This window comes from Paroedura picta, chromosome 2, assembly GCF_049243985.1.
Source record: "Paroedura picta isolate Pp20150507F chromosome 2, Ppicta_v3.0, whole genome shotgun sequence".
NCBI lineage: Eukaryota > Metazoa > Chordata > Lepidosauria > Squamata > Gekkonidae > Paroedura > Paroedura picta.
In genome coordinates, this window is record NC_135370.1 from 168,208,010 (window position 1) to 168,313,262 (window position 105,253).

Sequence of the window (105,253 nt, forward strand, 5' to 3'; positions counted from 1 at the left end):
GGCTGTTTTGGAGGGGGAATTTTGCTATGACAGCTCATTTCCAGAGAACATTGATCACTCCCCCTGAAAAAAAATGGCTGCTTGGGAGGGGGAACTCTGTGCTTTCACGAAACCCTCGTTGAAAAAAGCGTGCTCTAACCAGTTCTCCCCTCTGCACCTGGCAGCATATTCAAAATCTTATTCAGCAGCTGATACTCATACAGCCTGTTAATATGGAGGCTGTATTCAGTCACTGCAGTTAAAAGTTTCCAGTGTGACTCTTCTGTATGAGACATTAAGATGCAGTATTACGTCTTGCGTGGAACTCTGGAAAGGAAAGGTGCAGTGAGTTCATTAGCAAGAGCCTTCTGCAGAAATCAACACCTTTCCCTAATGCAATTTTAAAAGAATGCTCTGGCAGCATGTTCCTTTGAGTAGCGAAAGTGTTTTGTTATGGATCACCCTGCTCATCTGTGCTTTATCAACTCTTCTTATCGACAATACGAGGTGGTGGGGGTTTTTTTTTGTTCTTTTCTTCTAAAACATTAATAAAGCTGAGCAAAGTACCATTGCAAAAGTGAATGCCAAGTCACAGGGAATACAAATATGGTAAAATGGCCTACGGGTCTGAATCATTCTGCAGCAGTTTGGGCTCAAGGTTTCCCAGTAGCTCCCCTATAACTGTTGAACAACCTTCCTGAGATTGTTTTGTTTTGATTGTGTTATTTTATAATTTTTGGACTCTTGTTACCTGCCTTTAAAGGCTTTTGAACTCTGGTGCTGGAGAAGACTCTTGCGAGTCCCTTGGAATGCAAGGCGAACAAACCGGTCAGTCCTAGAGGAGATCAGCCCTGGCTGCTCCTTAGAAGGCCAGATCCTGAAGATGAAACTCAAATACTTTGGCCACCTCATGAGAAGGAAGGACTCCCTGGGGAAGAGCCTAATGCTGGGAGCGATCGAGGGCAAAAGAAGAAGGGGACGACAAAGAATGAGGTGGCTGGATGGAGTCACTGAAGCAGTCGGTGCAAACTTAAATGGACTCCGGGGAATGGTAGAGGACAGGAAGGCCTGGAGGATCATTGTCCATGGGGTCGTGATGGGTCGGACACAACTTCACACCTAACAACAACAACAACAACAACAACAACAACAACAACAACAACTACCTGCCTTGAGTGCTGAGGTGCTCTGGAGAACTAAATAATCAGAACTAGGGATACAGAGAATACAGCATCCTATGCTGTGGGGGGCAATCTGTTTATGGGGACAGTAAGAAACATTCAGCCCCAAAGAAACACTTTCCCAGCTCCACTTTCATCTGTAAATGATGACAACTATTAGAGGAATCGTCCCATTGCCTGGAACCAAGTCTGAACTTGCGATGTGCATTTTTCATGAAATGCTGGGTAAGGATACCAGAGGATTGATGGTACTGCTGCCACATGCCAAGAAAAATATCTCATGGCATCTGAAAGCTAGATAAAAGGAATGGATGATGTCTACAAAAATCAAGGTCCAAGGGGTAGTCTGCCTAGGCACTTTCTTGAATTTATGAACGCGGCAGCCAGGAAGAAATGAAAGACTTATGCCTTAGTGAGTGTTTGGCAGGACAAAGGTTGAAGTCACCCATGCCAATTAAAGCACTTTTGAGCAACTCTTCCCTTGGTGTACAGAAAGGTAATTGTGCCTGTACTATGGCCAAGTTTCCGATAGAATTTATTGCCATGCACAAATATTGATTTACAATTGCCTTCCATCCTTTCCTGCACTTTTCAATGTGCATGTGATTTTGGCCAAAGCTTCAACTATACAAGAGAAAGAAGAAGAGTTGGTTTTTATGCCCCACTTTCCACTACCTGAACGAGGCTAAAAGCAGCTTACAATTGCCTTCCCTTCTTCCCTTAGAGCTGTTCTCACAGAGCAGTTTCTCTCAGAGCTCTCTATGCCTCCTCTACCTCACAGGGTGTCTGTTGTGGGGAGAGGAAGGGAAGGAAATTGTAAGTGGCAATGAAAAGCAGGGTATAAAAACCCACTCTTCCAACCTGTAGAGACCTCAGACTCGGAGGGGTCAATTGCTCACTCACCATTCCCACTGTGTATGTCGTTTAGGGAGCCATCTGCAACAGCAACAATTACAGTCGACACTCCTGGATATATTGTATGGCTTTAAACCCAAAACTGGTTCAAAATCCAGAATCTGTGATCCTAAATAATTCTTCAAAAAATTGTCTCCTGCCGTTATCATCTTGCTGCCACATTGATATCTTCTCATATCGCGAGCTGTGTGCCTCCAGCTAGAGAAGTATAGTAGCAACCAGAGATAGGACCTTTTTAGTTCTGGCATCTCATTTGTAGAACTTCCTCTGGGGGACTGTCAGGAATTGAGGACTCCTCCAGATTACTGATATTCCTGCTCGGTCAGAACAGTTTTATCAGTGCCATGGCAGGCCCAAGGTCACCCATCTGGCTGCATGTGGGGGAGCAGGAAATCAAACCTGGCTCATCAGATTAAAAGTCTGCACTTCTAACTGCTACATCAATCTGGCTCTTCAATTTTTAATATATATATATATAAAGGTAAAGGTAAAGGTATCCCCTGTGCAAGCACTGAGTCATGTCTGGCCCTTGGGGTGACGCCCTCCAGAGTTTTCATGGCAGACTCAATACGGGGTGGTTTGCCAGTGCCTTCCCCAGTCATTACCGTTTACCCCCCAGCAAGCTGGGTACTCATTTTACCGACCTCGGAAGGATGGAAGGCTGAGCCAACCTTGAGCCGGCTGCTGGGATTGAACTCCCAGCCTCATGGGCAAAGCTTTCAGACAGCTGCCTTACCACTCTGCGCCACAAGAGGCTCTCTCTCTCTCTATATATATGTTTAATTTTGTAAAAGATTTATGACCATATACGGTCATGTCGACCCACCCACCCCTCCCAAAATGGTCAGTGATAGGCCTGGGGAGCGTGGGACAGGGAGGGGCCCTGGGTGGGTGTGTTCGCAGCTCTGCATCCCAACCATATTCTGCACAATTGTGCCGCTTCTGAGGTTTCTTGAAACCTGAAGAATGTTTTAGGAGTTTCTCAATGGTAAAAAAAGTTCATAAAGTCTGATCTTACGGCTACTATTTCTAACAGTGAGCACCCATGGATTGCCAAATAACATACAAATTTGGATCCAGCATTCCAGAATCCAAACACATAAGTTCACTTTCAGTACTCACCATGTCTTATCTCCCCACCCCCAAGTATGCCCAGAAGGACATGCACAGTCTGTTGTAGATAAAATGATTACTTGTGGGGAAGCATTGCATTTTCCAACGGGAAGTTCAGATAAAAGGGCAGAGTGGTTAAATGAAAGGCAAAACACGGAATCTTCACCCTGAGGCCATTTGTCCGGTGCCCAAATGTTTCACGATGAAACACTCAAATTAGCCTACTCCTTTGCCTGCGCCTTGATAGAAGCTTTTCACCAATTTAACCTGTATTAAACTCAAGAAAGGAAAATGTTATTGAGCCCAAATCCTGGTGGATTTGCAGTTATGATTGCTGAAGACTGGAACTGAGAAAACTCAGGTGTTCCTACGATGGATCATTACATCCCTAGCTGAAGTTTATCCCATCCATTCGGGAAACATTTCCGAGGCCATCAAGAAAACCCATGGTTTCACAAAACCCTGGTTGAGAAAGCCTGAGTTAGGACATTCAAAAGATAAAATAATAGGATTAGGGTTGTCGAACGGGTCAGAAAAGCAGAACTGTAGCAAAGCATAAGTATTAACCTGACACATTAAATGATGTGTACTAGGATTCTAATTTCAGTGAGCTAAACACATTTGTACTGACTGCCGTCCCTAATAATTTATCCCAGTAACTTCGTGAATCATTTAGTACGGTGCAACTCTATTGCCTGAGTAGAAAAGCCTTCTTGAATAATTCAGCTTTGCAGAGTCTGCAGAAAGCCAGAAGAGTGGGAGTCTCCCTGACCTGTTCAGTAAGGTGACCAGATTCTGAGGGGACCTAAGGCGGGACACCGGGGGTGGGGGTGGGGGATGTGGTGGGGGGCGGGGGGGAGGCTCCTGCTCAGTGGTGGTGGCGGCAGCAGGTGGGTCCCCGTCCCCCTCCCCCCTCCCCCCTCCCCCCTCCCCCTCCTCTCAGCCCTTAGATGAGACAGCCTCCTGTCTAAATGCCAACAATCGGAAGGGTGAGGGGGCTCTCAGTGGGTCCTCCACCCCGTCCCTTCTCTTCCCGCCGGCTCTGCAGTCCCCTCCTCACCTGGCTGGGCTTGCTCTCATGGGGTAGGGTGGAGCTCGCTGATCACTCCCCTCGGGCTCCAGGCGCACAAGCTCAGCAAGGAGCTGCCTGCAGGCTGCAGCATAGCTGGAGCATCGGGGAGGATGTGCGGGCCCGGGCGGATGCGGGGCTTAAGGTCGCCCCTGCCTTCAGCTGCCGAGGGCCTGCCCTAAGCTGAAGAGGCCGAGACTGGTGGGGCAGTGGAGGGAGGAAGCTGAAGAGAAGAGAAGGCAGCAGCAGGAGGAAGTCTGGAAGTGCCCCGCCGCAGCCCATGGCTGTTGCCACCGCTGCCACCCTCTGCTTCACCTCGCACCTCCAGGGCCCCGCAGCCGCCACCATTGCCAGCTCATTTCACACAGCCAGTGGGAATGGCGGCACCATGCAAGCCCCGTCCTGGAGTCAGGGGACACTTAAGCCCGGGCTGCCCGCTGCACTGCCTGCCAAAAATAAAAAATAAAAATAAATGTTTTAATTATTTTTTTTATTTAAAAAAAATGCAGAACTTCATGGGACATTTGGAAAACGCAGCGGGACAGGGTGCAGATGCCCCCAAATGTGGGACTGCCCCGCCAAAAGCAGGACATCTGGTCACCTTACTGTTCAGGCAAGCCGTAAGACAAGATGGGGGCTCATCATGGAGAAGGTGTGTGTATGGGCACCTGTTGAACTTGCCCATTTATAGGTGTTAGCACCTTTAGAAGACTTTGCTCCAAGGAATGAATGAAAAAGAAGAAGGGTTGGTTGTTATATCCTGCTTTGCACAGCCTAAAGGAGTCTCAAAGTGTTTTACAGTCACCTTTTTCCCCTTTCCCCACAAAAGACAGGTGAGGTGGGTGGGACTGAGAGACCTCTGACAGGACTGCTTGGTCAGATCAGCATTATCAGGGCTGTGACAAGCCCAGGGTCACCCAGTTGGCTGCATGTGGAAGAGTGGGGAATCAAACCCAGAAGTCATTGTTTATAACCACTACCACAAGCTGGCTCTCCAGCTATCGTGGTGAAATATACCTTCCAGCAAGTAAGAGGGGATGAAGCCATGAACGGCTTTGTATGTGATAGCCAATACCTTAGCCAACTTGGTGTAGTGGTTAAGAGTGGCGGCCTCTAATCTGGAGAGCCGGGCTTGATTCCCTGCTCCTACACATGCAGCCAGTTGGGTGATCTTGGGTTAGTCACAGTCTTGTTAGAGCTGTTCTCACAGCAGTTCTGTCAGAGCTCTTTCAGACCCACCTCCCTCACAGGGTGTCTGTTGTGGGGAAAGGGAAGGGAAGCCTATTGTAAGCTGCTTTGAGACTTCTTTGGGTAGTGACAAGTGGGGTATAAATCCCAATTCTTCTTCTTAAACTGACAGGCAGCCAATGGTGTGTCTGCAGAATGGGTGTAATATACATGCTCCATCTGGCTCTGGTTAGTAGCTGGGCCACAGCATTCTGGACTAACTTGACTGCCTGAGATGATCTTAAGGGGAGACCAATGTGTATTGCATTACAGTAGTCTAGACTTGATGTTATTGTATCATGGATTTTAGTGGTGAGATTTGCTGTAAGGGGCCATCTTTTTGGCCAGGCTGAGTAAGAGAAAGCCTTTTTTGCACCTGTATCTATTTGCTCCTCCAGCAATAATGTGGGCTCCAGGATAACCCCAAGGTTCTTAATTGAGTCAGCACGGGTCAGCTGAACTCTGTCAAAAGTGGGGAGCACAACATCAATTAAATTTTTTTCCTTCCCAACCAGTATTAATGCTGTCTTTTCAGGGTTTAGTTTCATTTTGTTCACTCTTAGACAGTTTACCATAGCAGTCAGGGAGCAATTTGGAACCTCTATCACATCACCAGGGGGCTTGTATAAGGATATACAGAGCTGGGTATAATCGAGATATTGATGACATCCAACCCTAAAGGTACAAATGATTTGTCCTAAGGGATTTTCATAGAGATTGAAAAGCATGAGGGAGAGAATTGTACTCTGTGGAACTCTACAATGATGATAATTGGTTTCTAGTAGCAATCCTTTGAGTCTGATTTGAACCAGTTCAGTGCATACCCCCTGCTATCTACCTTTGCTTCCAAGAGCCTCAACAAGATGGCATAACCTTCTGTATCAAAGACTACATATAAATCCAGGAAGATCAACAAAGAGGCATGGCCTTTGTCTACCCTCAGACAGGGGTCATCAATTAAAGCTAGCAGGGCTGTCTCTGCCTGAAGCCAGATTGAAAAGGGTCTGGGGCAGATGAATGACCAAAATTGACTGTCATGAACAATTGAATAATCCTGGTGGGTTCCAATCCAAGAATTTCCAAATGATTAAGGCAGCTGTTTCTGAACTGGCATTCCCTCTAGACACTTTGTAATGCCCTCTAATCTTATGCTATACCTACTACTCTGCTTAGTTGAAATAAATCCAAGACTAGCTCTTTTCTTTGGGGAAAAATTAAGGACACACATCAGTCGGCACCATGGTGCCCATGGGTGATGTATTGAGGACCACTCGTTTAGCTACTGGTGGTAACAATAATCCATTGGGGAAAGAAAATTACATCTAAACTCTCATATTGAAGACAGCTATTGTGGATATACTGGCTTCAATCCTGGTGGCTCTGAAATCAGAAGGGATTTCTCTCAGCTGTATTTTCTCAGCTCTTCCTTATTGCTCCAGTACCAAATGCCTTCCAGAATGCTCCATCTAGGGACCTTCAGGAACAGCAGGAGGGAAATCTGGAGGTCTGTAACAGGAAGAGGGAATTGGCAAAAATCCCAATGGGAATATTTTCAGAAGAAGTCAACCCATTAAAAAGCAGAAGCAGAAAGTCAACTGGGAGTTTTCCAGATGTTGCTGCCAGGTCCAGACCTAGAATTAAGAACATAGGAGAAGACAAGCCTTGCTGGATCTGGCCAGTGGTCCATCTAGTCCAGCATCTTGTCTCACACAATTAGTTATTCAGGAGGGCCAACAAACAGGGCCAGCATCAGCATACCCTGAGGTGGGGCAGTGGCCAGGGCCCAAGAGGACTTCTGGTGGGGGCTTGATACTGCTATCTCCTACCCATACACTTCTACTGCCACCTATTTGTGCCCGTGCTCCCAACTGTCCAGAACCATTGAGGAAGGGCATGTGGGCAGTCCACAGTGGTTATACTCCTGGTCCTATGGCAGGCAACTGAGTACGGCCAGTGGGAGGGCTTCTGAGCAGGAGAAGGATTCACAGGCAGGTAAAGGGTATGCAGGTGTGGGGGTGGAAAGGGTGGCAAAAGGGGGGCCCCTGGGTACCATCTGCCAAGATCTTCCCCAAACCAGGAACAATCCACGTTTAATAAACGGGGCATAGAGGCTGAGGCCTTCCTTTGACATGACCTCCTGGCACCTATTAGGCAGAGCAAAGAACAGTAACAAGTAACAGTGTTTGTGCACCACTTGAGCACCAATGATTAGATGCTTACTGGTGGGAAGGGCTGCCGTTCGGATTTCATTCATTTATTGGCCAGGAGTGGAGCCTCCATGTCTTGAGCGCTGCTGCTGCTGTTGCTTTCCAGTCCTTCCTCTGTAGAAAACTTTCCTCTTGGTTTGTTGGTTCTTCAGTGTATGTAAATAATCACCATTTCCTTTTTTAATGGGCAATTTGCTGGAGATTTGGGGGGTTTTCTGCAGAATGGCCAGCTGTGTGCTGCATGCATTACCACATGGTACAACTGGTCATAGTTTCACACTCTGCTGCTGAGTCATTCTTGCCTTGATATTAAGCCCTCTTTCTTCCTGGAGCTTTTATCGGCAAGCATAAAACTGATCTCCAGGACATACAGATCGGTTCACCTGGAGAAAACGGCCAGTTTGGAAGGTGGACTCTATGGAATTATGTCCCATTGATTGATACCCCGCCCCCCAGCCCTGACTTTCTATAGGCTTCACCAATCTTCAGGTATTTATCCATGCAGACCAGTGGCAACTCTAAGCCGAGGGAACTAAATCTTGCCTATTATAAAGCAGCCCCATTGCCTGCCAGTTAGTTTCCAAGTTCAATTCAAGGTGCTGGCTGTAATCTCTAGTCTTTCACAGGCTGAACCCAAATGTCTCCCTCCTTACCTCCCAGGGTAAAAATTATTATTATTATTATTATTATTATTATTATTATTATTATTATTATTATTATTATTATTATTATTATTTATTTATTTATTTATTTATTTATTTATTTATTTATTTATTTATTTAGACCGCCCTTCTCCCAATAGGTCTCAGGGCGGTTTACAACATAAATAGTTCAATCAATCAATTTATTTACGGTCATAGACCAGCCAGTAAAAAAGCATAAAATTACAAATATAAAATCAATTATAAATGGGTGAAAACTAAGAAATAAGAACAATTGTATATAGATCCAGTATAAAAGAGAGAGAGAGAGAAAAAAAAAAACACTAGGGAACAGGGTTGGTCCAGCTCTGCCTTATTTTTATAGCTACCCAAGCAAATCTAGCGATAATTTTTGTTAGATCTTTATTTGTGTCTGAAAGTAGTAGCTTAAGACGCTGTTTCCTCAAACCTCTGGGGCATTCTGCGAGCAATGAGGCCAGTGAATTTGTACGGATGTGACGATAGAGCCTGCACTCAAATAGGACATGTTCAGCTGTCTCTATTTGACCTTCGCCACAGACACACTTACGTGCTTCTATCGGTAGCCCCTTGAACTTTCCTTCCAGGAAAGCGGAAGGGAGGGCATTATAGCGGAGAAGAGTAAAAGATCTTCTTTGTTCAGAATGTGGAAGATCAGTTAGATATGGCATTAAGACAGCCTTATTAAGAAGGTCTTTCCCAAAAAGTGGGTCCAGTATCTTATTGATATCATGCTGTCTTTCTACATCTATTACTCTGTTCCTTATTAATTCTTTCGCTTTGTCATGTCCCAGGCCCAGAATAAATTGATAGGACAGACCATAGGAACACAGCTTCTCTGGTAGTGCTTTTAGCCAGGGTGCGACAAATGAGTCTGTTAGTAGAAGGCTGATAAGACCCCTCTGCCGAAATACCAGTTTAAGCCAGAACATAAGGGTTGCCTAGTCTGAACATTAACCATTCCAGTCTCTATCCTAATTGCGATATTGGAGATGTTATTTGGCAATTGGAGAATAGTTCTCAGAAATTTAGACTGGACCTTCTCTAGGTTAGATAGATTGCCAGAGATGCTTATTGGGGCCCCATAGGTTAGTTGTGCAAGAGCTTTAGCCTTAAAGATGTTGATGGCCGCTTGTATGCATCTTCCACCTTTTTGCCAAAAAAATTTCTGAATTGCACTTGATAGTTAAAAACACAATAAAATCCCCATAAAAACCCCTATTATGATCTTCAGGCTGCCACCTATTGGCCATTTGTGATATCAATCAGAACTAGTACTTTTCCTATGGTCGCTCCCATTATGGGCTCTTTGAGAAGGTACAGGGACCACGTCTTTTGCCAGGGCTTTTAATAGGATACAGACCACAGTAATTGGGAACGGGGAGTTATTGGGGGGCTTTATTTTGTACCATTTAAAATGGGACGTTTTCAGATGTGATTTGTAAGCTGCTTTGACCCACAGGGGATATAAATATTTGAAATTTTAAAAAAGAAATTGACTTGTCTAAATTGCTGGACAAATCCCTTTTGTAACCCCCTTGGTTAGCCTCTTGCCTTGAAAACCCTACAGGGTCCCCATATGTCAACTGAGACTCGACAGCCCTTTCTATCCCCACCCCCTTACAAGGCCATTCTAAGAATAACAAAATAATGTACACGAAGCACTTGAATATTTAAGTATACTATACAAATGCTTATTATTATTGTTATCATCAATATATAAAACAATCAATATTGTTATCATCAATTGTTATCATCAATATATTGTTATCATCAATATGTTATCATCAATATTATTGTTATCATCAATTATCATCAACAATATTATATTGTTATCATCAATATTGTTATCATCAATATTGTTATCATCAATTGTTATCATCAATTGTTATCATCAATATATTGTTATCATCAATATTATTGTTATCATCAATATTATTGTTATCATCAATTATTGTTATCATCAATATTGTTATCATCAATTATTGTTATCATCAGTCTTCTTCTCCCTGTAAACCCCCCCCCTTTTCTGTACAGATCTTGCTTTCTTTAAAAGCCTTAAATTCAAGTATCTTGAAGTAAAGCACAGGCTTGTATCCGTCCATGTCACTCCAAAGAGTTAAGGATATTTTCTTCAGAAAAGGTGGTGATCTCAGCTGATCCCACCCTCTTCCTGCAGCCCGCTGAATACCCAGAAATTTTGTTCCTGGATATTGGTGTGCCCTCAGGAAGAGTATATAGAACAAGGGTGGGGGACGGCTGTTGGAGGGGATTATTAGCTACAATAACTGTGAAGTTCGAAGAGGCTATTTTTATACCTTGCTTTTCTGTACCTTGGAGAATCTCAAAGTGGCTTACAATTGCATTCCCTTCCCCTCCCCACAAGAATTACCTTGTGAGGTAGGTGAGGTTGAAAGAACCATGACTAGCCCAAGGTCATCCAGCAGACTCCAGGTGGAGGAGGAGTGGGGAATCAAACCGAGTCTTGCTGCACTTGGCCACTACACCATCATGACAGGGCAGGGTGATGGAGTGGCGTTTAAAAGAATGGATTACAATTTTCTAATTGATCATACAGTTATTGTGAATTGGCTTTAGTTCCATTGCTGCTGTTGTTGTTGTTTTCAGTGTCCAACCTTTGGCAATGCCATGGCACAGCTGTGACCACAATCCCTGATCCCACACTGCCTCCTTCAGCTGTGCAATGTTCTGGTTGGGGCCCACCCCATCATGTCTAACCATCATGTCCTTTGTCGGCCTGGTTTCCTTTCTCCACTGACCAATCTGGAACCGCTCGGTGAGTGGTATAATATTTTATTAAGGGTAAGTGGGCGGAGAGTGGGTGGGGCCAGTCCAGACAAGAGTTCTAACCAGTCGTGCCTTACGATTGGGCCCTCACCAGCACAAGTCAGAGCTCTGGCTAGAAGCCGCACTGACTGCTGTGAGTCAGTCCAGCCACTGGCCTAGCTGCTAGGGAAGGGGCCAGGGATGGTTTCCCCTGGGCCCGCCAAGCAGGCCTGCTTGGAGGGCCTAGGGGAAGCCGCGGCATCGGCAGGGAGGGCGCAGGGAACTGCGTCCCCGGGGCGCACCAAGCACACCCGCTGCCTTGCTGAGGCGGCAGGGGCGGCGGCGGCGGCGGCGGGGCCCCCTTCAAAGCCCATTCTTAGGAACGGGCTTTGAATCTAGTCTTAGCATAATTGCTTTCTCCATTGAGTTGAATTGCATGATATGGACAAAGTAAATGATCCAGAGTGTTGTGATTTTGCCTACCAATGATACATCAGACTTTATGCACTGTAGTATAGAATCATAGAATGATAGAGTTGGAAGGGACCACATGGGTCATCTAGTCCAACCCCCTGCACTATGCAGGACACTCACAGTAGTTCCTTATTTGCAGAAGGCTTCTCCAACACCAGAGTTTAAATGAACCTGTTTTTGTCTCGTCCATTTTTTTCATCATCCAACTTTCACAGCCATAAGTGGGTATTGGAAAGATGATAGATCTAATCTACATTTGGTGGTCAGGCTCACGTCCTTGCCTTTCCATGTTCGGTTCAAGCTCATCATTGCTGAGTCACCCAGAGCAATCTGACATTTTATTTCAATACCACAATCGTTACTCACATCAATTTGTGATTCAAGAAAAATGAATTCTTGAACGCATTCGATCACTTTGCCATCAATTGTTATTGTGACATGTCTGTTTTTTTTTTTTTGCAGTGGTCATTATTTTTGTCTTTTTAGTGTTTAAGAAAAGGCCAAATTTCTGACTTCATTGACCTTTGTAATAAGCTCTTCTAGGTCTTCCTTAATTTCTAGAATAGTTGATTACAGCTGGAGACAAAGATCTGATCTTTGTTTCTTCTCTGCATTTAAGTATTTGAAAGGTTGTCATTTGGAGGAGGGCAGGATGCTGTTTCCGTTGGCTTCAGAGGAAAGGATTCGCAGTAATGGGTTTAAACTTCAAGTACAACGATATAGGCTAGATATCAGGAAAAAAATGTTCCCAGTCAGAGTAGTTCAGCAGTGGAATAGGCTGCCTAAGGAGGTGGTGAGCTCCCCCTCACTGGCAGTCTTCAAGCAAAGGCTGGATACACACTTTTCTTGGATGCTTTAGGATGCTCTGGGCTGATCCTGCGTTGAGCAGGGGGTTGGACTGGATGGCCTGTGTGACCCCTTCCAACTCTATGATTCTATGATTCTAAAAATTGCTTGCTTAGCTAGGTTCGCTACGTAACCTTTCACCTATAGTGGAATATAGAACAGCTTGAATATAGATAAGCAAGAGAATTATGCCAAAAGCAGCCTGCAGATAGCCCTGACATATTTGGACTATGATTCTGGGTCGTTGAAACTTTACAACCTTGACAGAACGATGGTACAGGCTAGTGTCAGATGTTTGGTTCTGTTTAGCACCAGAGGTAGAGGGTTGGTTAGGAATATTCTCTGTTTAATATAAATTTGAAGGATGAGTCCTGACCGGTTCAGGGCTGGCCTGGAAACTTTGGGGAAGGACCAAAGGACTCCTGAAGGAGGGGCATTATTGCATTGGTTCAGGCCTCTGAGCCAACCCCATGAGGTAGACATAACATTCTATTCAACCCTCTCTTCTGTACATAAGTTATCTGTGACTTTGTTTTTGTTGCAGCTAAGATAACAAAAAGAAAAGACTAAAAGATTTTCCAGTCCGGTGTGCTTTCGGGTAACTCCCAGGGGCTCACGTGTGCATACTTGTGTTTGAGAGGTCTCTTTCCTACTTCTTCCCCTTGGCCCACCAGTCTTCAGACTCCTACGCCCCAAACAGAATTTTAACCTGTTTTACCAGTGCTTTGAGGTCACTGGGGCTCTCTGTGCATGTAGAGAATGCAAAGGCCACTCCCCCTCTCTCAGGCAGCTAGGCATGTAGGTGAGGCACTTTGAACACAGTCTGCTTTATTAAAAGAGAAAGAGCTGTATTCACTATGGTGCAGCTTCACAATCCAAAGCTCAGTGCATAGTGAAAAAAGATTTCATAACACAAGAAAGGCTTATTGCTGACTCTAAGGAAACAAAATAAAACACGTTCTCTGGTCTAACTTTAGAGTCACAGATGCTACCTCTGCATCCAGTCTAGCATGAACCCCTAGCTTGGACACTGTTAACAAGGTATTCAGATTTTTGACCCTTCCTGCTAGACGTCCCTTAACCAATCTTGATTTTGGGAACAGATGACCTCATGAGACCTTAACACTCTTCTCCCATCAACAAGGAGCACCTATGTCTTGGCTTTATTGCCAGGTTATGTTTTTGCAATAGCTATCCATCTTGCTCCTTCTTGGCAGCCAGGCCAATGGTTATCTCTTTGTCTTTGCTCAAGCCAAGCTCCCTTGGCGACCCATCAGCTGTGTGTTCAGTGCCATGAAGAAGAAGAAGAAGGAGAAGGAGAAGGAGAAGGAAGAAGGAAGAAGGAAGAAGGAAGAAGGAAGAAGGAAGAAGGAAGAAGGAAGAAGAAGAGTTGGTTTTTATACCCCACTCAAGTTGCTTCCAGCTCATGACGACCCCCCTTAAGTCTTCACAAAGTGGTTTACGATTGCTTCCCTTCCTCTCCCCACAACAGAGATTTCAGATAAGCAGTAGCTGCACAGGGGTACGTGTCGTCCTGATGTAGAAAATTGGAGGTATGGTGAAACACATATTGCTCACCCGTTGTTCTAGCAGGGAAGGTGTTACAAACATCTCCTCCGAGAATGTGTCCTCGATTTTCCTTAGGAGAGAGAACATTACTGGAACGCACGTCCCTCCTCCTCTTCCATTTGTTCCCATTACAAGTTGCGGTCGCCTTTTCACCCCTTCCTGCCTGAGCATTGTCTTCACTGGTATGGAAGAAGGGCCACCACTGAATTCGTCATGTAATAATAAAAGCCATTCATTGTCCGGAGCGCGATGTGCAAAGCTTCCCGTCCCTTGTTCTCGTTCGAGAGCATTAACTGTGGGTAAAAAAAGAGAGGAAACCTCATTTGGCACCATTATTAGTAATTATAAGATAACAGGCGTTTCAGAGAGGGAAGGAGCGAAGAAGGATAATACTCAGCCGTTGCATAGAATGTTACCGTTTTACAAACAATGAATGAAATCCAATTAAGGTTTAATGATATCTCCCCAACCAATTCCAGACTCAAGATCTGATAGCCCAACTCTACAACCTGCCTCTGTTGGAGCAGCCCCATTGATTTTAATAGAACGGCTCTGGAGTAAATGAGTTGTAGCTTGCTGCCTAATACCTGGATTCTAGGACTGGTTGGACAAGCAACGACGTGTTTGGAGCAAGGGACCACTGCTTACCTTTTCTATTTCTGTTCATTTTCTTTTTATTTTCTACCCCATCTGTAAGTATTTTGCCGTATGTGATTTCTTTTTCTTAGGGACTTTGAAGTGACTACAGCAATAGAGGAAGACGAGTTGGTTCTTATATGCTGCTTTTCTCTACCTGAAGGAGTCTCAAAGCGGCTTACAGTCGCCTTCCCTTTCCTCTCCCCACAACAGACACCCTGTGAGGTGGGTGAGCCTGAGAGAGCCCTGAGATTACTGAAGAAGAAGAAGAGTTCGTTCTTATATGCCGCCTTTCCCTACCCGAAGGAGGCTCAAAGAGGCCTTCCCTTTCCTCTCCCCACAACAGACACCCTGTGAGGAAGGTGAGGCTGAGAGAGCCCAGAGATTACTGAAGAAGAAGACGAGTTAGTTCTTCTATGCCGCTTTTCTCTACCCGAAGGAGTCTCAAAATGGCTTACAGTCGCCTTCCCTTTCCTCTCCCCACAACAGACACCTTGTGAAGTAGGCAAGGCTGAGAGAGGCCTGATATTACTGCTTGGTCAGAACAGCATAATCAATGCTCTGGCATGCCCAAGATCACCCAGCTGGCTGCATTTGGAGGAGGAGCGGGGAATCAAACCCAGCTTGCCAGATTAGAAGTCCACACACCTAACCACTACACCAAGCTGGTCCTTTATGCTGCCCTTTTCATTACTTTGTAGAGACATAACAGGATTTTGGCAGACTGAATCACTGTCAGAAAGTATATGAAAATGTATAAGACCTATGTTACATATCTGCTTCCCACCAGCATATGGCTAATGTCACATGGTTTATCCCTGGACTATGAACAAATTGGCTACTCTGATAGCAGAACATCAAAGTGGCAGAGATGGATTTTATTTCTCTATCATACTTCCTCTGACCCCTTCAAGGATCGCTGCCTTGTCATGGCGAAGGGGCTTGCATAACTCAGTGAAGCTATGAGGTATGTCGTGCAGGGCCACCCAAGATGGACAGGTCATAGCTGAGAGCTCTGACAAAAGGTAATCCACTGGAGAAGGAAATGGCAAACCACTCCAGTATCTTTGCCATGAAAACTCTATGGACAGTTCCAATAGGCATGATATGACGCCGGAAGATGAGCCCCTCAGATCGGAAGGTGTCCAATATGCTACTGGGGATGAGCAGACGGCTAGTTCGAGTAGCTCCAGAATGAATGAAGCGGCTGGGCCAAAGCCGAAAGGACACTCAGTTGTGGAGATAACTGGAGGTGAAAAGACAGTCTGATGCTGTAAAGATTTTAATTCCATAGGAACCTGGAATGTCAGATCCATGAATCAAGGCAAGCTGGACGTGGTTAAACAAGAAATGACAAGACTGAACATCGACATTTTAGGAATCAGTGGACTAAAATGGACGGGAATAGGTGAATTTAATTCAGATGACCATCAGGTATACTACTGTGGGCAGGAATCTCTCAGAAGAAATGGAGTAGCCTTCATAATCAATAAAAGAGTAGGAAAAGCAGTCTTGGGATACAATCCTCAAAATGACAGAATGATCTCAGTTCAAATCCAAGGCAAACCATTCAACATCACAGTAATCCAGGTCTACGTCCCAACCTAGTCAAGGCTATGGTATTCCCAGTTGCAATGTATGGCTGCGAAAGTTGGACCATAAGGAAGGCCGAGCGTCAAAGAATTGAACTCTGGTGCTGGAGTGAACTCTGGTGCTTGAACTCTGGTGCTTGGACTGCAAGGCGAACAAACCGGTCAGTCCTAGAGGAGATCAGCCCGGACTGCTCCTTAGAAGGCCAGATCCTGAACATGAAACTCAAATCCTTTGGCCACCTCATGAGAAGGAAGGACTCCCTGGAGCCTCATGCTGGGAGCAATCGAGGGCAAAAGAAGAAGGGGACGACAGAGAATGAGGTGGCTGGATGGAGTCACTGGAGCAGTCGGTGCAAACTTAAATGGACTCCGGGGAATGGTAGAGGACAGGAAGGCCTGGAGGATCATTGTCCATGGGGTCGCGATGGGTCGGACACGACTTCGCACCTAACAACAATGCCCCAACCACTGCTGCTGAAGAGGATGAAGTTGACCAGTTCTATGAAGCCCTACAACACCTTCTGCTTATCATCATGGGGGATTGGAATGCTAAAGTAGGAAGCCAAAAGATAACTGGGATTACAGGCAAGTTTGGCCTTGGAGTACAAAATGAAGCAGGGCACAGGCTGGTAGAATTTTATCAAGAGAATACAATGGTCATAGCAAACACTCTTTTCCAACAACCGAAGAGACGACTCTACACATGGACATCACCAGATGGTCAACACAGAAATCAGATTGATTAATTGCTCTGCAGCCAAAGATGTTCTATACAGTCAGTAAAAACAAGACCAGGAGCCGATTGTGGTTCAGATAATCAGATTCTTGTTGCAAAATTTAGGCTCCAATTTGCATGATCATGCCACTTCTGGGGTTTCTCAAAACAGTTAGAGATGTGCACCAACCTCATTTTTGTGGTTCAGTTTGTGGTTCTTAGCTGAATCATGAACCAAACCAAATCATTGAAGAAAAGTGTTGATGGGAACACTGCAGGGAACTGCTAACTTACAGGAAAGTTCAAAAACTAAAAGCCTGGGGTATTCGTATGAAGGATTATGACGCCTCTACACTAATGAGCAGAGTATGGGAAACAAGCAAGAAGAACTAAAATTCCAAATAAAGGAAGGGAACTATGATATAATAGGCATTACAGAAACTTGGTGGGATAACTCTCACAACTGGAACATCTGGCATAACTACTAATCATCTGGCATAACTACTGATTTTATGAACTTGGGCAGATTGTGAGTGGGTGGGCAGGAAGGCTGTGTTTGTCTCTCGTGGCCCTTCCTTGCATACCCAGAGAATTGCTGATCACCACTGTGGGATGGTAGGTGAATTTCCCCCAGGCCAGGCTGGATTCTGGAGATTTTTTTTTTTGAGGCAGGGGGTCACTTAGGCATGTAATTGGGGTCATTGAGGGTGGACAGGTAGTTGTGAGTTCCTGCTTTGTACAGGGGGTTGGCCTAGATGACCCTGGAGGTCCCTTCTGACTCTATGATTCTGTGATTTTATGATTCTAAACCCATAGGAACAGGTTGTATTGATTTGTGAGCCATTTAAAGTTTAGATCCCTGATTTCTGCTGGTTTGTTTTTTTGTGAAGAGCCATGAATTGCATCAACATTCTGGGAAGTTTGGAGATTCTCCAGGTTGCAATCATTGCTTTGTGAGGCACAAACTGTCCAAAATCTGGGATTAACTTTAGGGTTTGTGCCAGCTGGTTTATGCCCATTCCTACACTTAGTGATCCCCTTAATCTGAAAAAGTATGACATAATTATTGATAAGTCTTTGACCTCCTTGTAAAGGAAGATGGTTACACTGCTAGGGTAAAGACCCTATGCCGGGCCCTGGCTTATTCCTGTCCTTGCCTCCCTCTACAGCAGGCTTTCTCAAGCACAGTTTTGTGAAATGCTAGGGTTTCCTGATGGCCTTGGAAAGGTTTCCTGAATGGGTGGGAATTAATTAATTGTCATGTTAAAAATGTGTTAAAAATTTATTGGGTGATATGTCTATATATAGTCATGTTAATACAGGCACCCCTCCGAAAATGGCCAATGATGGGCCTGGAGGGGCCCTGGACGGACGTGTCCACAGCTCTGCTCCCCAACCGTATTCTGCACGATCGCACCACTTCTGGGGTTTCTCGAAGCCTGAAGAATGTTCCAGATGCTTCTCAATGGTAAAAAAAGATGAGAAAGGCTGCTCTAGGGCCAGCGCTTGGTGTCCCATCCTCACTAAACTGCTTTGGACTGAACTTCCTTGCTTTACATAGTCCCAAGTGTCATGCGATACAGCACGGTCCAAAGTTCACTGGGAGACGGAGGAAAGTCAAAGTGCAATTCACAGCCTGCGAAATGAAGACACTGCTGCTCTTCTTCGTTTTCCTACAGCTCCTTGGTAAGTAAAATAATGCTGAGGAGTATCTGGGGGCTAGAGAACGAGGCTGGTTATTTCCCCCCTCTCACAGAGAGCGATTGTAAGCCGCTTTGAGCCTCCTTCGGGTAGAGAAAAGCGGCATATAAGAACTAACTCTTCTTCTTCAGTAATATCAGGGCTCTCTCAGCCTCACCTCCCTCACTGGGTGTCTGTTGTGGGGAGAGGAATGTAAGCGGCTTTGAGCCTCCTTCGGGTAGGGAAAAGCAGCATATAAGAACCAACTCTCCTCCTCCTCCTCCTCCTCCTCCTCTTCTTCTTCTTCTCCTCCTCCTCCTCCTCTCCTCCTCCTCCTCCTCCTCCTCCTCTTCTTCTTCTCCTCCTCCTCCTCCTCCTCCTCTTCTTCTTCTTCTTCTTCTTCTTCTTCTTCTTCTTCTTCTTCTCTTCCTCCTCCTCTCCTCCTCCTCCTCCTCCTCCTCCTCCTCCTCTTCTTCTTCTTCTTCTTCTTCTTCTTCTTCTTCTTCTTCTTCTTCTTCTTCTTCTTCTTCTTTCTTCTTCTCCTTCTACAGTAACAATATTCAATAGCGCCATGGACTCAGACATTTGCAACTCATTTAAAATGCAGGAAGGGAAAATTCATCTCCAGGTGGACAAAGAGGAGGCGATGGAGCGATCGTCTGCACAGGCTGCGTGCTGTACCTCTGCTGCTTTGATCTTCTTTCCGGTTTCTTGTCTTGTCCTTTCTTTCCTGCCCCCCCCTCCCGCTTCCCCCCACCCCCGCAGCAATGCAAGGCCCGAAGCTCTGTGCTCAGAGCCGACTTCTACTGAATATGCATGGCCGTTTAACATTCAAAGGCCATGATTCCATAGCGGTCGGGCTGATGAAGGCCAAACTGGGAGGGTATATTTATAGAAATGCAGCGGCGACGTTAAACCAGCCATGCCGGTGCTGCCCTCTTGAAACCTGCAAATATAATAACGGGGACGAAGAAAAACGCGAACGTAATAAAGCTCGACGCTTAAGGTTCGTAACAGGTTAAAATGACGCTGCAGGCCACCGAGGAGCCTCCTATAAGTTAAACCCACTCCAAGCAGAGGGCTTGGCACTGTGATATTGCAGTATGCAATTTTGTTTTTGTTCTATAAAATAAAAAACGGTAACTTCGCCACAGGAAGGAATATCATGCAATCAAATGTAATGCATATTTTTTGCTGCCAGAATATATTATTATTAATAGCTATTTATATACAACACATTTATTGACTCACAGGGACATGCCAAAACAACGTTCCGTTTCTTCCATTTGCTTGATGAAAGACTTATAAGCCAGGTCAGGATGCTCTGGGCACAGAGCAAGGGCCATTTGGGGGAATGTGGGTCACTGGGGGAATGGAGGTGTGGGAGGTAGATGTATATTTACAGGAGTTGGCCTAGATAGACCTTGAGGTCCCTTCCGGCTTTATGTTTCTATGATGATTATTCCTATTTTGCTGTTGGCAGGTGAAGAGAATCCCTTCGTGGATTTAAGCTGTAATTTGAATCCAGAAATTTCTGGGTGGCTGATACTTCCAGCTTTTGCACTGTATTGCTTGAGCTGGCTTTCTCAACCAGGTTCATGAAACCCTGGGGTTTCTGGATGGCCCTGGAAGAGTTTTCTGAATGGGTGGGAGTGAGGAAGGTGAGGCTGAGAGAGTCCTGAGATTACTGAAGAAGTAGAAGAGTTGGTTCTTCTATGCTACTTTTCTCTACCTGAAGGACTCTCAAAGTGACTTACAGTCGCCTTCCCTTTCCTCTCCCCACAACAGACACCCTGTGAGGGAGGTGAGGCTGAGAGAGCCCTGATATTACTGAAGAAGAAGAAGAAGAGTTGGTTCTTATATGCTGCTTTTCCCTACCCAAAGGAGTCTCAAAGTGGCTTACAATCGCCTTCCCTTTCCTCTCCCCACAACAGACACCCTGTGAGGGAGGTGAGGCCGAGAGAGCCCTGATATTACTGAAGAAGAAGAAGAGTTGGTTCTTATATGCCGCTTTTCCCTACCCAGAGGAGTCTCAAAGTGGCTTACAGTTGCCTTCCCTTTCCTCTCCCCACAACAGACACCCTGTGAGGGAGGTGAGGCCGAGAGAGCCCTGATATTACTGAAGAAGAAGAAGAGTTGGTTCTTATATGCCGCTTTTCTCTACCCGAAGGAGTCTCAAAGTGGCTCACAGTCATCTTCCCTTTCCTCTCCTCACAACAGACAACCTGTGTATTGTTAAATATTTATCAGGTGATGTAGACACCCTCCAAAATGGCCCATGATGGACTTGAAGAGATAGGAAGGGGAGGGATCTTGGGTTGGCGTGTCCACAGATCTACTTCCCAATCATATTCGGCACCATCGGCCCACTTCTGTGGTTTCTTGCAGCCTGAAGAATGTTTTAGGGGTTTCTCAGTGGTAAAAAAGTTGAGAAAGGCGGTTTTAATGTTTCGGGGATTTGTAATGGACTTTAAGGGGATAATGAAAGCAAGCTTCAGCAGAGCTACTCAGAAGTAATTCCAGTTTTATTAAATGGGTCTTATTCCCAGGAAAGTATATTTGGGTTTGCATTAAAAAACAACACACACACACAAATCTAGTCACTTTCCAGACTGCAATTCAATCTCAGTATCATCGATGGCAGAGACGAGACTCGTTTATTTTTCTGTTCCGGTTCAAGGTCTGCATAACAGCCCTATTACCATTAAGCACGGTGGAGCTTACTCCAGGGATTACCTAATAAGGAATTCTAGGGAAGTGACGAGTTACCACTTTGTTTGTTCGTATGTTTTCCTGCTTTACAGTTTGCTAGGACTGCCAGCATCCAGGTGAGGCCTGGAGATCTCCGAGAATTACCACTGACCCCCAGACTATAGAGATCAATTCCCCTGGAGAAAATGGTAGCATCACATTCCCCACTGAGCTCCTTCATCTCTCAAAAATCCACTCTCCCCAAATTCAACTCCTCCACATTTCCAGGAATTGACCAATCTGGTTGTGCTGGTGTGACTAAATAATTCCTCCCCCCCCCCCCAAAAAAAAGCCCAACTCCTAATTCCTTGACATGGAAAACTAGATGTCAGGCAAATACGTTCTCTTGGAACCATCTCTCCGATGTACATTGGCAATCTGTACACCGCCCGTGGCGCCGCGGGCGCCACGGACTAAATAAAACAGTAAGGGGTTCTGGGGCGGGATGTGTCCGGGATGAGGAAGGGTCCGGATTGGACCCTTCCTCATGACAGACAACCGGAGGGACCAAACGGCAGGCGCGAAGCGCCTGCCGATTGGTCCCTCCGATTCCCAGCCCCAGCAACTGCGAGCCGCGCTCAGCGCGGCTCGCAGTTGCTCCCGGCCTGACGTGGTGAGAGGCGCGAAGCGTCTCTCACCGCGTCAGGCCGGCCCCAAGGAAGCCCCCGCCGCAAACACAACACAAGACTCCAGCCGCCGAGAAGCTGCAGAAAAAAAAAAAACACCCCCGGAGGAGCCTTTCGCCGCTAGCGCGACGAGAGGCAGCAGAAAAAAAAACCCCTGTAGGAGCTCCAAGCCGCCGCGCCGACGAGAGGCAGCAGAAAAAAAAAAAACACCCCCGGAGGAGCCTTTCGCCGCTAGCGCGACGAGAGGCAGCAGAAAAAAAAACCCCTGTAGGAGCTCCAAGCCGCCGCGCCGACGAGAGCTAGCAGAAAAAAAAAACCCTGCAGGAGCCTTTCACAGCTCCAAGCAGCAGAAAAAAAACCCCGGAAGGAGCCTTTCACAGCTCCAAGCAGCAGAAAAAAAAACCCTGTAGGAGCCTTTCGCAGATCCAAGCAGCAGAAAACAAAACCCTGAAGGAGCCTTTCCCAGCTCCAAGCAGCAGGAAAAAAAACCCCTGTAGGAGCTCCAAGCCGGCACGCCCACGAGAGCTAGCAGAAAAAAAAAACCCTGCAGGAGCCTTTCACAGATCCAAGCAGCAGAACAAAAAACCCTGTAGGAGCCTTTCGCAGATCCAAGCAGCAGAAAACAAAACCCTGAAGGAGCCTTTCCCAGCTCCAAGCAGCAGCTCCCTGTAGGAGCTCCAAGCCGGCACGCCCACGAGAGCTAGCAGAAAAAAAAAACCCTGCAGGAGCCTTTCACAGATCCAAGCAGCAGAAAAAAAAACCCTGTAGGAGCCTTTCGCAGATCCAAGCAGCAGAAAACAAAACCCTGAAGGAGCCTTTCCCAGCTCCAAGCAGCAGGAAAAAAACCCCTGTAGGAGCTCCAAGCCGGCACGCCCACGAGAGCTAGCAGAAAAAAAAAACCCTGCAGGAGCCTTTCACAGATCCAAGCAGCAGAAAAAAAACCCCGGAAGGAGCCTTTCGCAGATCCAAGCAGCAGAAAACAAAACCCTGTAGGAGCCTTTCCCAGCTCCAAGCAGCAGAAAACAAAAAAACCCTGTCGGAGCCTTTCACAGCTCCACGCAGCAGAAAAAAAAACACCTCCTGGTGTCCCCTGGGTCCTAGCGCCCATTGCATTCCTGGTTGCAATGGGCTTTCTTGCTAGTCTTTTAGAATGCAGGAACGTTCCGTTCTTGGAGAGCCAGCGTGGTGGTTACGAGCAGCAGCTTCTAACCTGGCAAGTCGGGTTTGATTCTCCACTCCTCCTCTACATGCAGCCAGCTGGGTGACCTTGGCCTCATTACAGCCATGATAGTGCTGCTCTCACAGAGCAATTGTATCAGAGGTCTTTCAGACCAACCTTCGTCACAGGGTGCCTGTTGTGGGAAGAGGAAGGGGACGGTGTTCATAAGCTGCTTTGGGACTCCTTCGGGCAATGAAAAGTGGGTTATAAAAACCAACTCTTCTTCTTCTAAACCTCCCCGATGGTCAAAAGTGGTACAGAGGCCAGACACGGGTTTTCCACCGCAGTTAGTTGTGGGCTCAAAGGAGAAACACTCCACTAAAGAAAGATAATCTTGCTTATCAAATTACAGTCGATTGTTCTTTCTTTGCTGTTTATCTTGATTGTGCAGCAAGTCAGTGTTCAGCACTGATCTCAGTTCTCCAGGGATTCCCCTCATACAGATAATTGGTATCATGAAACCAACGATGTCCCCTCTTAACCACCATCTTCTCTAATAAGCCATTGGCAAAAAAACAACCCCCCCCTGTAATTAACAAAAAAACATTCACAAGTCTTCCTTGTCAAAGAAGTATAGAAATGGTTATTATTCTCTAATAATTGCTTATGTTTCACAGAATTTACACTGTGCAATCACATTCTCTTTGTATTGGATACACAAAACTTGAGAGCCAGTTTGGTGTAGTGGTTAGGAGTGCGGACTTCTAATCTGGCATGCCGGGTTCGATTCTGCACTCCCCCACATGCAACCAGCTGGGTGACTTTGGGCTCGCCACGGAATTGATAAAACTGTTCTGACCGGGCAGTGATATCAGGGCTCTCTCAGCCTCACCTCCCTCACTGGGTGTCTGTTGTGGGGAGAGGAAAGGGTTGATTGATTGTAAGCTGCTTTGAGATTCCTTTGGGTAGAGAAAAGCAGCATATAAGAATTAATTCTTCTTCAGTAATCTCAGGGCTCTCTCAACACTACCTGCCTCACAGGGTGTCTGTTGTGGGGAGAGAAAAGGGAAGGCGACTAAGCCGCTTTAAGCCTCCTTTGGGTAGAGAAAAGTGGCATATAAGAACCAACTCTTCTTCTTCTTCTTCTTCTTCTTCTTCTTCTTCTTCTTCTTCTTCTTCTTCTTCTTGCCTGAAGTCCCGGAGCAGACTTTCTCAACTAGAGTTAACTCCAGGGTTTCATGGTGGCCCTGGAAGGGTTTCCTGAATGGGTGGGAGTTCATTAATTTTAAATATATTTTTTAATTTATTAACCATTTATCGGGTGATATGACCATATACTATCATGTCAGACCTCCCTGCCCCCTAATGGCTAATGATGGGCCTGGAAGGGGTGGGATGGGGAGGGGCCCCAGGTGGCCATGTACACAGCTATTCTTCCCAACCATGTTCTGTACCATCATGTCACTTCTGGGGTTTCCCGAAGCCTCTAGAATGTGTCAAGGGATTCTCAATGGTAAAAATGTTGATAAAGGCTGCCCTAGAGGCAGGAATAAGCCAATTAAATTTCTGCTATGGCTGGCCCAGGGCATGGTGCTACTGAAGAATTCTCTTATTACTAACTGTTCTGTCTTGTTCAAAACCACTCTCTAACTTTGGTGATACCTGCAATGCAGTCCTAAATAGACTTATACCCTCTAAGGCAGTGGTTCCCAACCTTCCTAATGCCACAACCCTTTAATACAGTTCCTCATGTTGTGGTGACCCCCAACCATAAAACTATGCAAGGGTTCTTTCACAGAAATTAAACCGAAACTGACCAATGGCGTGAAGATCCATCGTTCATGATTGTATATAAATTGTTTTCCCCCCCAGGGTTTCTGAGTTCATTTTTGCCTCTTGTCCCACCATGCCGATCTCGCTCTTTTCTGCTGCTCCAGACAGACGAACACTCTATCTCGATCTCCCCTGCAAGGCTGTTGTGTGGATGGTGCCCCCCCTGGCCAAGCTGCTTGCCCTGCCACGACCCTTGTGAAAGGGTCATTCAATCCTCAAAGGGGTCCTCAGGTTGAGAAGCACTGCTCTAAGGCCATTAACTTCAATGGCCATAGAAGAGTATCAATCCAATTAGGATCTCACCGTCGATCACTATGAGTGGACACAAAAGGAATATGCAGTCATGGGGCAAATCTGACCACACATTTGAATGATCAGTTTATAGGCCAGTAGAAAGCTTGACTGTAGTTTGGTGGTATAAGGAACCACATTCATTTTAGTTTGGAAATTTCTGGCGGAGCTACTCGGCCATTTCTGTAGAAAACCAAAGATAGGGGATGCTTTGGTCTGAGAATAGCATAAATATAGTAACACTACCATGCTTAATGAGAAGTTGCACCTTTCTGAAATAATTCAGAAGATCTGCGGCACAATTTAGAGATTACTAACCAAGTCCAACAAGGCAAGAAGGGACTTTTGCACCGGGAACAGCAAAAAAATTATTGGTTAATAGCTTTTAATCAGTAGACAGTTGAATAAGGGTAAGAAGTATGGAATAGTGGGTTCAATACGGTGCAGAGTCACTTGTGTGTCAAAACAGCCTTTATTAGATTGCACATAACTGAACTAAAACAACAGCCCACCACTCAAACTAATATAAAGGGTAGGGTTCCCAACAAACCCTATGATTGGCCCAGTGTGAGTTCCCCAAGTTCAAAACGATTGGACCATTCAAACGATCCAGTAGCAGGACGGATCCCGCGTGCTGGCCAATACCTTTGCAAGGCCCCAAGATATGAATTGCGGTTCACACTCTGCGAGTTTGCTACACTATATGCACAATGGAAAGTGGCCTGGAAATTTTCCAAAGCTCCATACAGTGACAGGAAAAGAGAAGAATACCCACAAAAATGGAATTTCATGTGTTCGGTTGAAAACTGCCATTGGCTGTTCATTGACCATGGAAGCACAGCGGCATCTCTTTCTCTCTGTCTTTGCCGAAAACTTCACCAGAAGCCATGACGACTGTCAATCCACTAGAGTTCCTAGGGGAGAGTGATTGGGGTCCACCAACCAGTCAGCACGTTTCATGGATAATTGCCTGAGACCATCTGCAAGCTAGGTGACTGTCAATGCTGGCAGCTGCATGGGCTCCTACCCTTCAAAAGTGGCAGAAATCAAGTCTGTCTCATTCCCCCAAGGTGAAGAGTCCTTGCCCCATTCCTTGCAAATGTGTTTCCCAGATGGTGGTGGAAATTGCAGGGCTATGGCTCAGAGGAAGAGTCTCTGCTTTGCATGTAGAAGGCCCCAGGTTCGATCCCTGGCATCTCTAGTTAATAAGGACCAGGTAGAAGGTGATGAGAGAGACCACTGCTTGAGACCCCAATGAGCCATTGACAGTCTGAACAGACAATACAGTCCTTGATAGACCAAATTTCTCATTCGGCACAAGGTAGCTTCATCTGCATCCATCTGTGTTCAAGTCACAGCTGAATCATGGAGACCCCAAAGGATTCTCAAGGCAAGAAGAGGAGTGATTAGCCATTGCCTGCCTCTGCCTCAATCCTGGGCTTTCTTGGTGATCTCCCATCCAATCAGGGGTGTCAAGCTGGAGTCCGTAGCAATCCGGCCACATCACAATACTGCCGAAGCACAAATCATTTGCAAATAGGTTTGCACCAGTGTTTGTGTTTGCTGTAAGAATCCAGAGCTGTTCTTGGAGTTTGGCAGTTTTGTACAAACTCATCCCTAATCATTTGTGGCGCTCCTAGGAGCAGCAAGGGAGATCAGCTAGGGGGGAGTAGCATTTTGGGGAGCATGTGACAGCACTCGAAATGTGTAGACTACCGTTTGTTTGTTTTTTTGAGTGGGCTAGTCCAATCCATTTGCGAGGCTTCCTTAACATATAGGAAATGCTCAGGATGACAGTTTCCATTGGGAACATGCTGGGCTCCTTGGCTACTCCCAGGGTAGTGCTGCCTTCCGCCTTCCTGACTGACTCTTTTCCCCTGTTGAGAGGCCCCGGAAGGTCTCAGAATGTGCCTCGACAGCGAGATACTTCCTGTCACTATCACGCTACCCACTTCCTCCCCCACCTCCTTTCATGCGCCTCCTTTTATTGGTTCCTCCCTGAACCACGAGGGCGGGACTTCCTTTGGGCAGTCGGAGGCTGCAGGGGCCCATCCTTCATTGCCTACCCCTACTTCTGCAGGTCTTCGGCATCCTCCAGCTCCTCCATGGTGACTGGCAGGTGAGCTATCTTGGACAGGACTGTGGGGCTCCCAGCCATTATGTGGGTCAGGGCTTGAGAGACCCAACAGGTCAGTAACTGCAATTCATTAAGCAGAGATCGTTTTGGGGAAACCATGTTAATCTGCAGTACAAGAAGCTAGTAGTCCCTTGCAGTCCAACTGGAGACCAACAAGATTTTGGAGGTAGAAGCATTCGATAGCCAAACTTTGATTAAAGGACAACAAAATCAGAGTCCAGTATCACCTGGACTGATTCATGGCACGAGCTTTCGAGTGCAAGCACTCGTCCTGAGACTTTTGACTCTTGAAATCTTTTACCCCCTCCCCCAGATCTTGTTTGTCTCTAGCTCAATAAATGGACTATCCATCACTGAGAATCTGGCACGGTCATTTTCTGAGAGATAGATCATCTGAAATGATGTGCATTACATTCTTGGTTCCTTTGTCTTTTTTGATAGGTTCTTCAAGAGCTGTGTATAAACAGTGGATCCCAAACACCAATTTTGAAAATGTTTCCAACTGGGATCGAGGCCGAGTGCCATGTGCCAACGACATGGTTGTTTTTGGGAGCAGCGAGGTATTAAATTTGGGGGCTGGGAAGCCCACACTATTTAGTGTGATCTTTGTGGCAGCTGGTGGAATGCTTTGTTCTTTGTTTTTTTTCAGGTGGTGTCAGTCTTCGTTCAGTCACCCCACACCTTGTCGAACATGGTAAGCATGTGCAGCATTGCGACGCTATAAGAGATACTGTAAAAAGTTGCTATAAATGTATGTGGACTGCACTGCCACAGTCCTAAAAGTCCATCTTCTCCAGTTCCAAATTCTTTTATGCATGGTGCTACGATGTTCCTGCACAAATCAAAGCAAAATGTAAGGAGATTCCCCAGCCTTGGAGGTAAAGTTTAAAACATGTTCTTCAAAGGAAAACCATCATGGAAAAAGTGATGATGATGATGTTATCTGTTCAGTCATGTCTGACCCTTGGCGATTCTATAGGAAAATCTTCGCCATGCACCCCTGTCTCTGACTGCTTCTTTTACTTGGTTCATGGTCATCCCTGTGTCGGCTTTGATCGTGTCGAGCCAGCAGATCCTTTGGCGACCACGTTTCCTTTTGCTGCTGACCATGCCGAGAATTAATGATATTTCTAGCGAGTTTGATCGCATGATGTGTCCAAAGTAAGTGAGCCTTAGCCATAATATCTTGCCTTCTAATGACCTAGTTGGTTTGCTCCTCTCTAAAACTATCTTGTTGGTAACTTTGGCTGTCCATGGTATTCGCAGCATTCGTCTCCAACACCATAATTCGAAAGCATCTATTCCCCTCCTGTCTTCCTTCTTCAGGATACATCCCCTATAAAACATGACTAGCCAGACCAAGCTGCACTTCTAAGCTGGGAGACACATTTTTGCAGGGCTTGAGTGGAATGGTGGCAATTTGTAAGCACACCAAGAGAGATTCTTAAAATCTAAGGCTGTGGATGGAAAACTTCTTTTTCTCAGGGGCTTCTTCCAAAATGTGTTGGCCTGTTAAGGAATGCTTATGAATCTGGTGTAAGATCACCTCATGTTGTAGAGGCCTCAAGGACAGGGACTCTCCTTCATTTCATGGCTGGGATCTGAACCAAGAATTTCCTTGTTTGAAGACCTCAAACAGATATAATTCAGGGTCCAAATTAACAACCATTCCCCACAACTGCTGGGTGGTTGAGGGGAAGGCAAATCAGAGCCCAGATCTCACTTATTAGAAATCATAATGCAGATGAGAGAACTTTGACTCTCAAAATATTGTGCCCCCAAAATCTTATGGGTCTCTAAGATGCAACTGGACTTGAATCTAGCTGATCAGCTGCAGAACAATACAACTACACTCTGAAATATTTGGCCTTTACTCAGCATCACCAATGGACTAGTTACCTGCTGCCAATTAAGTGGCTGATGCCGGGGACCCATAGAAAGAAGGTGGTGTAGGCCACATTACCAGCATTGGAAAGAAAGCATTATCATATCAGTGAGTTCTGAGTAAAATTCTGGTATTTGGGCAAAAACTCTATGGTAGAAGCCAGTTCTACCATAGAGTCTTTGCCCAAATGCAGAGTGCCACCGAGAACTCGCTGGTGTGGTGCCGTGACTTCCAGTGCAACACTGGAACCATGGCTCAGGCCTTTCACTTTCTCTTAGTAAGTCCCCCACCATCCAGCATGAGAGCCAGCCTGGTGTAGCGATTAAGAGTGGCGGCTTCTGATCTGGCAAGCCGGGTTGGATTCCCTGCTCCTCCACATGCAGCCAGCTGGGTGATCTTAGGCTCATCACAGCCCTGATAGTGCTGTTCTCACAAAGCAGTCCTGTCAGAGTTCTCTCAGTGCTAGCAACCTCACAGGGTGTCTGTTGTGGGGAGAGGAAAAGAAGGTGAATGTAAGCTGTTTTGAGACTCCTTCAGGCAGTGAAAAGCAGGGTATGAAAGCCAACTCTTCTTTATCTTCCTACCTTCAACCAGTTGCCAGGAAGAACCCTAACCCTAGGTGGGTTAAACTATAATGTATTATTTATTTATTTATTGTATTTCCCTGCTTCTTTCTTTCTGAAGGGGTTTAGAAAAACAACAGAAAGTAGATACAGCCGTTCGCAAGACCAGCACAGTTGTAGAGACCCTGTTGGGAAATAGAGAGGGATGTTAGGGGTGGAGCCTGGGGAGGGTGTAGTTTGAGGTGGGGAGTGAATGGTCATACAGCTTGGTGGGGGACAGGGACCTCAGTGGGGTTCAGTGCCAGGGAGTCCATCCTCCAAAGCAGGGGTAGTCAAACTGCGGCCCTCCAAGTGTCCATGGACTACAATTTCAATGAGCCACTGCCAGCATTTGCTGGCAAGGGCTCATGGGAATTGTAGTCCATAGATATCTGGAGGGCTGCAGTTTGACTACTCCTGCTCCAAAGCATCCATTTTCTCCAAGAGAACTAATCTCTGTGGTTTGGAGATGAGATGACATTCCCGGGGATCCCCAGGTCCCACCTGGAGGCTGCCCCCTCTACATGCCATAAAATAGTGGTCCCCAACCTTTTTATCACCAGGGACCAGTCAATGGTTGACAATTTTACTGAGGCCTGGGGGGGGAGTTAGTCTTTTGCCGAGAGACGTCGCTGCCGCTGCATGAGCCCCTGCTCTGCTTGCTTTCCCGCCGGCGCCCCTGACTTCCCTCCGCCCACTGGGGGGGGGGCTGCCAGCAGTATCTGCGCAGTACCACACCAAGGGGGGTCCCCAGCTATGGCGGCCGCTGGAGAGCACCAAAGGTGAGCCAGCGACAGAGTATCAAGGCAGCCCCCGAGGCAGCAGCCGGGGAGGAGGACAAGGAGGAGCCATGGCTCGGTACAGATTGATCTACGGACCAATACCAGTCCCCGGACCAGGGGTTGGGGACCACTGCCGTAAAGTCCACCCTCCAAAGCAGCCATTTTCTCCAGGGGAACTGACCACTGTAATTTGCAAAAGTAGGGGATTTCCTGGATCCACCTTGAGGCTGGCAACCCTAGTGGTATATATATTAACCAACTTCCTAAATGTCCCCTGAGTCATCTGAATAAAGGTGAGGCACTAGTCCGACAGGGTCCCCGTAGTTGCCGTTGTCTCGTTTCTATTTCCAGTCTGAAGCTTCTGTCAAGACCGTCCATGCGCCCAGTTTGCCATGCGCCAACTGGCTGAGCACAGCTCTCTCCTGTGTTCTGCAGGGAGCAATTTTGTACTCTCGAAACAGCCAGGCTACGTGACTGTGTGGGTCCCCCCTCCTCCTGGCTGCCGCCTGCCTCAACTCTGTTTTCTCATCAATGCCGTTCTGCTGCACCCAACTGCCTGAGCAGGGTCTGTCTCTCGTAGGGATGGGTTATGCTCTGGGATGACCCTTCCCATTCAATAGCAGCAATCTGAGCTCTCATGCTAGGTTTTTCTTGGGGCATTTAATAGTATAGCCGGCATACTCCGATGGAACAGAAGCTGTTTTTTGAAGCCAGTGGTGTTGCCGTAAACAGTGATCCTGTCAAAAATATCTGCCTTTTGATGTGTGTGTTTGTTTCCCCCCCTTTCTTTCCTCTCTGCAAACCATATTCATTCTGGGAAATGGCAGCAGAGGTTGCCACGGTGATTTGAGTTCTCAGCCACTGGGTTACCAGCCATTAAATAGCTGTATTCAGAACTGTTTATATTCTGCATCTGCATAGCGCACACAGCCAAGGCTGGGATTGGAGATAGAATTGGACAGGCTGAATATGCCATGCCTCTCTCTTCCCTGTTTGGCCAAGCAGGAGTCTACAGGGATCCCCAATGTGGTGTGAAAACCACTGGGGAACCAACTCTGGGTTCAGAAGTTCCTGGAGATTTGCAGGTGGTCCATGGGGAAGGGAGGGTTTAGGGATGGGAGGGGCCCTAGCTGGGTATAATGACACAGCATCTGACCTCCGAAGCAGCCATTTCCTCTAGCAGAAGTCATTCCTGGGCCCATTCATAGAATCATAGAATCATAGAGTTGGAAGGGGCCTCTTGGGTCATCTAGTCCAACCCCCTGCACTATGCAGGACACTCACAACCCTATCGCTCATCCACTGTAACCTGCCACCCCTTTACAGAATCAGCCTCTCCGTCAGATGGCTTCCTAGGCTCTGTTTAAAGATTTTCAAGGATGGAAAACTCACCACCTCCCGAGGAAGCCTGTTCCACTGAGGAACCACTCTAACTGTCAGGAACTTCTTCCGGGTGTTTAGACAGAATTTCTTTTGAATTAATTTCATCCCATTGGTTCTGGTCCATCCCTCTGGGGCAAGAGAGAACATCTTCTATATGGCAACTTTTTAAATACTTGTTCTTCCACTCCCCGCCCCCCCTCCCGAATCTAGTGCCTGTTATATTCCTGAGTGCAAAAGGCTTGGCCCCTAATTTTTGCACAGAGCACCACTGATGCTTCCTACATTTCCAGTGTTCATGTGAAACATCATTTACCTGTCAATAACTTTCTTTTTTAATGAACAGATATGGCTTGCCCAAGGCTAACTTCAAGGTTCAGGGATCTTGCAGCTTGACATGTTGGTAACAAACCCTTGACAATTACAAAAAAAACAAACCCTGATTTGTGGTGATGTAATAGCGTGCGACATGTTCATGCATTTATGAGATCTAAATGAAAGCTGCATCTGCTTAGTTATACAGTGCATACCTTTTGGATTTAAAGGCACCACTGAGCTTTCTGACACTCATGCTCCCAGGAACATTGTGTTGAGTGTACCTGCTTGCGTTTAGAAGGCATGCAGCGGGCTACCTTGGTGTAGTGGTTAGCAGTGCGGACTTCTAATCTGGCAAGCTGGGTTTGATTCCCTGCTCCTCCCCCACATGCAGCCAGCTGGGTGACCTTGGGCTTGCCAGGCACTGATAAATCTGTTCTGACTGAGCAGGAATATCAGGGCTCTCTCAGCCTCCCCTACCTCACTGGGTGTCTGTCGTGGGAAAAGGAAAGGGAAGGCGACTGTAAGCTGCTTTGAGACTCGTCTGGGTAGAGAAAAGCGGAATATAAGAACCAACTCTTCTTCTTCTTCAATAATATCAAGGTTCTCTCAGCCTCACCTCCCTCACAGGGTGTCTGTTGTGGGGAGAGGAAGGGAAGGCAAATGGAAGCCTCCTTGAGACTCCTTCGGGTAGAGAAAAGCGGGATATAAGAACCAACTCTTCTTCTTCCTCCTCTTCCTCTTCTTCTTTCTCTTCCACCTCCACTTCCTCCTCCTCCTTAGGGGCCCAACCCACATGAATGCAAGAAACTGTTTTATAAATACCAAGTCACACCATTTGGTCTACCAAGGTCCATCTTAACATCTTTGACTAACGGGATCTCAGGAGGAGATCTTTCACATCACCTAAGATCAGAGCCAGTGTGGTGTAGTCGTTAAGAGTGGCAGCCTCTAATATGGAGAACTGGGTTTGGTTCCCCACTCCTCCTCCGCATACAGCTGAGTGACCTTGGGCCAGTCACTGTTCTCTCAGAGCTCTCTCCGTTCCACCTACCTTACAAGGTGTCTCTTGTGGGGAAAGGAAGGGAAGGCAGCTTTGGGACTCCTAGGGGTAGTGGAAAGCAGGGTCCAAAAAACCCAGCCCTTCTTCTTTTTAAATAGAGATGCCAAGGATGGAACCTGCAACTTTTTGCATGCAAAGCAGCTGCACTGCCCCTGAGCAATGCCACGCTGAGCACCGCTATAGTTGGCAGCCCCAAATTTCCATGACCCAATTAACAGCTATGGCAACCTATGGGGAGAGATAGAAGTCACGGTGTGATGGGCAGGATTTGCATGGGGGATTATGCTAAATGAGATGGCATTCATGAATGGAAGAAACAGATGCCCAGAGTTAGTATAATTTCTAGATTGTCTTCAAGCCCTTTGAGATCTCCTAGCTTGCAGTGGGACAGTTAAGCCACGCTTCATCCCTTTCCACGGAAATAAATTCGCAAGGAACAGACGGGCATTTTAAATGTTGCGGAAATGGACTCATACACAAATTCGGTTCCCTGAAAAGCAATGACCTTGAGATGCAGCAACCACAGGTCCATTGAGGGTGCCTTTTTATCTTGCCATTCCTTTAAGGGTAACAATGCACGGCTTTCTCTGTCCTCACAACAACCTTGTGAATCAAGTCAGTACGAAAAAAACACCAAGCGTCATTGGCTGGATGGACATTTGAACCCAGGTCATTCATTCATTCATTCATTCATTCATTCATTCATTCGTCCATCCACCTACCTGCCTATTTGATTATTAACTAACCTCCTGGGATAACTATCTCGGGTGATTTACAATGTAAAACAATAAGGTTAATAACTACTAATATTCAACATATAAACATATAGTAGCATTTAAAACAGTAAAAATAAGCCTCTTGTGGCGCAGGGTGGTAAGGCAGCCGACATGCTGTCTGAAGCTCTGACCATGAGGCTGGGAGTTCGATCCCAGCAGCCGGCTCAAGGTTGACTCAGCCTTCCATCCTTCCGAGGTCGGTAAAATGAGTACCCAGCTTGCTGGGGGGTAAACGGTAATGACTGGGGAAGGCACTGGCAAACCACCCCCTATTGAGTCTGCCAAGAAAACGCTAGAGGGCGTCACCCCAAGGGTCAGACATGACTCGGTGCTTCCACAGGGGATACCTTTACCTTTAAAACAGTAAAAATGCCCATTCCCTATAGCTGCCATTATTGCCACTAGAAAGCTCTGCACCTGTCACTGTTCCAGGCGGGAATTCTGCAGGGAGGGCCCCTGGAGTTACTTGCTGGCCTGGATCAGATGCCTGGCCAAAGAGCTCCATCTTGCAGGCCCTTTGGAACTGCGAAAGTTCTTCTAGTGCTCAGAGATCATCCAGGGGCTTGTTCCACCAGGTAGAGGCCAGGACTCAGGAGGCCCTGACCCTGATCAAGGCCAACCACACATTTTTAATCCATACTCTGGATCCAAGTTCAGGGAAGGATGAAGAAGAAGAAGAAGAGTTGGTTCTTCTATGCCTCTTTTCTCGACCCGAAGGAGGCTCAAAGCGGCTTACATTTGCCTTCCCATTCCTCTCCCCACAACAGACACCCTGTGGGGTAGGTGAGGCTGAGAGAGCCCTGATATCGCTGCTCAGTCAGAACAGCTTTATCAGTGCCGTAGTGAACCCAAGGTCACCCAGCTGGCGGCATGTGGGGGAATGCAGAATCGAACCTGGCATGCCAGATTAGAAGTCCGCACTCCTAACCACTACACCAAACTGGCTGGGTCAGGGGAAGTGGGTCAGGGGAAGAGGGGCAGCCATCCTTTAGCTAGCCCAGTTTGGACTTGCTTTTGGCCTACTTCCTAATCTTGTGCTCTTTTGTGAATGTGCAAAGGGGCACGAGTGTTTCTGTACGGATTGCCACTATTAATTTATGCGCCATCATTTATTCACACTGCTTAAACTGCTAATTACTTGGATATTTTAATAAGACAACATGCTGAGTTTAACTGGTCTATAAATGTCCACTTGAGGAATTCTGTTCTTCTGTTTGTATAAATTGCAGATGTGCTGAATTTTAGAAGACGCACTAGTAAATAGTGTTGTGTTTTTTTTTAATTGGCTATTGTCTGAATTTTAAAGCAAAACAGCCCCCATTTCAAAAGCATTTGTCCGGCAATTGTTTTGCATTTCCTTGGGAGAGTGGGCTGCCCCACCTTCCATCATGTCTCTTCCTCCCCCTTTTCTGGTCTGAGCATGCACAATAACGCACTCACACTATACCACCAGCAAAATTAATTAAAAAAAAATTGCACCCCTCCATCCCGCAAGGGAGGAGGGGCAGATTATTGGTCAGAGTTGATATGTCATTACTTGAGGCGGGAATGGAGGAGGATCCTGAGCTTCCTCATTGGAAAACTAGCCGTTTCCGCATGGAATTGATAAACTCGTACCGCCTCCTGCTTGCAAATGCACGGTTGTAAGACATGCATTTGCAAGCTACCTGATGTTTTCCCACTCCCTCGTTGCAGCTTTTTGCCTCCCAACGAGGCAGCAAAGGAAAACAAAGCGAACTTCTCCCCTCCCCACTCAGCTTGTCAATCACTTCAAGCCACCAATCACAGCACAGTGGATATTTCGGGGCCTCAACCTTCCCCACCAAGCCCTGAAATTAATTTAAAAAAAAACGATGTGGTAATGCCACAATGCAGAAGCATTAAAAAAATAATAACCCTTCAGCGTTGCTATGGAGAAATGCCACAACAATAAAGCATTCCCTCCCCTTAGGGATTCTTGGTGTTTTGGTCTCTAGACAGGAAGTTTTGTGAGAGGCTGGCCATGGTAACTGGACCCCGATGATTTTGTGTGAATAGTAAGGCTTAAAAACGAGGAGCACGGATGCCTAGCTGTTTGGTAGAAGTATTTCATGTATAATATACCTGTAATAAAGGTATATAATTAAAATACAAAACATATATTTATTATTCATCAATTATTTATCCATAAACATAGATATGCGAAAGTGTACCTGGTTATTCATTGGACACTGTATGTATCAAAGTACTGATATTCTGTACTGATAACTGAGGCCTAGGGGAAGCAACATAGTAATTAATCAAACAAGGATATGTAGACATTCCAAAATACACCTTTGGACAGGAACATCTAATTAAGTATAATTACGTGGGATGTGTTGAAATTTATGAATGTATTTATTACCATTTTATAATTATCAACCGATAAATTGGGTCCCTTAGCCTCTTCCGCGAATTTACAAGCCTGACAAGTCCAGCATTTAAAGCGACCCGCCGTTAAATGATCCTCCCCAGAGTTTGTGGATTGAGAGATTAACTCTTTAATATTCCTCCCTCGCTTCCACACAAAAATGAGTTTAGATTCACAGCCTTTTAGATCGTGTGCCAATGTTTTAAGATTATATTTTTAATGTGATTTGAATACGCTGAAAAATCCAGTGCACATAACATCCTGTTCAAAGTGGGGCATTCTTTGTAAGTTAGCAATGTGTCTCTAATAGCCGATCTAGCTCTGGTAATGGCTTGTGAAGGATGGTTACTTCTCTTAAGGAGGCACTGAGTTTATCTGCTGCTGATTCAAAATCCTTGTTAAAGATATTTATTCGGCGGTGCCTTAAAATTTTTAAGTTGTCTAGGCAACCAAAGAGTTCAGTACTGTTTTTCCTGCTGGTGCCTGGAAAATCCAAAATGGCTGCCAAAAGTTCATGAGATTGTCTTGCAAGATCTCAGCACTTATTTTGTTTAATTTCTTTGTTCCTCTCTCTCTCTCTTTCTCTCTTTCTCTCTCTCTCTCTCTCTCTCTCTCCTTTTTAAAAGTTTGCCAAGTTTGTAGAAAATCCCCCCTTTCTGTACACAGTCCCATTGCACCATTGTGTGGATTTTTTGATCCATATTCTGGGTCCAAGCTCAATATTAGATACATTGATGGTGGCCAGACAATTGTCACCGCTGTCCCTTTGCCATTACAGAGGACATGAATAAATCATGGATTGTGCTCCATTTCCCAAAACGACCTGGCTTGTGTGTTGCAATCCTTTGCCTCCTAGCCAGATGTGAAGGGAGACGGGAGATGCATTACCTCCCTGTGGCAGCCAGGACAGATTGGCTACATTGCTTTTGCATCTGTTTGGGCTGCTTCAGCCTCCATCCCACTCTAAAGCTCTCCAAATCAGCAAGTGAACAAAGCTTTTGTGTGCTGTTTAAATATCTGTCTATAAAATGGTCCATCCTTGTTTGCTTGTTTTCATTCATAGGGCACATGTGCCAGCTTGGTGTAAAGGTTAGGAGCCGAGATGGCTTTGTAGAGAGTGGCGGTATACAAATGGAAAAACAAAACAAATAAACAAATAAAGAAATAAATCTGGTGAGCTGGGTATGATTCCCCACTCCTCCTCAACATGCAGCCAGCTGGGTGACCTTGGGCTCACCACAGCACTGATAAAGCTGTTCTCACAGAGGAGGACTGATTCTGCACTTACTTTGCTTTTTCCATTGTCGATCCTACTGAATTCAGATCAATTTGGTCCTAGGTCTTCCTACCCCCACCCTGAATTGAAACAGAAAGCATTCTGCACTTGATTGGGGAAGCTCAGAGGGGGGAGGGGAATGGAAACTATTTTTCTTTTCTTAAATGAGTGTTGGGGAGGGGGGTTGAAGTCCTGTTGGCATTAAAGAGTGCTTTATTAGCCAGAGCAAGCCAGGGGAGGAGCCAAGTGCAGCTGCGGCTGCTTGCTTCTTTCTTTTCCTGAAAGGGGTGGGGAGCCAGCAGAGCCTTACAGAGAACAAGGCAAATCTCTGCTCAGAAGTGTGGGCTTCTGGAGCACTGTCACTTTAAAAAAGGGCAAAAAATAAGTCTTGGGAGGGAAGCCCTGTAACTGGGAACCAGGAAGTCTTTGAATTGACGCCCAGCCCATCAGGGACAGACTGCTTCTCTAGGTCAGCTTTTCAGGAAGAAAATCCAGCAAAATGCAGAAGATCCACACTTATCCTGGGGGCCTTCAAAAGCAGGTTTCTGAAATATAGCAACTTATATCCATTCCTGGATATCATGGGAGAAAGGTAGGGTCCACCGCTGATCAATAATTGTACATGTTGCAGAGGAAAACATTTAAAGCGCCCAAAATCAAAATGGAAATTAAACATAGTGCAGAGGAGAGGGGTTTATTTGGGTTGGGAGAGGATAAAAAGCGAAGTGCAGTAATATCAGGGCTCTCTCAGCCCCACCACCCTCACAGGGTGTTTGTTGTGGGGAGAGGAAAGGGAAGGTAATTGGAAGCCGCTTTGAGACTCCTTCCGGTAGAGAAAAGCAGCATATAAGAACCAACTGCTGTCATTGTTGTTCCTCTTCTTCCTCCTCCACTTCTTCTTCATCTTATTCCTATAGGAATTAACCATATAAGAATGCATTGTACATTTCTCTGTACCACTGACAGATATAATGGATGGGGAAAGAGCAAATATTATTGTCCACGGTTTTAAAGAAAGCATATGAAGGAGAATGTTCAGCAATTCTGCAGTAGCAATTGAAAGAGCAGTGGGGCTCTGCTATCCCTTCCCTCGACCCCATGATAGATTTTATGGGCAATATTAGAGTTCAATTTACTGGAAATTTGAATTTGAATGAGAGTTTATTTTTGTATTTTGGAGTTTGTGATTTTAATGATGTGATCCGCCCTGAGTCCGTTGTGATAGGGTGGAATAAAGTTTGGTGTAGTGGTTAGGAGTGTGGACTTCTAATCTGGCATGCCAGGTTCGAATCTGCGCTCCCCCACATGCAGCCAGCTGGGTGACCTTGGGCTCGCCACAGCACTGATAAAGCTGTTCTGACCGAGCAGTGATATCAGGGCTCTCTCAGCCTCACCTCCCTCCCAGGGTGTCTGCTGTGGGGAGAGGAAAGGGAAGGCGACTGTAAGCCACTTTGAGACTCCTTTGTGTAGGGAAAAGCGGCATATAAAAACCAACTCTTCTTCTTCTTCTTCTAAATAAGGTGCAACTTTGCTTAGGATTTCTGTAGATTTATTCCTTGGCAAATCATAGTCCAGAATTGCAAGAGAAACTGGCAAGCTACGGGATGAACTCTATGAGTCCCTTCCACAGAATGATGTCCTAGGGAATCTCCAGGCCCTGTCTGGAGGCTGGCAACCCTATCTTTTGGAGAACCAAGGAACATTTCACCATAACCTATAGAGCCTCTATTACGACTCCTTATTCCAATCGGAGGGCTCTGGAGAACATTTTAGAATTCCGGAACTGTGGTGGGCTGGTCATCCAACTGAGTTACCGTCTGTCATTTTCATTTGGGGTTTAATAATTTATGGTGTCCTCCCAGGCTAGCTCTGGCAACCACCTAGGAAAAGAATAAATGGCCTGTCGAGGTTTCCTTTTTCCTGACCAGTTGCCAGGAAAGAAGAGAACAAGGCCCCTTGCCTCCATCTCACTGCAGAAATATATGTATGCGAATTCAGAATTTGCTGCCGTTGATGCGCTTGGGGCATCTCGGCTGGCCTCAGAGTTTCCCAGATACAAGAATGAAAGAATAATGAGAAATACGGAGCATTTGCTTGTGTGCCTAGAATCCTGAGTGCTGTGCTTGTTTGGGGAGGCCTCGGTGCAACTTGAAGCGATGAAGGGAATAACAGAAGTTGCCAGGCCTTAATCAATTTCTGATTTAAAAATCAACTTGGGTATAGGAAACAGTGAAATCAGGTAACTACCTCAAAGCAGAGTCTCAAAGCTGCTTACAATCACCTTCCCTTCCTCTCCCCACAGCAGAGAACCTGTGAGGTAGATGAGGCTGAGAGAGTTCTGACAGAACTGTGACAGGCCAAGGTCACCCAGCAAGCCTCATGTGTCTCAAAGTAGTTTAAAATCACCTTCCTTTCCTCTACCCATAATAGTCACCCTGTGAAATAGGTGGGGCTGAGAGAGCTCTAAGATAACAGGACTGTGACTGGCTCAAGGTCACTCATCTGGCTGCATGTGGAGAAGTGGGAAATCAAACCCAGCTCTCCAGATTAGAGGCTGTCACTCTTAGCCACTATACCAATATGGAGGATGAGGATTTCTGCTGGCTAGGAGGGAGACACTGCGGACAGTAGGACTCAGAGCATTCAGGGTGTAATCTGAATGGGGCTTTTTACCCAGTCCCAGTTCGAAGGAATCCATCCCATCTACACTGAATTCAATTTCCATTTTGATTTTTGGCACTTTAAAATTTCCATCTGCAACATGCATAATTGATCTGCGGTAACCCTATCTTTCCCCCGCAATATCTAGGAGTGAATATAAGCCTTGATATTTGAAAAACCGGCACAAGTACAAGTGTAGATTTTTGCTTTTTGTGAATTAACTTCCTACTCTGTGCCTGCAATACTGATGTAGCATAGCAGTCTTCCCTGATTAGCCAGTACATCAGTTCAAAGACTTCCTGGTTCCCAGTTGCAAGGTTGAAGTGACTGCACTCCAGAAGCCCTAACTTCTTTCAGCAGAGATTTGCCTTTTGCTTTCCCCCCTCCTCCTCTGCTGTCTCCAATCTTCTCCTCCCCACCCTCATTCAAGAAAAGAAAGAGACTCCTGCTATGCTTCGCTCCCCACCCAAAGTAAGTGCAGAATCAGCCCAGGAAAACCAGAAGAATCCTGTAAACAGTTACATTTACTTTTGCTTTGGCATGTTAGCAAGCCCTCACTAATTAAAACCAGTGTAGAGGTTAAAATGCTGGAGTGGGCCTTAGTAGTCCATATGATTGCCAACCACCTGATGGTGGCTGGAGATCTCCCACTGTTACAATTGATCTCCAGGTTACAGAGAGAGTTAACCTTGGGGGGAAAGGCCACTTTGGTGGAATCTATGTCATTATATCCCATTGTAGTCCCTTTCCTCCCTAAACGCTTCCCTCTTCAGGTTCCTTTCCTGGCAGCCCAGGGCTGGCAGCTCCAGAAGCTCAGATTCAAATCCTCTTGGAGCTATGATCTGGGCACATTGCTGTGTCTTTGCCTAGCCTACATCACAGGCTAGTCAGGCTAAAATAGAGGAAAGGAAAATTATAAGTACTGCCTTGAGCTTCTTAGTTTAGAAAAAGAGACTGCTGCGTTGCAGTTGATAATGAATCTCAAGGCAATAAATCCTCCTGGACTGAATTAAGACCTAGGTTTCCTGTGTCATTACCGATGCCAATTTCTCTACACCTGCTACCTCCCTACATAGAACACCCAATCCAACCATGCCTGCTATTGACATTCACCTGCCATTGTAATTTGTCTACTAATGCAATCTGGCATCCGAAATCTCTCTGCTTTCCAATATAGAGGACAGATGGACTCACATTCTCACTATATCTGAAGAAGTAAGCAGTTGCTTACAAAAACCCATCCCCTGCCACACATTTTACCAGTCTTTATGGCGCTACTGGATGTTCCAGCCGCTACTACAGACAGTCTAATATGGCAACCCATCTTGATCTTGTAGGCAAAGCTCGATAAAAACATGACAGAGAGAATTCAGTAATGTGAAACTGTATTGAGGTGACCCCCCCTCCAACTTCCATTCTCTATTGTTATACAGAAACACTGAAAGTTTGCAGTCCATTCCCTGAATGGCATTTGGGTGCCCCCAGCAAGGAGAACAGATGTTCCCATTATTCAGGCTATTTAATCCTGAAAAACAGGGAATTGTCCTGTTCTACTAGGGTAAAAAGAGAGAGAGAGATCACTGCTCTATCCCTGTGCTATTTTGAAGTCTCCTCAGTGCTACTGAGTCTCCTTCGAATCCCTTTTAAAAATCTCAGCATGTCCACACAACCCGCACGCTCTCCCATCCCCACCCCGCGATATCCAGATTTTTTTTAACGGGGGCCCATAAACCAGCTGCAAGTGGCAATCTAATAGGAACCGAAGGGGAAGGAGCAGGCTGGCGTTCTTGACGTTGCAGCTGACGAGCTCGCTCCTGACATTTTTAGCAAGGAGGCATGGCATGAATTATTGAAGCAGCCCTGGAAATGCTTTCCTCTCCTCCAGGGTGTTCATGAAGCGCCTTATACTACGGGGCCAAGAATTCCTGTTGGCCCCCCAACAGAACATTCTATCTAGAAAGTGGAACAAGGAGGGCAACAGGAATAGGAGGAGACATCTAGCAGGATCAGGTAGTGAATTTGAAAGGAGGCTCACGATTCAAAGGGCGTACGTGGAGCCCTCTTGGGCCGCAGGTAAACAGATTCAACAGGTTTTTGTACAGCCTCAAAAAACCTTTGAAACCTGTTTGACCAAAAGGGTCAGCGAAAGAAGTGACATGTCCATGTGTTCACAATGAGAAGATGAACCTCCAGTCTTGCAGGGGGTTGAGCTAAATGATCCTGGAGGTCCCTTCCAATTCTACGATTCCATGATTCTAACAATTGTTGCTCTCTCGGCGATTTTGGTTTGACTCAATGATGTTGGTGTGGATCCAGCCTTCTGTGCATGGAAGGCACAGGGAGCTCACCTGCATTCCTTTCTATTCCTGATGTTTTTCCTTCTTCCAGAAAAGAAGGGGATCCATACAGAACAGGTAGGGCTGGCAGATCCCCTCTGGCCACCAGTGGAGGGTGCGAGGTTTGCGTTGCCAGATGCAGGTAGGGAAATTCTGGGGATTTGGGGAAGGAGTCTAGGGAGGAGAGGGACCTCACTGAGGCACAAAGATATAGGATGTTCAAGGCAAGAGATGTTCGGAGATGACCTGCCTTCCTGCTTAGCTTCTGACCTCTGATGAGACGGGGCTAGCCTGAAGAGATCAGGTTCTTAAGGGTATACCAAATAACACTGACTAAGAGAAATGGCCACTATAGTTAACACTTGTGCCACAAGACTCTTGTTATAGCGAGTGAGGTAAACAAATAAGACTACCCCTTTGGCATACACCATTATGGTATAATGTAGTGCAGGGATGGCCAAACTGTGGCTGTCCAGCTGTCTATGAACTACAATTCCCAGCATCATATTGACAGGGACTCATGGGAATTGTTGTCCATGGACATCCCAAGAGCCTCAGTCAGGCCCCCCCTGATTTAGCGCATATCTGAAGCCTCCTTTAATGGTAACTGGTATGGATCCGATGCAATGACATTTGTCATTACCATGACGGCAAGAAATGTCTCCTGCCTTTCACTAAATTAGACCCATTGATTCCTCTAGTCCAGTCAGTATTATCTGCTAAGAGGGCAGAAACAGATGAGGCGTCAATCTATAAAATGCAATTTTGCTGATCTGGGCAGCCTCAATTCGCCTCAGGACAATGCAGAGGAGAGCAAAAGGGTTTAAACATTCAACCCCACTCAGTTCCATTGGCCAAAACAGGGTTCTTGGTTTTCTTATTTGCATTTTAAAGGGAGAAAAAACAAGACTTCTACAAGCATTTTTTTCTCTTTTATTTGAGCCTCCCTGAGCCTGCATTTTATAGACATACTGTGATGCATGATCGTTATCATCTCCGTTTGAGACAGGGGGTGCCCCAGAGTCTTAGCCACAGGCCTTCCATGTCAGCAGCTACCTGTTTTGCTTTAAGTAAAGATACCATGGATTGTAAGAGCCTCTTGTGGCGCAGAGTGGCAAGGCATCAGAAATGCTGTCTGAAGCTGTCTGCCCATGAGGTTGGGAGTTCGATCCCAGCAGCCGGCTCAGTAAAATGAGTACCCAGCTTGCTGAGGGGTAAACGGTAATGACTGGGGAAGGCACTGGCAAACCACCCTGTATTGAGTCTGCCAAGAAAACGCTAGAGGGCGTCACCCCAAGGGTCAGTCATGACTCGGTATAGTCAGAACCCTGAGTATAGTGGTTAGGCGTAGTGGTTAGGAGTGCAGACTTCCAAGCTAGCTGAGTTTGATTCCACACTCCCTGGGTGACCTTGGGCTTGCCACATCACTGTTAAAGCTGTTCTGACCGAGCAGTAATATCAGGGCTCTCCCAACCTCACCCACCCCACAGGGTGTCTGTTGTGGGGAGAGGAAAGGGAAGGTGATTGTAAGCCACTTTGAGACTCCTTCGGGTAGAGAAAAGCAGCATATAAGAACCAACTCTTCTTGTTTGTTTGTTTGTTTGTTTGTTTGTTTATTTATTTATATTTTTATACCGCCCTTCCCTATGGCTCTGGGCGGTTTACATAAAACATTTTAGAACGTTTACATAGAACATTCTTCTTCTTCTTCTTCTCCTCCTCCTCCAACTCCAATTCCAACTCCTCCCCCCCCTCCAATAATGAGCCTGTAAATTACCTCGGCATCTTCTTTCTTTACATTTTTGTCTTTGCTCTAATGGTGTGTTCGCTTCAGGTGAGATGGCTCCTTCTTGGTGCTGATGGCTCAGGTGTGGGAGGCTCTTTATCAGGCAATGACCCTTCTGTAGAACCTCTCTCCACTGTTTTGAGTTGTTTGCTGGTTAAGTTGAGATCCAAACAGATAGACTCAGATTCCTAATCTCCAGAGGAGTCCTCCTGTGCCAAGGCTGACTCATGAGACCGACCTTGGTGGGCCAATAGTCACTTAAATTAATATAAGGCAGCTTCATCTGTGTTCATGATCATTCTGCTCTGCAGCTGTAAACACGAAGAGAAGGGCAGCGTATTTATTCACATGGCAACGGCTGCCTCTCTCTTTGCCCTGCAGATGAAAAGGTAAGATGAGTGTAGCCGTCCCGATGTTGGCAGCTCCCAGTCTTTAGCCTTTGCTTTAAATCCACGCTGGCCGCTCACGTCCCCAATCTCAATAATGCATAAAGGGCAGCAAGACTTCAGTTCTTGCTCCTGAAGAACATGGGATTGTTTCCTGCTTACAATTTCCTCTTTGGACCCCTCCGGCTGAAGGGATGGTCTTGGAGGAAGAGAAATAATTTCTTCCTAAATGGAGCTGAACTGCTGAGGTACTGCAGGGGGTGCAGAGTTTCTCTCCAGCATCCGTCCCATCATGGCCAGAGATAAAAGGCCAGAGACTAGCACTTTATCCTGCACTTTATCATTGCACTTTATCATTGCCATCTAAGCCGGCCAAGTGAGAGAAACATGTGAAAATGATTGCTACCGAAGGGGGAAAAGCCAAAGGGTGACAATATCTAAGTAGGCTTTGTAGTCCCAGAGGTTTGTTGCCAGGCTCCTAATTGGTAGGAGAAGAATGTATTAAAGATTGCTCCAGGATCTTCATAGCCGGCAGAGAGACGGATCTCGAAATGTCAGCGGCTCTCCAGAGAGCCTGTTCTTAACCAATCGAAATGTTCCCTGCTAGCCCTAAGGGCCGGATGCTTCTCCGCTTCCTCCTTTTCTTCTAAAATAGCAGAGTATGGGTTAGAAACACAGGCAAGGGAGATAATGATTCACACTGAGCGGTTTGGAGATGGATTTTAGGGTCAAATCATCATTAAGGCTCGATAGCATACTGCAGAATAACAACCTGGTCAAATTATCTAGGTGGCACAAATACAGAACAGTTATGGGGTTGTGGAATTCGGGGCTGATTCCCTTGATCCACTGGGGTGGTGCAAACAGGAGTCGAGTGAATGTGAACTGAGTTCCTTTAAGGACAAAGGACTTTTACTGAAGTAGCAAGAGCATCAGGTGATTAACCGCATAGTCAGCTGACCTATCCATGCATCATGTGATACAAGCAATCTTGTGTCAAGGAGAATAAAATGAATTTCAGTAGTGAAAAATGAAAAGTTCTGTATGTAGGTAGGAAATATCAAATGCATCATTATAGGATGTGGAAGACCTGTCTTGGCAGTAGTATGTGCGAAAAGGATTTAGGGGGCTTAGTAGACCATACACTGAACATGAGTCAGTAGTGTGACTCGGTGGCTCAAACGGCAAATGGGATTTGGGGCAGTATCAAATGAAGCATCGTGTCCAGATCATGGGAGGTGATGGTGCTTTTGCTCTGCTCTGGTTCGGTCTCACTGTGTTCAGTTTTGGGCACCACAGTTGAAGAGGGATTTAGACATTAAACTGGAGCGTGTCCAGAGGAGGGCAACAAAGATGGTGAGGGGTTTGGAGACCAAGACATATGAAGAAAGTTTGGGGGAGCTTGGCCTGTTTAGCCTAGAGAGGAGACGACTGAGAGGGGATCTGATAACCATCTTCAAGTATTTAAAAGGCTGCCGTACAGAGGATAGAGCAGAGTTGTTCTCTCTTGCCTTGGAGGGATGGACCAGAACCAATGGGATGAAATTAATTAAAAAGAATGTTTGGCTTAACATCTGAAATAAGTTCCTGACTCTTGGTGGAGCAGGCTTCCTCAGGGGGTGGTGGGTTCTCCTTTTTTGGAAGTTTTTAAGCAGAGGCTGGATAGCCATCTGACAGAAATTATGATTCTGTGAATTTGGGCAGATTGTAAGTGGGTGGGCAGAAGGGATTTTTCTGAGTAGGAAGTCTCCCGTCGAGCTGATTGGAGCACAGAGACCATCTGAAAGACATCAAGAAGTTCCTGATCTTAAAGATGCTAGTGACACGACTTCTCCGATGCCCCCTGTAGGATATTCTTCATATTCTGTTCAGTCATGCACACTACAGATGTTGCATAGTCCACTACATCCCAAAATTACCAGGAGTTTCCCAATCTGGAGCTGGCATCTCAGTGGCCAGAAGGGATCTGGCAACTCTAGGCTGGGAGGGGGAGGGAATACACAGCTTATCTCTGGGGGAGCACCCCGATGAATGTTCTACCTGTAGATACTGCCATTTCCTTTGGAGAAAAGGACGTTTATATTTTCTCTGGTGGAATGGGGGGGGGGATAGAAGTCAGAAGATTGGACGTGAGTTTCATTTCAGGGACTTCCGTTTTTTAAATAGAATTTTATTTGATTTTCTAGTTAATTACAGAATAGAATAGGTATAAAGTCAACGTTTACAAACATGTTAAGAATTCATCCCAATGTTTTTAAAATTCCTCGGCTGGCCTGTGGTTTACAATAGCTGTGAATTTAGCCATCACCGCCAGTTCTCTGATCTTTTCACACCAAGTGGCACCTGTTGTTTGCTTCCATCCGGAAGCAATTATAAGCCTTGTGGCTGTTATCATAGGAAAGAAGAATTCTGCAGTGTCCTTAGATACACCTGTTGGCAAAATACTCAATAACTTATATTTTGATTCAAATGCAAATTTACATTTCAACATAATTTGTAATTTAGTGTGTCCATTTTATCCATTTTTTAACCTATTTACAATTTCACCACATATGTTTCCTTGCATTTCCAACATTTACCATCTGTTTGATTAGACATTTTTCATAACACTTTAGGAGTCAGGGACTTCCTGTTGTCCATGTGGAGGAAAATCCCCATATGGAAGCAGTCTCTGTTTAGATTAGAGTTGTCAGCTCTGGGTTGGGAAATATCTAGAGATTTTGGGGACTGTAGGCTGGAATGGACAAGGTTTAGGGAAGGGAAGGGAAGGGAAGGGAAGGGAAGGGAAGGGAAGGGAAGGGAAGGGAAGGGAAGGGAAGGGAAGGGAAGGGAAGGGAAGGGAAGGACTTTATGTCAGTGGGGGACATAAAGTCTACCTTCCAAGCAACAACAGTGAGCAATTCTGGAAAATGCAGTGCAGGGAGCAACAAGAACAAAGAACAAGAGAACATTTGTATGCCGTGGCAAGTTAGACTCCCTGTGTGACATTTTTCTCAACCAGGGTTTTATGAAACCCTGGGGTTTCTTGACGGCTCTGGAAGTGTTCCCCAAATGTGTGAGAGTTAATTAATTTTATATATATATATTGTTTTAATTTCTTAAACTTTTATCAGGTGGTATAACCATATATGGTTACGATCCGGCCTCCCTCTCTCAAAATCATCAGTGATGGACCTGGAGGGGTAAGAAAAGGAGGGGGCCCAGGTGGGCGTGGACATAGCTCTGCTTCCCAACCATATTCTGTACTATTGCACCACTTCTGGGCTTTCTCGAAGCCTGAAGAATGTTTCAGGGGTTTCTCAACAGTTAAAAATTTGAGAAAGGCTGCCCTATGTGAAATAACAACGTACAAGACCAAATCTGATGAAAAACATGAAACAGAGCCTCAATCCGGAAATTGTTCCTGCCTTTTTACAAGGTCTAACTAGAAGTAAAAAAGAGCCTCTTGTGGCGCAGAGTGGTAAGGCAGCAGAAATGTTGTCTGAAAGCTCTGCCCATGAGGCTGGGAGTTCAATCCCAGCAGCTGGCTCAAAGTTGACTCAGCCTTCCATCCTTCCGAGGTCGGTAAAATGAGTACCCAGCTTGCTGGGGGGTAAACGGTAGTGACTGGGGAAGGCACTGGCAAACCACCCCATATTGAGTCTGCTATGAAAACGCTGGAGGGCATCACCCCAAGGGTCAGACATGACTCGGTGCTTGCACAGGGGATACCTTTACCTTAACCTAACCAGAATAAAAGACTTCCCCACAAGTTTTCTTGCATTAACTTTATTTCATTGTTGTAGCATACGGCCAACACAAGTTCTTTGTTGTTGTTCTTGCTGCTACCTTCCGTGGCAACCATTTTCTCCAGGTGGACTGACCTCTGTCATTTGGAAATCTGTGGTAATGGTGGCAGATCTTCGGCCACTACCTGGAGGATGGTAGCTCTGAATATTGCATACTCTTGAATAAAAGCCAGGATCTCTTTTTCCCACCAGCATTATAGATCATATGCTTGCATATGAGAAGGGGAGAAGTTTATTTTTTCCTGAGTAGTAGCAGCAAAACAAAAATAGTGGGCATATAAATATTCCCTTTATTTTTTTGCTCTAAACCCTGCCTTCCCTGAACTTGGTCGATATATCATTTAGCAGTAGTGCTCCCAGCAAAATGAACATCTATTCCACTATTGGCAGTAGCCCAGCATTCTGGAAGGTCACTCCATCAGGTTGTGCAAGAATAAATGACAGCCAAAAGCCAGCTCCGGCTGTCTAATGGTCTCTCCTCCCAGGCGCTCTTATGTGGCACGGCAAGAAATTTCCCCCCAAAAAGGTGCACAGCATTTGAGACAAGGCAAAGCAAAGCAAAGCACCATTTCTAACTGCTGACGTTCATGGCTGAAAAAACACATCAAGTGGTCCTTTTCAGAAAAGTTCAGCAGGTCATCCAAGTATGATAGGTATGCTTCTGCAGTCTTCAAGGATGACCAGGCTTTTTTCTAAACCCGATTCAATCCACTTTTATCTCAGTAAGGACTCAAAACAGGTGATAGCAGGGGCGTTTTTCATAGAGTTCATAAACAGTTGTGCATAGCAGTGTAGAGGGCAAAGGGCATAGAGGACTAAAGAACATGGCAGCAGGGGTTTCCCCAAGCATCTTTCAACTGTAGATTTCAGGCATATATGGCTCCAGCTTGAATTGGAGTAATGCAGAGAGGATAGAAACTACCCTACATGAAGGCTGGGTCCAGTGTACCTTAGGGACAGCCTATCTGAATATGTCCCCAAAAGGATTTTACACTCTGCCAGTGCCAACAGGCTAATGATCCCCAGCCCCAAGGAGGTGCATCTGGCTTCAACCAGGGCCCAGGCCTTTTTGGCCCGGGCCCTAGCCTGGTGGAATGAACGCCTAAGTGAGATCAAGGCGTCTTCAGAACTTCAACTGTTCCATAGTGCCTGTAAAATAGAGCTCTTCCTCCAGTAATTTGGTTGAGGCCAATGTGATATAAAACAATATAGGTTTGTTAATTAGTGGATGGCCATTTAATGGGCAGAGTTACCGATCCTTGTATATGGATCATTAGGTTTTTTTATAATTGTTTTATACTGTTTATAATGTTTTATGATATTTTACTCATGTTTTATTTTACCTTATTATTAGCCACTCCAAGGCTCTGAGTTAGGGGCAGGATATAAATTAAATAATTTTTGTTTTTTTGTTTTTTGCCTATCAAATCTATCCTTTCCAAGGTGGCATTACCTCTGCCTTTTGCACATTTTTGAATTCCAGAGTTTATGCATGGGTTCATAAGAATGTAAGGAGATGGTTTGGATGGGCAAAATGGCGCCAGGGTAGAAGAACTGCATTCTGTGCCATCGTGCACCGACTCTGCCTATTTTGATATCCTCTGTCAGATATAAACAAGCATCCAAGTCATATGACTGTTGATTGGAAGGAGATATAGATTTTGAACACTTTCTGAAGTTCATCTGGAATTGTTACTCTTCCTACACAAATAGCCACACTCGCCAGACTTGTGGATCCTCATCGCGACATAAATCATGTGAAGAAGTCTGTAGGTGGCCTGCCTCAGCAGGTTTGTCCCAGGGGGACCATTTCTCATTTGACAGAATGCAATAGGGAGTTGATGACAAAGTGGATACACCTCACAGCTATCACAAAATTCAGCCACTGTACCAGAAGACTGGAGAGTAGCAAATGTAACACCATTTTTTTTTTAAAAAAGGATCCAGAGGGGAACATGAAAATTACAGGCCAGTCAGCCTAATCTCTGACCCAGGCAAATTAGTTAAGAATGGCAGACTCTAATCTGGGGGACTGAGTTCGATTCCCCACTATTCCACATGTAGTCAGCTGACCTTGGGCTAGTCACAATTATTATCATCTTCATCTTTATATCCTGCCCTTCCTATGCTCAGGGCGAGTAACAACAATTAATAACTAAAATATTTAAACAGTATAAATACAGTAAAAACATACTTTTAGGGCTGTTCTCGCAGAGCAGTTATCTTAGACCTCTCTCAGCTGCACCTTCCTCACAAGGGGTCTGTTTTGAGAAGAGGAAGGGAAAGGTGTTTGTAAGATGCTTAGGTAGTGAAAAGTGGGATGTAAAACCCAGGGCCCATTCCGCACAAGGACCAATGTTGCCAATTGGTTCCACTAAGCGGAAACTATTTTTTTAAGTGCAATCTCGGCGTTACGCATACCTCCCTTTGTAGTGGAATCCAGTAGCGTTTCATTCGTTTCCCACAGGTTTCCGGTCTCGCAAAAATCGCTAGAAAGGAAGCGATTTTTTCTGTGCTTGGCCCCGCCCCTGGCCGTCAATCAAACGAACAGCCAATGGGCGGTTGTTATCATGCTCCGGAAAAGCCCCTTTCCCTTTGAGCACAGGTTTTTTTAAAAAAAGAAAAACACACGTTGCAACGAATATGCCTTGATTCTTCCTAACATAGAGACCCATCTAGCTGACGTGTGAGCTGGCGAGTCATCGTTACCACGCTACCTTCTCCTCCTGCATGGGCGCAATTTTCAGCCGAAAATAAAGGGAACTTGCAAACGGGGCTGTGTTGTGCTTGTGGACTTAGGGGAGCTTTAAAGCACTTCTGTGGAGGGACTGTAGCCGGAGCAGGCTCGCTGGGTAAATGAAGCCTCGCTGGTTCATTGCTTTCCGCTCACTCCGAGGAAAAAAAATGGCGATTACTTCACCGGAAATTCGGAGGAGAGAGCCAGGGGGAGGGACTTTGTTGGAACCCCAACAATGGGAATGCACAGGTCTTTTTTGCTAGTGTTGTAGATTGTTTGCAAGAGTGTAGTGCTTTTCGGAGGGTGAATCCACTTTTCCCGATTTCCCTTGAAGAGCTACAACAAATTGTTTTTCGCGGATCTGTTTCAGGAGTGTTGCAGATTGTGTGTGACGTCTTGTGGAACTGCAAATTAGTAGCGTTTACAATTTGCAAGCCTTCTGCTACATTAAAGTCGTGCGGAATCACCCCAGCTCTTCTCTAATCAGAGATATAATTGTTAGGCACATAGAGGCCTATTCTACATGGAGGTGGATGCACCTGACTGCCACTGGTTCTTCCCATGTCCCCAGGGGGGACCGTTTTCAGCGGTGCATCCTGTCCGCCCCAGATTTCTGTCTCCACACAAGTCAGTTGGAAGGAAAGGTTCCACCATCCGGGGGGAGGGGGGAAGGGAATTATTTATTTTCTGTTTAGCTATATCACATTCCTAAACAGAAGATAAAATGTTCCAGTGTTCTGGCTTTCCATGACACCATAGTCAGCCCAGGTTGGGGAGAGGAGCTAGGCCTGGGAGGCCTGATTCTTCCCTGCCAGATAGGCTTGAACTGACAAAGGCCCTGATGGTGCCCACGATAGGCAAGGGGATGCCAGAAGAATCTGTGTTCCTTTTCCATGAGGCAAATAAGAGTCTGAATTGGGACAGGCCCAAGCTGGCGCTGACATCATCTAAAGGTGGGGATCAGTCTTGCTGCCAGACAAGCACCGGCCCAGGCTTTTTTCATCATGCAGAAAAAGTCAGAGGGACAAAGCCTGCTTAGGGAATATCAGCATGGCTTCTGCATTGAGAAATCCTGTCTCATCAACCTTTCAGAGTTCTTTGAGGAAGAGGAAGAAGAGGGAAGATGGTGATGGGCTGGATGGGATCAGCCAAGCTCCTTCCCCTCCTCAGACTCTGTCCTTCTCGGGCTCCACCCCAGATCTCCAAAAGTCTCCATCGTTGGGAGGCTGGAAAAACTTCCTCCAGCTTGTTCCTGGCCATAGGACTTTCCATTGCTTGCTTCTCTTGCTCGCTCTCTTTCTTTCCCGATTTGTCCTTCTCCCCAAATCACTTTTATAAAGATCTTCTGTATATTTTTTCCAAACTAAAATACAGCTGCTGCACGACGACCAAAAAAGAAGTGTAGACCGTATAGTATTCTTTGGATTTCCAATAGGCTTAACATCAGGAAAGAGGTGTGTGTTCGTATATGTGGGGGGCAGGCACTAGGGAAGTGGCCTGGGAGACAAGTGGAGGACAGGCCCCCAAAATTTGGGAACCACTGTTCTAGTTAATTGTGGCTGAGTTGTATCATTGTAACTGCTAATTTGGTGCATCTATTTGGTTGTTGTTATTTATTGAATTTATATACTGCCTTCCCGAATTTGGACTGCTCAGGGTGGTGTTGCATGGTTGAATTGGTTTTGGCGGGGAGCCGCTGGGTTTTGCTGGATATTCCATATTCTACCCTGCTCATTTTTGTCTCATTCAGTTACTGGTTGTTGTGTTCTATCCTTTTGATTGCTTATTTTTTGGGGGGGAAACCCTCATTTTTTATATAGACAAAAGCTAATTGCATCCTGTATCACAGTACAGGTCTTTTCATATCGCAAGAGATTAAGAATTTCAGCTGGTCAGTGGAGTGTAGCAAGAACAGGGTAACATGCAATGCATTAATTATACCACAGATTTACAGCTTGCTATATAAGGTTTATGAAGACCAATACACATAAACACAATCGTGATCGTACATCCTGACAATATGCTGAAGGTTCCAAAGCCTCCTATTGGTGGGACCCCCTGCCAATTGCTGCTCTTACTCGGGAATCCACACCCCACCACCTTCCTTCAGGCCTGCTGTGAAGGGAGCCTCTGACAGCCCCTGACTGAGGCGAGGGAGGCGTTTCTGAGAGCCATGCAAGGGAGTCTGAGGGCATGGGTGTGCTTTCCTCTAGAGAGGGGAAAGCTTTCCCCTTCTGCCTAACCACTTGCTGACAGGGAGGCCACAGAAAAGCTTCTTCTCACTTACATTACCGCTGTGGCTGGCCTTGCTGCTGGAGAGCAGATACAGCCAAGCCATGCGTGTCTCTTCTCCCCCACTCTGAACATTTGATGCCTACCGCACAAGGTTGTTGTGTAGATGAAACTGGATGCTGTTGCGGGGGTTCTTTTCCCTCCTGTTGCATTTGCACAACAATCCTGTGCAGTGGGCTTCAGCGGTTTCATCTCCATAACAATCTCCATAACAAAGGCCTCAAATGATTCTTTTGCACAACAGCCCTGTCCACTCTCCAAAAGCAGCCATTTCTGCCTGGAGAGCTGAAGATGAGCTGTAATTCCAGGAGACCTCCAGGCCCTACCTGGAGGTTGGCTATCCCTGGGATGGGAATATTTCTTGAGGCTTGGAGGTGGGACTTCAAAATTGTACAATGCCTCAGAGTCCATCCTCCAAAGCAGCAATTTTTGCCTGCAGAGCTGATCCTTGTAATCTAGAGACGAGCAGCGAAAGTAGAGACAGTGGTAGAGGCTTGAGGTGGATTTATGCAGGTGTGTCCCACCTGGGCTGTGGGCTCTGGCCAGCCCTTACCAGCAACAGTTTGCATTTTTTGGTGAAAACAGGCAGACAGTCCATCAAGGATCCTGCAAGTCTAGAAAGTGCAGGAAGATCTAAATAAGGAATATTTAGACCCTGTAAATGTAAATGGTGAACAAATAACTGGCTGGAGAGACATAGGGGCTGAAGTGACTTTGCTCAAGCCTGCCCTATAAATAAAAATTGGTATTTGCCCTGAAGGTCCTAGGAAATAAAAGCCATAAGTGGCCCAGAATTTCAAGTGGAGCTAGCTTGGGAGTTCACATACAAAGGGTTTACAGGAAAGTAGACAGTGAGACTTTGGGGGTAATTAGGTGTTCCAGTTTTATTAGGCAATGGTTTGGCTTTGCAGGCAGTTGCCAGCAGTGGGCCTCAGTGGGCCTCAGACTTCAGAAGGGAAGACATCACCAGCCAAGCAACAGACTGGCAATCTTCAAGCAAAGGTTGGATACACACTTTTCTTGGATGCTTTAGGATGCTTTGGGCTGATCCTGCGTTGAGCAGGGGGTTGGACTAGATGGCCTGTATGACCCCTTCAAACTCTATGATTCTAGACTGTGCTAGCTGAGCCCAGTAAAAGTGAGGTTTGGAAAAGGGGCTTCAAAAGGGTACAATGCCTCACTCCACCCTCCAGAGCAGCTATTTCTGCTTGTGAATCTGATTTTTATACACTGGAGATGAGCAGTAATTCCAGGAGATCTCCAGGCCCCACCTGGAGGTTGGCTACCCCTGCATTGGAAATATTCCTTGTGGTTTGAAAGTGGGACCTCAAAAGGGTTCAATGTCTCCGCAACCACCTAATGTGCCACATAGCACCGCCTGATCTATTTCAGGTCAACAAAACATTGCAGAGAAGAGGTAAGGTTGCCAGACTGGAGTAGGTTCATGTTCTAGAATTTCACATTTCCTAGGTGTGCACAGAGAGGGCTGCCAGCTTCCAAGTGAGCTAGTGCCTGTTGCATTACAACACACAACGGGCTTTACTACTAGTATATATCGAGATCTATCTATCACTCAATAAAGAATCTTTCAGGGCCCATGCCAAATCTCTTGAGTCAACAAATGATGAAAAGGGGACCCAGTATCCCATGTAGTTATTTCCATAAGTGCCATTTTGGATGGCCTTAATTTATGCATTTATTTTATGAGCTATTAAAATCCCCCCCCTAATTACTCGGTGGGACATTGTTCCCCTCTCCCTGCCCTTCCCCCTCCCCCTGGTTGCCACCCAATCAAATCTATCTATAGCCCATTCAAAGAATTTTGAAAGGCTTTTCATCCTTGCTTGGTTTTTGGAAGAAGGCCCTTTGTTTGCTTCCAGATCTCACGCCAGCACAGCTTGTTTACTCTGGCACCGGTAATTTTTAAAATCATTTATCAAGCTACAGTTGGAAACATATGCTCAGTCATTTTTACAGGCTACGGCAGGATTTGTGAGTTCCTTGCATTCAGTAAAGTTCATTAAGCTTAATCCTTAAGAGGATTTCTACCTCTTTCGCATACCTGGACTAATCTCTGTGTTTGGAAGGCTGGCTGTCTCCCCATAGTCATGTTGATGGGATTCTAAGGAGATGCGTCTAATATTTGGGAACTGAGCACCAGGTTGATGGACAAGCGACTGTCCTGCTCACGAGAGGTAAAACAGCCACTCAGCTTTTTCACACCTGACCCTCTGGGAATGCTGCTCTGGCATCCCATCACCCTTCAGAGTTAGTGGTGGGGAATGAAAGGTTAGACTGTAAGCTGAACATGGACAGACAGTGGGATGCGGCTGTGAAAAAGGCAAATGCAGTCTTGGGCTGTATCCAGAGAAGCATCACATCAAAATTGCAAGATGTCATAGTCCCGCTATATACCGTATTGGTCAGACCCCACCTGGAGTCCTATGTGCAGTTCTGGAAGGCTCACGTCAAAAAGGACATGGTCAAAATTGAGAGGGTGCAGAGGAGAGTGATGAGAATGATCTGGGGCCTGGGGACCAAACCCCTTGAGGAAAGGCTGAGGGACTTGGGCATGTTCAGCCTGGAGAAGAGGAGGTGGAGAGGGAACATGATTGTTGTCTACTTGAAAGGTTGTCACTTGGAAGAGGGCAGGGAATGGTTCCTGTTGGCAGCAGAGGTTAGGACCTGCAGTTATGGCTTTAAACTTTGTGTAGAATGGTGTCAGCTAGATATGAGGAAAATTGTTGTTGTTGTTGTTGTTGTGTTTGTTGTTGTTATTATATCGCTGCTCCCATAACTGGCTTGTGGCGGTTAACAAAATAGAAACATCCATACAATTTAAAATCCCCTTAAAACAAAACAGTTTACAATATATGGCATATGGCGGAGACCCAATATAACGGTCCCCTCTATTCTGGCATCAGTCAGTAAAGATGAAATAGTAACTGAGAGCATAGCATAAAATGGAATAAATCCGGCTGAAATTAGGCCCCTCAACAGTCTAGTTCAATAGGGCCATCAGAGGGGGGGGGGGCTCCCACCTGGCCTCAACTCAACGCCTGGCGGAAGAGCTCCATTTTACAGGCCCTGTGGAACTCAGAGTGTCCCCTCAGGGCCCACAGCTCGTCCGGGAGCTCATTCTACCAGGTAGGGGCCAGAAACGAAAACCACTATCAGAGTAATTCAGCAGTGGAACCGGCTGCCTAAGGAGGTGGTGAGCTCCCCCTCACAGGTGGTCCTTAAACAGCGACTGGATAGATACTGAGCATGGATACATTGAGCCGTGTGTGTGTGTGTTGGACTAGATGTCCTGGATGGCCCCTTCCAATGCTATGAGCCTACAGAAGGAGGGATGCCCAGAGGTTGTGGAACATACTCAGGGGAGGAACACGCTATTTCATGTGTAGCTCTGCTTGGTAGTGTGGCAGAGTGGTTTAATTCTTCCGCTGAAAGAGAATAGAGTGGTGAGAACTATCTCAGGTGATTAGGACCCATTGCACACACATAGGATAATGCACTTTCAATGTGCTTTGGCAGCTAGATTTTCCTGTGCAGAACAGGATAATCTACTTCTAAAGTGCACTGAAAGTGCATTATCTATTGTGTGCAGAATACGTCTAGGAGACCTGCCCATTCTGCACACATTGAATAATGCACTTTCAAGGTACTTCTGCAGCTGGATTTTCCTGTGCAGAACAGGATAATCTACTTCTAAAGTGCACTGAAAGTGCTTTATTCTACATGTGCAGAACGGGAAGCTTTAAAGAGAGCTCACCACAAACAGTAACATTCCTGCTTGAAGCTGCTTCAGTAAAAAGCATCCAAGTGCATGGAAGGACAGGATGCTTAGGTTATAACTTTTTCCTCCCGTCTATCTGCCTACAACACCCCCCATGAAATAATTGCATGCACAGTTATGCAAACAATGTAACGAAGTTCACCTCGCTGTCCTTGAATCAATACTGCTCAGTTTACACACGTCTATATAAAGCGGCAGTTCAGAAGAGAAGGAGGAGCGTTTTGCATCCTAATAGGAAGCTCAGAAGGGAAGGCTGATCCCCCCAATGGCTGCTGCAGGAAGGCCTGGAAATCTGGCATTGCTTGTTGGTCTTCAACAAAGCTTTGAAAACCATTTGTGAACTTGTGATTTCTTGAACTGGATTGCTCCGGCTTGTGCCATTTTGTCAGATCTCATAAGCTAAGCAGGGTTAGCCCTGTTTAGTAGTTGGCTTTAGCGGCCGATTTGCTGGCGGCCCGGAGGGGCTGGGAGGGGGAGCCACGGCCGCTGGCATGGCGGCGGCGCAAACGTGCGTGCGCGGACTGCTGCGCACATGCGTTTGCGCCCCTGCAAGGCGCAAATGCGCATGCACGGCAGTCAGCGCATGTGCGTTTGTGCTGGGGCTGCCAAGCGTGCACGGGCCCCCGGGCCGCCCTCTCCCCCTAGTCCGGAGCAGCGGTCCGCAGCGGCCGAAAGCTTTCAGACTGCTGCATTACAGCATGGGCTCCCCCCCCATTATAACATAACAACATTATAAAGTGGGGAAAAAACAGGCAGTAAGGTTTCATGTACCTTCTCTGTGCAATTACCCATCTATGAAGTCCCTTCCCTTCCCTTTTTTTGCTGGGTAGGTTTTGATGCCAAGCACTTGCATTGTTTCTTCATTCTCCCCTCCCTGCTCATTTTCTGTTACTCTATAGCTCCAGGAATATTTTCCCCTTCTTTTTTTTTTTACAATGCTATGATGCTATAACATCATTGCACATACCACAAAAAAGAAAAAAAGGAGGCTCGATCGCTGACAAAGTACACAGCCCCATTTCGAAGGAAGCGTGGGACACATGGGGAGGGCTGGATCTGAATTCAAGAAAAATTTCCCCCAATAAACTTTCAAGCAATAAAAGTCAGCTGGGGATTCGGCTTGCCAGGAAACAGTGGCGACACTGCAGTGCGGAAAAGGGTTGTGCCAGTTATGTGGTGAATCCTGCTCATCTCCAGAGGCAGATGAACTCTCTCCTCTTCCAGAGGTAGAGTTAAACCCAGGGGTAGTCAAACTGTGGCCCTCCAGATGTGCATGGACTACAATTCCCAGGAGCCCCTGCCAGCAAATGCTGGCAGGGGCTTCTGGGAATTGTAGTTCATGGACATCTGGAGGACCGCAGTTTGACTACCCCTGGTTAAACCGCTCTGTCGCACTACCAGGCAGAGCGGTACCTGGGAAACCATTCCCAACTTCCTGTCTGCCCTGTCCCTCAGGCAGCCCTCAACTTCCTGCCCAACCTTCCCTCCTCCTCTGAAAAGTGATTGGATGCTGGATCGGCACTCCCATAGGCTCAGGAGTGAACCAGCTGAGCGACTGTTCTGCCTCTCAGGGGCAGGACAGCCTCCTGTCCATCATATGACTCTACACATCTACGGTTGCCAACTCTGGTTTGGGAAATTCCTGGAGATTTCGTTGGGGAGGGTGGGGCTTGAGGACAGGAGGGAACTGAGCAGGGATGTGATGTCACAGGAGAAAACATGTGCCTGGTGTTCACAAAAATATGAACATCTTTAAAAAGAGCACATGCATCCATGCATATATTTATTTATTTTATTTATTAGATTTTTATACCACCCTCCCATACGGCTCAATTATACAATTGTACGTATATATAAAGTTAAATGCATGAAATATTTATAAACAGTAATTATAGCTATTCCTATATTATTGCATTGCAATTAACTGCAATTAATAATTTTCATTAGTGTTCTTTGAAGACTGCAATTCATGATTAAACAGTGATTCATCCACAGATTCTTGCTGTGGAATTTGACTTTATTTTTCATCTGCCATTTGCTCCTGTTAAGATCTGAATTCTAGTCAAAGTGATGCAGGGAAATAATTTTCTTCCCCGGATGATGATGGTTGTTGTTGTTGTTGTTGTTGTTATATGCCATCAACTCAAGGCTGACGACATTGAAGGGTTTTCAAGACTAGAGGTGTTCCGAAGTGGTTTTCTATCACCTGCCTCTGGGTAGCAACCTGGGGCTTCCACGTCCAAATCCTAATCAGGGCCAACCCTGCTTAGGTTCTGAGATCTGACAAGATGGAGCTTGTCTGGGATATCATAGTATCATGGAGCTGGAAGGGGTCCTACAGGCCATCTAGTCTTGTGATTTGGATGTGATGCTTCTGTTGATACAGCCCAAGACTGCATGGGCCTTTTCCATAGCTGCATCCCACTTTCTGCCCATATTTAGCTTATAGTCTAACCTTTCATTCCCCACCACTACCTCTGAGGTGCACACAGTACTCCAGGTAGGGTCTGACCACTGCGATTTTGATGTGATGCCTTATCCCAAATAAACCTGTAAATATAACAGCAAAGGGCATGAGTCAATGGTAGTCACCGATAAATTAGTCAGTGGGAAAGCTGCATTGAACCAAGAGGAAAGGCAGCATATAAAGGTTTTAATGAGTAAATAAACACTTCTGGGCTTCACTGAGAGCCAGTGTGCTGTAGTGGTTCTCTCAGAGCACTCTCAGCCTCACCTCCCTCACAGGGTGTCTGTTGTGGGGGAGAGGAAGGGAAGGCGATGGTAAGCTGCTTTGAGACTCCTTCAGGTAGTGAAATGGGGCGGTGGGGAATAAAAATTATCTCTTCTCCTTCAATGAGGTTAATGGGAAAGTTTCATTCTTATCTATTGACTGTAATTTTTCTCTACACTCCTTTCCCCATGGATTTTAAGTCAGGTCTTTGTTTTGTAGAGATCCTTTTTCTACACAGAGTAGTTCAGCAGTGGAATAGGCTGCCTAAGGAGGTGGTGAGCTCCCCCTCACTGGCAGTCTTCTAGCAAAGGTTGGATACACACTTTTCTTGGATGCTTTAGGATGCTTAGGGCTGATCCTGCGTTGAGCAGGGGGTTGGACTAGATGGCCTGTATGGCCCCTTCCAACTCTATGATTACATGATTCTATGATTCTTCTATGATTCTATGATTCTATGATTCTTCTATGATTCTATGATTCTTGGGTGGAGTTTTCCTAGGTCGGGGGGAAGCTGTTTGTGGCTTGGTAAATAAGCAGGGTTGACCACAGTAGATGCTGAGATGGAAGACCACCAAAGAAGACTGGAATTGCGGTGCAGACGATGATAATGGCAAACCACCCATGCTCATTCCTTGCCTTTATCTTCCCCTGCATAGACGTCCCAGTCTTCCTTGGTGATCTCCCATCCAAGTAATCCCATCAGGTGGAACTTCATGGGGCCGCCATGAGCTGCCTGTGGTTTGACAGCACCTTTTATCTTCATAAGAAAACAAAACTCTTTCGAAGACCATTCCAAGACACACCCAGATGCAGAAAGGACTCCTGGCAGGGAGAGTAGACTTATTAAATTATTACATTGACGCGTTCACACAGCCATTGTATTATCAGGCCATAAACCACTTAAGAAAATAATATTAAAGCCACTTCTGAGTGCTCTAAAGAGATTATAAGGCATGCTAACATGCCTACAGCTCTATAATGTGATGATTAAATAATGCCGGATCGATTAATAGTGTTAGTGAAACATCTGTGCCGAATCCGGAGACACCCGGCTTCAAGCAGTCCAGGAAACAAAACTGAAAGGGTGTCCTGAGGATAAGGGTGAGCTACATTCGGAAGCAAAATCCTATCTCCAGTTAGCGATGCGCTCATTGTGTAGAGTGGGACAGCATACTTAAAAGCAGCAAGTAGGTCCATTTTCTTAGCTTAAAGAAATTGTGCACAAATTAAATGAATCACAGCTGACTTAGGAGGGCTAAGGAAGGTTGTTTGGTGGCCAGGAATGAATTAGTCATTCTATGATAGGAAGGTATCACATGAACTCTTGGAACTGGGACCAAGCCCTATGAAGATAGGTTGAGGGACTTGGGAATGTTCAGCCTGGAGAAAAGGAGGTTGAGAGGGGACATGATAGCCCTCTTTAAGTATTTGAAAGGTTGTCACTTGGAGGAGGGCAGGATGCTGTTTCTGCTGGCTGCAGAGGAGAGGACAAGCAGTAATGGGTTTAAACTTCAAGTACAACGATATAGGCTAGATATCAGGGAAAAGTTTTTCACTGTCAGAGTAGTTCAGCAGTGGAATAGGCTGCCTAAGGAGGTGGTGAGCTCCCCCTCACTGGCAGTCTTCAAGCAAAGGTTGGATGCACACTTTTCTTGGATGCTTTAGGATGCTTAGGGCTAATCCTGCGTTGAGCAGGGGGTTGGACTAGATGGCCTGTATGGCCCCTTCCAACTCTATGATTCTGTGATTCTATGATTCTATAACTGCCTGATACCAAGCCAGACCATTAGATCATCGAGTTAAGTACTGTCTACTTTCCAGGCTTTCCGGGGTTTTGAGCAGAGGTCTTTCACATTACCTACTGCCTGCCCTTTTTAACTAGAGATGTTGGGGCTTGAACCTGGGACCTTCTGCATGCCAAGCAGAGGCTCTTCCATTGAACCACAGCCTCTTCCCCAATGATAATGTTTGAATCAACAACAGACGGAGATTCTTCTGCCTTGTGAGTTTCTTAGCAGACCATAGGGGAAATGTTGCTTATTTTTCTTTAAGGAAAAAATAGTAACAGGTCACAGTTGATGATAATTTCAGCTTCTGGGAAGTCGATTCTGTATCCGACACAAAGGGTACCAAAATAGTAAGCTTGATGTTTTGCTTTGAGAGATTCTGCACCCCTGACCCCTTACAGATAATGGGCCTCAGTTAACCTCTGAAGATTTTTTACGTGCAAAAATAACAAGATGCTTGACCAGTTCTTCTCTGCTTTGCCAGAACTGTAACTAGAAGGTGGAATAATCTGTGAAAACTGTTGCAGTAGGGCAGGAACTACATTGCTCTAGATATGTGTATGTGTTTCATTCTTGACTGCTTGGTGTTAGGAACACAGACTTATAATCTGGCGAGCCGGTTTTGATTCCCTGCTCCCCCACATGCATCCACCTAGGTGACCTTGGGGTCGTCACAGCACTAAGAGCTGTTCTGAATGAGCAGTAATATCAGGGCTCTCTCAGCCTCACCTCCCTCACAGGGTGTCTGCTGTGAGGAGAGGAAAGGGAAGGTGATTGTAAGATGCTTTGAGACTCCTTTGGGTGGAGAAAAGTGATATATAAGAACCAACTCTTCTTCTTCTTTTTCTTCTTCAGTAATATCAGTGCTCTCTCAGCCTCACCTCCCTCACAGGGTGTCTGCTGTGAGGAGAGGAAAGGGAAGGTGATCGTAAGCCACTTTGAGACTCCTTCTTATAGTGAAAAGCGGCCTATAAGAACCAACTCTTCTTCTTAATGAACGGGACATCCTCTTTGTCTTAATCTGGAAGCTTCTCTCTAGCTCTGTTCCTGTGCCCTTTGTCCCTGGGTCCTCGTAACTCTTCAAGGAGCAAGAAACATCTACAGGTCTTTCCCCAAAAAGCTATGTCCCTTACAAGCACACATGTTATGGGCTAGGGCAGGGGTAGTCAAACTGCGGCCCTCCAGATGTCCATGGACTACAATTCCCAGGAGCCCCCTGCCAGCATTCGCTGGCAGGGGGCTCCTGGGAATTGTAGTCCATGGACATCTGGAGGGCCGCAGTTTGACTAACCCTGGGCTAGGGTACAGTACTTTGTAGACTGGACTTCTCACTCTCCTTTTGACAGCAATATGGATTTGTGTTGAATTTGCTTAATAGAAGTTTTATCTTTTTTGCAATAGGCTTGCTTGGAGTTTATTTACTGTACACAAGGCCATGCTTCAGTGACCGTGCAACTCTGCTGTATGAACTAACGCATATCCCCAATATAAACAGCTAAAGAAATGGCTTCCCTGTGCAATTTCATCAGACTCTGATCCCTGGTTCATCTTCCTGGTATTCAAGAACACAAGGCTGCCTGACCAGAACACAAACAAAATGCTGCGGCTGGCTGGGGAGGAAATAACAAAATTGGGCAAGGGTCAAAGGACGCAAGCCTCTCTGTTACCACAGCAGAGTCTCCCTTCGAGATTTCCCTTCCCAGCTCCAACCCCGCTTTGCTTCTGAGATCTGATGAGATCAGGCTATGCCATGCTTCCTTCCCTCCCTTCTTCATGAACTTCCCTGACCACCTGTCTGCTTCTGCAGTGGGTTTGACTGTCAAACACATTTGTGGCCAAATTCTCAGCATCCCTACACATCCTCACCATTTGCTGGCTCTAATATTTGTGAAGCCCCCCTTTAGGTGGAGCGCTGCCCAGGACACATCTGCATGTCCGGCCTGAGCTTCCGCCTGCACGGGCCAATGCAGGCCCGGATTGAGCCAGCCCCTGGAGTGCCCACCACCAGAAACTAGCTGCCAGGTGCTCAGCCAGCTTCACGGCCAGACGCTGCCTGGCCGCTGAGAAGGGCGCTCTCACGGTGCCCTGCTTGAGCTGCATGTCGACTGGCTGCCAGTGACTGCACTCGTCTGTCTGGCTGCGGCCCCATCAGCCCAGCTGCCGGCAGGGCTACCGGCTCAGCTGATGCACACCAGCCCAACTGGCTGCGCTGCTATTGCCCCAGCCGGTGGCACGAGGACCGTGTTGACCGCTGTGTGTCACGTCGCCTGCATGCGGGGCTGTCCGCCCACATACCATGCCAACTGCCTGTGCTGTAGGGCCGCCTTGACTGCCATGCGCCATGCTGCTTACCCGTGGGGCCCTCGGCCCAGCCGCATGCTGGAACAGAAGGTAGGGCGGTGGAGGCGGCCACCTCTGCGGGGGCCTGCTAGCATCTGTTGCATTCCTGAATACAAAGTGCTTTCCAGCTAGTAGGCTATAATTTGCATCTGGGTGGTTATGGACTATTGTCTCCTAAGGCATCTTTGAGTGCTGATACCCTGACCTGGGCCTAGTCTGCATACAATAGATAATGCACTTTCAATGTGCTTTTGTGGCTGGATTTTCCTGTGCGGAACAGGAAAATCTCCTCCTAAAGGGCATTGAAAGTGCATTATATCATGTGTGCAGACTAGGCCCTGGATAGCTGGGGCCAGCTGATCTCGTGGCATCTCAGGAGCTAAGCAGGGTCGGCCACAGTTAGCACTTGGATGGGAGCCCACCAAGAAAGACCACGGTTGATACACAGAGGCAGACAAGAGCAAACCACCTCTGTTTGTGCCTTGCCTCAAAAAGCCTTAGAAAGTCACAATAAGACCGTTTATGCACTGGAGGTTTCATGCTGGGCTTCAGGCTGCAGTTGGCAGGTTGCCCCACCTCTTCCTGCATCCACCAGGGGGTAGCATTTGGCCCGGTGTTCCTCATCTGTCCCCGATTTTTGCTCCTGCACGGGAGCTGGGGAAGTGAAGTTCCCAGTGCATAAACGGTCTAAGTCATGCGCAACTTGCTGGCACTTTGTATGCCCCTTCTGTTCCAAAACAGCCTACTTATCTTGTGCCGGCAGGGTGGATGGCGGCGGGGGGGGGGGAGCTATGAAGTTAGAAGGGATCCTAGAAAGTCTCTCCTACTCCCTGAAACCCCTGCTATAAATCACGGGAAGGCGGCTTCTTCCTGAAAGCCTGGGTCAGTGTCACGGTGCCCCGGCAGAGATTGATGAGCACTGCCATGGCAGCAGCTGTGGACGGCACCAGAAGGCGGCTGACAGCCCAGTGTATCTTAAGGCTCCTCGGGAGGAAACAGCAAGACGTATTGCTGTGTTAATAGGAGCCAGCCAGCATGATGGTGTGAAAAGGGTAGGGATAAATGGAAGAAGATGGAGCGGCTCGTGGGAGCTGAGAGGTGCATCTTAACCCGGGTGTAGATTCCCTTTTGTCCCCGCGTCGTTAGGACCAGGATCCAATTATGGCAGAAGAACTGGCTGTCCGGGGGCGGGGGGGGGCGGTTCTATTTAAGACTCTGGGCCAGGGTGACCCTCAGCGGAGCTACACTCTTGGAAGGGAACTGAAGTTGACGGTTTTAGGAAGGCGGCGGGTGTCAGGCTGTTTAGAATTGCACGGTGAGAGACCCAGGGGCTGAATATTCATTTGAGAGCGCCTTGCCTCCAACGCCCTGCGTCAACATCATTCTTCCTCATTAAAAAGACAGATATGCATATATAATCTTCCTGCAAGCCATATGTGGCTGATACTGGGATTTAACACAAGCAAAGATTGTTCATCACAAAGAGAGAGAGAGAGATTAGAGTCACTTGCAAATGTAGCACTTCTTTGGTCTGCTCCCTGCAGACGCCTTTTCCCAGGAGGAAGGAGATTTCCCAGGGTAGAAGCTTTCCAGAGTCAAAGGGAGACAGGATGGTAGAGTGGTTAGAGTGAAGAAGGATAGTTGGTTTTTATAACCCGCTTCTCATTACCCGGAGGAGTCTCAAAGCGGTTCATCAGACACCTGGTAAGGTAGGCGGGGCTGGGAGAGCTCTGACAGGACTGCTCTGTGAGAACAGCTGCATCAGGACTGTGACTAGCCCAAGGTCACCTAGCTAGTTGCAGAGTGGAGGAGTAGGGAATCAAACCTTGGTCTTCAGATTAGAGGCCACTGCTCTTAACCACTACACTAAACTGGCTGTGGGACTAAGAACTGAAGGACCCAGATTTGAGCACTCACTCTGCTATGGAAATTCACCAGGTGGCCTTGGGCCAACCTAACCTACCTCACAGGGTTTTGCGAGGATATAATGGGGCAGAATTGAATGGAGCAGAAGAGAGGGATGTAAACAGCTTTAGGTGCCCCCCAGGGGCAAAGCAGATCATAAACTGATCATGAATACTTTGACTCTCGAAAACTTATACCCCAGAAACCTTGTTGGTCTTTAAGGACTCAAAACTTGCTTGTCCATTGCAGACCGATCCCATTACCCACCTGGCACTTCCTGCAATGCATCCAGGAATTGCACGAACGGAGCAGCCCATCTGGCTTAGCAAATTAGCTCTGTGCACAGCTCCCGCCAGAGAAGGGGCTTTTCCTTCCATCACTAAAGGTCTCCAATGGCCTTCATCAGGGGCTCCATATCTGGCAATGGGTGGCTGTAGCTTTCCATAGAAGGGAGGTAAATGACATCACCTGGTAAGATGTCACCTCTTATAGGGGCAGCATATTTTGACTCCAGGTTGTTAGCAACCTTATTTGAGATCCCTGAAAGGAGGGGGGAAAGGAAAGAAGCCTTTTTGCAAAAAAAAAAAAAAAAAAAAGGTGTGTGCTCTGGTCCTGAGTCACAGTGCTTCTTCCCATCTTCCGTGTGAGGACTTGGGTGACCAGCAGCTTCCCTTGTGGACTGATGGAGCCCTGGGCTGCTTCGAGGGCTGCCAGGCCGCAGGTGGGCCCTGGGGATCCCCTGGAATTATAGCTCACCTCTAGGTGACAGAGACCAGTTCCCCTAGAGCAGGGGTAGTCAAACTGCGGCCCTCCAGATGTCCATGGACTACAATTCCCAGGAGCCCCTGCCAGCATGCTGGCAGGGGCTCCTGGGAATTGTAGTCCATGGACATCTGGAGGGCCGCAGTTTGACTACCCCTGCCCTAGAGAAAATGGCTGCTTTGGAAGGTGGCAGCATTACACTCCACTGAGGCCCCTCATCCCAAATCCTGGCTTCTCCCCTAAAGTCTCCAGGTATTTCCCAACCCAAAGCTGGCAACCCTAGCCAGTTTCCTTCCTCCTAAAAGTTGCGGGATCGGGCCCAGCTTTCCCTTGGTATGGAAAAGCAGGTGCATTTTCTGCAAGCAGATATGGTGGCCAGTGAGCCAGGTTTGATTCCCCACACCTCCTCCACATGCGGCCAGCTGGGTGACCTCGGGCCAGTCACAGTCCAGTTAAAGCTGTTCTCTCAGAGCCGTCCTTTCAGAGCTCTCTCAGCCCCACCGACCTCACCGGGTGACTGTTGTGGGGAGAAGAAGGGTGCTGGAAGTCGCAAGGTATAAAAACCCATTCTTTCCCTCCTCCTCCTTCCTTCCCTCCCATCCATCCCTAGCTGGGGAAAATAAATTTAAAAAAAAATGAATTCTCTCCTCTGGGTTCTCTGTGCAGATCGTGCAAGAAAAGTGCTGCCACCTGCAGGCGAGAGCTGGCAAAAGCACATAAAGGACGGATTAAAAAACACACACACACGCAGAGAGGGAAAGTAATTAACTGGATAATGGGGGAATCTGCCGCCCTCCCCCCGTTTCCCTCTCTAATCGCAGCCGCAGCCCCGTTTCCGGAACCTGGTGGGAAACTTTCTGTATTAAAAGCTTCCCCCTCCATTCACACGTTCCATTCAGAAGCCCACCCCTCCCCTGCCAATCCTCTATCCGTGCCAGGAGAAGCTAAAAGGTGCTCCACGGCAGCAGCAGCAGCATCGTCCCTTTATGGTGAAGAGAAGGGCCGGTGGCTGGCGTCACGCAGTGCTTGATTGCAAGCAGGCCCTTGCCGGCGCTCCCTCCAGCCTTGCAGAACAGCCTGCTCTCGGGTGCAGCCAGCCGGCCACACGGCAGCCGGGCAGCTCCGGCACGCTCCAAGCGCAGCAAAGCAGCGGGGAGGGAAGGCGAGTCGATGCGCACATTTCTCTGCCTCGGGAAGGGGAAAGCGACTGCAGAGCGGGCGCCGTTCAATCCAGGCCGCCCCTGCCTTTCGGAACAGTTAATCCCCCCTCTCGCCCTTATCCGATTCCTTCCCGGGCTCGCGTTCTGCACGTGCGGCGCTTTGGAAGCAGCTTCCTGTTTCGCACAGGAGAATCCAGCCGCAAAAGCACAGCGAAGGTGCATTATCCAACTCAGCCTTTCTCAGCCTTTGCACTGTTGAGAAATCCCTGAAGCGTCTGGCAGCCCATTCTGCACACACTGGATAATGCACTTTGCAGCTGGGTTTTCCTGTGCAGAACAGCAAAATATACTTCAAATGTGCATTGGAAGCGCATTATCTATTGTGTGCTTTGAGAAACCCCAGGAGGGGTTCAGTCATGCAGAATATGGTTGGGAAGCATAGCTGTGTATACATTCACCCATGGCCCTGCCCCGTGCCCATTTTTTGAGGGGGGGGTCAATATTACCATATGGTTACATCACCTGATAAATGTTTAATACATTTTTAAAATATATTAAAAATTAATGAACTCCCACCCATTCCGGAAACGTTTCTGGGGCCATCAAGAAACCCCAGGGCTTCACGAAACCCTGGTTGAGAAAGCCTGATCCAACCTGTGTGGAATGTCCTGAGGGGATTAGATCCAGGACTTTTGGGAGGCCGGTCTGCAGCTCCTGAGAGAGAGTCAGGATTTTGGAGAACATTCCAGCTGTTAGGGAGGAGCATTGATTGGCCTGCCTTGCTGGTGGGTTGCTTGGAAGCCATTGATTGGCTGCTGTGCAGAACAGAATGTTCAGGTTTTTTGGGGGGGGGAAATTGGAAGGCACTGATTGGCCACGGCCTCTTGGATCGGCCTGCCTGATAGGGTTGTTGTGATGACAAAAAGAGGTATCATTCCCCAATTTGATGCAGCTCAGAGCTTTCTGGGGATGCGATAGGAGCTGCCTGTAATAGACAATGTGAAATCACCCATCACAAAGAATGATAATACTGGGGGCTTGGTACCCCTCTTTTTATGACCCAAAGGAATCCCAAAGTGGCATACAAATACCTTTCCCTTCCTCTCTCCACAACAGACACCCTGTGAGGTAGGTGAGGCTGAGAGAGCTCTGAGAGAATTGTGACTGGCCCAAGGTCACCCATCTGGCAACAGGTGGACAAAAGGGGAATCTAATATGGTTCTCCAGATTAGAGGCTGCCGCTCCAAAGCACTATACAAAGTTGACCAGAATATAAGCAAAATCAAAACGGTGCCGTTTTCTGCCCCTAAGGAGTTGTGGCTCAATCGAAGATCCTCTGCTTTGCATGTCAAAGTTCCCCGGTTCAATCCCCAGCATCTCCTGTTAGAAGGACCAGGCAAGCAGGTGAGGTGAAAGACCTCAATTTGAGACCCCGGAGAGACCCCCACCAGTCTGTGCAGACAACACCGATGTTGATGGGATGAACTCTGTGGAAGGCAGTGCCATGTGTTATTTAAGTGTTTCTAATTAATTAATTAAGAGCCTCTTGTGGCGCAGGGTGGTAAGGCAGCAGACATGCAGTCTGAAGCTCTGCCCATGAGGCTGGGAGTTCGATCCCAGCAGCCGGCTCAAGGTTGACTCAGCCTTCCATCCTTCGGCAAAATGAGTACCCAGCTTGCTGGGGGGTCAACGGTAATGACTGGGGAAGGCACTGGCAAACCACCCCGTATTGAGTCTGCCATGAAAACGCTAGAGGGCGTCACCCCAAGGGTCAGACATGACACGGTGCTTGCCCAGGGGATACCTTTACCTTTAATTAATTAATTGATTAATTACTGAAAAGCACTTAATTAATTATCCCGCCACTCCCATTCCAATGGCTCATGGTGGGCCACAAAGTCCTCAATAAAAACCCATTCACTCCCATGAAAAGGACATTCCAAATTCAATAACACGGTAAAAGCATAGCAAACAAAGCGATAAAACAACTCGATCCCCTCCGCCCAGCAATCTAACAACCCACTCGTATTGCTGTGTTGATCCCAGCTGGATTCCAGGGATAGGCTGTCGCAGTCAGGATTTTTCTCTTGAAGCAGACCTTGGATCTGTGAAGATCAGAAGGAATGAGATGGTATTCCATGCCTCCTCCTCCTTAACTCCTGTTTAGAGCTGGCCTAGAGCTGAGTTACAGATTCTGAACGCTTATGCAGCATGACTCTGCCTCAGAAAGCAGTCAGAGGGGGGAGAGCTGGTGTCTTAATGCTCCCCGCCATACAAGAAGAACACCAGCCTGAAGGAGCATCACACTGCTCAGGCAGAGAACATGCTGTGTTAGAACCCACTTTCCATATGAGAGTTGCTTCAGTTTTATACAGGAGAACACTTCAACGTGCAAATAAGTGTTCCTTTGCAGGAACGGTGTGTGCTGACATTGGGGTCTTTGCTGGGTCTAGATCCCTCCCCAAAATCTGAAGTGGCATCCCCTCCACTCGGGAAGCCTAGAGGCCAACTGCAAATCAGGAAGACTGTGGTCCTTCCAAACTGTTAAGAAGAGCTACTTTTTTGTACCTGCTTTTGAGTCTCAAAGCAGCTGACAATCACGTTCCCTTCCTCTTCCGACAACAGACACCCTGTGAGGCAGGCGAGGCCGAGAGAGCTCTGACAGAACTGTGACTGGCCCAAGGTCACCCAGAAAGCCCTTCACTCCTAGACTCCATCCAGAGTGAAAACATTTCTTGGGTATGGATGGACCCAACATTTTGGGTTAGCAAGAGTTAGCCTGGCCATACCGGAATAAGTTCACTGGGGAGGCAAATAGCTGCTTTCCAGGGACACAAAAAGAGTTTCCTTCCCTGCCAAAATCCCAACTGGGCTCATGTGCTCCTGGCTATGGAGTCCCCATCATGTAACTCTGGATGCTTGTTTCAGCCAAAGGCCTCATGTGTCCACTATGGGAACCTTCAACGTATGAATTGTCTTTTCAGAAATGAACCCACTTTACAGGTTGTTGTGAGGGTTACATCATGAGAATAGAAGTAGGCCAGGCTTCCTCAGCCAGGGTTTTGTGGTACCTTGGGGATTCTTTCCCAAATGGGAGGGAGCTAATTAATTTCTTATATAGTTTTTTAATTGGCTAAATCAGGGGTAGTCAAACTGCGGCCCTCCAGATGTCCATGGACTACAATTCCCAGGAGCCCCCTGCCAGCGAATGCTGGCAGGGGGCTCCTGGGAATTGTAGTCCATGGGCATCTGGAGGGCCGCAGTTTGACTACCCCTGGGCTAAACGTTTATTGGGTGATATGACCACATTGATCTGAGCCCCCAACCCACTTGTCCAGTACTGGGTCTGGAGAGTAGCTGTGAATTTCCTGCATTCTTCAGGATGACCCTGGAGGTCCCTTCCAACTCTAAGGTTCCATGTTTCTGTGATTCTAATTGTTGGTAAGGGGAGGGGCCCCATGTGAGCGTGTCCACAGCTCTGCTTCCCAACCATATTGGGCATGTTCATGCCACTTCTGGGGTTTCTCGAAGCCTGAAGAATGTTTCCGGGGATCCTCAACAGCAGAAAAGTTGAGAAATGCTGAAGGAGATACTTGAAAGCACTATGCACATGCTAATTGTTACTGGGGCTCAAAATACTGGGTGGACTGGGACCAAACCTACATGTTATATTATACACAAGTGGCCACCAGGGACTTGCCTGTGTAAAAGTGCGATGGGGCTTCATTTGGATCAGGGCCATAGTGTGGAGGAAGGCAGGTGACACTGACTTCCCTCCGGTACTGTTTTCTGGAGCCGAAACAGCCCGAAGGAGGGGGGGGCTGTCTTTGTCCCATCAGGGGCTGCAGCGTACTTATTTCTTGCAGGGGCCACTGCCTGACTGGGCAAAGAATGCTACACCCCTGGGCCATGTTGGCTCAGAAAATGGGGGAGGAGGGAGGAGTCCATGGGGTTTCACAGGGCCCAGCGTGCCCCCCCCCCCCATCAAGCATACAGCTGACTCATAAGCCCCAGTCGCCATACCCTACATGTGCTATTGGGAGTGCCTCCCCTGTCATGGTTCCAATCTAAATCAGATCTTCTGGCATTTTTACATGGGAGCCATCTCCAGGGTCTGGCTCTCGGACTTCAGGGTGAAGCTTTAATTAAGTCTTTTTTTGGAAAATCAGGACAAAGATCAGCACATTGCATATACTCTTAGACAGGAATCTTGACAGAGATGCTGGGCAAGGGGGCCGCAAAGCATATATACCTTAGCTAGGTGAGGGGGGCATAGGGACAGCATTCGGCGGGAACATTGATTCACACAGGAAGAGCAACACATTTCCTTTTGATCTAAAGGTAAAGGTAAAGGTATCCCCTGTGCAAGCACCGAGTCATGTCTGACCCTTGGGGTGACGCCCTCTAGCGTTTTCATGGCAGACTCAATACGGGGTGGTTTGCCAGTGCCTTCCCCAGTCATTACCGTTTACCCCCCAGCAAGCTGGGTACTCATTTTACCGACCTCGGAAGGATGGAAGGCTGAGTCAACCTTGAGCCGGCTGCTGGGATTGAACTCCCAGCCTCATGGGCAAAGCTTTCAGACAGCTGCCTTACCACTCTGCGCCACAAGAGGCTCTCCTTTTGATCTACAAGATGCCAAAACAGCCAAGTCAGCCATCTGATATTTAGACTGAGCTCCCAGTGAGAACAGCCTTGAGATAAGAGAGTGAGAACAGGATGAGCCTTTGAAATGCAGGCGGAGATGGGAGATGGGAGGGGATTCTTTCCCAAATGGGAGGGAGCTCTCGAGTGGGCTTGGGAAGGTGCCACAGCTCAGCAGGAGATCCAGGAGCATAAGGCAATCAAGCAAATCTCAAAAGGAAGTGACAACTACAGGTCAGGAACTAGGGGTTCATGACAGTCTGGCCCTTAGTACATCAAATTCCCCACTTTATCTAGTATCTGTGACATCGGTACTGCAAAAGTTGCCCTAGTTTTTCAGTCTAAATGTTTGCTGCTGTTCTAGTCTTCATAAGGTTGCCACCCACCGCTAGCGATCCCAGGGAATGTTTTGGGGTGGGGGGCTGATCTTGGAAGGTGGGAGCACTGCAGACACCACGACATCACATCCAGGTGGAAGTCATGTGACAATGTCAATGATACTCTAGGAACCCTTCCGCTCTCTTTACCATAGAGACCTGTAGAATTCCTAGAGTTTCAGGATCCCTGGCCTAAAGGCGGTGCAATTGGCCTCGACTAGGGCCAGGGCCTTTTCGGCCTTAGCCCCAGCCTGGTGCACTCTGCTGAAGGAGATCAGGGCCCCGTGAGACCTTAAACAGTTTAATGGGACCTGCAAAATTGCTTTTTCACAGGGCCTACAGTCATGGCCCTGATGGACCTTCAAGAAGTGGTCCTCAACTTCTGCAAATGGAGAGATCTGCCCTCTAAAGATGTGACCCCCCCCCCCCCAAACCTAAGCCTGCACTAGTTCGGGCCTCCAGAAATATAATGCTTTTATGGTATTTCTATATGATTTTATAATTGTTCAGTCCATGTTGTTATCCGCCCCAAACATTTAGGAAGGGTGGGTTATAAAAATAAAAGATTCATTATTTATTTTTATTTATGTCGGGTGCTGTGATGTCACTTCCGGGTGCTCACCTGGATATGACATCACAGTTTCCCTGCCTTGGTCCGCCTCCATTTTTTCCTTCTGCTTCTCCATCGATCCAGTGAGATGAATGGAAGGCAGAATGAAGAGGTTGCCTAATTCTAGATAGTAATTTTGAATGGCTAGATGGGTGCTGTTGAAGTTCCTTGTGGTGGGGAAATGCTAGCTGTGTACGAACGTTGTTAATGTTGGAACATCACGCCTCCAAACCCTGCTTCTCTTTGTTTGTTTATAGTACCTTCCACTGAATGGAGAATTCATTATGGCCCCTGGTGCTGGGTTTGCAGCTTTTGACGGCAATTATGAACCAAGATGTGAGACAGGTATTGTGCGCAATCTACCATTCATTAGTCATGCAAATTAAGCTCATTGAGAATAAACCTCCGTTACGCTGCTTGCCTGAGTCATTTGCAAAGTCATAATTAACTTTTCCCCGGAGCCCCTCAAAGTTTTGAAATTATAGTTGGAGCTTTCCTCTTTTTTTTTTTCCTAAAGAAGGAAGGAGAAGAAGGAGGAAAGGAGATGATAAACATTGGTTACATACATTCCACCAGGAATGTCTCCTTTGGGAAGCCCATTAAAATTAATTGTGCTGCGTGCTTGCCAAACGGGCATTTGCATGGGGGATGTTTCCAGCGGAAGAACGCTCATTGTTCGGATTGTTCATTGTTTTGAGGACAAATGCAAGGAAATGCAAGTTCGCAGGCCCTTAGCTGCAGAGGTGGGTTTGAATGCCGCACCCGTGGCTTAATTTAATGGGGGTCTGGAACTTGGGAACCGCGGGTTCTTTCAGACCCAGATCTGACAGTGTAAGTTAAGTGAGCAGGAAGGCTATTTTAATGTACTATAATGGAAATACTCAAGTGTTTGGGACTGACTGCAGATTCCAATTGCAAATGAGGAAAATCATATCAACAGCATAAATGTTTGTATTTTGTGGTTGCCTGGTTCATGCATTCATTTCTGTGGTTTAAGCACAACTTGGGCTGGTTCTGCACTTATACCCCCACCCCCCTTGTCAATCCAGCTGAATTCTGATCGATCTGAACCTAGGTCTCCCGCCTTTGTTTTTCCCGAATTGAAACAGACCTTGCATTCTGCACTTAATTGTGTGGCTGCTCTATCTTTCCCACTTGATTGGGGAAGCTAAGAGGGGGAGGGAGGTGGTGGTCGCGAAAGCTGATACTGAAGGAGCACAAGTCTGGAGAGGGGCTTATTTCCTGCCGTCTCCTCTACAACCAAAGGAAGGGGGGGAATGGAGCACAACTGTCACCACGGATCAATCATAGACGTTGCAGAGGGAAAATTTAAAGCGCTAAATATCAAAATAGAAATCGAATAACATGAAGATGACTTTTTTAAAATTCAGGGTCACTGGGGATAAACAGCCCAGTGCAGATTCAGCCATGGTGCCATGTTGGATTCAGCAGAATACCCTGCTGGATCACATCCTCTAGTCTTAGCATCCTGTCTCACACAGCGGCCTACCAGTTCTTTTAATCATTCTCTGCACAAAGAAATATTTTTGTTTGGCCCATCCTGAATGTGCTGCCCATTACCATCATTGGATGCCCCAACGTTCTCCTTTTACACTCTCTCTTTGGCCATCAAACCTCAGCTAACGTCTGATGACCCAGTGAGGTTTTCGAGACAAGAGATATTCAGAGATGGTTTGCCACTGTCTGCTTCTACATCATGATCTTGGACTTCCCTGGTGGTCTCCCAACCAAATACTAACCAGGACTGACCTTGCTTAGTTTCCAAGATCTGCCATGATGGGGCTGATCTGTGCTCTCCAGGTCAGGGCACTGCTGTCTGTACCCAATGACTAATTTTATAAACCTCTATCAAGTCCCCTATTAGTTCTCCGTTCTCTAAACTGAGTATAGTGTTTTAGTTTGGTTTTGGACAGGAGGTGGAGGAGGAGAGCCCGTGTTTTGGTAGAGATTCCAGTTCTGCGGTGTTTCCCATTCATGTCAATGGAAGGCAGTGCCTTGGGCAGGCAAATGATGCCCATGAGAAGCAACCTCCTCCACTGAAGTGAATGGGAAAGTTTACCTTGCAGCTGTTAAACACATATAGAGCTCTCAGTCGCCAGCATAGAACCCACCAAGGACATCCTGATGCCCGTTTGCTACTTCCTTGAAATAAATAGCTGCACCTGGCCAGGGCCGGATTTTCCTATAAGCTAAGTAGGCTTCAGCCTAGGGCCTCAAGATCAAGAGGGGCCTATATTCAAATTGTTAGCAAAATTAAAATTACACTATTACACTAATCACAACATGTTTCATTTAGCATATTGATATATATCACAGTAATGATGTATTTAATTATCTCTCATGCAATTTACAAACTTAAAAATGGGAGGTGAAAGGGCGACATAAGTGGAATAACCTAGGGCCTCTTTTCATGTAAATCCGGCCCTGCTCCTGGCTTTCCTTCATCTATGTGGACCAGGAAGTCATACAGAAGAATTTTGGAGTCTTCACCCATTCGTATACCCTCCTGGATCACTGGAGGATGGATACCTTGCGTCCTCTTGATATTTTCAAGATCAGCTGAACCACAGCAGCCATCTTGCAATGGTGCCCACTCCCTAAGTTCCTGAAGAGACCACAGTCTGAACAAAAATGGGAGCCCCTGTTCTAAATGATGATGATATTTCTGTTTTATAGGGGGGGGGGGCGAGTCTCCTAGTCCCATACAATCTAAGTTCCCTATGAGTTAGATATAAATTTACCATAGGGCACCAAGTCCCTTCTGGGGGCAAGGGATCCCCCACTCCTGGAGCTCATTTCCTGTTGCCACTCTAAGCAAAGGTGGAGGAAAAATCAAGAAAAACAGGCTCTTCAAGCAACATTAAGATGTCACCTCTGTAGAAAATTCAGATGTCAGTCCTCCCTAGTAATTGCAGGTAACTCTATGGTTCTGCCATAGAGTTTCTGGCTGTTCCTAGCAAGGCATGACGCCACTTCCAGATCTGGCCTAGAAGAGATGCCATGCCATCCACGACGGCCACCCCTTCCTGTCCCAGTTTCCTCCTAGTGCCTAGGCATGGATCACATCCCCTAATCTTAGCATCCTGTCTCATGCAGCGGCCAACCGGATCCTCTGGAGGGCCAACAACAGAACATAGAGGCTGAGACCTTCCTCTGATGTTGCCTGGTCATCCTCTTAGCCACGAGGTCTTTCCAGTTCTTGGTTCTTATGAGTGTGCTGGATGGTGTGCAAAATCTATGACAGCTTCGTTAATATTAAACAGAAAGAAGACTGTTAATGAATTAAATATGAATTTCAGTAATACACTGTGTTCCGCAGCCCCAGTGTATTGTTTATTTCATATTAAATTCCCTAGCCGAGGAAGGATGAGAAGCAGTTTCGTGGATGGCATGTTTACAGTCGCACTCGCAGAGAGCTGTGACTTACCCCCTACACACGCACACACGCACGCAACACCGATGGCTAGTATATTGCTAATAAAGCCGTCAAGTTTATTGTCATCAACAGCTTCCCCCTTGAGGCCTATTTGCCTGGAATATTTGTGGGAGGCGGCTCCATGGTCCTCTCCAGTGGCTTCCAAAAGTGCAGCACACCATCTCTGTCATATGTCTAGAGCGGTAAACCAGCTATGGTTGGAGGATTATGGTTCATCACTGTGGAGAGTTGGCTTGCCCTCAAAAATGCTGAATGGCTCCAAGCTAGCAATCAGTGTGCCTGGGCCCTGACATGGATAGCCCAGGTGAGCCCAACCTCATCAGATCTTGAAAGCTAAGCAGGGTTGGCCCTGGTTAGTCCTTGGATGGGAGACAACAAAGGAAGTCCAGGGTTGCTACACAGAGGAACGCAATGGCAAATTGCCTCTCTTCCCTTGAAAACCCTTCAGGGTCCTCATAAAATGGTGGGGACTTGATAGTACTTTCCTCTACCCAGAAACTGTGCCAGCTACTCATATCCAAATTAAGACTAGGTTCCCTGGGTTGGATCCTGTATCTCCTTTCCCTGATGGTGGAACTTTTCTCTAGAGAGACAGCTTGGTGTAGTGGTTTGAAGCGTGGACTTCTAATCTGGCGAGCTGGGTTTGATTCCCCGCTCACCCACATGCAGCTAGCTGGGTGACCTTGGGCTCGCCACAGCACAGCACTGATAAAGCTATTCTGACTGAGCAGTAATATCAGGGCTCTCTCAGCCTCATCTCCCTCACAGGGGAAAGGAAAGGGAAGGCAAGCCGCTTTGAGACTCCTTCGGGCAGAGAAAAGTGGCATATAAGAACCAACTCTTCTTCTTCTTCTTCTTCTTCTTCTTCTTCTTCTTCTTCTTCTTCTTCTTCTTCTTCTTCTTCTTCTTCTTCTTCATCTTCTTCTTCTCTGTCACAAGGAGAGGCTCATGAACCTTCTGATGAAGGTTGCAGAGGGCCACTCATGACCCCTCCACACACAAAGACTACATCATTTGGCTGGTTCCATGGATCATTAGGATGAGCAAGATCCTTGGATTTTGATCCTTCCTCCCCACCCCCGTCCCCTCCTTTCTATAGCCTTGCTTCTGATGGCTTCTGAAGGTTCTGCATCAGAGAAAAGTTCCTTCATTGTTGGAATGGAAACGTAGGACTTGATTCCTTATCTATTGGCATAAAAGGCTACAGGAGAGAGAACAGGGTTGAGTTCCTTTACAGATTGGACTGCACCATCTGTGAAATCCCACCAATATAAGGGTCAACTTTCAGTCCTATTCAGTTTTACCACTAGCCAGATGCGCCTGGTGCCTTAGAGGCATTGTTTTCAACAGATCAGCAATATCCCTGGGCTTGGAAGAAGAAGCTATCTTTGGACAATATTAATGCTGAGACTATTGCCTTTGAACTCTGCCATGTGTGACGTTTTACCCAATTGTTTTCAATAAAAAAAACCCTGCATTTGCAGGCAAATCTCTTAATTGAAAAAGAACAACAATGAAGCTTCTTGGAAGCTTTGCTAAGACTAACTTCTGCTGTCCATTGCCCTACCACCTCCAAGTCCCCCCTGCTTCCCCCGAAAATCCATTTGGGCATGAAGATTCCAAGATGCCATCCTTCTGTTAGCTATAGAGGCACAACCTTACGAGCTTTACGGGAGTGGCGGGAAATAAACAAACAAACCACTTTCCAAGGCCATTGTAGAGATAGTAGTGCCAGGCAACCAGACAGGAAATTCCCCCACTAACTTGCTAACCCACTACTGCTATAATTCAGACCCTAGACATCTGAAGTAATCAGTTATATGGACAGCAAACAGAGCAAAATAATAAAAGAGCAAATAGCAGAATCAGGCATGGTTTTGACACCCTGGCTTGGGGCAGAGTGCTGGCTGGAGCAAGCAAATCTCTTCCTAGATTACTGCCGGACACAACACTTGTGCATTAATACCAGCCATTAATAAGAAGAAAGCATTCATTGAAGCATGTACCACTAATTGTTATCTCTGTTTTAATAGGTTCAGAAATCAAATTTACCGGCTTGGGGAGTTTCCAGTGGTATGACCCCACCCTGTGGCAAGCTGCAGTCTCCTTGGAAGACCTGGAGAGGGGCAAGTACATGTTCTCAGTGGACGAAGAGCATGTCCCATGCCAGGACGACGATGTCCTCTTTCGGCCCGAAACATCCTTCCGGGTGAATATTGAGTCATCCGAGCAGATGATACGTCTCAGGAGCATCTCCATAATGGGTCAGGTAAAACTGGAACGCACGGATGGGTTGAAGCAGAGATGCTGCTTCACCACCTTCTGTTTCGAGAGTTTTGAAAGAACGGGAACCTGCTGGATCAGTCGATTTAAACTGAAACTGACCAACAGTGTTCATTGAAGGGAAGATCCATTGTTTGCTACGGTATGTAAGTTTTTCAGTGGGTTCTCAGTTCAGTTTTGCCTCTTGTAACATCATGCTGCAGCCTCTTGTGGCGCAGGGTGGTAAGGCAGCCAACATGCTGTTTGAAGCTCTGACCATGAGGCTGGGAGTTGGATCCCAGCAGCCGGCTCAAGGTTGACTCAGCCTTACATCCTTCCAAGGTCAGTAAAATTAGTACCCAGCTTGCTGGGGGGTAAAACGGTAATGACTGGGGAAGGGAATGGCAAACCACCCCGTATTGCGTCTGCCATGAAAACGCTAGAGGGCGTCACCCCAAAGGTCAGACATGACTCGGTGCTTGCACAGGGGATAGCTTTACCTTTAAAATCATGCTGAGAACACAATAAAGTGCTGATTGAACTCCCATTGGTCCTGGCTTCCTTTGAACCCGCAGATTTAACATAGATACAGCAAAATAAACCAGGTGCTGGTTTATCAAACTTTTCACTCATAACTTGATTTTGAGTGTCCTCCCCTTTTATGAATATTGAGTCCAGTAGTCCCCACCACCAAGCCAATGGAGTAGTGGGGAAAACAATAGGCAGGTACAATGGTGGTACATTTCCTGGACAAGAACAAGGAAGTGATGTCACAGTGCCTGTAGCACTCTAGGAACTCCCAAACCTCTATGGTCTTTGCCATAGAGATTTATGGGAGAGGGAATGATCATATGGCCTTTACCATAAAGACTGAAATAATTTCTTGAGGCTGGTGCCATGATGTCATTTCTGGGTGCCCACTTGTAAGTAACTTTGAAGTGCCAGCAATGCTCCCCCTTCTGTTTCTGCCCCTCAGAGACTCCCAGGCATTGCTGATACAAATGTGGCAACCCTACTTCAGACACTGAGGGATCATATTTGTAGGCCAAACCTAGGTATTTTTTTGAAAGTTGAAAGAGTGTGGCCGTCAGAAAGACATGCCAAGCTCAGTTCAACTAAGGTCGTTGTTATATATGTGGCAGAATGATGCCGATGTGACTCACCATGCAAATGAAGGCTTGTAAAGGAACCAATCATAGACTCTAAATTATGAACTCTATGGACCAATCTAAGGGCTACATTGAAGGTCAGTCAGAGCTCTTGGCAGGCCCACAGAACTGTATATAAGTTGATGTTTCCCCATTGTTGTTGTTTGGTATTTTGACTGGTGTGATTCATTAAAGAGCTGTGTTTTCAAAGAACTTGTAGTCTGTGCCTACTAAACACACAGGCTTATCAGTTGTCCTGGCAAGCAAGTTGCCAGGACAGAAAGGATATAAGGGATACTTCCTTTGCCCTGCCGGTGCTGCCCCCTGCTGCCCAGGGTAGCAAGGAAGGGAATTGCTGGGGAAATGCCATCATAGAATATCTGGTTAGACCCAGAACTATCATCCAGCAGTGTGGCAATATTTCAATCATGGGCCATAAGCTACGAGTAGCTCTTGTTATGACGACCTTACACTCTATTTAAGAGATATATTTGCAAAATTGAAGTTGGTCTGAAAACAAAGCTAGTGGACGAAACACTTTGGGACTGTTTTGAATATAAATAATAAAGAAATATCAGAAGATTGAAGACTCTATGAAGTCTATTTTGGATATTTTATTTGCCACCTTGGTATCCCAGTGCCTCAGAGAGCCAGCGTGGTGTAGTGGTTAGGAGTACGGACTTCTAATCTGGCATGCCAGGTTCGATTCTGCACTCCCCCACATGCAGCCAGCTGGGTGACCTTGGTCTCAAAACAGCACTGATAAAGCTGTTCTGACCGAGCAGGAATATCAGGGCTCTCTCAGCCTCACCCACCCCACAGGGTGTCTGTTGTGGGGAGAGGAAAGGGGAGGTGAATGTAAGCCGCTTTGAGCCTCCTTTGGGTAGGGAAAAGCGGCATATAAGAACCAACTCTTCTTCTTCTTCTTGTTTGTATCTGATTCTTCACTGGGTCCTACGATTCTTAATTTATCAATTTTTCCTTAGGAACAGGAGCAGGAAGCACTTAGATAATCAATTAGCCCGAGTTGAGCAAAAGGAACCGCCCCCCCCTCCTCCAGTCAAGTCAGGTCAGTTAGTTCCAAAGACTGGCAGGCAGCTAGGGGTGCCAACCTCCAGGTGCAGCCTGAGAATCTCTCAGAGCTCATCTTCGGGCTCCAGGGTTCATTGCCTCTGGACAAAACAGATGCTTTCGAGAGCTGACTCTATGCCATTGTGCCCAACTGAGATCTGTACGCTCCTCATGTTCCACCTCCAGGTCTCAGGGATTTCCAAACCTGGAGGTGGCAACAGTACTCCCCTGTCCCCTGCTGGTGGCCTGGGCAGGCCTGACAAATGCACAAGCGGCACTAGGGCATCTGCAGTTCAATGCAAAGCTGTTGAACCGGTCTAGAACTGAGGCTTCAGTCGTCCTAGAGGGAAGGAAGGTATGGTTGCTTTGCGGGCCTCATACTGCAAAGAACTGACCATGACCTTCTGAGGCTACATCCACAGGAGCCGCAGTCTGGCTTGGTGCCCAGAGCACAGCTTGTGGGCCAGGCACGTCTGTACAGAGCTGCTTCCTTGGGCCTGGCTTCTCCAGTTATCCTGGCAGGAAAGAATGTATTTGTGGCGATCTCAGGCCCTGTTCGGTGTGGCCGGGGCAGCTGCCTCTGAGCCATGAGGAGCGATGGCAGGGGTCCCTGCAGGCGAGGGTTGCCAGATCTAGGGTAAGAAATACCTAGAGATTAGGGGTAGGGGCAGGGTTGTCAGTCTCCAGGTGGCAGCTGGGGAATCTCTCGTTATTACAATTTATCTCCAGATAACCAACATCAATTATCTGGAGAATATGGCTGCATTGGGAGATGATTCTATGGCAGTATACCATGCTGAGGTCCATCCCCTTACCAAACCCCACTCTCTCCAGGCTCCACCCCCAAAATCTCCAGGTATTTCGCAATCAGACCTGGCAATCCTAGAGGGGACAGACCGCAGCAGAGTATAATGCCATTGAGTCCACCAAAGAAGCCATTTTCTCCAGGGATAGTTGATCTTAGATGTCTGGTCATCAATTATAATAGCAGGAGAACTCCATTTGCCTCGTGGAAGTTGGCAAGCCTAGCAGGAAGTTTTGGAGTTCTGACACACTGTGGTGGGCACTGCCACAAAATGCCACACTGCCACACTGCCTCAGGAGCAGAAGAAGAAGAAGAAGAAGAAGAAGAGTTGGTTCTTATATGCCACTTTTTCCTACCCGAAGGAGTCTCAAAGCAGCTTATAGTCGCCTTCCCTTTCCTCTCCCCACAACAGACACCCTGTGAGGTGGGTGAGGCTGAGAGAGCCCTGATATCACTGCTCGGTCAGAACAGTTTTATCAGTCCCGTGGCGAGCCCAAGGTCACCCAGTTGGCAGCATGTGGGGGAGTGCAGAATCGAACCTGGCATGCCAGATTAGAAGTCCGCACTCCTAACCACTACACCAAACTGGCTCTCTCAGGAGACAAAGCCAGTCACAAAATGGCTGCCTCAGGGGACAAAGCCAGTCACAAAATGGCGGCCGCAGCTTAGCTTCAGTCACACCATGAAGATCCTGGTGCTGTGGTGGCAGCTGCTGCCAAAGCGACGTTTTTAAAAGGCTGCTCAGCCAATCAAATTTCCAATGGCCTTGCTGGGCACCGAGCCCCACCCACTTTCTAAAAACACTTGGCGGGTGCCAGAAGAGGTGTCCGTGGTTGCCATAGCACCAAGTTGAGTGCCCCTGGCCTATGACATCTCCTGTTCAGATGCTCCTGGATGGTTTCCTCAACAGCAGGTGTTTGGCATTCCAGGAAACAGCCTGGGCGTTAACTGAACCGCTCTGATTGTAAATTATGGCTGTGGGGTTGTTTTGTTGCTGTTGACAAAACTGACTTACTGCTAGCCACTCAAATTGATCCGTGTTTTCTCTACCTGAACTGTCCATTAGAAGTTCACTGCCAACGACACCCTGGCAGAGTACATGAAGAGCCGTTCTGCAAAGCTGCAGTTCCACGGGCAAGGGGCAATCCAGCTGTCCAACGCCAGATGTCCAGACAAATCTGGCTGTGAATGTGGAAACGCAGCGGTGAGTTTCATCTTGCCGCTTCTTCTGAGGCACACGCTTTCTGCCTGCGGCGAAGGACGGGTGGGAGAACTCGGGGAGACAGGTCACCGCTGTTGATCTTTCTCTTCGAGGAGTGATCCAGTTCTTCTCATTCAAGGACCATCACAGAATCTGTGCTGCCCTGCTCCAGAATTCGGAAGGCCGGTGTCCAGTGCCAATGTGCAAGAGCCCACTGAAGCCAGCTGGCCACTGTTGTGAAATCTGCGGTAAGCAAAGAGGCATGGTAGATGAGACCTGATGATAGGGGCTGGAGATGAGAACTGATGAGAGGGGCTGGAGTTCTCCCAGGATTGCAACAGTTGCTGTGGAGGAAGCGGCAGCTTCAGAGGGCAAACTCCACAGCAGGCCTGTTTTGCAACTCCCTGCTGATTCAGGGATGAAGCGGCATAAGCGTCCCCCAGCCCTGTTCCTGGCCGAGTGGAGTAGGCTACGGGGCAGGTTCTGGCATTGGGGGGCAGAGGCGGCAGAGCAGCATAGGCCTGCCCCAGCCCTATTTCTGCAGGCTCCCACTGCAGGCCCCCTTTGGTGAAGAAGAGCAAACTGGTAGCCAGCCCAGAGTAGAGGTATGGTTCTGTTCACAGATAATCAGAAAATGTTGCTGTGCTGTCACTTCCTGTGCTGTGGGAGTGGCCTGGTGATGTCACATCTGGTGGGAGTGTCTGGGTGATGTCACTTCTGATGACATGTGATTTCTGGGGACATGGAAGGAAGTTGTGGCCCACTGACATCACTTCCGGGGTTTCTCAAAGCCTGAAGAATGTTTTCTCAATAGTCAACGTCACACCATCTATTGTAATCTATAAGTGTCATCAGGTTGTAGCCAAATGGTGGCAACTCCTCATGGGATGTTCAGAGCAGGAGAGGAGCAGAAGTGGCTTGCCTTTGCCTTCCTGTTTGTACCAACCCTGGTCTTCTTTGATAGTCCCCCTTGTCCACAGTTCCTGAGTTCCCATGAGCTCCGGCTAGTTAAGTCTATTCAGGCTGCAGGTACACCACACATTTCAAGTTTTATCCCTTCTCAAGTTCTACCCTCCACTGGCACCTTCCTCAAATTTCTGAAAATACCCCAGGCTGGCATTGGCTACTCTGGACATGACACAGGAGCCAATTTTGCAAGTCCCTAGTGGCACCAAATCCCAGTCTGCTTGGCCAACAGGTGTCATCATGGTTCACGTTTATATGCTCACTTAAGACCTTGTGCAAACCTTTGTTTCTTATAACCATGGTTAGTATCTAAAACTAGGGATCCCCTCCCAGGCAGTCACTGAAGTCCTGGAACCCAACCTGGGCAGAGTCTGCACTTACTTTCTTTATTCCATTGTCAATCCTGTTGAATTCAGATCGCTTTGAACTCGGGTCTTCCTCTTCCCCACCCCCTCCCCATTGAAACAGGAAAGTCTTCTGTACATGGTTAAGGTAGTTCAGAAGGGGGGGGGAGCCAAGCCTCTTTCTTTCTTTACTTGAAGGGGGGATGAGCCAGGCAGGGAGCCTCTTTCTTTTCTTGGAGGGATGGGGGAGAAGATCGAAAAAGGCAGAGGAGGGAGGAAAAATCCAGGACCGACAGAAGTTGAGAGAAATTAGGGGCTTCTCCTTTAAGGCAAGCATGTCACATGACCAGGTGTAGCCTCTCAGAGGTTCTCTACCACGGAGCTTTCTTTCCCAAATGGATATTGAGGATTAACAGCACTCTGAGATATCGCACAATAAAGGTAGTGTCACTCCGGATCAATCCTCCTTGCTGCAGAAGGAAAATTTAAATCGGCCAGAATCCGAACGGAAATCGCATTCTGTGTAGAGGGCAGGGACTGAATCGATCTGGGGTTGGAATAAAAGCTCTGTACAGTTTACACCCAGGTGTCATCACTGTTCAGGTTTATATGCTCACTTAAGACCTTGTGCAAAACCTTGGTTTCTTATAACCATGGTTAGTATCTAGAACTAGGGCTCCCATCCCAGGCAGTCTCCGAAGTCCTGGAATCTGACCTGGATAACCCAGGCCAGCCTGGTCGTGTCAGATCTTGGAAGCCTAGCAGAGCAGGCCCGGGCTAGGAATCAGGAGGGCGGCCAGTAAGGAACACCAAGGTCATGACGCAGGGATAGGCCATGGCAAACCACCTCCAAAGAACTCTTGAGTGGCAGCCAGTTAATCGTAGGGTTTCCTGGCTGCGTGACACACATGCCATCCGATAAGCAAAATAAATACAGAGATCCTGGCTTATCTCAACAAATGTGGTTTTCAGAGCCTTCTCTCTGCAACTTGGAAATGAGCCAGGATTAAAGCTGGACATAGCAGAGACGCCTGCACTCATGTATCACACGAAGCCACAATTAAGAATAACTGTCGTTAATAAGAGCAAGAGTCCAATAGCACCTTAAAGGCTGACCACGTTTGTGGCAGGCTATTTAATCACTGCTCATCTCAATCTATCTCCATGTAGCTAATGAAAAATTCACATTCTCTGCTTAACTGGCTGATGGTACAATCAACACCTTCTGTCCCTTTATTACCTTTTTGGCCTTGTGAAAGGGATAGCGCAAAACTGGGTTGAATGCAGCACTGTAGAGGAAAGCATGCACTCCACAGCCTTATAAGTTAATAGGAGAGAAGATTTAGGTAAAATCTGTCTATGCCATAAAATCAAGGCAGGGAGGGGGGACAGCTGCTGATTCTGCTTTGGGGTTCTTCATGTGCCAGCCCGACAGACCTATATAGGACTCTTTGATCATGGCCGAGGCCTCCAGGTAAAGGTGCTAGACTGTACTGAAAGCCCCTAACCAATCTTATTTTACTTGCTGCTAAATTCCTCTTTCTGCCCCCCCCCCCCAGTTCTAGATGTGTTGTTCCTCCCTCTAGTGGTCAGTTCAGTATTACACTGGTTTATTTCCAGCATATCTCCCTGAGGTTTAGATCAGCAGGGAGATATGCTGGATATACCCCGGTGTAATATTGAATCGGCCACTAGAGAGAGCAAAACGTGTGGAAACAGACACCTTGCCCTGAAGAAACAGGAACTTACCAGTGAGTAAAATGAAAATATGGGAGGGGAAAACCCGGCCTGCTACTTTAAGCGCTATGCTGCTCAACATAACATCCCCTCAGCCATTCCTCCTCACAAAGCTCCCTGCATGAGCATCATGTGGAGAAAGATTGTGGAAATCTTTTGCAGTGTGGATGGAAGTCCATGAGGACTTCTTGCTCTTTCTCCGTGCTGTGGTTAAACTTATATTTTTTGTTGGCCATTCCATCTTCTTTCCATCCTGAGGCCAGGACAGCTCCTCGGTTAGATGCATTTGGGGGTCAAGAGTTTCTGACCCTGAAGGCTGGGGTGAGGGAGACCTCGTCAAAACTACTGAGGAGTGAGAGATTTGCAGAGAGAGGGAGAGAGCGAGGCCAATAAACTGCCTAGTGCCGGGCAATCAGACCGTTAATCAGGACCTCTTAAGCTATTAATCAAGGTACACTTAGACACCGAGGATCCAGCTGCATTAACATTCCTGCCAACAAAGACCTATGTTCACATTAGCATTTTCTTCTGAGAGGTTCTTAACTTCAGGCTGATCTAATTTGGGCTGGTTTGACTTTCCGGCAGAAAAGCCAATCAATGAGGTAACTAAGTGCCTCCAACATGCCTCCTCTTTGCCCAGAATGCCTCCCCCCCCCCAATTCCTTATTTGGAATAGGAGCTATCTCCCCTTTACCCAATCAGGGAGAATTTTGCTAGCTCACCTTGCTAGAAGTTTGGCATTTCTGGTCATTGCAAAAACATAAGAAACACCTTGCTGGATCAGACCAGTGGTCCATCTAGTCCAGTGGCTGGCCAGTTCTTCTGGAGGGCCAACAATAGGGCACAGATGCTGAGTCCCTTTCCTCAAAGACTTGAGGAGGTTGTGGTGGTAGTGGAGGCAACACATCCCTTTGGCTTATATTGTCCTCCCCTGGCAACACTGATATTCACCCCCCTTTGCCTGCCTCATTCTTTTCTTCTGAGGCATTCACCAACATGCCTTTTATCTGCTTCCCATCTTCAATTATATCTGTTATTTATTTACTTCATAATACCCTACCTTTTTCTACAGCGGGGACCAAAGCAGCCTACATTATTCACCTTTCCTCCTCTTTATCCACACAGCAGTCCCGTAAGGCTGGTTAGGTTTGAAAGTATGTGATTGGTCCAAAAAACCACCCTGTGAACTTCTGTAATAGGGCTTTGAACCTGGGTCTCCCAGACCTTATTCCGAGGCTCTAACTCAGGGGTAGTCAAACTGCGGTCCTCCATATGTCCATCGCTGGCAGGGGCTCCTGGGAATTGTAGTCCATGGACATCTGGAGGGCCGCAGTTTGACTACCCCTGCTCTAACTGCTACGGGGTGGCATAGAAATCAGATTATAAATAAACAAACAAACAAATAAACAAACAAATAAATAATATATAACACTGGCACTCATAGGATTGTTGCTGTAGAACAACAGCAAGCAGCTAGGACTACTTCATTCAAATCAGGTGGTATCTAGTCAGACAGAGATTGCGACATCAAGGTGGAATTTCAGGATCTCCCAGAATTACAATTGAACTCTAGATGGCAAAGATCCCCCCCCCCCCCCGAGAAAATGATGGCTTGGAAAGATGCTGTGTGCCATATTCAAAGTGTTCAAGAAGATCATCCAACCAAGGCTACAGGAATATCACGAACAGAGAAGATCAAGCAGGAATTAGGCCACATTGGGGCTGTATTGATCAAATGTTCACCATCCATCAATAGCAGAGGAAAGAATTAAGTGGGGAAAGAGAACTGTCATTGTCTTTATTGACTTCAAATCCGCTTTTGACTGTGTCCACTGGCCTTCTCTATGGAAGGTACTAGAAACTGAAAATGTGCCCCAGAAAATAATCACACTCTCCAAACAGCATATGATGGTTCAACAACCAAAGTGCAAATTTGAAGTGAGCTATCAGAAGAGTCCACCATCCATACTGGAGTGCACCAAGGAGATGTGGCCTCTCCCCTAAGTTTTAACATCGTAGTTGATGCTATTATGAGAAAAATATTCAAGAATAGGCGTGAAGTTCAGTATGGCCAAAACAACTTCCTGACAGATAGGATGTTTACAGATGATAGTGCCGTATTTGCTGATACAGATGCAGAGGCTACACTAACATCCTCTATGACATTGCCTGCATCACCCAATCTTACAGCTAAAAAATAAATTTGGACAAGACCAAAGTCATAACCACAGATGGATCACCAGCAAATGTATACCTCATTGAAGCCCAAATTGAGCAAATCAAAGAATTTAAATCTTTAGGATCATTAATGCAAGTAAAGAAAGTGCCATCTACCACTGAAGCCCACAGTAGGATTGGCCAAGCAACATCAGCATTTGCCATACTCAAATGGTGCCTCTGGAAGAAGACAAACATCTCTCTCAAGTTCATCTCTTCCGGACACTAATTCTGCCAATCCTCCTATATGGATCAGAAGCATGGACTTTACTAAAACCTGACATAAACAGACTCTGGACCTTCCAAATGCAATGCCTGCAGCAGATTTTGGATGTCTCTCTATGTGATCATAATCGAAATGAGACAATTCAGAGAAAATGTGACAACCAGCTGCAAATTAAAGAACAAATCCAAAAGCACAGACTGCAATGGTTTGGCCATATCTGCAGAATGAACACCAGCAGACTGCCCCACAAACTCCACTAGCAAGAACCACTCACTAACTGAATGGAAGATCCAATGGCTAGCGCCAAAGAAAACATGGCTTAAACAGATCGAGGAAGACCTTAGACACCAGCGGTTGACTATCCACATGGCCAAAATTACTGCCAACAATTGCCAAGAGTGGAAAGATATTATAAACTAGGCAAAAAATCCAATGGCACCTACAGCAGCGTACTGGTTGAGGACAACCTGCTCTACCCATTGCCAGCTAAAGTATAAAAAGAAGAAGAAAGATATTCAACTGAGGCCTCCCTTCTCCCCAGTTTTACTCTTCGTAGACTCAATCCGAAAATTTCTAGGAATTTGCCAGTCTAGAGCAGACATCCCTGGCTTCAGTGAGTGCTGCCTCAAAGGCCAAAATAGGCCAAAAAGGCCCCTCCCATTTTACTGAAACCCAGCCTGGAATACTGTGGTTGCCTAGCAACAGCCACCGAGGGAATCCATTGCTTAAAACTACAGGCACTCCTTTTATCATTTTTGGGTTTTTAAATGTATTTTTAAAAAAGGTTTCACAGTTTTCTGCAAACCCTGGGCACTATTCAAGTCTGTGGAAAGATCTGCCATTCCTGTTTACGGCTTCAGACAATGAATTTACATAGACTCAGATTTGGCTGACTCGACTATTAGTATATAGAAGAGGTTGCCCACGGTGAGCCATTGAATGTCACATCTCCCTTGGCTTCATGGAGTTTATTATTTTTTCCCCCAAAGGAAAGAAAAACACCACACGCGCCTTCTGGAAAACATTATTTTAATTGCTTCCGAAGGCTTCCTAAGAAACGTATGTCGACATCCCTATCAAGTGTTTGGTTTTCATATGGTAATTAAGAATTAGGAACACAGTAAAAAAAACAACAACTCTGTCTTTGCCTCCCAGGTAAATTAACAGATGAGCAGCCCATATGGAGAGGAAAGGCATGCCACTAACCCATCGGACGCATTTTCATTTTAACATCCCAATTAAATGAAGAACCTGTATGGGACCAGTACATTGAAAAAGAGAAGTTATATGTTCCTTGGCTCTATTCATTTGATCTGTTATTTACTGAAAGGATTTATATCCCACTTTTACACACTCTGGATAGTGTGAGGGTAGAACTCTTGAGAAGAGTTAGATCTGCCTTTCTCAACCTTGTTGCTATTGAGAGCCCCCTGAAACCTTCTTCAGGCTTTCAGAAACCCCACAAGTAGTGCCTTTTGGAACTGTCCATTGGGTGTTGAATTCTGGTGCTGGAGAAGACTCTTGCGAGTCCCTTGGACTGCAAGGCGAACAAACCGGTCAGTCCTAGAGGAGATCAGCCCTGACTGCTCCTTAGAAGGCCAGATCCTGAAGATGAAACTCAAATACTTTGGCCACCTCATGAGAAGGAAGGACTCCCTGGAGAAGAACCTAATGCTGGGAGCGATTGAGGGCAAAAGAAGAAGGGGACGACAGAGAATTAGGTGGCTGGATGGAGTCACTGAAGCAGTCGATGCAAGCACAAAAGGGACTCCAGGGAATGGTAGAGGACAGGATGGCCTGGAAGAACATTGCTCATGGGGTTGTGATGGGTCGGACACGACTTCGCAACTAACAACAACAACAACAAGTGATGCAATGGTGCCCAATGTGTTTGGGAAATATAACTGTGGAGACGCTTATCTGGGACCCCTCCCCTTCCCACCCCCTCCAGGCCCATCATTGGCCATTTAGGGGAGTCAACATGACCATAGATGATCATGTCAGCTGATAAATGTTTAGCAAATTTTAAAAATATATTAAAAATTAATTAACTCCCACCCATTCAGGAAACCCTTCCAGGGCCGTCAAGAAACTCCAGGGTTTCACGAAAAATAGATAAAGTCTACCCATAAGTGTTTGCAAGCCAGGCTTTCTTCCCCATATACACATCCTTTCTTCAAGGAACTTGAGGGTTAATCTGTTTTATGTTTCCCAGTTTCTGTTAGATAGTGGTGATGGAAAATGCCTTCAAGTTGCAATATACTGATGGAGACCCCAGAGGGTTTTCGAGGCAAGAGCCGTCTAGAGGTGGTTTACCACGCATAACAATCCTAATATGTCCTGGTAGTCTCCCTTCACTGTACAGTGCAATGCCAACACTGCTTACCTTCTAAGACAAGATTGCTCTAGCCCAGGTCATCTTGATCAGGGCCTGTAAAATAGGCTGAGCTAACCTTAAAACTCACACTTGATGATCAGGTTTAAGGCTGAGCAGACATTCATTTTTCTCTCTTGTGTATTCATGTTGCGCGGAATGGGGGCTGTTCCTCAAGTGTTTGGCTCCATCTAGTGGTCGATTCGATGTTGCGTTGCTTTGCGTCTTTCATAAAAACCCTGAAGTTTAAATTTGAAGGTTTGCATGCCAGACGTATTTCCAGGAATTTCCCAGCTTGAGCTGGCAACGCTGTTCATGCTTTTGTGCGAATCTTGTTCTTGTGGTCCATCATGATGTACGCCCTATCAATTAGTGCTGTATCAGTTCATTGAGATGGGGAGAAGGTTGTTGAGGTGGCTTGTTTCCAGTTTGGTGTAGTGGTTAGGAGTGCGGACTTCTAATCTGGCATGCCGGGTTCGATTCTGCACTCCCCCACATGCAACCAGCTGGGTGACCTTGGGCTCGCCACAGCACTGATAAAACCGTTCTGACTGAGCAGTGATATCAGGGCTCTCTCAGCCTCACCTACCCCACAGGGTGTCTGTCATGGGGAGAGGAATGGGAAGGCAACTGTAAGCCGCTTTGAGCCTCCTTTGGGTAGGGAAAAGCGGCATATAAGAACCAACTCTTCTTCTTCTTCTTCTAAACTGATCATGCCAGGCTATTCATTTATTTGTTTAACTCACTGATCCCTGGCCTTCCCCCCAGTGGGAACCCAAAGTGGCTTCCCTCATTTTCCCCTCCTCTGTTTTTATTCTCTGTGAGGTAGGTAAGGTCGCGAGAGTGCGACCAGCCCAAGATCACCTGCCGGCTTCCATAACAGAGTGAGAAACCCTTGTTTCCCAGACCCTCGTCCAGCACTCTAACCCACAACACCGTGCCGGCTCTCACATTTCGTCTTGTCTTTCTCTCCCTCAACTGCAGGAGCCATCATCTCTCTGGAATACTCCACCGGCTTTGACATGGAGGTGTATCGGGACAGAATACTCCATACATTTCTGAGCCTGGTAGGCATAGACCTGTTTCATAACTGGTTGCTCAAGGGAGCTCTCTCCCCATCAGCCATTCTGAAACCATTCCTTGGCGGGCAGAAGCAAAATGTAGCGGTCGCTTTTTCTTAGAATGCATATAGATTTTTGTTTTCAACCTGGAAGAAAGGAAATTCTAGTTGTGTGACCACAATGGCTGTGTGGTTGGTCCTTAGGCTACCCACTTAGAGATTTAGAAACTGCCTAGTCCCTTTCAGTTGCATTGAGAAGAAGAATTGATTTTATACCTTGCTTTTCTCTAACAAAAGGAGTCTCAAAGTGGCTTGCAGTCGCCCTGTGAGGTAGGTGAAGCTGAGAGAGCTCTGAAAGAACTGCTATATCTGGGGGGGGGGTCCACAGATTGTGTGGGTCTTTTGCCACCAGTATGGTTTTATGGTATCGTTATGTATTTTATGTGGGCTTGTGAACCGCCATGAGCCAGCAGGGTCCGGGAGTAGTGGTCAATAAATATAAGTCAATAAATATATGAGAACATCTCTAAGGGCAGTGATGAGGTCAAGGTTAAGGCCAGACATATTTCCTTGGGGCTAGGGACCACCAGCTCGTTGGAATGTACAGAGGAGTGTGCTCTTCGTGGGGGCATAGATAGAAATGTGGTCTGTCAGATATGCAGTACCTGGACCACAAACGACCTTATGTACCAATACCATAAACTTGATCTGGAATTCAACCGGGAATCAATGCAGTTGGCGGAGCACAGGTTAAATGTGCACCCTTCAAGGTGTCCCTGTAAGGACCCCAGGTACGGAATTCTGGACCAGTTTCAGTTTCTGGAGCAAGGATAAGGGCAGGCCCATGTAGAATGAGTTACGGAAGTCCAGTCTAGAGCTACCATCACATGGATAACTGAGGCTAGGTGTTTGGGGGCCAGGTAGAGGCTTGGCGAAGCAGGCTTCCTTCCCTTGCCTCTTCTTACACAGCCATAGGACGTCCCATTTGAAGGGCTGAGTTTCAGGCTTCGGCTTCAGCCATCCCATCAATGCTTCCAGGCAAAGTTTTCTGGGTTCATTTCCGGGTGGCTGTCCATCAGCAGGCAGAGCTTCCCTCCTCATATTGGTGACACCCAAGCCCAACCCCCCAGAACAGCAGGGCGCATAAAGATGTTGAACAAAGTTGCGGATAGAACCACATCTTGTCGTATGGCAGAGGTCGCATCGGAGGTGGTTGTGTCTTCCCAGTGGCTAACCTCTGTCCACAAACCCAGAGAAAGGAGATCAGAGGAGTTGGTTTTTATATGCCGGTTTCTCTAACCAAAGGAGTCTCAGAGGGGCTTACAGTTGCCTTCCCTTTCCTCTCCCCACAACAGACACCCTGTGAGGTGGGTGAGGCTGAGAGAGCTCTGATATTACTACTCGGTCAGAACAGCTTTATCAGAGCCATGGTGAGCCCAAGGTCAACCCACTGGATGCATGTGGGGGAGCGGGGAATCAAACTTGACCCGCCAGATTAGAAGTCCGTACTCCTAACCACTGCAACAAACTGGCTCATGATTGAGCCAGTGATTGAGCTCATGATTGGCTACGTCGAACACTGCTCACCATGTCGAACTCTGCTTATTTTAACACCCATTATTCTTCAGTGTGCATAAATGGGAAGGGAATATAGCCTAGTAATGAAAATACACTTTTCTTGCACAAAGAAGTAATCTGGTAGAATTCCTACCCCTTGCAATTAAATGCTTCAGGGAGCTCAGGAAAGCTTCAAGATCTCCTAGGCCTGTCCCCGATCAAAAAATGACAGGTCTAGTGTAATCTCTGCCTTCCTGCACTGTTTTTTAAATGTGTGGTTCTGTGTGTTTCAAAAGCCCAAGAATGCAGGTGTTCAGATGGCCATGTCCAAGGTGCGCGGACCTCGCCCTTTCCTGGGCCTCCTCCCACGCAGCCCTGCATCCTTCATCCAGATTATGCTACTAGACAACAGGACTGGGGCCCAGAGTGGCACTCGTGCCGAAGAGCTGGCCAAGGACATCCTGAACGATATGGCGGAACATGGTAACTCTTCCTCTTCTCTGCCTGTTGCAGATCTTTGCCAGTTCTGGGTTGGGAAACACCTGGATATTTGGGAGGTGAATTCTAGGAAGAGCAGGGAGGAAGGGGAGGGATTACCACAGGATGTAGCATCATGGAACCCACCCTTCAAAGCAGCCATTTTCATCAGCGGAACTGATCTTTATCACCCAGAGATGAAGAAGAAGAGTTGGTTTTTATACCCCACTTTTGAAGGAGCTTGAAAACATTTTATCCAGAAGATCTGCAGTGTGCTTGCAGCTGAAAGCTCCTATCCAGAAGGAAACTCTGCTGGTCTTAAACGTGCCCCCGGACTCTTGATGAGGACAGAATATGCTTTAGCAGCACTGCGTGTTGCAAGCCACTAAGGGGGAAAAGGAGGGATGCGAAATGAGGCTGCTTAAATCCCGGAGAGCTTATGATATTCTGGAAGAGCTTTCCAAATTGTCATCTTCTTCCCACCCACCCACACCACAATTCCCCACTGGCCCAGCAGTGTGTACATTGCAATAACAAGTCAAAACCAGAACAGCCAACAAATGTGTCAAAAATGAAACTCAAAGCCTGGAGGTATTTCTTGCTACTCAAGGAAAAGTTACTCGGAAACGCACACCACGTCCCGGAAGCAGAAGGCTAATAAAGAGAGGGACAATTTATCGTCCCAGTGCAAGGAGTTCTCCGCGCTGGTCCCCACTAAGTTTATGTAAACTGTGGCTCTCCAGATGTCCATGGACTACAATTCCCATGAGTCCATGGACTACAATTCGCATGAGTGCCTGCCAGATGTTCATGGATTAAAACTACCATGAGTCCACTACAATTCCCATGAGTCCATGGACTACAATTCCCATGAGTCTCTGCCAGATGTCCATGGACTACAATTCCCATGAGTCTCTGCCAGATGTCCATGGACTACAATTCCCATGAGTCCACTACAATTCCCATGAGTCCGTGGACTATAATTCCCATGAGTGCCTGCCAGATGTCCATGGACTACAATTCCCATGAGTCCACTACAATTCCCATGAGTCCATGGACTACAATTCCCATGAGTGCCTCCCAGATGTTCATGGATTAAAACTACCATGAGTCCACTACAATTCCCATGAGTCCATGGACTACAATTCCCATGAGTCTCTGCCAGATGTCCATGGACTACAATTCCCATGAGTCCACTACAATTCCCATGAGTCCGTGGACTACAATTCCCATGAGTGCCTGCCAGATGTCCATGGACTACAATTCCCATGAGTCCACTACAATTTCCATGAGTCCATGGACTACAATTCCCATGATTGCCTGACAGATGTCCATGGACTACAATTCCCATGAGTCCACTACAATTCCCATGAGTCCATGGACTACAATTCCCATGATTGCCTGACAGATGTTCATGGATTACAATTACAATGACTCCCCACCAGACGTCCACAGACTACCATTACCATGAGTCCCTGCCAGCATGGTCAGGGGCTCATGGCAATATGTAGTCCATGGACCTCTGGAGAGCCACAGTTTATTCACCCCTGCCCCTGAGCCACCCCATAGCTACCTATTTCACTTCCACTTTTTAAAATCAGAAGTAATGTGATGCTGCAGCCAGCATTCCAACCCCCACCCCCAAATTCTCCAGGTTCTTCCCAACCCAAAGCTGGCAACTGCATATTGGGTCAAATGTAAAATAATAATAATTTGCCTTGGAAGCACAAGAACTTTATGCAGTATCTCTGCAGTATTGCTGTTCAAACAAATGACAAAGATGATCTGACTCCAATGGTAACGAGAGAAAGCAATTTTACTTGCAAAAATAGCAGATCTTACAGGACATATCCATATAGGTATATGCAACTCATTGTGAACAGATTAATTTCAAGAAGGTTAATTTGCTACAGCCCCAAGCCCAGGTAAGAGACAGAAGGCGAGAGGTCATATGCGATGAAACAGAAGGCAAGAAAGGGCCAAAGAGACTCAACAGCTGACCAAGGGGAGGGTGAGGCCATCTGCCAACAGTTCCCCAGTGAGAAAAGTCTGTTATCCCTTTCCCTCCCAGTTCCTCTTGCATGCAGAGCTGCAATATCCAACAGTTCATTCATCTGGCTTTGCACAGCTTGGCGTGCTCTGAACTTGTCTACCTGTTTGATGATTGGACAGAAAGATGCAAGAACAATGGCCTGGTGTGCATAGGAGTGTTTCCACGTGCTCGGTTGGGTGTGCCAGCACAAAGCAGGAGGTGCTGGGAGCAATACAGAAAGCATTTTGGGACTGGTTCAAAGTACACGTTGTTCTCTTTTCAGTTTTGCCCTTCCTGATTTTGCATTTGAGCACCACTTGGACTAATTCGGCTGCTCTAGTCTTTCTGGGACGAGCACCCAGGCTCACTGAAATGTGCTCAGAGAATGCAGGAGGAAGCAGCTGGAAATGTGGGCACCTAGAACAAACAAGAAACAGTGGCATTGAGGATTCGAGATGCCACACTTCAGGACTGGTATATGAGGGGGGCACAGGAGGATAAAGTGCTAGTGTGCCAGGACACCCGGGGGGTTGGACTAGATGGCCTGTGTGGCCCCTTCCAACTCTATGATTCTATGATTATGTGATTCTGTGATCGTCCTACTCCTTTACAAGAAAGGGATATTAAGGTAAGAGAGACAGAGGGACAGACCAGATCCAATGGGATGAAATTAATTCACGGGGGCAGGTACATCTGTTGTTCTACTTTCATAAGATGGCTGGTTTTAGTCTGAGTGAGGTGAGGCAAGGCCAAGAAGAATCCTTCCCCCCCCCCTTGGGCAGCCTTTCTCAACTTTTTGTCATTCAGAAACACCTGAAACATTCTTCAGGCGTCGAGAAACCCTCCAAAATGGGGCAGAATATGGTTAGGAAGCATAGCGGTGGACACGCCCACCCAGAGCCCCTCCCTTTCCAGGCCCATCATTGGCCATTTTGGGAGGAAGTGGGTGGGTCAACATGACCACATATGCAGATATCACCCAATAAAGGTGATATGTCCATATTTTAAAAACAGATCTAAAATATACATATGTATATACATATTCATACACACACACATACATATATAAATAATTCACTCTCACCCATCTGGGAAACCTTTCCAGGGCCCTCAAGAAACCCCGGGGTTTCCCAAAGCCCTGGTTGAGAAAGCCTGCCTCAGGGACTCAGTATCTCAGGGGTCTTTCCAAGATCCTTCTAAGGCAGGAAAGCCAACGAGAGGCGACAGTTTAAAGCCGAACCTGGCATTTTGTGGCCGCCTCAGAGAAGACTGCCAGTGAGGAGGTGGTGAGCTCCCCCTCACTGGCAGTCTTCAAGCAAAGGTTGGATACACCCTTTTCTTGGATGCTTTAGGATGCTTAGGGCTGATCCTGCGTTGAGCAGGGGGTTGGACTAGATGGCCTGTGTGGCCCCTTCCGACTCTATGATTCTGTGATTCTAAGACGTTCAGCAGATCTCCTCACTTCAGAGTGCGGTTTCCCAGTAAACGTGTGGCAGGAAGCAAATTTTGTCCCAGACCTGAGAGAAAATCTATTTGAACTTGCTGCTGTTATGGATTTGTAAGTGCCATTATTGTATCGAACGGATTTTATGTTTTTTAAAAAAAAAAAATCATAATTAGCTGCCCTGATACCTTTTTCAAAAAAAGAGAGAAAGGGAGAGGAACATTTAAATATACGGCAGGTCTCCCTCTCCCGTCGAAAGAGCGCTGAAGTGGCAGCATTGAACGGGGAGCCGGGCCGGAGAAGGTCAACAGCTGCTCTTCCTCTCAGGGATAATGGCCACTCGCGGGCAATGGCCATTACCCCGGGGAAGAGCAAGGCAGGAGGAGAGTGACAGAGAGGGCCATGAGCTCCCTCAGGTTTATTCTCCCCAGGCGTATGAACCGAGTGGTTGATGGGAGCCGTAACATTTTGTCCACTTTTGCAGGAGAGTCCTTCGGCATTGTGAGAGGCTCTGTGCAGGCCGCCACCGGCCACAACTGGAGTGCTCACGGAGCGGGGCCCCATAGCGCTGCTGCTACGACCGAGATGGTTGTCGGCGCGTTCTTCATCCTCCTGCTTATCGGAATCGTCCTACTCCTTTACAAGAAAGGGATATTAAGGTAAGAGAGACAGAGGGACAGACCAGATCCAATGGGATGAAATTAATTCAAAAGAAATTCTGTCTAAACATCCGGAAGAGGTTCCTGACAGTGGAACAGGCTTCCTCAGGAGGGGGTGGGTTCTCCATCTTTGGGGATTTTTAAGCAGAGGCTGGATGGCCATCTGACAGAGAGGCTGATTCTGTGAAGGCCCAAGGGGGCGGCAGGTGACAGTGGATGAGCGATAGGGTTGTGAGTGTCCTGCATAGTGCAGGGGGTTGGACTAGATGACCCAGGAGGTCCCTTCCCACTCTGTGATTGATTCTATGAGATGATCTGTGGGGCTGGGAAGTGCCACAAAGTCATAGTTGATTTCAGTTTCTGCATAATATTGTTGAGCATTTGCACAGAATCCTAGAGTGGGAAGGGGCCACACAGACCATCTAGTCCCACCCCCTGCTCAATGCAGGACCAGCCTCAGGCATCCAGGAGAAGGATCTGTCCAGCCACTGCTTGAAAACTGCCAATGAGGGGGAGATCACCACTTCCTTAGGCAGCCCCTTCCCCTGCTGAACTAGACTCAAAGAATCCTAAAGTGGGAAGGGGCTACACAAGCCATCTAGTCCCTCCCCCTGCTCAATACAGGATCAGCCTCCAGTATCCAGGATAAGTTTCTGTCCAGCCGCTGCTTGAAAACTGCCAAGGAGGGGGAGCTCCCCACCTCCTCAGGCAATCAATTCCACTACTGAATGGCTGACTGTGAATTCCTCCCCCCCCCCCCCCCATCTAGCCAGTATCGTCTTCCACGTACATTTAGATTCTTCTCTGGCTCTTCTGCAGCCGTCCCCAAGCCTGTTTTAGTACACTCTCTCCAGGAAGAATATTCCCAACATTTATTTGGGGAAGGTGTGGAGGGTCAGGGGGAGATTTCGGGACCTCCTCTGCCACCTCCGGCATCATCTCTCTTTGTACCCAGTTGCCTCCCCTTGTGCCAGTGGAGATTTTGCAATTTTTTAAAAAATGACTTTTTATGGATGTAATTTATATTTGTCGTCAAGCTGTAGCTGTTCAAGGCAAGAGATGTTCAGAGGTGCTTGACGTTGCCTCCTTTTGAATAGCAACCGTGGCCATTCTTGGGGGTCCCCCATCCAAGTACTAAACAGGGCAGACCCTGCTTAGCTTCTGAGTTTAGAGATTGGGCTAGTTTGGTCCATTCAGATCAGGGCCACCTCCAAGCTTCTGGCTGCAGTTCCCAGGGCTCCTCCTGTGCCCCTCCCCAGGGGGATCAGAGCTCTCTCTCTCTCTCTCTCTCTCTCTCTCTCTGTGTTTCTCTCTCTGTCTCTCCCTCCCTCCCTCTCTATTTTCCTCTGTTTCTCCCTCCTTCCCCCTCACTCTCTCCCCTCCCCTTCCCTCCCTCCATTTCTCTCTTTCTCTTTCTCTATCTCTTTCTCCCTCCCTCCCTCTCTCCCTCTCCCTCCTTCTCTCCCTCCCTATCTCTTTCTCCCTCCCTCCCTCTCTCCCTCTCCCTCCTTCCTTCCCTCCCTCTCTCTTTCTCTATCTCTTTCTCCCTCCCTCCCTCTCCCTCTCCCTCCTTCCCTCCCTCTCTCTCTCTTTCTCTATCTCTTTCTCCCTCCCTCCCTCCCTCCCTCCCTCCCTCTCCCTCCTTCCCTCCCTCTCTTTCTCTATCTCTCCCACCCCTCCCTCCTCTCTCTCTCTCACCTTCCTTCCTTATCTCTCTTCCTCTCTCCCCCTCTCTCTCCTGCCCTCCCCCCCTCCCTCTCCCTCCTTCCCTCCCTCCTCTCTCTTTCTCTCTCTCTCCCACCTTCCTTCCTTCTCTCTCTTTCTCTCTCTCTTCCTCTCTCCCGCTCCCTCTCCTGCCCTCCCTCCCTCCCCTCCTCTTTCGGCATGCTCTGCCAGCTGGCAGGGCAGGGCTCCGTGCTCTCTGTGCTCCGGCTGTTCCCATTCATTAAGTGCTGGTCTTTTCCCACCAGGCAGCAAAGCTCTGGGGCTCGGCTTGTTTTCCTTGCCAGTGTCAAGACGATTTGCGTTTCCTAGCAATAAAAGGGTAGTGTTGCTTTAATTCCGAAATAAAACTCCAAACATCCATTTGCCAGTCGCAGAGCCTTCTTTCTCCGCGGGAGATGGGTAGGTTTGCAGACTGGGCATTGAAACCAAGACCCCTCTTCTCTCTTGTAAGGGGGAGGGTTTGGAGGAAAGCAGATGACAAACCAGTCACTCGAACCGAGATCCGAACCAGGCACCGAGGGGCAGGTTGACCCAGTCGCTCAACCTGAGATGATGATCGCTGAACTCAGGTAACCTTGTTCGTTTGGCTTACCAGCCAAGTGAAGACAGTGAAGACAAAACAAGAAGTCAAAATACCCTCTGGCAAGATTGCTTGGTGTTGGGATGAATTATTCTTTCAAATAGGAATCCAGAGACAACTTATAAAGGGGCTGGATCTGGATGGCTCACATCACAAGAGTAGGAGAACATTAACGGGCCGTACTGATGAGTGTACCAGTGCTAAATTTCTATTAGTAACTTTTAATTAGGGCTGTAGGCATTTTATACTTGTCTATTGCTGATCTTGGCCTGTAGTTAAGCGAACAAACAGTTGATCTGTACTACAGAGATCAATTCCCTTGGAGAAAATGGCATCTTCAGAGGGTGGACTCTGTGGCGTCATACATGCTGAGGCCCTTCCCTCACCAAATATCAGTCTTCTGCTTCTAAACATCCAGGGGTTTCTCAGCCCCAGGTTGGCAATCTTACATTTGACAGCCCTTTTTTATTCCAGAGACACTGGGAGAATGGATGAACCAGTTAGGTGTCGTGGTTAATGACGGAGTCTTCTAATCTGTAGAGCTGGATTTGATTCTCCACTCTTCCACATGCAGCCAACTGGGTGATCTTGGGCCTGTCACAGTCCTGTTTGAGCTGTTCTCACAGAGGACTCCTGTCAGGGCTCTCTTAGCCTCACCTACCCCACAGACTGTCTGTTGTGGGGAGAGGAAAGAGAAGGACACTGGAAGCCATTTTGAGACTCCTTCGGGCAGTGAAAAACAGGGTCTTAAAACCCACTTTTCTTCTTCTTGCAGGAACAGCATGGGAGGTGCTCTTGCACATTTCCCATCACTAGACCAATTTAATGGGTGTCTCCTTTTAGATATTTCCCCTGCGTGCATTTGCTGAACCGATGGAAGCGGATGGATGACCTGGATTCTCCGGAAGATGCCGTGGACAAAGGCTTTGATAATCCAATGTTCGACACACCATCCAGCCTTGCGGTAAATGCTTTGTCTTCCATATCTTTTTTCATCCAGATGCAACAGTGGTGTGCATCCACACAGTGAGTTTTCTTGGGGGGGGGGAGAGAGAGTGGGGGAGAGAGACAGAGAGAGAGAGAGAGCACCCTGTATGCCACCTGAGAGCTAAACTTTAAGTGCCAGCAGACTCAGGTTGATTCTGTGGTCACCAACACTATATTCATTCATTCATTCATTCATTCATTCATTCATTCATTCATTCACATTTATATATCGCTCTCCCTTGCGGCTCAGAGCATTTTACAGAGAACAAGAATTGTGTAACAAAGCACAATATAAAATCAGTAACTATATTATCAACAATGAGGCATTTTCAACAGTAACCATAAGATAACCGCAGAACATTTTTCTCGGGTAACATTACAACTGCAACCCTGCAAAGTGGGTGTATCCGAAGGGGAGGGGGGTTCTGGGGGCCCAATAGATGTTGTCACTGACCTCAACCAAATGCCTGGCAGAAGAGCTCCATTTTGCATTTGAGAAGCATTTGTAGTTCTTTGGAAATTGTCGTGAGGCCCTGATCCAGAATGGCTCCATTGCCAAAAAGAGGAGCCCCCCCCCCAGCTGCTGAATGCAAACGAAGAAAGAAGATGCTGACGATTTACGCTACAACACATCCAATGTTCTTCTTGATTCTGAGAAATCATGGCCAAAACGAGATCTGGTTTACAACTCGTTCTCAAGGGAAATCTCTTCTTCAGTGGCTCCAAAATTCATTATAATTCCAGTCTATGCTTGGCACAATAAGTATCCAGCTTGAAAGTACCCAATGGACCAATGGTTCCAATAATATTATTCCTGCGTGGAGCCACTAAAGAAGAAGAGATGTTCTCTTGAAAACGAGATGTAAACCGGATCTCATTTTGACTGTGGCTTCTCAGAATCAAGAAGAACATCAGATGTGTGACAGCTTGAATCATCAGCTTCTGCCTCCCAGACTGGATGAATAGCCGAACTATGACAAAATCAAAATGGAAATTGCATGCAGTGGAGACGGCAGGGACCGAATCGACCTGGGATTGGAATAAAAGCTCTGTGCAGATTCAGCCCAGGACAGAATCCGGGTTCTCTTTAGCGAAGAAAGGAGATATTCGCTGTTTGTGCTGCAGACAAAACTTCTCCGAGAGCACCCTGATGTAACGTTATAGAATTGCTAACACCTCGCCTGCGTGAATCCAGCCAAACCCTCTAAGCTCTGCCATTGTCTTCAAGCATTTAAGCCCTCTCTTCCCTAGTCAACACTTTGGTCTCTCTCTTCCAGGCTGTGGAGGGTGCGTCCTCCGTGGAGCAGGCCACAGAGATGAGGAGCAAAAACACCCAGGTCTATTACATCAATCCTTTATACGATGAAACAGAACTTAGGGCTTGAGAGCAAAGCCCCTCAGTGAAGACGAACCCGCCTAGTCCTCTTCCACCTGTCCTTGCGTGCAGTTTTGTTCCTGTAGGGGTCTCCCGTACACCAGGAGGACCGAAAAAGCATCTCATTCAGAAGAAATTCTTGGCAGATTGTGATTAATGTCCGTTTTCCATTCACCTGTCTCAAAATCTGCACTAATTTTGTTAGGGGGAGGCTTCATGCAGTTATCATGCAGCACTTGGGAATGACACCGTTTGCAAGTCTATCGATCATCATTTCTGGAACTGAGCCCAATCCAGCAAGAATTGTTATCACAAGTGGAATATTTCTGCCTCATGAGTTTACGGCGGATTCTTCCTGATTCTTTTGTTCCTCAAAGGATAGCAGTGGGCACTGTTTTTATGTCTTGACTGGGGACCCTGTTTGAGTGGAAAGATGGCATATAAATGTTTTAATTAAAACAATATGATATTTATGACCTGAGATCTCTTTTATTTCTAAGGGGGAGCTTGCAATTTAGCCACCGAAGTGTTTATTCCTAAGCGATATTTCCAAGTGATGTTTTAAGACCCAGGTTACAAATTCATCTCTGGAAGAAAGAAGATGAGGAGCTGGTTGTTCACCGTCCTAAGGAGTCTCAAAGATACTTACAAACACCTTTTCCTTCCTCTCCCCCCAGCAGATACCCTGTGACATAGTTGGGGTTGGGAGAATTCTAACGGAGCTCTAACGGAGAGCTCGTTCAAAGAGATATAGGGAAGAATTCACAGCCTTGGATTAGTCAGAAATGTGTCATTTTCCTAATTTCAGTTCTGAATCTGGAGGGGAAAAATTCCAAAAGGAAGTGTTCAATATGTGCTTCTTAGAGATGAGGTTGTAGTTGAGTTTTAGAGCCTCCGGCCCCAGCTCAAAGGTTCAGGCAGTGGGGGATGTGAAGGACCTCAATTCAAAATCCTGGAAAGTTACTGCCAGTCGGAATAGACAGAAGTGGCTTTGATGGATCAAGGCCAGACTCCGTCTGAGGCAGCTTCCTGTGTGTTCATAGAGGGCAGGAGTGTTGCTCAGTGGCAGAGCATCTGCTTGACATGCAGACCATAAGAAGAGCTCTGCTGGATCAGACCAGTGGGGCATCCTGTCTCCCACAGTGGCCAACCAGTCCCTCTGGAGGGCCAACAACAGGGCAGAGGCCGAGGCCTTCACCTGATAAGAACCTAAGAAGAGCCCTGCTGGATCAGACCAATGTCCATCTAGTCTAACATTCTGTCTCCACAGGAGGAGGAGGAGAAGAAGAGAAGGTTCTTATATGCCACCTTTCTCTACAAGAAGGAGTCTCAAAATGGCTTATAGTCACCTTCCCTTTCCTCTCCCCACAACAGACACCCTGTGAGGGGGGTGAGGCTGAGAGAGTCCTGATATTACTGAAGAGGAAGAAGAGTTGGATCTTATATGCCATGTTTCTTTAGCCGAAGGAGGCTCAAAGCGGCTTACATTCGCCTTTTCTTCCTCTCCCCACAA

The 105,253-nt window shown here is 47.0% G+C and overlaps 1 protein-coding gene across 1 annotated transcript; it reads left to right on the plus strand.

Moving 5' to 3' along the window:
• The first annotated feature begins 18,531 nt into the window (after positions 1–18,531).
• On the plus strand, positions 18,532–104,216 carry AMN (amnion associated transmembrane protein). Its single transcript, XM_077323746.1, has 12 exons — positions 18,532–18,676; positions 27,909–28,027; positions 28,117–28,161; positions 74,294–74,381; positions 79,527–79,762; positions 83,846–83,983; positions 84,120–84,228; positions 92,829–92,911; positions 94,758–94,944; positions 98,899–99,073; positions 102,222–102,342; positions 103,643–104,216. The coding sequence occupies exons 1-12, from the start codon at positions 18,634–18,636 to the stop codon at positions 103,748–103,750; spliced, it is 1,452 nt and encodes a 483-aa protein (XP_077179861.1). The 5' UTR covers positions 18,532–18,633; the 3' UTR covers positions 103,751–104,216.
• Positions 104,217–105,253: the final 1,037 nt, after the last annotated feature.

Coding starts and splice junctions, on each gene's coding strand:
- AMN (XM_077323746.1), top strand. CDS start 18,634: ATGAAGACACTGCTGCTCTTCTTCGTTTTCCTACAGCTCCTTG. Junction 74,382..79,526: donor TGAACCAAGATGTGAGACAG/GTATTGTGCGCA, acceptor CTGTTTTAATAG/GTTCAGAAATCAAATTTACC. Junction 102,343..103,642: donor ACACACCATCCAGCCTTGCG/GTAAATGCTTTG, acceptor TCTCTCTTCCAG/GCTGTGGAGGGTGCGTCCTC.